This window comes from Hakea prostrata, chromosome 7 (assembly GCF_041222555.1).
Source record: "Hakea prostrata isolate BN-2017 chromosome 7, UWA_Hpros_2, whole genome shotgun sequence".
Lineage (NCBI taxonomy): Eukaryota > Viridiplantae > Streptophyta > Magnoliopsida > Proteales > Proteaceae > Hakea > Hakea prostrata.
This window is the reverse complement of record NC_142606.1, coordinates 22471391-22593603: the sequence shown is the minus strand read 5'-3', so window position 1 is coordinate 22593603 and position 122213 is coordinate 22471391. Positions and strand designations below refer to the sequence as shown.

The following is a 122213-nucleotide window of genomic DNA, read 5'->3' as shown; positions in this document are numbered from 1 at the left end:
CTTTACTTAAAGGAATAATCTAAGAAACTCCTAAAAGTCAACACGGTTTGCATAAGACAACATTCAATTGTGATTTTAATGATTAAATTAAGATCAGAAATTGTTTTTTTTTTTTTTCTCTCTCTTTGTTTCTCTTCTTTTCGATAGTTTTACATTAGGTGGTGGGAATTATTACATATACTATAGGGAGAGTTGAACAACCCTTCAATGGTAATTTATATATATTTTTTTTTACCCTCTAATTAATCTGTTAAATTCCATTAATGGGTGATATAATCATCAAGTAACATCTAAATCCTATGTAATCTGCAAACATCCATCCATAAATATGAAACTGATTTTAAGTATTATAAAGAGATTCTATTTTTTACATGAAAGCTGTTATGAATATCTTAATATTATATGTCAAATACTCAAAAAATATATATATTTAACACCAATACCCAAAAAGAAATGGAGAAGGCAAGCTACATGATGCAAGGAAGCCTAAATGTCAAAGGCCGAGAAAAAAAATCATCAATAATTAATGTCATAATTAATGTGTTCCCTCGCACATATATACTTCATGTTTTGGAAAGAACCCCCACACACATGTACGTGAGAATGGAGACATCGACACACAATTGGACACAAAAATGAATCATATTGTTCGCATGATAGTATAGAATCTGTGTATCATTCGGTGTTTGGATGTAAGTACTTACGATTGGACACAAAACGATCATATTATTCTCATGAAAGGATAGCATTTTCACATCATTTATGTTTGGGTGTAAGTACTGACCGTATGCCACGATTGAATATCCCATTTTCTGTCACTAGTTTTGCTCTCAAAAATTATATAATACATGAATAATTTCATTAGAAGTTTTTAATTTTTGTATGATGATCTTAATGATAAATTAGTCTAACTTATTTTGAAAACAATGTGAATTCTTGAAAACGGCATCATAATAAATTCAATTCAATTTGTTACCCATAACTAAAATAACTTCCACGCATAAAAAAGAAGGCCAAAAAAAAGTCAGTTTTGTTGCAATGTACCATTATTACATATTCTATAAAAAAAAATTTTGATTATATAGATTTTCCATGTTTATAATTGGGACAAATGATGGGTATCATGAGTTCAACAAGATGGTTAGCAAGGTGTAGGTCAAAATCAAATACATCAAGGTATGGTCCCACACTTGACGTGTGGGCTTAGGATTTGTTGACCATTCAAATCATATTATTCACTTTCTTTTAAGAATGGAAAAATTATTTCAAAAGAGACACATAAGATTCTAAAATATTTAATTTGCTAATAAAACTCATCCTATAAAAAGACAAGGACAAATTGAGTCAAAAAAAACTTTCACTAGTAAATCACTACTAATAAACCACGTAAGCAAGACTTTGGTAAATACTTGATTTGAATTTCTTAGGGCCTGCTTGATTACATGAATCCGGAAATTTCAAATATCTAGAGATTTCAAATCTATGAAGTCGTAATTTATAAAATCAACTGTTTGGTTAATTAAATATATGGAATGAAATCTGTGGATTCATCTGTGATTTTTATGAATGCGTAAATGTTTAGCGTTTTTATAGCAGAGATGAAATTTTTGGATTTCACCCCATACCCATAAATCTATAGATTCATATTTTTAGTATAAAAAATTGAATCTCTAGATTTCATGAATAGAGATTTTTGAGATTTTCACAACCAAACAAGTATAAATCTTGCATTCATGAATCCAGACGTTTGAAATCTTTGGATTCATGTAACCAAACAGGCCCTTAAATATTTTAAAAAATCTTCATGAGAGAATTACTTCCCAGGTCTAAACCTTAATCAATATGATCAATAATCTAACACGTTTAATATATGGATTATTTGCCAACCGAAAATGACACAAGTTTGTTGTAGATAATCTATATTTTGAAACACTTAAATGTCTTTCTTTAATTTCTTAAGATTTTAATTCGGTGTGTTTTTCATGTCACCAGAATTTGACCCGGTAAACCATGAAATCAGATCAGCAGGATTCACATCCTCTATAATTCCTCTCCCTACAATTCCCTCCTAGGATTGTGCCATGTGGCATTTAAGTAATCTAACGGTTACCCAATTCAAATTAAATTTGAATTTATTTAAACTCATTCATAAATTTGAATCCATCTGGGTTCACACTTCTCATCAATTAGGACAGAGGGTTCTGAACCAAAGAAGAACACCAACACGCCACAATGAATGAGAAGCAAAACAGTAACCATATCAGACAAAAATCAAAGTCAGCTTTAGAGTATTGTACAACTCAAATGTACCATCAGTCAATGAAAGACAAAATGAGTTGAACCACCCAACTCCCCATGGTTTCATTATTTCATAAGTAGAGCTGAAGCTGCAAGAAACAAGCCACTGTCATGAATGATCAGAGATTCACCAACTTGGTTCACTGCTTTGATCAGGATGAGCTCATTGTCGTAGCTAGATGGTTTTTAGTTGAAATGCATGGCTTATATCATACTTAAATTAATTGTTCAGATTTGTATACTTAGATTAATTGTTCAGATTTGTATTAATAGAATAATGGGTGATTATATCACACTTAGATTAATTGTCCAGATTTGGATTAATAGAATAATGGGTGCGATCACGTTTAGGTAGACTTATTTAATGGTGCCAATTACCCACAAGTTAAAAAAGCCTAATGGGTGCCGACCATATACAGTTAGGAGTAAGCTCTTTCTTTTGACCGCCAAACCCCAAACCTCAAGCAAAGCAAATTGGGCAGCCAAGACAACCTTCTTTTTTTGAAGTCGGTAGCTTATGTTAGGGGTGGGGACTATACTGCATATACCATAGAGAGCATCGATCCCGTGACTTCTTCACGGAGAGGTGTCACTCACCATCGACTAAGCAACCCTTTGATAGTGGTCTAGACAACCTTCCTCAGTCGTGAAAACAAAACTTCAATCCAAAAACTATATATGTTCCTAGTGCCTGGTGATTCCTATCTTTCCGGCTGTTGAATGAATGCTATATGATTAGTTATATCCACACCATCAGATTTTACATATGCATAAAACCACATCCTAAAATCCCTCAGTGTGGATTTAAAAACTTTTAAGTTGTGGTTTTACACTTTTATGTAGGGGTGCAAGTTTGGCCTTGACGGCCTTGACCTGCTCTATGCCCACCCTGAGCCCGAATAGGGCTTGGACTCAAGATTTTGGCCTTGAGGGCGAGTTAAAACCAAAATATTATGGCTCTGACTAAGGCCAAGGGCGGGCTTGGGATTACTCTTTGGCCCACCGGGCTTGTCCCGACCCATCCCTGATTTTTTGCCCTAATCCTAACCCTGATTATGACCCTAATTTTGTCCATGATGTTTGATCTTAATGAACTAGGAATAGGAAAAAAGATAAGCCAATCAGGGCCAGGGACAAGGCCAAGTATAAGGCCGATCAAGGCTAGGTCCAATCAAGGCTAGGCACAAGGCCAGGGCCAGGGAATAAGCTTGGCTAGGCCCTGTATGGCTTAGGGTTACAGATACTAATCCTTGGCCCTGAATTAGGGTCAGAGCGAGAATGGGCTTAGATTAGAATATATAGGGTTGGGCTTGAGATTGCAAAAGCCTAGCCCAGCCCAGCGCAGCCCTACTTTTATGTACATTCAAAATTGGATGTGGTATCAAACAGCCTACACAAGGAAGGATAAGAAAACTGGACGTAGAAGATCTGTATTCCAAGGAAAGCAAGAAGAGTCGAACTTTTTCTCAGACAAAAAAGAGGGGAAACTGAAATGTGGCATCTACCTGGCTTTTTCATTGTCATATGTGGCACAGACAATTAACTAAAAGTTATTCATCCAAAAAAATGAACTAAAAGTTAGTTTGCCACTAAGTGAAAAGGTAGACAAAAAGAGACTGAGATATGCAGTTAATTCGTCCTCCACAGAAAACAGCTAAGCATGCAGTCTATATTTTCATATCATACGTTTTTTTTTTCTGGTCGTCTATATTTTCCTATTGAAACACATCATATATATGTCGTAAAATCTTACCCCTGCTGTTGCACATTTGCTGCTCACATGGTTTACAGACCTTCAAACCCACTTGTTTCCTGGTTTCAACACTACTGGCTCTACCTTCTGATGCAGCTTCCAAAGAACCGTATAGGATTCAAACTCCAAAAGCATTCTCAGTTGTATTGACCTCCTTTAATAACTTCACCAATTCAAACATGGTTGGTCTCCTCCGTGGCTCATCAGCGGTGCATGCCCTGGCAATGGCAAGCACATGCTTCATCTGATCCTTCCATTGGTGCAAACATTCAATGCAAGGATCCAACACTTCATCCTCCCTCCCATTTGCCATCATCCATCTTACCCATCCTACCAGATTGCCACCCTCAACATCTGCCTGCCCAGTTGGAGCTCTACCAGTAAGCAGCTCCAGCATTACCACCCCAAAGCTATAAACATCCCCTTTGGTTGTCGCCACCATGGTCTGCCCATACTCAGGAGGTATGTATCCAAATGTCCCAGCAAGAACAGTACTCACATGGCTCTCACACGCACTAATAATCCGTGCAAGGCCGAAGTCAGACACACGTGGCTCAAATTTGCTGTCCAACAATATGTTGCTTGACTTTATGTCCCTGTGAATGATGTGGGGAACAAACCCATGATGCAGAAAAGCAAGTCCCCTTGCTGAGCCCAGACAAATTTTAAACCGAGTTGGCCAGTCAAGGGCCTCCACTGCATCTGCCAGGTTCCTCAACCAAACATCAAGGCTGCCATTCTCCATATATTCATAAATCAGGAACCTCTCATCCCCATATACACAGTAACCCAGCAATGGAATCAAGTTCTCATGATTGACCTTTCCTATTGTCTCCATCTCGGCCAAGAACTCACGGTCACCTTGGAAATGGCCCCCATTCAGACGTTTGACAGCAATGGTTCGACCTTGTGGTAGTAATGCCTTGTACACTGTGCCAAACCCACCGTCACCAATGATATGAGTCTTGCTGAAATTTTCTGTGGATGATAAGATATCAGCAGGGTTCAAACGTTGCAAAGAGTGCTCAAAAGTTGCGATGTTGATGCTCAGTGGCTCCTTTGGTTTGTTTCCCAGAAGCTCATCAATGGTGGCTGGCTTAACTTCATTTAGAGGATTGGTTTTGCCTTCAGAAAGAGTTCCAGCTTCTTGTCGCAGCATCCTCCACCTGAGCAGAAAACAGAGCAAGACAAGGAAACTAAGAATTGCACCAAGGACAATTCCCAACATTGAAGCCGCCGTAAGAGCTGTTACAGGTGGGTAGTGTCTCAAAGAAGGGAAGATGGGACCAGCAGACATACATGATTTAGCAATGGCACAACTTTCTGGGACATACCCTTTGAACTGGTTGCCCGAAAAATTGACAAATTCAAGGCCTGCTATGCCACAGATATCACAGGGAAACCATCCTCGAAAATTGTTGGATGAGACATCAAGGTATGTTAGTGAAGCAAGGCTGGAAAGTGATGGAGGCAAGCTCCCAGTGAAAATATTTTTATGAATATCCAAGGAAGAAAGGGTGGTCAAATTGGAGATTGCATCAGGTAGAATGCCAGAAAAGAGGTTGTTGCTGGCATTCAGAAACAAAAGAGAGCTCATTTTAACATTACTTCCAGTGACTGAGATGCCTCCTGATAGGGAATTTAGGCTAACATCTATGTAGGTCAGCCTTCCCATACTGAAGATGGATGATGGCAAGGGACCAATGAGCAAGTTTTTGGACAAATCAAGCTTCGTTAAGCTAGGCATCATATACCCAAGCTTGTCAGGTATTGAACCAGTTAACTGATTATGTGAAAGCAGAAGAGCCTGAAGGTTTCTTAGTTCAAGGAATGATGGTAGAGCAGGACCTGTAAGATAATTGAATGATAGATCAAGCTGAGATAAGTTTTCCAAAGCAACAACACCATGGGGGATGCTTCCATTAAGCCTGTTTCCTTGTAAAAGTAATTCACTTAAAACACTGCACTGCTTAATTGCTTCTGGAATGGGACCCATAAGTTTGTTATAGGACAGATCTAACATGCCATAGTGCTGTGTGAACTCTGAATCCGGTAATGGTACATTTTGAAAACCAGAACATATCTCATCAGGAATAGGACCAGATAGATGGTTATGAGATAGCACCAGATTGTCAAGCAGTTTCAGCTGGGATATCGTTTTGGAAATTGGACCTGTAAGTCTGTTCGAACCCAGGTCCAAAGATATTAAATTTGTACAGTCAAAAATCTCTGTTGGGATTCCTCCAGTGAACCTGTTCCCATGTAGTGACAGATTAGTCAGGTTTTTCAGCTTACCAATTGAACTTGGTATGAGACCTTCAAAAAGATTATTATCCAATAGCAGGACCTCTAGAGTGGAGATCCTACCAATGGCCTCTGGAATCTGACCCTCAAGAAGATTGTTGTCAAGCGCTATCTCCATAATGGTCTCTGAATCCCAAAGTTGCTGAGGAAGTTCACCAGAAAACTTATTGTTTGACAATTGGAGAGTAACCAAGGGCAGCTCCATTAAATAACCTGGTATCTCCCTATGCAGTTTGTTCCCAATCAGCGCCAAATCAGAGAGGTTCAAACATCCCCTGAATGAGTCATCAATATCTCCTGTGAATTCATTCTCAGAGAGCCAGAGGGTGGTCAGAGAATTGCCCTCACATATTTTTGGTGGAATTTCACCAGAAAGCTTGTTTGAACTAACCTTGAAAGTGGTTAGATATGGCAACTTCAATGGTGGTAGAGATTCAGTAAAAGAGTTCTTTTCTAATGTAATCGAGTTCACACTTTTCCAGTTGGAAATCCAAGAAGGGATTGGCCCTGATAAATTATTTGAAGTAGCAGAAAATGTACCAATTGATTCAATTCCAGCTAGACCCTCTGGCAATGGACCAGAAAAAGAGTTGAAGGATAGATCTAGATCGAAAAGCTTCTTGCAGTTACCCAACTGACCGGGTATCAATCCACTAAACCCTGCATGATTTGCAAAAAGAATAACCAGATCTGTGAGCTCACCAAGGCCCACAGGAAGGTCACCCTCAAAATTGTTCCACTCTATATTTAAGAATGTTAAGCTTTTCAGTTTAGAGATTTCATCGGGAAACCTTCCTGTGAGTCTGCAACCACAAATATCAAGGTGCTTCAGATTCCTCATATTGCCAACAGTCACTGGTAATACCCCATTGAGATTGTTGTATCCCAACTTCATATACTCCAGGCCAGTCAATCTGCCAACTTCTGATGGTATAGGTCCATTCAGCAGGTTCGAAGAGAGATCAAGTGTTAAGAGTGCCCCCAAATTTCCAATCTCTGAGAAAATCCGTCCTGTGAATCTGTTGCGACTGGCATCCAAATACAGAAGCCTGGAAAGATTTCCCAAGCTAGAAGGTAGACTTCCTGAGAAATTATTCATGCTAAGGTCCAGAGATTCCAAGTTACTTAGCTTCCCAAGTTCTGATGGAAGAGCTTGAGAGAATGAATTTCCATGGATGGACAGTTCAATCAGGTTTCCAAGCAAACCAACAGTAGAAGGCAAACTGCCAGACAAGCCGTTATCATCTAGCACAAGTTGTCTGAGAATTTTCAAGTTTGAGAGAACTGGAGGCAGAGAACCAACCAAACTGTTACCACTCAAATCCAGCAGCTCTAAATTCTCCAAGTTCCACAAATTATCAGGGATACGACCAGTAAAGGCACAATGGCTGAGGTTCAGAAGTTTCAGATTTCGGAGTTCTCCAATGCAGCTTGGAAAAGGAAGCATGAAAGGTAACCATGAGAGGTCTATTTGGTGAACTTCGGAACCTACACATCTTATTCCAGACCAGTTGCATGGCACTGCTGAGATGAACCAGCTATTTACTAATTCCTGTTTTTCAGAAAGAGCTTTTCTGAGATCATGTAATGACCCAAGATCACCAAAGGAATGTGCCTCACAGAAGGATACATGGAGTAGAAAGAGTATGATGATGGTGAGACTATGAAAAGCTGGCCATCTAAGAGCTACTGCCGACATTATCCTCCTGCTTTTGTGAAACAAGAAACTGCAATGAAAACTAGTAATCCAATACTCCCACCCTTTGGACTGAAAGAGATTATCTGGTGCAGGATAATAGCAAAGAGTCAATTGTCAACTACACCGTAATAACGCTGTAGTAGCACATATTGCTTTCAGGTCCAACTGATGCTTGTTGATTTTAAATGTGATGGATTAAAATGCCTGAAAATGTAAAATGAAAAACTTCCATTAGTCCTACGGCATGTTTTGGGGCACATGGAAGCAGCAGTCTTGACAATGATAACATTATATTCTTTGTCACATAGGGATATGACAAAATCCATCAGATTTGCAAGAGAGTTGTTTTCATCCATTTCACATTTAAGAAACAGGATACAGAGTAAGTACATTTCCTGTACTCCTACAGCCAAACATTACCCTTAATGTGGAAATAACACAACCCCCTCCCCCCACCCCCCGCCAAAAAAAAAACAGAAAGATAGGAAAAGTAATTCTCAGGTCTCACTAGGAGTGGGAGAAGACAGACGACTCAAGAATTAACACTACATGAATGGTGGAAGTAAATCCAATGGTTAACCATAATAGATTTCAAATAGATCCATTTTTCCTATATTTCAAAGTAGATGAGACTAACAACTTCAAAAGAATTTTAAGTGAAGATATATACTACAAATTGTCTTTTGAAAACAACATACGGGACAAAAATGGGTCCAGCTTGTACAAAACCTCAATTACAACCAAAATTGCATAGAGATAAAGAATATCTTAGGTGCATTTATAGTCTGCTATTAGAAATAGAATTCAGAATACTTCTAGTTCCATGGAAACTCTTTATATTTCTGGCAGAGATTACAAAATGAGGTACAGGACTGGAAGATGATTTCAAATCAAGAGTAGCTTATATTATTATAAACATACAAAAATAAAAACAAAAACAAAAAAAATGGTTACCTTAACTTGGAAGGCAACTCTTCAATTTCCTTGTAACAGAGGTATAATGGAAGTCGCTATTTCACAACATCTTGCATCAGCTTCTCTGCAGGTAAATTTGGTAGGTAAAGGAACATGGAATTATGTCAAAAAGTATCCTTCAAAGGATTATGCTTCAATAAGTACATAATCAACCCTTACCTTCCCCCTACCCCCGGGAAAAAAAATAGTATCTCAACAACAAAATACAAGAATTATTGTAAGCACACGAACTTCCAATTGAACCTCGTTAGATAGTTCAAGTTGAATTATTATGTTGTGAGAAATGAACCCCAAGTAGAGTATTAGAAATAACACAGCAGCAGCAACAACCAATGATAATTCAGGACAAACAGAGAAGGAAGTGAAAAATTCATGAACAAAAAAGTATGTGTAATTAGAAGTGTAAAGGAAATCATGATACACCTTTAAACTCTATAATAAAAGATTAAGAAACAGTTAAGCATTTAAAAGAAATGACTACAAAACTAAAAAAGGATTCCCATATACTGGGATGACAATGATCAAACACCACCCTAGCTACTGATAGGAAGCGCTGAGTCTGGATCCTGTACTTGTACAATTAGGTACATAACACCCTCAGAGCCAACTGCATGGAATCCAATGCCTCAGAAATGAAATCACTCCACTGTGTTTCCCATAATTGTATCCATGTGACTGGGTGTCATGTACCTCTCATTGTACAAGTGCAAACATTCGGGATTTGAAAGAACCAAAGGCTAAAGGATGCAAGGATTAATCAACAACACCAAATGCAAAATTTAAAAAGAAAACTTTTTGAGTGAATTACGAACCAACAAACCTAGTCACTCTGCGAAGCAACTGAAGGGCCGCAATAAATAGGTCATTATCGTCTCTCCTCTTTCACTCACATGGGCAAAGAGAGCTACCATTAACTAATTCCTCTCCGTGAGGTCTAATACGACCTGGTTCAAGCCAAACTCGTACGCAGACCATGAAAGTAGTCAAAAAGCAAAGGAGCGAAAACCGTAACGTGAAAACATAAGATTTCAGAGCAACAGTAGTGAAACTTCAAATATGTATATGTATGGAAAGACCTAATGAGGCCAAAATCCGGTGGGAAGGAGGGAAAGAGGAAAAAACTGAGTTGAACTATAACTCTCAGTTTCAGCAATAAAAGGTGAACGGAGACATGGAAAATCTCAGCTTCGAACCCCGTATGGGCGCGATCTTTTAAAGACACTGGGCTCGAAAAAGATTGGCTCGCGTACGAAGCAAAGAAGAGCAGTAATATGTAACGACGAACCAACCAGTACCGACTACCGACTACGGAAGAGGACAAACTAGTGGGGGGGAAGAAGAGGAAAAAGGAAGAACTATAAGAGAAGAATAAAAACAGGTGTTGAGTGCCTCGCGTTGGTGCCTTTATACACGTGGGAGGATAGAAAATGAAAAATACGAGAAAATGCTCCGAGAATCGCTCCACTTCGGCCATTAAATGAAAATGCCAAAGCAAAACCATCAAAGAAAGAGTTCACTAGAGATAGAGATTCAGAGGTGTTAGAAACCAATCAAAAACTCACAAGAATAATTTAATAAAACTGGACAGGAAAGAACAAGTTGAAGCTCCTTTAGAGGTGTTAGGCTTTCTTTTTTTTCTCTCCTTTTTAAATCCCGAGAAGAGAAAAAGCTTGGACGTATTGTATTTCCATATTTATTCATAGAATTTCTCGGATAGGCAGAGAGAGAAGAAGATCAGAGGTCATAAAATCTCTCTACTCAAATTTATTCTACTCATAGAATTCACTAGACTAAAAATCTTGACAGTAAGGTTAAAACCAAAGCAGCATGGAAGAAGTATCAATGCTAACTAGCAGAAATAAATCTTAAGATTCGAGTACCGATCACGCAACTCTTTCATCAAAGCGAGAAACAAAGCTAAACTTGCTCTATCGATCAGAAACCAAAAACTAACCTGCAAAGTAGAAACCTCCGAAACACATTAAACTTCTGCAATCGAAATAAGAGAAGTGAAGAACAGTCATTTATCAATACACAATCGAAATCCGAAACCGCCTTTAAGAAGCAAGCAGACGAGTAGATGAAAAGCAAGAAGTTCGCCAGAGAAATAAATATAGAGTAGATAAAGAGGCTAGGGAAAGTATCTTACAGATAATAGCTGTGGTGGTCCTCTTGAGCTATGAGCGAGACGTCCGTACGATTCCGCCATGAAAGAACTTCCAGACTCAGACGTTCAGTGCTCAACTTCTTCAACCCCAGTCTCCATTTTAAGCCTTTCTGCAGCTCTGCGTCTCTGAGCGGGAGATTCGATTTCTCTCTCTCTTTATCACGCGGGTCTTTTGTAAGAACGGGCACGCAAAGCGTGAGGCCTGAGGTACATGTTCCTAAGCCGTACGATTATAACTGCAAGAGAGGAAAATAGATCGACGCCGTTGATTGGCCTCTCACCATTAAATATCCGTACGTCCTCCAGTTGGAGACTTATACCATTAACGGAAACTCGGAAAGGGACCACACGTCGTTACGTCAGTTGATACTTTCGTGACTCGTGACTCGTGAGTCTCATGATACTGCGATTTTGTTGAGTTTTTTCTCGGGTATTCGGGTTAGGAGTTTCGGATCTGTATCGCAATTGCTACCGAAAAACCGGATCTGTAAAGTTGAAATTTAAGCGGGAGAGAGATTATATGGTTAGAGTAATATCCTTATAATTTGAATAAATTGCATTGGCACCCCAAAATAGAAGCTTTAAAGCAATGACACCACATTTTCTATTTGAAAAAATACATATGTCTTATTCTGTTAGAATGGTTGGTTACTCTATCATCATTATAATTTGAACAAATTACATTGGCACCCCAAAAATAGAAGCTTTAAAGCAGTGACACCTCCTCACTTTCTATTTGAAAAACACATAGGTTATATTTTGTTAGAATTGTTAATTATATTACCACAAAGATTATTATCCCTTCTCTATTAAACTTATTTTCCAAGAAATCTTATTCTCATTTACTAAAAAATAAAAACAAAGAAAAGGCATTGGACATGAAGACATTGTAGTTGGATTTTTTTATTTTTTTCTCCTCAGAATTTGGTAAGGGCATTTTTAGAATTAAAGAAAAATAAACAATAAGTTAAGGGTTTCACTAGCGGAATTGACTAATGTGTTCAATGAATTGGGGTATGTGTGTTTTTCAAATATAAAGTGGGGGTGCCAGTGCAATTTGCTCTTATAATTTTATTACAGTAATTTCATTTAAACTCTAAGTTTTACTTAGGTAACTTTTAACCCAAAAAATGGTGTTCTGCATTTACCTCCTTGACTAAAATATTCATATATTTAATTATTTAGTTTTATGATTGTCCATCTATTTGTAAGATTAGCATTACATATATAAATTTTGATCCGACAACTGAAAAATTGGGATATGCTTGTAATTATAACTACTTCTTTTTTTAGCAATTAAGGTATCTTATATTTTAATTTTACAAATCAACCCCTAACTGAAAATCCCATCTAAATTAAAGGTATCTTATATTTTAACTTAACTGAAAATCCCATCTAAAGGAAAGGAGAGGAAGACAAAATCATACTATAGATTTTAGGTTTCTCGTTGGACACTTAAGGTCAAAGCCAGAAATAAGAATTGAGTGCTAAGACGAGTCAAAGGGGTTGATTCTATAAGTTTAAAATCTAAAAATCCTTTGATGGTAAAAAAAAATGTTATAATTGCAAGCATACCTTAGTTTATATATATTAGGATCATCAACTGATATTTAGAGAGTATGAGAAGGCTATACTATCACAAAAATAAAAATTTATATCTAAAAATTGATGTGCCCTTAAATTGGCTTTTTTAATAGCAGGCGAGGCTATGCAAAACATCATTTTTTATGGGATTAAAAACGACCTAAATCAAATCTCAAAGGTTCTAATAAAAATTATCATTTGTCTTGTTCAAGGGTTTTTTTTTTTCTTTTCGGACCGCAAAACATTCTTAAATCACTGCTTTAAATTAACACTATTACATTCTGGTTACAAAAGATAAATGATTTTTTCAACATCTCCAAGAAGAAGGTAAGAAATCCAATCCCCTCAAGGCCAAGGGCATAATCCCGCCTATTATGTAATATCTCTATCCAAATCCTCCATAAGGTGTGGTCCCACATTAGATGTGGGCCTATGTCCCCATGAAAGGCTGAAATTTGTTTTCCATATGCCCACATGGATGGCCGATCTCGACTCAATTTCTATCGACAAACATAAAAGTTTGATAGAGTTACTAGAGTCTCCCCAAGATGACTTCAATTTAAAAAACCAAAGCACTTCTGTTATTTAGGGTTCCATGAGGCATCACAGTTGAGCTTGAAACTACCAAGAGAGCTTGCCCAATTTTAAACTGTGGAGATCATGGAAGCGATGGTAGTGGAGAAAATCAAAACATGTTGATGTAATGATAAGATAACATAGGTAGGCATTGTAAATCAGTTTAAGAACACCTCGAGATCAAAATATAACTGAAGCCCAGGATATAGCCTCCTTGGAAACTAATTTTCCCAAAGAAACAGAGAAGACTATCTTGATATCCAATCTTTTGACTATATGTTCTTAGCAACATGTTGACAAAGATCTCAACAAACCACATAGCCAGTGCAAGGCCGCAGCGCACAAGAATGAGTTCATTTGTTTCTCCAGCTGCTCCACAACACAGACATTACCTATCGCTTAGAAGTTGTTGTAGCTCTTGCTCTTTTTCTAGAGATCTCAGCATGTACTACAAGTCTCAAGGTATCAACTTGATACAACAGTGTTACCATACACTACAAGTCAGTGTAAATAGATCATCTATAACAAATAAGCTGACAGATGAGTTATTGTAAGTGTTAACACTGAATATTTATGATGTTGAAGCACAAAGAATGCTCAGATACATCACTGTTGTGTTGAGGTTTGCCCCAAAACTTGTCAGGGGCCATGTTTCAACGTAAAGAATACAAACCCTTTTGATCGTGTAACCCTCGATGAAATATGGGGGCATTGAAAAAATGTCTCAGAAACTTGACTCCTCAGTAGTTGGCCGTCTCAAGTAATATCGTAAGCTATTAGAAATGACCTGTAAGTTGGTTCTGTTGATGTCAATTCTTTTGACAAACGATAACTAAAAAAGTACCCTTTAAAACAATTTTCAAAGATCTACCTGTTGCAAGGAATTGATGAGTGCTTTACCGCGATAGCTCACATGGAACTTTGCTTTTGCCAAAAGCCCCTACGAGAAAAAATCAGAAGATACGCAGTAAGAACCTTGAACAAAAAGAAACCTCCGAAAATGGAAAAAGGAAGATAGGGAAGAAGGATTTATAGAATTACCTCAGTATCAAACTCTCCTGATTCAACTGCAACATTTATGTCAGTTATGACCTTGACAAGATCTACTAGTAATCCAGGGCGATCAGCAGTCTCCACACAGAGCAAGCTACAAAAGAGAAAATACCAAACAATTCCAGTCAATAATATGTTCTTTCTTTCTGTTTTCTTTGTTTTGCTGGCCTATATTTGGTAAAATAGTTAACGCCATTATCTATATCATGTCATGCATGTGAAAAAGGACTTGTTCCCATCAAATTTCATGGTTCAAGGGAGAAGCGACGACCTAAACTTAAATGACAAGCCCAAGATAACATACATGCTACATTGATTAACATGTCAATAATAAAAGCAATTCAAATTTATTAAGTTCATTGAGTTGATCACAGGTTTGGGATTTTATTACACTATAGTGGGCATTATGCTTACCCATCCTATAATGCATACCTTCGATCAGGACCATCATCATAGATGTTTATGTGGGTTGCAATGTCCAAGTCAACCTGAATGTAATAAATAAATAAAGGAAAGACAATTAGATATTGTTCTCCGCCTAGAAAATGTCGTCAGCTCTATCCATGACATCTTGTAAGACTACCTAAAAACCAGAAATATTTTCCTGACCATGAGGCCAAAGATCCTACCAATTAAGGGAATCTAATAAGTTGAATTATTTACAGGTCTAAAGCCCAGTACCATACTCTGGTGAAACCAAGGAACTAGAGGCTAGTTTTCTAAAAACCAAACAAGTCATCGAACAGCTCATGGACTGAAATTACAAGCAGTCAAAGACATGTCCCACATGGGTGGTTAAAGGACACTTTGAGTTCAGATCAGCCCAACTTCCTTAGGGACCATTTACAAGTCAAACAATTTATCAAACCAGGCCAGACTGGTTCCCAGAAGACTGTTACCAGCAGGCCAGCTTTGTCACAGGTCCTCTTCAAAATGATACATAAAGCTGGAATGACCTGAATGAAACATTACATGCACACAGCATATAATATCACGTATGACTCGTCTTTCTTTATTCACATGAAAAGTAGAAACATGTTCATCCAAAGGGTGGAATAGAGTAGTAGACTCATAATATTCCACAGGGGGAAAAAGATAATTTTCCCGTTATGGTTTCAACATAAAAACAAATAAATAAATAATTGACCTTTTGCTCTGGTGGTTCAATTCCAAAGGCTGCTCCCATTGCTAATTGAGCGCTGGATTCCTAGTTAATACCAAAGGCAAACATGTGAGAAGATGAATTGGTATTACACAACGCTACCAGTGAAATCCCTTTGACAGGTAGATCTATCAAGTCGTAGAAAATATGTTATAGAGAGCTTAAATAAGAATTACCGGGTGGTACTCGAGCATGTTGTTGATAATTGTTAAGCGTATGGCCTCCAGCAACTCAGGGTCCTCAATTTTCCTGCCTGTATCACTATAAAAAAGCCCCACTACTGAATACATAACACAACGATGGAGAGTCAAAAGCTAGATACCCTAGGGAGGAGACCTTGGCACAACAATAAGGTTGCTCAATTGCAACCAAGTGATTGCAGGTTCAAGATGAGAGACACTCTCTCCATGAAGCAGGAGTAATAAAGCTGCATATATTATGACTACCCCACAGTGGCTGGAGCCTTGTGCACTTTTTTTTAGTCAAAAGTTCAACCCTTTAGGGTGACATAAACTGAAAACTAACAATGAAATGACACTTCATTCTCAAGAAATTACCACCCCCACACACAAAAAAACACCAAACATTACATTTTCATTTAGCTTATCATGTCTATGCATTGCAGGAATATCAATGAACATCTTGGAGATAAGAAACTTTTAGTCCAACATTCTCCAAAAGGAAATACAGATGGAAAAAATTAAGATATAGATATTCCTTTAATCAGTTATTCATCAGGAAAAAGATTCATGTCCCTTGGGCATTAAGAAACTTTCAAGCCAAGTGCTTGCATTGGAGATGCAACTGTCTTATTTTTCAGTTACCAGCCAATTCAGTATCCCTACTCCTACTTGGGCATTAAGAACATTCAAGCCAACTGCTTCCATGTGAGATGCACCTGTGTTATTTTTCAGTTACCATCCAGTTCAGTATTTATTTAGTCCCATTGGACACCAACATGCGATGTTGAAGAGGGTTTTTCTTGCAAGCAGAAAACAGATCCCAAAAGCAGAAAGGATAAGCAATAGGCAATTTATTTTGAAGACAGACAAATGAAATTCTCTATTCCATGACTATTCCATGAATTTTTTTCTTTAGAAAAAAATAAATTAAAATCATAACAGACCAAATCATGTCGCGTACAATATACAGGAAATTCATGAAAGGAAGAAAATGGGAGATGACTTTATATAAGAATATTAAAGCTACACTCACATACAAAATTCTTTTGACATATCATACAACTGAAAATGTCGGAGATGTTCTCTATGGGTTCCAAAATGTTAAAAGCACAACACAAATAACATCCATGAGCACAAGGTGAAAGTTGACCCACAAAAAGAATAAAGGAATAAAAATCCAAAAAACTGGTAAGGAATCAACTTACGCTCTAGTGATAGAAAACTTGTTATGCTTCCCAGAAGAATCCAAAAAGACATTTGCCTTAACGACATTGAGCCCAAGGTTCTTAAGTGCCTTCATCTGCAGCCCACAAAATAATGCAGTTAATTATATTACAGAAACAACTGTTAAAAGAATTGGGAATATAATCATCTAAAACAGGGTTAGCATATATATCTTGATAGAGGAAAGGAAGTCTTATCTATCAACCAGCTCAGGCCATCTGAGGGACAATCAAACATCGTAAAAGAAATAGATAAAAAATATAAGAGCAAGGATGAACACAGTTTTCTATCCCAACCCCAAGAACCTAGTTTCCACCTAAATTTACTGTTTCTCATGGAAGAATCAGGAAAAATACTAGAAATCTCCTGAACATTATCTAAAAAGTGAAATATTTCCCCACAGCAGTTGTTTACAGCAGAAATCCAACTTTTGCCACCAGGTGGTGTGGCAATTTCAACTAAATAGACATCAAGTTAATGGTGCACATTGGCCACACCAAATTTCAAACTCAAGAGTCAATCATATACCTTCTAATGTATTTCTGACATACTATCTCTCGACGCATAGAATCTTTAAATTTTTTTAGCCTTGTTTTTTCCCTTTTAATGCTTTATTTACTACTCAGAAAACTCTGTTTGGTTTGAATCTACAGGAGATGGGAGTCCTGGGGGCTACACCTTCTAAAAAGTTAGTCTTGTCAAATGAGTCATGTGGCATAAATTTGGGTGGTTGTGTCATACCCTCCACATCCAGTGGTGTTAAAAAACCCACCCCATATTAAATCTATTCATCAGGAAGCACAAAAAGTTCTAGGGACACCATCTCATAAGTTAACATTATGCATGGCTAAGGCTCTAAATTAACAAGGGGAAAGGCCAAAAGGGATGCAGGTTGAGGTAATGAGTAGAATATAGCATTACTTTGGCGGGTTGATTTATAACATCTCATGCATCAGACAACCAATTAGAGGTTCCCACCACCCTAAGGATCTCAAGACCCGCTGCCACTTTACTACCACATGCCAGCAACCATGGTCAGCAACCCCTGACTCAGCCTAAACTCAGTACAACAGTATGTGGTCTGGACTAGCAATTCAACCCTTTTAAATAGGGTGTAGGATTGGGTTCCTAAAAAAACTCTGTATTTTAGAATAAAACCTACCACCCTGAATACAATCCACTGCATTCAGTGGCTTAGGGTTGACAGTTAAACCCATTTAACATGATAGATTAGGCACCTAGCCAACTAGACCACAAAGGCTAGATTTAAATACTCCGACTCTGTTGCCCATAAAGAGATTCATGCCCCCGGTGTGGCGGGTCGCTTTTTGAATATTGTAGATAGAAAAAAACTATTCTATAGAGAAGGTAGGTGGGTGGGTGAGTGAGTCCTCACTGACCTGAGTTATAACCAGGGATCATATAATATTTACCGTGTCAAGAAGAGCTCCAAGGCGATCACCAAAAGTTATCTCTACAACAGTTGCGTTTGGATCTGAATCCTGATCTATTATAACTTTGGGAGTAGGAATTTCATCAGTCTCAGTAGAACGTCCATCCTGTTAATCCACGGAATCAAACAGTATAAATGCAAAGAGAACCAACAAGACGGGACTAATGATTGCTCCATACCTCCAGAGCAGTTGTAGAACAACGCGGAATGTTTGCAGGTACAGATGGTGACATCCTGACGAAACATAATACCAAAATGGCCATTAGTCACCATAAGACAATACCTGAAATCTGAATCAAGAGTCCGTTTAAAACTGAAGAATGAGGATATGGAATGCTGCAGTAACTTAAACACAGGATCCACAATAATACTAGGAGATAACTATCTGGTCATCCAGAGGATGAACCGGATCTAGGTTGTCTTGCTGACTAAAAAATAACCAGGTCAAAAAATTCTGACAACCCGATGAGCTGCAAGCATTAAGGCTTACTAATGCCTGATTCTACCAATGATCTTAATTGCATAATCTGTGCAAGGAAAAAGATAGAGATTGGAATTATCTAATCATTAATTTTCCAGATATCTAGAGTCCAGACTGCTCAGAAATGAGCCAAGATCAATAACCAAATGAGAAGCATGCATGTTTGAAACATATCAGTCTATTCCATTAATTAAAATTCACACATTCTAGTTATAGAAGATACCAAATGCATAATTCAATTTCATAAAAATCAATGCAGTGGGAAGAACAAGAACAGATAGTTTTAGTTTTACAGACTCACGGGGGAAGGCCATAGCAATAGTCATAAGAAAAACCAGTCATCTGAAATTATAGTCAGGAAATCTAAACTATGCAAAAGATTATGTCCATAAACCTTAGCACTAAAACAATCTACAGGAAAAGAAATCCCCCCAACCCCCAATTTTGATTTTTAATATTTTGTGAAGAACTATGACTATAAAACAATATAAGCACTTGTTTCTCTTCTTGTTGGATATGGTACCATAGTGAAGAATAGAATTCTTACTTCAGAATGACTTCTAAATTAGAAAAATTACAGACAGCGTTTACCAAAAAGACAAGGCAAACATTTTGAACCATAAACCCTAAGTAACTCAGTGACACTGATCTTACAAAGTTAGGAATAAGAGAAACTTAGGAAATTACAGAACTTCATGAAAGATCTTTCTCTTTCTTTTTTTCTTAAGAATTGGAAGAGATGGATCCAGCACACCTGCTAACACTTAGCTGCAGAAGACTAGAACAACAGGTAAAAAGACAAAAAGAGAAAATACTGATGAGCATTGAAATCCAGAATACATCCAATGTACTGCAATTAATGATGGTATAATTCAAATTAGGAGTAAAGTTATCCAAATTAAAGCACATAATTGAAAGATGAAAACAGAGATTTAAAACTCAGATCGGCATACACCTTTCCCTCCGAAGAACCCGAAATCGAGCGGCATTCAACTGAAAGAAACACCTTGGAAAGCCGACAGAAAACAAACGTTTTTCTACAATTCTCAAACCAGAAAGAACACCGATATTTGCAGCAGCCATAGTTGTAGCCATCCTCCCCTCAAAATCTCAAAAACCCAGAAGCCCAAAGAATGGTATAGGATGGGGAAACAAAAATTGGGGTTGTTAAAAGCAAACAAATCTAGAGATATGAAGCCTCAGTGTCTTCTTTTCTATGGATTACTGAGCTTTCTAGAGCAATCTGTGAAACCCAGAAGGAAGAGAAGGCCACGATGTCCATAAATCCTCCGCGGAGTTGGTTCAACCACTTGAGTTGACAAGTGAAGGTACTACTAGGTATATCCGCCATGAAAGATCTCTATATCTCTGTCTTTTAAAGCGAACCGTAAAAATGCTGCAATTATCTGCAAAACCCATCATCTGCATTATCCCTGGCTCAACAACGACGCGTTTGGTTGATATGGATGATGAGTCCCAAATTTTATCGTATTTGCCTAACCATGGTATACGATGTGTCGACTCGTATTCTCAAGGCTCAACCTACCTTGTCTCCCAGAGAAAAAAAACAAATCTACTATCTACCATCTAGTATCTACTGTATTCTTTCACTCTTTTTTGCGTGTAGTACAGAAAAAGTCAACTGGAAAATGGGGTTCCTTCCTCCAGAAGAAAATAAATACATAAATAGATGAATAGATAAAAGATAACAGTTTTTTTTCGTACAAAAACGTTTTTTATATATAAATTATAGGGATATTATATATATCATCAACAAGAATTGAATTCTACTATCTTTTCACTAAAAAATGTTTATCAATATGATGCCAACAATCCTGCAATAGTATGGAGATATCATATGTAAATTATGGGTTTTTTTTTTAATAAGAACTAAAATATTTACTAACTTAAAAATTGTTACAAAGTAGAGATTGTGGTTCCAACCTATCATCTAGTTGTTTGCTGCATACTTAGCTAAATTAATATATACTTCTTGGAGCATGGGATATTCAAGAATAGAGTAGTTAATAGTTTTTGTTGCTGTTGTCACTGCAACTAAACTATTAATAATACTAAGTGGCCAAGTTTTAGTGGGTAAAGGCACAAAGGTTAAAAGCTTGGAGTTGTTGCACCAAATTTCCTTGATCTCAATATTTATTAATCAAACTTTTTCCACGCCCTTTTGGATTGCTGCCAAAATCGCATCCACCACACCTGCATTGTCAATTTTTCCATTGATGCAGTACTGAAGATGACCATTACTATGTATCTCCATGCTCCATCCTACGCTTTCTATCCATTCATTATATATCCCTACACAGAGTAAAATCGATTTGTTAGTATGATGCATACATATCATGGGACTAAGTTGGTTACAGTTTGCACGGGAGGATGGTATTGATGGTGGGGTTGTGGGTTCAATACTTAGCGTTGAGATGTGTGAGTCTTGAATCCACTTTGAGATTTCCTTTAGAACAATTAACGGGTTTGGTTGGGTTTTTTTGAAAATGGTAAGATTTCTTTCCTTCCATATAAAGTAATAAGTGATTGCAAATATAGAGAGAAACCACTTTTTTGTTTGCTTATCCATTTGGTTGGTTGAGTGAAGTGCTTGGCAGAGGTGAAGTATGGATGGATATGTCCAGTGCTCTGTCCTCAGTCCGAGAGGTCCTGCTACATGAATCCTCTTTTTCCACCTGCAAGAGATACAAACATACATAGTAATCACACTTCTGACTGTGAAGTCCAACGGGATAGATCTCTCGGAGAGGTAGCCCAACATTTAGGAGTCTCCATAGAAAAATTTTGAAATTGGGATGAATTGGGATTTTCCATAGGTATTGCCACCATTTTGAGAATTCATTCCTTAATGTAGGAAATTTTTCTCTTGCTAATGCATGGGCTGCCATTTTTATGGTGAAGCTGCCGTTGGACGAGAGTAAAGAAAACCAAGAGTCAGAATGATTAGTTACTGATATTGGAATAGAGATGAAGGAGTGATAAGTGGCAGAGTTAAATTAATTGTAATTGACATATGAAAAAACCTTGTATTCTTGTCCCCATCACCAATATAGGAACACCTAGACTTTTGAAAGCAAAAGGCCTCCTTGGTATCAAGAGCCCAAGAAAGAGAGGTTTGTTTCATAGAGACAAGGGTTCGATCAGGAGTTTGTTCCTAACACAACTCCTCAATCTCGGAACTGAGTCTAAGAAACAGATTATCCACATTTCCAAAAACATTTTTAGTTCCAATTTTGAAGGAATTTGGAAAGATTGGCTAAGTTACCAGTAGGTAAGGTGTCTGCTGCCGAGTTCCATGCTTAGTTACATCGATTAAAGATCTAGGGTGGAAGAGCCATGCATTTTGAAAATGAAAGAGTTTCTTACCTACACAAGGAGGGGGGCAGTCTGGAGTGAAATGGGGTTATGATCCGAACCAATTGCCAAGAGTTTGGACACCACATTGTTAGAGAATAGACCGATCCAAGATGGTGAGGCAAAGATTTTATCTAATTTCTCTTTGACAAGTTTTGAGGTTTCTATTTATTAGTCTAGGTAAAGTAGGTTCCGGGCCCAAAAAGCTCAAAAAGGTTAGTATCCTTAGGAAGAGCTTGTAAGTATGGCAAGGCAGGTGAGGGCTTAAACTAATAACCAAATTTGTCACTAGCATAAATAAGTTCATTGAAGTCTCCTATGATCAAGAAGGGTTCCGAAACAGGAAGGGTTAAGGATCGCAGTCATTCCCAAAAGGGTTTTTTATCTGACTAAGAGGGTGGGGCAAAGATAAAGGAATGAGGGTTGGGGTGAAAGGCATTAAAGGTGGGTCCCACCTTAGCAAGATAAAAGATTCTTCAATCTGGATCAACTCAACATCCACAATACCTCGTCCCAAGGCCCACCAAACCTCCTTTCAACCCTTTGGTTCCTGAACTGTCCACGTGACCAATGGACTGATAACCATGAAAATAAATTTTCTTCCTGGTCCGTAGGTTAGCATGGTTCCGGCATTTGGTTTCATATAAAAATAACAAATCGGGTTTTTGTATTTTCAAGATTTTAGCCAAACACTACTGTGTGAATTTACCATTTAATCCTCTTACATTCTATGCAAGAATCTTCATGGTACAGACAAGGAATTAAACATTCTAGAAGGGCGCGTTTGATAACGTTCTTAAAAAAACGTTTCTGGCGTTCTTCTGTTCTTTGGGAACAAAAGAACGGGTTAGAGGCGTTTGATAAAACGGTTCGTTCTTCTGTTCTTTAAGAACGGACCAGTCAGAAAAGTGTTCTAAAGAACGCTTTTTGTAGAACATAAAAAAGATGTTTTTACCAAAGAACAGAAACAGAAGTGATAAAATTGGTTCAAATTGAAGCCTTAGAACAAGTTTATCAAACACCAACTTGTTTTTCAACAAAAAAAAAAAGCACTAACATATTCTATTTAGTGTTTTAAAAATATTTTCAGAACGGATTTATCAAACTCCCATTTTCAAGTAAAGAACGGTCTTTTAGCACAGAAACATTAAAAAACGGTTTTGCATAAGAACTGGTTTCTCAGAACGAAAACATTACCAAACGCATACGAAGTAAAGAGTATAGACATCTCAAACTGTTGAGAACAACACAGCACCAATGTAAAGTAACAACAACAAGTACAGTAGATAGGAGAGAAAGGAAGCACACAAGAGTAAAAAAAATAAGAAGATAGTGGACGAAGCAAGAAACAAGATCACAAGTGGATAGGAAAGAAAGGAAGCACACAAGAATAAAAAGATGAGAAGACAATGGACAAAGCAAGACCAAAGTAGGATAATGTGGTTGACAAACTTCATCCAAAGCATATGAAAAAGCATATGCAATAAAATTCATAAATGTGCTTCATAGGTATGTTGTTGGTAATAATTAGTCATTCTTAACCGTTTGCATCCAAATGTGATTTCATGTCTTTGTATATATTTTTGTAATTTTAACTTCAATTTTAACTTTTGTCATCATGTTGATGTTTTTACCATAAAGGAAGAGAATGAGAGGTTTTCTTGAAAGGGATTTCACAAATCTTGTATGAGAAAAGAAATTAAGGTGATTTGTTACAGAATTAGACTTTTGAAAATTACATGATTTTTAACTAGAAAACTGTATGAAGAATTACATTCAGTAGAATCACGTAAACCAAACAGTTTTTATGATTTTATCCTCTATCAGTACAATTTCTTTATGGTAATCAATTTGATATCAATCATTTAATTTGAATCCATAAAATAATAATGTGAACCCTAACTAATTGTGTTACTGAACTCAAATCCTCTCTACCTAGACAGGTCATCCCTCGTCTTTCCACCGTTCCAATTGGGTTGATACAGGCCAACCCATGCGACAGGCCATATGTAAGAGTAGGAGAAAGAGAGGACAGGTAGGTGGATGAAGAAGATTTGACCTCTTGTGTTCCTTCTAGAATTGAAACCAAACAAGAGCCTCATTAATTAGGTTTGGTTACAATTAAAAGAATTCTCACTTCGAGCCTAGATTTTATTGGTCGTTTTCAACTTTCTTTGAAAGGAAACACGGACACATCAAATAAAAGAAAGAAATACAAAAGATAAATGCATGAAAACACCAAGTTCGATCCGAACCTGGGAATGGAAATTGACTAAATGTCATACATGCATTAGACAAGGTCATCCAGACTAAAGAATGGGTCGAGCCCAAACCCTTAGAAAAATGGTTGTAACAATTACAACAACAATTAAGCACAAGGAATACGACATATATATCATCCATCACAAATGCCGAAAGAGGTGACACGTCACAAAAACAGTAATAAAGCTTTCAACTTGATATTGGCTCATTTTATAAAGGTTATCTTAAATGTACAATTTCAAAAGATAACAAAGTGGAACCATAAAGCAAGAGAAAATGAAACTCCACTTTCCCATGGGTCTCTTACCTCCAATGGAAATATATATATATATTATATGCTATAAAAAATAATAATAATAAAATAATTATTTATTTCAGGTTTTGTGTTGTAATGTCATTTCATATGAGATTAATAAGATCTCATTTATAGATTTACCAAAAAAAAACAGTCATGTATTCAAGAAAGAAAAATGGACAGAGTTTCAAACCCACGATTTCTTTCGATTTAGTGTCCTGTCTTTGCTATTAATGGTAAGGTATCTCTGCCCAGTGCATTGGCTAGTGACCACATTAGGAACACAATGAAAATTACATTACGACTCTAGTCACACATTATACGTTGCTTAATTACGTATATTGTGCAAGGGTTTTGTTGGGGTCACAAGACTAGCATGAGATTGTTCATTTGATCAAGTGATAAAGTACAAAAAAAATCTGAAAACTTAGAATCAAGGAGAAGAGGCATACGTGAATGATTTGTTTAGAGAGAAAGATATAGAAAAAAAATTGATTGGCCCATGTTGTCACTTGTCTTCTTTGGCTTTAGGAGTCATGTGTAACAAATGACCTTTTAAGCCACACAAAAAACAAAAATTAAATAAAAAAGTCATTTACCAGAAGAAATTGATTCTTGAAATAGATTTTGATCGTTGATCATGAATTTTTTTTTTAAGAGTGTTTTATGTTAATTTATTGAAAATGTCGAATCTACGGCCTCTTCATTAATAAATGGCCTTACGATAATCTTGCATTGGCAAAAGTAGTGTACACACTATCATGGTTTGAAGTGTCAAAAATATATCACCATGTCAGAGTGGGGCGACATGACACCCCTCTTTGACACGAGGCCAACAATAAGTTGATGATATATCTCTGATATATCGCATCTCTCTCCTTATTCTTGCATTTTAACTCTATTTTGCTTTGATCTTTGACGTTTACGCGTGTACATTTGGCTTCGTTATTGCAGACGATTACATTGTTTGTGTCGATCAAGCGGAATTTCATATAAATACACGAGTTTTTTAGACTCTCAGTTTCGCCTGCATACATTCAGGCATATGTCCATTAGAAACATTAGTTTAGGTGAAGTTTTAGGTCAAATTAATACTCTTAGCATGTTATTGGCCTCAAGTTATGCTACACAATGAAATTAAGACTAAAATCACCCAAATAGCCCTCGAAACTATGGGTTGATTTTTTATCGACACCCTTCAAAATGTCATCCGACATATCGTAACATGTCACCACCGACATGGCGATACAGAATGGTTTTTTGAACCTTGCACACCGTGGGGGAAGATGGAATCGTGACCTCTGGTTGGCGAATATCAACTTAGCCAATGCTTGTTCCAGAATTTCATGTGAAACCTGCCACGTGGCCGTCCTCAAATCTTCGATTTTCATCCGAATAAGACAAAAGGGATGAAAAGAGAAAGAAACTTAAATAAAGGAGATGAAAAGAGAAAGAAACTTAAAAAAAGGAGTCATGTGATAAATGACCCTCACTGCCAATAACTAACTTCCACGTTTTCATCTTGAGTCCGTTCTTTTCCTTATGAAGATAAAAAAGTACTGGGCCCCAACTCCCCCGGTCCCACCTCCAACCGTCAGCGCGTGACGAGACTCACACCCCCAGCGCGTGCTGGAAAACCGGGACGGTTCAAACAGAACCCGCGCAAAACGAACCGTTATCGGATGTTCCAAAGAGACAAGTTACCGGTTTTATAAGTAAGATAAATAAAAAAAAAAAAAAAAAAAAAAAAAAGTTAAAAACAGGGACGAAAAATGACTGGTTGTCCGGTGGATGGACAAGTTGTTATGGCACTCCTTGTTTGTGGAGAGGAGAGATCGGTTGTGGTTCTCTTCCTTGTTTCTCTCCGTAGTTTTGATCGACGCTGACGCTTGAGTTTACAGAAGACGAAGAGAATTCCAAGAGGGAGTTCCTGTTGTGCTTCGGTGATGGTGGTTATCCGATGGCTTACGATACCGGAATTCAAATGTCAAGAGCCGCTGATGCGGACGAATCCACGCTTTCTCCGTCGTTAGATGAAGGTAAACAATACCTGTGATTTAGTTGATTTCGTTTTCTCTCTTTGTTTTGGTTCCTTTGAGGGTTTCTCTTGCATTTTGTCCAAGGTTGTTTTGTTTGATCCTGGTGGTGGCATGATCTTCGTCTGCTGCAGTTTTTTTTTATGGGTCCCCTGTTTTCTGACGAGTTATTGTTTTTTCTTAGCCATTTTTATGCAATGAGTTTCATTTGTTTGAGTGACTGATGTGTTTCCCTTTTCAATTTGAAAATTTTCAGTGGGGTTGTTAATTATGATATTACTGGAATTTTTTTTTAAAATTCACACCAAAGGGGGTGAATTTTCCCTTTTTTGTTTTCTCCTCCCCCAGTTTGGAATTTGAGTTATTGTCGAGATGCACTTATCTATTTGATTGTTGCATTGGACTCGTTGTGATCATTTTGTGTTTTCACTTGGGGTTTATTTTATTGATGAGATGGTTTCTTAATCGTTCATTCTCGCATTAATACATGTTTTTACCCCCATGAACTGGAATTCTTCTTTCCTCTGTTTATTGTTTTGGGATTTCATACTGTTTACCTTGTTCTGCTGTGGCTGTTACCCTTTTATATTCATCTTTTTGTTGGAGACGTCATGATTTTTCTAGTTTATGCGTACAAATGGGGACTAAATTGAAGGGGTTCTCTTTTTTCTTTCATTACGTATTTAAAGTAATTTCAGTCATTTATGAATGAGTAGGGTGTCTCTTTCCTGAAATCTTCTTTCCTGAAATCTTCTTTCAGTGAATTAGTTCATTTATGTTTATGGTTTTGCTTCTAACTCCTGCTGTAATTTCACTTTTCTGTTTTCTTGCTACATTTATTGCATGATCAGTGCTCATAATTTTCGAGAAACATAGCATGTCTATGTTGGATACTCCATGTGATCTGGTTGGACATGGAATTTAGTTTTCGTTATTTCCTGAATTTCAGTGTATAGTACGTAAATAACGATATTATTTTATTTATACGTAACTGCTCTTTTTTTTTTCTTTTCTTTTTGGCTTTCTCTTCTTGTTATTTAAACTGATTTTATGGAGAGCATATGCGTGAGTATTGTCATAGACTCATATTACCCTGCCCTAAACTCTGTTGTTGTCTATTCTCTGTTATATGAGTGTTGCTTAGTTAATTCTTTGCTCTGGTTGATAATTTTTTTTCTTTATCATTTCTGATACCATTGTTACAAGTGTTGTGTTGTCTATTCTTTTTTCTGATCAGTCTGATCTGCATTTCATGGAATCCAGTGAAATTCTCTTGACATGTTTCCCCCTAAAAATTTTGCTGTTCTACCAACTTTAGGAGCAAATATCTTGTGTTGATGCAAGACTGATTATTCTTTCTGTACAATTTCGTATAATTTCTCTTAAACTCTGTTTTAATGTTATCGCAGATGCAATGTGGAAGATGAATTTGAGTGCAGGTGAAACTATGGAATCTGGTCCATTTCCTGAACGTCCAGGGGAGCCAGACTGTGCTTTTTATCTCAGGACTGGTCTTTGTAGATTTGGAATGACATGTCGATTTAATCATCCTCCTAACAGGAAGCTGGTAAACACTGCAGCCTGTTTCGCCCATCTTATGGCTCGTGGTTTTTTTGCCGTCAACTCGAAGTTAAGAACATGCCAGTAAGATAATGTTTGTACCTTGACAACTAGGGTCATATCTGATCACAGAGCATTTACGTAAAGGTTGGTGCTTGAAGATGTACTGCATAATTAAGCCCCATTATAAACATAAACTTCACTAAGCTAATACATTATATTCACATAAGTCCATTTTTGGCTCTTTGCCATCTTTTCCCTTTTTTCTTCATATAAGATTATCCGAATTCCAGAAACAGCCATTCAGTTTGTCGCTTGTTTCCTTAGTTTCTCCATTGGATTATATTTGTTTGGGTAGCAACTAGCAAGTAAAATGTAACAACTTCTAGGCAAAAAGACCTGACAAGAACACCAATTAGAATGCAGAAATGAGTAATGTAGAGTGAAGCTGGCATCTCTGTTGCTTCCATTTACTACTAAATTGTTAATTCAAAAAGAGCCTTTGCAGTCCTGTTTTGTGCATAGCTTATGTGTTTGTCCTATTTTAGTCCTAGTGTCTTAAATTCTGATCCATGGAAGCTTTCAATCTTGTGGTTCCTTTGATTACACATGTATTAATAAAGTTAAACTAAGTTATAGAGACATGAAATTAATGAATTTGAGTACATCCTGTTAATATTCAGGTTGTTGCTGCTGCAAGGATTAGAGGAGGTTACCCCGAAAGAATAGGGGAACCTGAATGTCAGGTACAATTACTCATGGTTATTGCAATTTCTTATTATTAGAAATGTTAGTACTTGTCAAGAGTGAACTTGAGCTGAGCAGTTTAGATAAGGCTTTCAGGTTATGAAGTTAGAAAGTCTTCTCAACTTTTAACTGTTCCTTGTGATGTAAAATAGCAGAAGTATTACCATTAAAGGTAGTTGCTGCCATATGACTATCAAAAAGTACCTGTTTTATCAGAATTATCACTTCCAAATACTTATCTCTTCTTTTTTTTTTTTTTTTTTTTTTGAGGGGGGGGGGTGGGGAATGGATTTGTGTCCCTAATCTTCTAGGTTAATTGAATATTTTTTTCCCTTTTTTAATTCTCTGCCAGTAGTATGTACGTTCATCAAATGATGGGTCTATTAGTTTTGATATTGACCCTATTTCTTTCAGTTAATACTTTAAATATATTACATTAGCACAATTACTGCAGAAATCCGCTTTCATAAAATAACAAACCTGGTTTCTCTTTTTAGTGGCTTTTGAACATATGAAGAGACTCCTAGGGATTACTTACTACCATCATCAAGCATGTACCTTAAATGATCATTTTCATATTGGATTTTTTAAATTTTCTGTGTCCATTCGACTTACTATTGCATCTTTTTTTGTTGGTTCTTGGCTTGTAATTTTTAACTTGTCAGTGGTTTGAAGATGTAATATCTTGCGTTTCACTTGTTTACCAGTATTATTTGAAGACGGGATTGTGCAAATTTGGAGTCACATGCAAGTTCCATCATCCTAGGGAAATGGCTGGGATTGCTGGAAGAGTTCCATTAAATATCTTGGGTTATCCACTCCGCCCGGTTTGTTACTGTTCATATTTTGATTTCTTTCTGGTTTCATTTAGTTATCAGCAGTTTGGTCAATCCCCTCATCTATTATTCTCTTTTTCTTCCACTTTTAAAGGTTTTCTGCTTGGATGAGAATGCATTTCCTGTTTTGCCTTGTTACTGCAGAATGAGGAGGAGTGTGCTTATTATTTAAGAACTGGACTATGTAAGTTTGGGAACACTTGTAAATTCCACCATCCTCAACCATCTAGCACTATGGTTTCATTGCGAGGTTCTACAGTTTATCCTCCTGTACAGTCCCCTTCAACTCCTGGTCAGCAGTCTTATCCTGGTGGAATGACAAATTGGCCCTCTTCCAGGGCCTCTTTTATTTCAAGCCCCCGGTGGCAAGGTCCTTCAAGTTATGCTCAACTGTTTCTACCTCAGGGTGTTCTATCAGTCCCAAGCTGGAATGCTTTTAGTGTAAGTCTTTTCTGATACTTCTAACCTGTCAATGGATGAGAATGACTTGATCTCTATAGGCACTGCTCCTTTTTCGCGTGGTTATATTCCCCAAGTTCCCCAATGAGGTGGAGCATATTCCTAGGGCAACAGAGGTAGTAGTGCGTTGCTATTTGCCCATGGTCAGCATCCAGGCACCTTGGTTGCCTTGCTTCCAGCCCTATACATGACAATTATGCTCTGGTTATTTCTATTGCCTGTCTTTCTTCATCTGGATGATGTTACATTTCTTGTTTCAGAAGCGGTGACAAAATTGGATTGGGTTTGAGAAGTTCTTATGAAAGAACAATTAGGAAATGGATGTCTCCTTCCTTTTTGCTTTGCAGAAAAAGATAAAATAAAATGAGGATCTTAACTCTTCTTGCTAAGTGCTTCCTGAACGGTTCTTATTGTTAGGTGCCAGCTGATAATGTCTTTGGGCATTTTCTTTAAGTTCACTTCATGCATAATTAGTTCCCATCACCAGGATACTCTGATTGGATTGGTTTTTTTAGTAGCATTCTCAAATCTTGCTACAAGGATATGCAGTAATTGAAAGTAGGTTTCATCGACATTACTAGTGATGTAATTGCATTTCCAAATGTTGCTTCTCCTCTTAGAATAAATCTGGGTTTGGGTTCTACACATGTTGAGCCTTTGATGCAATGGGTTTTCTATGTAATAGGCCACTCTTATGGGCTTGAATGATGGGTAATTAGTTGTCAATGAAATTAAGCAGTTTATTTCCATTCTTAGTTTTTATCTTATGGTTTAAATTGAAGTGGTTTGGCTCGTTTGAACAATATTAGTTATTTTGGAGTATTCTCTTTTTAGCAAAAGAAGTATTACTTTTATTAACCTTATTTTCAGTCTATTTCAGTTTCCTATCAGTTTTAAGTTATATGTGTGTTAAGGATTGGACAGTGTCCTCCATTTGTTGAGCCTTTGTATTAAGGCAGTAAAGGGGCAAGAGTTGAAAACGAATATTTCTTCTCCCTCCGCTCCAATCAAATCTACTTCAAGCAGTCTGAGGGTTGCCATATTTTAAATCTGGAAGTTCTCTTCTTTTTGGATTTTTTTTCATCAATAATCAAGGTCTTCTTCATAGTCATTCAACTTGCTGTTCTTCACTTTATTCTGAATCATCCCCAGTTTTATCTTCTTCTTCTAATCCTCTGTACCCCCAAAACCTAGCTTCCCTTTTGTGGTGTGCATATGTGTGTGTGTTTTAATTTTCCCTAAATCCTAATTTGTTGACAGCTCATTTCCACCCTCAAAACCCTACCAAGGTTCACTCAAATCACCTCCTACCCTGCAGGTCATTCAGTCAAGCCCTTAAGCCCATCTCCTCATTTAAACTCTAGATTCTTCCATCTCTAGTTTAACCTGTGAAACCTTAATTTTCACTCAGCTTTAACCGACCATCACTTTTGTCCCTAATTTGGATTGATTTACCAACTCCTTTGGTTTGAAAGTCTATCCAAACCCTATCACCAAATTCCAATTGTGAAGCTTAAAATTTTATCTTTTCCCTTCCTCACGCCTTTTTCAGCTATTCCTTCATAGTGAAAAGCCCAAATTGTCACTGATAGATTCCCATAATTCACAGTTGACCCAAAAAAAAGAAGAACCTATTCTGGGCTTTCTGAACTGCTTGTTCACTGAAGAGCCTGTTTATTGGTTCTTAGTTGATTTGCCATCAATCTAGGCCTACATCAACAAGAAAACTTAGATTGCTTCCCATATGTTGACATGCTTTTCACATTGAATGCATAGACATTTGGCTCCATCCAAACTCAATGTGTCCTTTTTGCGGAGGAACCATCTTCACCTTTAGCCTATTGAAAACCCAGTTTTTGAATTTGATGATCCAGTGGAGGAGAATGGGTTCCCACCTACAGAGTCCTTCTCTGTGCTTAAGGGGTTCCTCAAATGGGATGGAAAGAGGGTAGGAGAAAGGATAGAAAATTGGAAGCACGATTCTTGCTCAGTTTATGGTTTGGAAGGGAATGTGGGAAAGTGAATGCAATTGAACAAGAAGAATGGGAAGTCTGCAGCAGCTGGCTTTCTTGATTAGGGTTTGAAAAGGGCAGAACTATCTTTCAAGCACCAGAAAACCTACTTCGATGGGGTTGGGGGAGAGGGGGTGTTGGTGGTTGGGTGTGTGAAGTTTAACAGGGGTAGGGGTGTGGAGAGATTAAGGATCCATTTGATAACCCACCGAAAAACAGCTTCTGGTGCTTCTTGCTTTTGTAGAACAAAAAAATTGGCCGGAAACCGTTTGATAAAACTGTTTTGTTTCAGATGATTTCTGAAACATAAATTGAAACTTATGAAAATTTTGTGCTTCAAGAAACAATTTTGATGCAAAAACTATTTGTTGTTATGTCCGTTTCTTGAAGCAAAGTTGGGCATGGGATAGGTTTAAGTGAAATAGTTTAGAGGGGTATTCATGGAACTTGACATTCTAAACATAAGAACTCTGCCGAAACCCTGCTGATAGGGTTTTTGCTTCCAGAAGCAAATTTTATCAAACGCCTAAAAAGTATTTCTGCTTCCAGAAACAATCAAAACTGCTTTTGATGTTTTTCAAAGCAGAAAAACTTGATGGGTTATCTAACAGGTACTAAATCTTCGCCAGAGGCTGACTGGGCAGGGAGAAGATTGGTGAGAAAGTTTTCTACTTCACCTTTGGTAGAGATGGGGAAACTTCACTGTTGGGGTTGAGAAACCCTATTTTAAATTCTATTTCTCTTCATGCTTATGTAATTGGGAAAAAAGCATTTGCAAGATTTACAAAAGCAAAGTTGGACAGTAAGCTGCTGTACGACAGCATCTTATTCAGAATTCATAAAGAATGATGGTATTCCATTTTGCGAAAAGATGAAACAGGAATTGCCTTGAATCCTGTCATGAACTGAACAAATATGTTTAAAAAATAATTCTGACTTTTTCAGTGCCCCTCTTCCTGAAAATCGTCTGTTACTGAAGATCCTTATTAAAAATATTTGGTAAAACTATTAAAAGTCTGTCATATCTTCAACCAAGCACTGAATGAAATACAATTGTGTACCATAAAAAGGTTCTCACCAGGGGAATCGTTCTACTTTTGCTATGCTTATTATATCTAAAGCTTATATGTTGCTTTCTTATGTGAATGTGAAGTGGATGGACATGTTTGTGCTAGGAATTCATCTTGTTTATGTTAAGGTCATCGTTTTTTTAGGGCCAGCTTGGTTCAGTCTCATCCTCACAGAGCCTCCAGAAAATAATGGGAGCCAATCAATTTTATGGGAGTTCTCGCGAAAATGGTGTGAGTGCAGGAGCACAAGTGACATTTCCTTCCTACCGTTCAAGCTCTATCCCTGTTGGCCTTTATTCTTTGCAGAGAGAAAATGTGTTTCCCGAGAGACCCGACCAACCCGAATGTCAATTCTACATGAAGACTGGGGACTGTAAGTTTGGTTCGGTCTGCAGGTTCCATCATCCCAGAGAGAGACTGATTCCTGTTCCGGACTGTATGTTGAGTTCTTTAGGCCTACCATTACGTCCGGTGAGTTGTTCCTCCATTCTTCAGTTTTATGGTTCTGTGCAGGTATTTCATATTTATGAAAGTAAAGAAAGTCACAAGTTGCTTTCTTTCATTTAGTGGAATCATCATGTCTTGGTGGTGTTCTTGACCTGAACATATTACTAAGCACAGCTTCATTCGCTGTCCTCTTTCCCTGGTACCACGAAATTCAACCATTTGATAACCTAACTCCATTGCTTGCCTATTGAATCCACATAAACTTGCATGCGCATTAGGAAATGCTTTTAACCCTTTCAGCTCTGTGAACTGTCATTGCATGTAGACTAGCCAGATTACAATTCTAAACCAAAAGAAACCTACCATACTGGATCTAGATTAACTTCCTAACACTGGATGCTGTGCTACTTCAGATGCCAGTGATGCTGCTTGATTCTGCCTTATGCTTCATATTAATGTCACTTTTCTATATTTTTTGACAGGGAGAACCCTTGTGCATATTTTATTCACGTTACGGTATCTGCAAATTTGGTCCAAATTGCAAGTTTGACCACCCTATGGTACCCACACCATATAATTTGTCTGGATCGTCCTCAGTTGATGTTCCAGTTGGCCAATTGTTAAGATCATCTTCAGGAACTACTGCATTATCTTTGTCAGCTGAAGGGCAGGCTGAAGCTGGTTCTGGAAAGTCAAGGCGACTTTCGCTTTCAGAGACACGGCAAATGCCTTCCGGTGATGAAAACATTGATGCAGAAGCATCACAGACCACCTCAAGCGTTCGACCAGCTGCCTCCTTTCCTTAATACTTGGAGGACAGTGTGATGTAAAACTCATTGCTGGAAATGTACAGAATTCATGTTGAGTCGAATCCATGCATTTTCACTTGACAGAAAAATTTGAGAATCATATTGCAGCATCATGTAGATTTGCACATGACATCATGTCTGGAACAAGTAATTGAAAAATGGAAAGGAATTCTGACCATCAGTTCAAATCTTTCTTTCTTTTTTAAAAGCTTCCGCACAAGCAGAATTTCTTCTAACATGTTGAAATCCTCTATCTCCTCCCTCTCCTACTTGATCCCAACAACCAGTTATACCATGAAGCTGAATATTGGAGGTCTTGGGGCAGCGCAAAGGGACTCGGTAGGTGCTAGGTAAATTAGCGTTCGTCTTGCATGGGTAATGTGTCTAACGTGGTGACATGGCGGTGCTTATAGTGGCCACCGTTGGATGCAAGTCATGTAAATTCTATTAAATATCAGCCGCTCAAAGCATTCCTTTTAAATGTCTTGATCGGCTAGGACTTAAAGAAATCCATGTGGTGTTCATCCAATGGCGGACACTACAGCCGGTACCACGTCAAACACGCTATCCAAGCAAGATCTGCAATGTCTTGCTCTAATCAGTTCGTAGAGATCTTGATTGGAGAGTCAATGGCTTCTAATATGGGCTTTACTGGTGTGCGAGAGAGGGTTTTTAAGGCGTGGTGACAGTCTGATCACACAGATCTGGTAGCTATTCTTGAACGCGCTTGGCTTACTCTGATTGAAATCTTAGGTCTTATTTTGGACTGAACTTCATGTTGTTGCCATGCCTTCTCTTCTGCTCCAGCATTCATTTCAGTCAACAAATAAAATCGCTGTGAATCACATGTAGAAAATGGATGATGATCGTAAATAATATTTCCTCGCTCTCACATGGAAAGTGAAATGATCACATCAACCTTGTCCTGCTAGGGAAGGATACAAAACTTCACAATGTTCATTCTCTTACAGAGAACTATACAAATAAGCATCATTACTAAATACAGCAAAAAAATTAATGTAAATAATACAGTGATACTAAGTGTCATACAGAAGTGTCCTTTTAAGTTCAGAAGATTTTCAGGTGCAGTCCTTCAATTTTTCTTGAAACCAACCATAACCGAAGCATTCTTTTCTAAGGAAAAGGGTTCCACTATAAATTCACACACACAATTCACTAGAGGTGATATCTTCTTTCAGCTTACTCTGTAAATGATGGTCTTTGCTCAAGGCTGGAGTTAACTAGGTACCAACTTTATGTGGGGGATGGTAGATACTCTGTAACCTCCTAATTGTACTATAGCTGTATTACCATATTATCACATTATCTGGAAATGCAAGATAACCCAGTAGGAGACAAATTGAGACAAAAGAACAAGGATGGGAAGAGAATAAAATCAATTGAAAAATGTTAAATTGTTAAGTTCATACACATCTTGTTTCCACGTACACGAATTCTTCTTTTTAGGTCGTCTCTAACAGCATCCATGGAACGGTCCATAGGCTAATAAGCTCTAGCTTACAAACAAAGATATACAATGGAACTCTTACTAATTTTGAGATGGCAGCCTTTCATATCAAATCTTGGAGAAGCTTTCAATATTATCTACTATGGCCACAAACTACCACCATCTGGCTTCTTTACAAGAATCTGATTGTACTCTGGTCTTGATGTCTGCAGGTGAAGCAACTTAACGGATTAACAGCTCCATAAATCAGGGAATGAAACTAAGCACATAATAATGTTAAAGGAATCTGAGCTATAGGATGTACTAAAATTGTTCCATGAAACAAGACAACTATTCTATTGCTGTCATTCAATCTAGAACCCTCATTTTCAATATCTCATTCATGGTTAAAAAAAACAGAGGATTCAGTATAAACAAGGTATCAACATCACGAATTGATCTGAGCAACCACAATTTGTCTAAGATAGCTAGACATGAAATATAAACAAGGACATTAAAGCTGAAATCACAATCCTTATGTCCATTATGGGCTGGACAATAAAGACAGATCAATCCATGTTTTGGGTTATACATTGTGGTACCAGAATGTTAGATCAGCGTTGAGTTACCTAAATATGGATCTGCTGATGCACCAAATCCAATCTGGATATGCAAAACTATGAATCTAGCACACTAGCACACCACCTAAAGGCATAATTGTTTATATAAGCATAAATTCCAAACAACTTTCTATTTGGAAATTGTTTATATCCACATCTAAATAATAATTATAAAATAAAATAAAATAAAAACAGTTACAAAAACAAAAGATAAAAATTCGACAGAGGCTTATTGATAGATCATAGATCAAGGGGGATCAAAAAGCATCTATACATTTATCTGATATAGTTCCTTTCTTCGATGTACTTGTTCATTAGAAACTAGGTAGGGATGCATGCCTTCCAAAAGGAAGGAATACCTTCTACCACTGCAGGATCTGAGGATGGTCATAAAGTATGCAGACAAGTTGTTTTCAGACTCAACTGATGACAACTTGGTCAAAATGGATCAACCTTACCATTGAAAAGGAGGAACAGTGGTACATAATTCATGTAGCAAACCCCAAGTAACTGGGGTAAGAATTCTTTGAGTTGATTATCTTGGTCTTGTTAACTCTTTATTTCCCCTTCTTTCCTGGAGAAGGGGGGGGGGGAGGATTTATTTTTATAGGCACTAAAGAAGGGGCTTACCACAGTGCATTGCAAGCTTTTCCATCCATGAATTTCACAATTAGCATTTGTTGACTCTAAACACTTCTTTATCAATCTCTTAAATATCCATGTAAATTACCAGTGTTACCATTCCGCAGTTTTTGGTTTTTATTTTTCCTGGTTAAAGTGTGTTTCTATATGAGACCGTGTCTGCCTTTGCACACACAGGCTTTTGCATTTGTATTACATATTTAAAAACATATTCAGTTTACCAAAAATAATGATCAAGAAAAAGTTCATCTGAGGGAAGAATAAAAAGGGAAATGGAAAAACAACTTAGCTCAAAAAACCAGTAGTGGCCCAAAAAAGAATAAAAAGACACATACACACATCCAGAGTATTTTCATGTGAATTTCTGGATCATCAAACTAACCCCCTAGATTTTATAAAATGTCTTTTATTCTAAAACTCTTCCAGATAATAAGGCAGATTCTATCCACCTATGTTTAATCTGTTATTATATTTCCCCAAATTGATATCGCAGTGTTTGACTATTCACTTAAACCAAATCACTGTTTACTTAATGGTTGTTGCATTTTTTTTAAGGAAATGGGAAGGGAGAAATGGTTAGGCTACTAAAGGGTATGACATCATAGGATTTGATGGCCTGATCAGTTCAGTTGCATACACTATCACAGGAAAGATAATAACGGAGATATCACAACATCTATCTCTCCTTACGGAGCATCAGATACTGGATTGGGTAAACTTAGTATATGAAAGCAATTTCAACATTCAAAGTACAAGGATAACAGGAAGAAGGAAAAAGCTGAAACACATATAAACATGCGTGAAATACATATTTGTATATAGACAAATGAAAAACAACGGCATCTAGAAGGTGCCCTTAGTCTTGAAGGAGCAGGACCAATGGTTAGACTTGTTTCTCCTCCGGTCAATGGGGATTTCCCTTCAGGCTTTTCAGTGTATGATTGATGGGGAAGATAGGGAGATGTTTTCTATGCTCTTCACAAAGTTTAAATTTGTCATAGAAGAAAGTAGTATTTGACTTCGAGAGGTGTGAGACCCCATCATAAAACACAGATGAGGGACCTCAGCACTAATCAAAAGCCTTGCTTGTTAGTCCTTGAAGTGTGACGTGCACCTATTCTGCAACATTTTTCAGCTCAATAAGAAATTCTAATTCTATCACTCCTGTCCATAGTGCATCCTGAATTTGGGCAAAGTTTGGGAGAACCCAACAGAATGCCTACCTAAAATATAAGTGAAGTTCCATTTCACCTGAATCTCACCCACTTGTTTTTCATTAGCAAGTTTGTGGATCTCACGATTTGATGCCACATATTATAAGGCTCTTCTCTAACTTACATAACAAGTAAGCAAGCAAAGCTTCAATTTTCATTCTCCGTCTCTTCCTCTATGCTTTCTCCAGAAAATACAAAGTTGATTAGATGGTCGAACCTTTTCCCAGATCTCAAAATAATGTCTTTGGCTATCCATTTTATCAAACCCACAACTGAGGCCTTCCCTCCAAAAGGCATAAAATTCATATGCCAGTATAATTAGACTAGTAATCAATTATTTGCAGATTAGCTGTAATGGGTTTTGCAGTTTTTATCCGTCTCCTGTTTCAAAATGATTAATGTCAATATGACTAACTCGTATCCACGTCTCAAATGCGTCTTCCCTTCTACTCCCTTTATATCAATTTGGTAATTATATGAGCAAAAAGATCCAAGAAGGAGAAACAATCAATCAACGTCATCATGCAATAAAACTTGAGAATTTCCAATTTTGGGTATATATATTAAAGCGTAATTACAGAAGTTCATCGCAAAAGGTCAAATCGGGCAAGAAACAATCTGGAGGTTCATTATAAAGAAGTCATCGAGAGATATCAATTCAAATAATCTCTAAAAACATCACCAAACGAGAGAAAATGCAAACTTGAAAAGTGGTTTATCTCTATCAACCTCTAAGAATATTATCGCAAAAGCCCAACACATAAGATCAATCGGAAAACAAACAAACAAGAAATCTGGGGATAAATATATAAAGATTACCAAAAAGAAATGAGAAATTAAACGGTAAGGAGGCTTGAACTGACCAAATCCTTGAAGATGATGTAGGAGATGACAATAAAGAGGAAAAAGAGAACCTCGAATTCCGCAAGACGGAAGAAGGCAAAGATGCCATTCACCGCACGAGTTAACGCCGAGTTCTCCCTGTTCGGACCCCCACCGACTCGTCCCCTCATGGCGATCTCTCTTCTCTTCCGACCAATCTATCAGGTTACCTCTTTTATCTACGACGAACACCACTGAGTCGGATCGAACGAAACTAACTCGGTAATCGAGCAGAGCTCTCTGTATATCGTTATATCAGAAGGATCAGTATAATGGTTGGACCGGACCAAATGGTCCAGAAATGACCCACCCACCCGATAGCCGAGTTCTTTGATGTGGGCCCCACATATAGATTAGAGATGAGGGTGTTACGTGGACCCACACCTATTGTTCAATAGAAAAATATGAAGAGAGCACTGAACACTATCCCAGTAGAAGAACCAAACTCCCTTAATCTCGTATCAGCTTAATCATAGGACCTTTTAGTGCTTGCTCTGCAAATAAGGGTTGTGTATCGGGTTAGGTTAGTCATTTAATATTGTTTGTAACCCTAAACCTAACCGTCTAACCCTAACTACAAAACAATAAAGAATACATAATTCCATATTGTTCCCCTAGTTTTACCAAAACAACATACAAGAAGGCAGGTCAGGTCAAGTAGAGCTGGTTCAATAATGGAAAGAACACTCAATTCTGACCCAGCCCTGATTCTAATTGGGGTTATCCTGAAAACCGAACCCAACCCATCGTTAGAATTATAATTTTTAACCGAAATTTTGTTCAAACTTAAAACCAACTAAGGCTGATTTAACCATCAAGATCAAACTTGCACCTTTAATTCTAATACTAGGGCAAAGGTCATGCAATTAGGCATGGTCTCTTCTCACCCGTTCATATGAGTGCTTTTTGTTCTTTTGTAAAACCATGAAGAGTCCAATTGTGATGTTATTAAGATGTGAAATTGCTTCAGTCATGCATATGACAGTCAAATGAGATTTCAGACTGTCGGATCCAAAATCTCGGTCAAGATTTCGATATGACGAAGCGAAGTGTTTCGCTTGATGGTCCTGCACATTAAATGCACAAGACTGAAGCAAGGCCCATTAAGATGAGCAAGTAGGTTCAATTGGGCTAATTGGGTATTTTGGAATTGGCATTTTTCATAGTATATTAACCTTGAGTCCCTTTCTAAGAACTTCATTTGGCCAAGCATCCATGGGATGCTCTTACCTTTCCGTTCAAATCTTTTCCAGAAAAGCTACTATTTGCTGTGAATCACAGAGATCATTCAATTTGAATTTCACAGAAGAGCATAAAAGAAACCATTAACATGATATTAATTTCGTTTGTTCGATAAGAATACATTTTCCATCTCATTTATTTCTCAAATTGAATTTCTCATCTCTGATTTCAGTGTAGAAACACTCATTTGATCCCATCTCTTGTTTTCTTTTGCTATGAATTTTGAAATTTAGATTTCATTCCAACTGTTGATGGGTAATTTCTTCTGAAATTCAAATTCAATTCAAATAATTTGTCATTTTCCATATGTAATAATAGAAGGAGTTCCTATTACATATGGTTACCCAAAAATGAAAAAAGAAGAAAAAAGAGAGGTCCTATTACCATGTGAGCAAGTCTCTGTTTCCAAACATCAAACAATTTTGAAGGCAAAAGGCGAAAGCGATTGAGTTGAACTTGTAGGGCTGAAAGGTTGAAATTTTATCACAAGATGGTTCCACACACCGATCAATATTATCAAAAAGTATAAATAGAATTTGGTTTTGAAAAGGGTTAATGTAAATACATCAAGATAATCATAGCATCTTTGTTTGGTTCATCAGATTTTTTTTTCTGTCTTCCTCTAATTCCACCTCTCATCTCATTTGGAAGTATTGGGAAGTTCTGTGAAAAAATGAGTTCGGATCTTCAACAGCTACAGAATTGTGCTCTGAGTACTCACAAGATGAAATAAAGGCGAGTGCCCTCTAAAATATATAAAAGAAAGGTATGAAGGGAGCAAGATCCTCTACAAGTGCAGGTAGAAGGTCCACACTCTGGAGGATTGAAGTGACAACACGACGTGACTGTCTATGAATGATGATATTGAGCACCTTGTTGATCCTAGTCCCTCACATAAATAACCTTATCTCATTATTAATTTCTCTATGAGCTCAAGTGACTGAAGAGACTCAGAATTTGGACCCAAAAAAAAAAAAAAGAAGAACAAGAAAATGAGAATTAATTACCAAGTTGCAATCCTTCTCTCTAAAATCCCATCTTCATATTCTCCTCAACTTCTCATTTTGCCCAAAATGCAATAGCCTACTTTCACAGCAGATCCCTAATTTCTTTCCTTTTAGCGTTTCTCATTATTATGTACTTGATATAAGCATTAAAGAATCCACCATTTCCCCAGAGCTAAAACGCTAAGAAACCTTTTCTCACTTTCTCAAAATTTCTTCTTGTTTTCTCTTCACCTTCTCTGAAGAAGGCCATAGAGAGAGACACACACACAGATAAACAGCAATGTCTGGTTTCAGAGTCATCTTCTCATACTTGCTCATACTATCAGTGGCTGCTTTCCTCATCAACATCAATCAACCAAGCTTTGCCCATGTAAGTCTCCCAAATGCTTAGCCAAAGAGCTTTTAATTTTGCTTTCCTTTTGTGTGTTTTAATTCATACAAAGACTTCTAACTTGGTGTTTCTTTGTGAATTCCTTTGGGAGTCTAAAGGGGTTGTTGGAAGATTACAACAGCAGCAGTTCTGAAATGGTGCCTTTGATCAAGACTACAGGAATGGTTGGTGGGTCTCTGGTGCTGAACGAAACTCGCCGGCGGTTGGGGACTTTCCAGATATGTGCTCTGTGTACTTGCTGCGGTGGACCAAAAAGGATTTGCTTGCCCTCTCCTTGCTGCTACGCCATCAACTGCAACATCCCAAACAGGCCCTTTGGTTTCTGCTCCTTCACGCCCAAGACCTGTAATTGCTTTGGATGCCATCTCTAATTTCTCTTCTTCTTCAAATCTCTACTATTTTATATCTAAAATCTCTCTTCTTCAGCTTCTTCAGAATGGTTTCTTTAATTTGAGGTGTGATTCGGGTAGGTGTTTGTGAATGGAAAAGGGAAAATTGAATATTTTTCTGTGTCTTTCTAGTGCCCACTAGTTTAGACTTCATTGAGATACCATAGTTTTGGTCTTAGTGATGTCATTAGAAATTCAAACTGAGGAAAATTAAGTTTGAGTTCCTCTTCTCTGGCTCAGAATTTCTTCAATAATTTTTGTTTGATTGGGGTGGTGAAAATAATAAAGAATTTCAAGTGGGAAGTGGTGGCTCAACCGCTCAACCAACTACAACAGCATCAACAAGGCAGAATCAATTAACAAAGGTGGGTGGAAGTTGGGAAGGGCAGCATTAATGTGCAATGGTTATGGTTCTCCATCTTGAGATGAGTCAGTGAATTATGAAACCTTTTGCTGCTTCTCTTCTTCTAGCTGATCCAAGCAAGGATAGGGTTAGGTCAGTTTAAACCCAATGTTATCCTAAATGTTAAATCCAATCCTACCCTACCTTGGGCATAAGAACCTGAAACCCAAAGTGCTAGGGTTCTTCTAAGCCCGATCCATCATAACTCATCTTGATAGGATTGGGTACGTTTGGTTTTGTTCTATCATCGAAGCAGTCATAGCGACTGGGGGTTTATAGGCCCAGGTTTGAGGGGAAGGTGTGGTAAATAAGGAGGTTTGAACTCATGACTTCCTTGGACTGACCGTCTCCACATAAGAGGTTGCAATCGTTGTACTAGAAGCACATCCACCTTTGTCAGCTAAACTAATCCCTTGAATTGTTAGTTAGATACTTGATTAAATAGCTATTCAAACTTAATTTACGTATGATTCTAATTTAACTATAAATTAATCATGGTCGGGTGGGGCCTTGGTCAAGTTTCCTCGAGGGCTAAACCTGAATTGTACCCCACCCTATCAAAGCTAGATATTTTGTAATCCAAACTTGTGTTCCAAGTTGAAAAGTTGGGTGGAGCTCAGGGTTGATTTAGGTCTAGGCCAACAGATTTTCACAGGCGAACCTAGGATTCAACATGAGGTGAGGGGGTGTATTTTTTTTAGGAGTAAATTGTTTAGAAAATTCTAAAATTTACAACAGATTTAAAAGTAATTTCAACTTAAATAAGAATTTTTTTATTAGTTAATTGTTTTTTTTTCCTTCTATTTTTTCTAGTTTTTAAAGAGTAAATAAAAAATAACAAGAAATAAAGAACCTAACTATTAAGATTGTAATTTATATTCAATCTTAATTTTTTACATGTGTAAGATTGTAACCCATTTTCACTCGATTACCCAAAAAAAAAACTATTTTCACCCATCTTTCGTACTATAAAATCCTATTAGGTTTATATCCGTATTTTGTTCCTACTTTCTTTTCTTTTATGTTTTCAAGATAAATGAAAAACATATAGATAGAATTCAAACTATGAATTCAAAGTTAAAAGAAGACTTAGAGACGATGAATTCTTCCACGATTTGTTTGCTTGTGAAAGTGTGTTGTAACGCTGTTGAGGAATCTGCAAATATACTTAAACGTTTGTTCTCACAATACTGTCAAATGAGCTGAAACATACCAAAGGTACTTTCTTTAAGATATTTAGACACCCTGATTTGTGCAATACGGGTTCTACAGTGTCTTCATCCAAGATCAGTCAGGTTGGTTTCAGAGGTACTTTCTTTAAGGTATTTAGACACCCCGATTTGTGCAATACGGGTTCTACAGTGTCTTCACCCCAAGATCAATCAGCCCAACCTTTAAGGTTGCACCCCAGAAAGGTTACTTAAGGTGTATCAGGTTATGTTAGGGAGAGAGAGAAAGAAAGAGGAGGAGGAAACTCTGTACTTAGAATAAACTCGGAAATGGGTTTATATAGAGCTCCAAATGCTGTGGGTGAAAGGGTAAGGTCACCTCTCTTTGTGAGGGTACCTTTCAGCTCAAGTCACTTCAAGAAGGTACCTATCCTCCCTACATGAGAGTGCATCTCTAATGGCATCTCCACGTAATCACCCAGCAGCGGACTTTCTAGAATAGGGCCCATGACAAAATGGGCCTTCCAAGCAGGGCTTTCTAGAATAGTCATGGGCCTTCCGGATCAAAGCCCACGTATATATTTGTATGACATGGTCACAATAGGATTCAGGCTCGGTTTGTGTCGCACAAATTAATAATACATGGGCCCTTACTATATATAAACCATATAATCAGATCCTCTCAACTCGATGTGGGACTAAATAAAACCATGGATAAAAGACACAATTAAAACATATATTTATATAAAGTAAGTTTTAAACATATTTACAACAAAGTGTTTTACCTATTATTTGACTTATAATAAACTTTTCAAAATTCAAATATATAGAATCTTATTTAATGTTGCAGGTGTTAGAGTCTACAATAGAGTTTATATTTCGTTAGATTTGAATTTAATTTGGTGTATTAAAAATATATGTTCTCTCATTCAACCCCAAATAAAAATACAATCATACTCTTACTCATATGTATTCAATATTAAAAAAAATAAAAAATAATAATAATAACCACCACCTCCATTCAGCTGAAATGTAGGAAGATGATGGCTATGATGGCGGTTATGAAACAAACAGTTACGCCTAATTCTGCTAAATCTCTCCTTCTTCAGGAGAATTTGGCTCCACGTAAAATCACTCCCGATTTTCACTCGTTAAATCGTTGGAGTGTTGGGAAAATTTAGTGACAATTTTGCACAACAAAACAAGTGCAAAGCATGATTGGGCCCAAGCCCAAGCCCAAGCCCAAGCCCAAGCCCAAGCCCCAGCCCCAATCGGGAAAAGGCTTTTTTGGTTGATAGCACAACAATTGCATCGCTCCTTAGTAGTTAGTAGCATCCGCCAATTGAAGCGTGGGCAGTTTAATGACCGTTGGAGACCCCTTCCCTCCAGCCTCCAGTTGAAGGAGAAGGCAGAATCTCTTCACTTACAATCTCAATCTTACAAATGGCGAATCAAAAATTTTCTATTTTTAGATACACTAGTTAAATACTGACACGTCACCATATAACAGCGAGGAGAAAATCGAGGAAAAAAAGGGAGAAATAAAATTCAAAAATAAAATTTTTAATTTTTAGGGTGAGGAGAAAGAGCTGAAACTTTTAAAAGGGAATAAAAATAAATATAAAATAATAACAAATAGAAAATAAAAGAAGATTATTATTAAGGAAAACATCATTGAATATTGCACATCAATAGAATTTTTTTTTTCCTTCCAAATATTGATTCTTTCATTATTTAAAAAAAATAGGCCTAAATAGCCTAGAATAGCATATCGATGGATCAATAATAAAAGGTGAAAGTGAACGCCACGAACCCTAGAAAACTTCAACAGTGAACAACCTGAAGCTAGAAATTTTAATTTAGAATTCTCTAACTCACTAAAAAAGTGAAACATAATATACATAAACTCAACAATTAAATAAGAAATATGGTCAAGAATTGAAAAGATTGTCAATCCACGTAAAGGGTTTGTGTGGCGTTCTTGGTACATGGAGAAAATCAAGGATGGAGATAATAATCTATGTTTGATATTTAAAATGAAAATGTATGAGAGAGAGAATCAAGGATGGAAATAATTATCTATATTTTATATTTAAAAAAAAAGAATAGATTTTAAATAACAAAAAGAAGAAGAAAAAAAAAGAGAAGAGGGAATTTGAATTTGGGACATGTGAACTCCTAAACGTGGGACCATTAAATCACCTCCCCTGGTGGTAGCACGGACCTATACATCGACGAATAGAAGATTGTGTTGAAGTTGAATGTTGCGTATTAAATGCGAAAACCAGACTTTTTTGAAATAAATTATTATTATCGGATTATTTATTTATTTATTTATTTATTTACGACCTTAATCAAAACAAATTGGGAAAAGAATAAAAACCCTAAGGAGAAAATTTTCGTTGCTGAGCCTGATTTAAGTCAAAGAACAGAATCACTGAGCTGACCTGATTTCTTTCTTTAATGCAACGTGGGTTAGCAGCAGCAGACCTTGAACCTGAAGGTTCATGTCATGGATCTCCCATGAGGCCATGACCTCCTTCAAACCCCGTGGTTTTCGCAAGATTTCGTTGCTGATATCAGGGATCTCTCCCTTCACTTTGATTACTTTCTATTTCATCATTACATTGGGGAGCTAATGCTGGAGCCAACTAATTGGCTGGGTTCAGTCAAGATGTCCATGAATCTCTTTTTTTTTTCTCCAAACATCTAATGCTGAAGTGATGACTTATATCTTATACAAAGCTCTACCTTTTCTGAGAAAAAAAGTCAAGAACAGCAAGATACAAGTCTAGAGGAATGAGAGCTTTAAGCGTCGTTTCCGAAGATCCTTACCCCTTAAAAATCAAAATCCCAACGTGATAAAAAAGTCACATTTATGCTTGACTTCGATTCAGATTAGTTTAGTAGCTTTTCAACTGGGCTGATTAAAAAAAAATTCTCTATTAAGACTTTGCATGGGTTTGCGTAAGCAACATTTTGTGCGTAGGTACCTACCTACCTTAAAGGAGAGAAAGAAGACGGAAGCTGAATTGTTGGCTAAGCACCATTAAGCAAGTCAGTGTTGTTCATATAATAATGGAAAAGAAATGTGAACGAGGGAAAGCCTTAAGTTATTGCCGAAATATTGCTTCTGCTGTCAAAATAGATCTTTTTGGAGCTCAATGGTCAAATTTTAAACTTGTTTGGTTCTCATTGGTTTAGACTTGATAAAAGGAGGAGAAAACTTCAACCACTGAGAAACCCAAGTTTTTTTTTTAACCAGATACCAGATACAGAAAAACTGTACATCAATAACTGATAAATGGAAGATCGCAGAAGACAAATTGTCTAATTGAGCAAAAGAGCAAGGGTATTATAAGAAAAAGCAACGCACCATTTTTTCTTTGTTTGTGTGAAATTCTATTGAAATTCAAAGTTCTAGAGGCTTATTATTCTATATAATAATATTCTATAAATTGACAGTTACAGTTACCCACGAAAAAAGATTTTTATTGGATTTGTAGAAAAAAAAGGAAGTTATGGAGTCACCTTGAAATTAGGCTGTTTTATATATTTTCAGTTTTCTGATCTTTTTCCACTTTCTTTCTAAGTTACCCACTTTGTCAAAGTTCTACCTTGAAAATGTGAGTTTGTTAGAGTGGAAAAATATAAAGCAAGCTGTTCTGCTTCTGGGCTTTACTCTATTCTTATTTTCAACACAGACCCATCGTTAAAATTCTTCTTCTTATTTCTTAGTGGTATATCTTAAGTACACAGTTCGAGCTTTGTTGGGCAATCTCATATCTGTTCTCGAGGAGCCTTCGTTTTTCAGAGTTTCATAGAATATGAAGTCCTCTAAGCGTGTAAGCTTCTGAGTTCTTTCTCTCTATCGATTCTGAACTCTCTATCGATTCCAATGAAATTTAATGGGATTGCAGGAAGAGGTTGGGATGGGGCGTGGGAATCCATGGATTGATCAAAGTTATTAAAGTGAACAAGTTTAGTATATGAGATTATTTATTCTTCTAATATTTGAATTCTGAAATTTATGGTTGTTGGACGTGCAAGGATGTGGTTTCTAATGTGAATCAGTTAGCTCCAAATTTTCAGTTTTGTGAATTTCTATTTTATATCTTCTGCATTTTCTGTATCAATATGAATTTCATCAGTTCTTGGTAGTTTAGCCGATGGTGTGACTTGTTTAATTTGTCCATTTGGTATTGATTCTGCCGATGGAACCGGAAGCATCTCTTGGTGAAACTCCTTATTGTTGTCTAAAAGTTCAAATCAATCTTCATCTTTATTCAAGAAGTTGGAAGGAGATTATAGTAATCTGGAGTTTGTGTAGAGAAACTGTGGCTTGAAATTTGAAAAGGGATGTAGGTGCGGCTGATGATGAAATCCTCTATTTAGAGGAAGGATCTGGGGTTTCCTATTGTATCAAAGTATGAAATACTCAGCCGGGTTGTGACAGGGATGTATAGGAGGACATGGGCATGTGAATAAGAGTTTATTCTGAAGGTACTTCTAATGACTAGTGAGAAATAGGAATAGTTTCACACAGAACTATATGTATTACTTCAACCAAATATATCTTCTTGAAGTGGAATGTAGAGTATCAGAAATATCAGAATCTTTCAAGGTTTTCACTAACCAGCAATGGATGATTTATCAATTGAACAAACAGTGGTGAATGAAATCTTTGAACCTTGAATGTTAATCAGAAGGGTGTGGCGCATCTGGGTTTACATGTTGCATACTTCTGAGCTTGATTTGAATTGCCTTACTCATTTCAGATGCCTAGTTAGTGAGGACTTGACTTTGCTGCTGTCTTACTACTTGGAGACATTTTTCTTGAATCAAATCATCTTCCTAGTCCCCATTAGATTCACCAATCAATAGCCATTTCCTGCAGGAAACCAGTAAATTTCATCTATCTATCAAACCTAGCCTTATTACTGCTGGGACAAATCAATTTTTACATTGGGTTGCTAAAATCAAAATCACCACCATTAGAGATTATCTTCTGAAAACTGATTGATTCTGCCTTATACTCTTTGTTTCTTCTTTCAGGTTTCTCTGCCGGCAGACCCAAAAAAAAAGAGATCCTACCTTTGCGCTATCTTTCCTGCAGCTTCTTTGATTTGTTTAGTTTTCTTCATAGGAAGTATATTTGTTGCAACAGATTACACAGAGGTATTTATTCCTTCTTTAATTCTCATAGCTAGTCTTGGGAAATGATTGAACACCTTATATAAGGTTTTTGCATGACCTGGCTCTGGTTGCCTTTTTGGGTTTTAAAAAATAGATATTGTTTGGAAGGTGACTTTTCTGTGGCCCCATCTAATGGCTGAGCTTTTATTTTCATTTAATGTAAGAAGAAATTTTACAGATCAAACTATTTCATAGATTTGAGTTGATTATTTGTTCTTGTCCCTGGCTTTAAGAGGATTTCTCAATTTCATTCTTTCACAGACTATCATTTACTAATTCTCTCTCCAGACTGAAAAGAAGTAAATCATATATGGTTTTCTGTTCTCATTCTTCTTCAACATTGTTTTACACATGATTTAAAGTATAAATTCTCTGCCTGTATTTTAAGTGGTAGCTGGCATTATTCCTATTCACCATTAGGATATCCATTACATAAAGAATGCTATTCAAACTCATTGAATCATATTAATTTGGGTCCCCTTAGGCTGTTACACACAGGTTTGCAAGATGGCATACTGATGAAGATGTTCCAATTGTTGAAACTGTTACATGCAAGGTTAGTTTCCTCTACCTTTTACCTTGTTTGTTTTAAAAATTCTCAGCCATATTTCCTGTATCTGGTAAAACATGGAAAGTTTTCTGATTTAAACTTTTTATCTGTTTTAGAATCAATCCACGATTGTTGAAACTGATACATGCAAGGTTAGTTTCCTCTACCTTCTACCTTTGTCCTTAAAAAATTTCAGCCACATTTCCTGGTATCTGGTTCAATGTGTTTCGGAAACTTTTCTAATTTATGTTCTTTTATCTGTTTTAGAATCAAGCCAAGCCTGAAGGCAGTGAGACATTACCTATGGGGATTATTTCCAAGACCACTAACTTGGATTCACAACCTTTAGCGGGTCCAACTAATAAAAGGGTAGGTGAGAACACACAGAGTAGTCTTAATTGGTGGTAGAATTAATCTAAGTTAAAATTAAATTGTCACTGTTCAGTGCAGGTCCAACTTGTTTCTTGAGATGTCAGAGTATGTACTGGATATGCTTGCAATTGTCAAATGACCTTACCATTTGCTTCATGAATCTTCTGAATCCATGAGAAGTTTTCTAGCTGTTTGCTTTTGTTGGGTCCATGTCCTTCATTTATGCAGTGTAGTAAAAACTTGTTACAGCCGCTTATTTTAAATGCTCTAAACATTAACTAAGGATATATTTGTTGGTTCACGTAAGGCCGTCTCTGACTCTTCTGATCTTCTCCCCAGGTCATGTAGGCCTACTGCTTGTTATTCTAACACCTCTAATCTGTACCATATCACTCCTCAAAGTTGTTCTAGTGATGTACCTTGTACCAAATGCCTTTTCCTCTAAACAATAATTTCCAATGTGTTTGGACTGTGGAGGACCAGGGTGGGAAGCAGTGAATACCAACAAATTCCCTGTTGGGTTGTTGTTTTACCCATCCAAGAAAACTCACCCCGAATCTCATCAAAATTGATTGGGTTTTTTATGAGAGTTCTTGGTGTGAAATTGTTCCAGTAGCTGCCTCGTGCAGTGGGATGAATGTTTTGGATGGGGACAAGGTCTATTACCACAAACTGAAGTACCTGTGGAAAGAGACTGCTCTCTGAAGTCTCTGAAAGCATTAAGATGCTGGAGAGAACTCTGACCCCTTGCATCTCTATCAGAGAAATCTACAATTGTCTCCTTTATTGCTATGACAGCCTTGGCCCTTGATCCTTCAGTCCTTTCATAGAAATCACTGGCAGTATATTTCATGAAATAAGGAAAAGAGTATATTTTGGCAAATTGGTGAATAAGTGTTTGTGCTGTCATCTTAAAATTTGATCCTGAGGGGGCAGGGAGGCACAATCAAACAGGCTTACCATGGGCCTTACAGAAACCTAGGGATTGTATCTTATGTTCTGAAAGTTCAAATCCATAGCAACACTGCCAGTTCTGCTGATACTAATAGAAGGAAAAAATGCTTCCAGCTCCTGAGTTATGCTACAGGTGACAAAGTTACAATTCACATGACATAACTGATGCAAAAGCCAGGCACAACCAGCAGTATGAGAGGAGGAGGAAGAAGAGGCCAAACTAGTGTTGTCTATCATGGGTTCTGTTATTTGTTTTATTTCCTTTTTTGATTGTTGTTGGTTGGTAATAGTCATTTGGATTAGGATCTATTAATTAAAGTCTCTAAGCAAATCATGTTTGGGTTTCACTACCATTATAGATAGATGTGAAGTGCCGACAACATGACGAATAGAACGGTTAGATTTTTCTGAAAATGCACAGATACGGACTCAGTAGATGCTGCAATGGGTCCAGTTGTATACTTGGTGGATTCCATGTTGGCTTGGGTTGATTGTTTGTCTACTATCCCTCTAACTTTCTCCTTCTCTACCTGAACTACAGGTCAGATCTGTTGAACTACTAAACCATGTAGCTACCTGCTTCCTGTTAATTATCAGAATTGCCACTGATTATATGGTCCTTCTATAGTCTGTTGAGTTGTTCTCAAATAGTTTCAGAAACGTCTGGTTTATTCCTTTCTGAGATTCTGTTCTGGTTTTCTAACTTATCTGATCGAATACATCAATTCTGGACCTGTTGTTCTCAGTCTAGTGTTGGTAGGATTCAAAATTTATTTCTGTCGGTGCAGCAGACTATCTACTTAAGTATCCCGATTTATTGGACTTAGCATAAATGTATAAGCACATGCATAAATGCATTTTTTTTTTTTAAATTTGACCTCAGTATACTATTTTTCCTGTAATTTTCTTGCACCAGGATCCAAAGCATTCAATGAATTTATTAGCCATACCTGTTGGAATAAAGCAAAAAGAAAATGTCAATAAAATGGTTAGAAAGGTAACAGAGCTATCCTTCTCGTCACTTTCTTCACTATTCAATCTTGTCTATCTTTGTAGTTAGTTCTTATGCTACACTGGTTGCTGCAGTTTCCATCAAATGATTTTGTCGTGATGCTTTTCCATTATGATGGCATGGTGAATGAATGGAATGATCAAGAATGGAGTCATCGTGCTTTACATGTTTCTGTAATCAATCAAACCAAATGGTAATATACATGATCCATTAAAAATTGTTTATACAGTAACTATTAATGGAGCCTTTTTTTTTTTTTTTTGGGGTGTCTGGTCTCACAGTGCACTGTTACTCTTGTGATGACACAGGTGGTTTGCTAAGCGCTTCCTACATCCAGATATAGTTGCAGAATATGATTACATTTTCCTTTGGGATGAGGACCTTGGAGTTGAACATTTCAATCCTACACGGTTTGCACCTATATTGGCCCTTTCTAAGTCTTGAAATTCTATGTTTCAGTTATTTACTTAGATCTTAAGAATACAGAAAGTGATTGCTGCCTAATGCTTGGATTTCTTCATCTTTAAATGGTTTTGTTTCTGTGAATTAAATTGATATTTTGAATATAGAAATGCTTGTTTGTATCGGCTTTATTATTGACTAAACATGCCTTCATGTACAACTCAGCTTGGAAGTGAAACTTCCTTTTTCTGAAACCGAAGTAAGAGACTGGTTTGGGAAGCAATCTCCTTGACCATTCACCCAATTGAGCTTTTATTTATATACAATCTGTAAACAGACACAAGTTCCAAAATACCCATACAAGAGCAGCAAGTATATAGTATACAACATAAAAGGCTAAATTATTTCTCTTTGCATGTTTGGAATCAATCATATAGTGCTCCTCTGTCTTGATGAAGAAGTCTAAGGTCCTATAAACATCAGTAATCTGCTTAATTTTCTTGTGTGCTAAAGAATCTACTTAGTTGAGTATGATATCTTTGTTGATTCTTAATCTCTTCATGAAAATTAGTAGATCAATAGGCTTAAAAAAATTGAGAAGAAATCCTTTTTGTTAAACTTATGAAATTCTTTGAGTCTTTTTGCTAGTTGCTACTATATTGTTAATTCAGTTATATTTATTTGTTTTGCAGTTACCTATCAATTGTCAAAGAAGAAGGGCTGGAAATCTCACAACCTGCTCTAGATGCGGCTAGATCATTTATGCATCACCCAATTACTGCACTCGTGAATGGATCGAAAGTGCACAGGTGTCATTGTATTTTCTTAACATAGGAGACCTCTGGGGTCAATTATCATCCTGACCCAATGAATAGTAACTATCTGATTCTTTTACTTGGTGCTGTCAACCCTGCTGCAGTGCATGGAATATAGATTTCTTTGATCTCAATGATCATTGCATTTAGAGGAAGAACTGTAGAAAATTTTGTTCTTTGTATTGGGAAATGCCCTTTAATTGGTTTTGGTTCTTCTATCCACAGGAGGACTTCCACAGCCAGTAGTCCAAGATGTGATGTGAACAGTACAGGTCCTCCCTGTTCTGGGTAAAGCTCCTTTAACTAATATATTCTTTGCTTTGAAGTCCATTTATGTTAACACAAATGTCTTACACCCAAGGAAAGAATTATTCCATTTACAATAATTCAGAAAGTATATCTTGTTTCAGGTGGGTAGAAATGATGGCTCCGGTGTTCTCACGAGCATCGTGGAAATGTACATGGTATATGATCCAGGTGTGGCATCTTTCATATAATGTAGATTTTTTTTTAACACATAAATGGGCAATTGATCTTGGGATTATTTGGTCTGAGATAGAGTGGGTAATCCTTGATAAACTCAGCAAAAACACTAGAAAACTTCAACATATTCCTAGTGTTCTGGTTTTCACCTGTTACATCCCTGTTAGGTGTCAGTTGCCAAACCTGATAATGCTACCAAAGGCTTAAATGGGTTTTACAAGTTTCTTAGGTATCACTCATCAACTCCTTGTGTGGTGTCATCGTTACTGACTCTTATATTGTAACTCCTCTCTTTCATCAGAATGACTTAATCCATGCATGGGGCTTGGACTTTCAGCTTGGTTATTGTGCACAGGTCAGTTCTCAATCCTAGAATGTCATCATGTCCAAATATCTCTTGTTCATATTTGACTGATTTCTGAACTACTTTTGTGATAGGGGGATCGAACGAAAAAAGTTGGGGTGGTTGATGCTGAGTTCTTAATTCATCAGGGCATCCCTACCCTTGGGGGCTTGGAAGGAAACACTGTAAGAAAATTGACACATAAACAGAATTTTGGAGGAAGCTTAATGAATCACTTTGGCTAGATCTTCCTTTAGTCTAAAACTTTTCTTGTTGCATATAAAGCACAAAAAACAGGTGGAAGTTAAACTAAGACCACTGTGTTGTGTTTCTTCTTTCTTTTTGCTGAAGAAGGCATTTGTCCCAAAGAAAATTGGTGGCATATCTTTTCAAATTTATATGCAAAAGCACCCGAAATTAAATTAGAGTTCCCAGATGTGATTGTTGTTATCCTTATGGTCTCATGTGGGTTCATCTCCAATCTGCAACTATGAGTCATTTGCCGAACCTATATACTTGTTACCATTTTCCTGGTGCATGTTGGTTTAGTTACTCATTGTGATTCATGGTCATTTGTGCAGAAAACTACTGAAACATCAGTTCCGGCTTCTCAGGTATAATTTCTAAAGCTGATGTGTCAACAAACATTTTCTGTTTTACACAAACTGAAGATTTTAAACATTTGATTTTACAGGCAGCATCCCAGTCCAATGAGAACAAGAGATCTGCAGTAAGTACATTTTTACATATATATATATATTTCTGAAATCAAACCCTTTTTATTCTTGGTAATTATTTTCATGCAAAGGGTTTAGTGTGGTCTTCTGAAATCAAACACTTATTATTCCTGGTAACTATTTGTGATGTCTCTCACTCTATTTAATATGCCTGTCCAAGGCCCCTGAAATCCCCCCCCCCCTCTTCCAATGGTCTTATGATATATTAGTGGCTCTTGCTAGATTGCTTAAGGGGTTTGATGGCCTCTTGTTCAGCCTATTTGTTGCCGTTCTGTGTAAGGTTAATTTAAGTCTTTGGCAGGTGAGGAAACGGTCACTTGATGAATTGGAAATGTTTAAGAGAAGATGGACGAAATCTGTGCGCGATGACAAATGTTGGATTGATCCCTTTCACATACATACAAAGCAATAGGTATAGTGCTGATTACATGGTCTTCCGAAGTAAGTTGTTCATGGTATGATCTTCAGTAAACATTCATCAACCACAGAACGAAACGATCGAAGCACAGCTACTGATGAAATGTTTTGAGTCATGATCACAGATTTACAATACAAGAAAAGCTATAACATAAAGTGTATCTAATTAGATGTTGTCAAAATCCCAAATCTTAAATTTTTTCTATTAAATTCTTGTAATTATTGACAACTAAAAGATGCATACTGTTTCTGAGTAAGCATCTAATAAAGCATAATTTATTATTCTTCAGTTGATGTAGCCTTTAATGGTTCAAATTTACTTTTGCATTTGCCCAGCAGAACATTCTCTTGCAAACCTTGTGTTCAGTATACAATAAATCTAACTAGAGATAAATTGGATATGTGCATATCCTGGAGCCATCCTGCGTTTTCAGCTGTGATACACAAACTGTAGCCATTGATTCTTGAATGAAAAAAAGGCATTCTTGTTGCTTCAAATGTGTATCAAATTATCTTGAATATGCCATTCATTTCACCTTTTCCCCTTCTACTCCATTGAATGTGCTTCTCTTGTAGTGTTCTATGAAGAAGAATTTTAGTACACATACAAGCCCATTAAATTCAAAGAAAACATTGCCGGAATCCCTTGATCAGCTTAGGATCAAGGGACGAAAATTACATTCTGCTTTGTGATTTTGATATTGAAAACTTAATAATGAAGAACTGATTCAGGCTCCCAATCAATTCATTACTGGAAAAGAAAGAAAAGAAAAATACAGAAAGAACAGAACAATCAATTCAGAAACTCTAAAACTGCATAATATCCAACCAAGATGGGCAAGGTAAGAATCATCCCAAATATCACGCTGCAAGAGAATAACAAGGTCACCATATTAGACTCATTTCTGATAACAAAAATTACTGAAAAGAGACGAAGCAGAGAACTTACGCGGTACTAAGGACTTCGGCGTGCAATCCATATTCCTTGGCATATATGAAGGAGGTGATGGACTGTGGCAAGGCTGCCTGTAATAAAAGTTAATGGCAATTCTGAATGAGTTGAATCAGGGGATTCTCAGCTGAGTTTTCGCTTATAACAACTAAGATGATGAGTCTCACCTGGATAATGACGATACGCAGGACATCCCCATGCAGGCCTACAGCCATGGAACCAATTGCCATAGCTGCTGGACCAGCAATGAACCTTAACACTAATCCAAACACTGTTAGGCTTGGACCACACGCCATAAACTTCTTCTGCAACGCCATGAAGAGCCCTGCATGAATGTGTGGAGTAAAACACACAAATTAAACACTTATTTTGGTGAGAACATTCAAAAATTTAAGACCCAAAAAAATGAAAAACAAGCCCAGATGTTGTCTCTGCTCACCCATGCTAAACATCGCCATTCCTATTCCTGCTCTTGACATGATCATTATAGAACCCTCAATAATGCCTGGAACCTCCAAATGCCACCTGCTTATACCAGCAACTTGCAGGTCAGTAAGGTATATATTTTTGTGAGACTACTGATGTAATTGTGTTTTTGTGTGTGGTTGTCATATATTTATATGTACCTGCTTGCAACAAAAGCCCATGCTATGCCCATGAAAGCAGCGTAGGAGTTGGGATTTAATGCAAGCTTTAGCCACACAATCTTCATCACAGACCACAAAGATGGTCTCTGCTCATTTCTTTCTAAATCCTTCACTAATTCAAGTGGTGATGACACAGTGTGAGAATCAGGGAGCATTGAATTGCTTCTCGTCTGGCGAAACTCCAACACAAAGAGAAGAACAGTAAGCCAGACGAGTCCTTGTAGGACAGAAGATTGTACCACAAGGTCTACTGCCTTCTGACCATACATGGCCTTGAGCAGTGGCACACCAATAACCAAAGAATTAGTTAGAGTTGATAAGGAGAAGCCTGTTATGTACCAACAGTAACTTCCCTTCCTACTACACTTAGCCCACAAGGTGAGAACTATAAGAATAATGACTTTGGATATGGCATCTGCTCCTATGAATTTATAGTTCATTTTGAAAGGATCAACATGAGCTGCAAACTCAAAGGTGAATAGAGGGAGAGTGAAATAGCAAACAAGGAGGTTAATTGCATTGCACTGTTCAGGTGTGAATATATGCCACCACCTTACTGATCCAAACCCTAAAACTAATGCAACGTATAAAGGACACGTGGCCTCCACCACCTTGTAAACATCATGCCACCCTATCATTCTCTCTTTCAAAACTTTATTTCAGAACTCTTTAGAAGAAGAAGAAGAAGAAGAGTAGTTCTTCAGAACATGTAGTTCACTGGTGACCAACAGTGCAGTTGACAACATATATGTAGAGGCGAAGCATTACACTGTAGTTGCTTCTTGGGTGTTTCTCTGTGTTATTGATTCTATGCTCTTGATATATTCTCATCCCTGCAGGTTCTTTCACTTAGGACGAATGGGTTCAAGAATTATTCCACCAACACCTCTGGAAGGAGGGTTTATGATTTCAGCTATTATTGTTATATATTCTTGCCATTAGACAGACAAGATCGTCTGTAGATGAGATTCTTGGATTGAAGAATATATATATACAGAATAAATACCAATCCAAAGGTGATGGGAAAAAAATATAAAACTGTTTTTGTCTCTAATGAAAACTATCCCAGAAAACATATACCTTCTACAAGATTTTAGCAGCTTTTAAATCATTAGTCATGCACCGTTTATTTTCTCTTCTATGTTGTTTTAGATCCCAAAAGAAAATTTAAGATTTTGACATAAATAAAATCTAGCTTCTAGCCTTCTAGGGGTTAGTTTTTTTGGATATCAAAGCCAATTTGATTCTTTAGTGCCGGCAAAGATAGCCACTTGTTAGAGGGACATTTTCTTATTTTCAACCATTTTTGTGCTATTGCAATGGTTGCTGAGAACCATATATTATTGGCCAGTGAGTAACATTGTCGACTAGAGAACTCCATTCTCAGGGAGGAATCAATGTGTCTAATAGATTCGGTTCCAGAAAGCTTGGATTAATTTCACAAATTACATGCAATTAATCTAATCGATCTGTCGAACATACATGATAATTAACATCATATCAGAGAGAACATTACAGGACTATTCTCAGAGCTCCCATTCCATGGCATTACAGACTTTGATACCCAGGATGGTTAATTTGGTAAGGATCAAATCTCCTGAATCGACCTTTCCAGGATTTTATGATGAAGTTGAATGGTTGTAAGCAGAGGCGGAATCATGATTCAACATTAGGGGGCCGAAAAATGAAAGTCAAGATAACATTCAGTTGAGAAAGCACTAATGCTTTTTTCGTCATACATATGGTGTGGGTCCTTATAGAACCTATTGGGGGTCCCACATTTGAATTATTATATTATATTAAAGAATATGCTTACATATATTTTGTGGGCCCCACACATATTATATTTGAAGAAAAGAAGATAAATTATTGATAATGATATTTTTTTTTCCCACAAAAATATAAGTAAATTAAAGCAACAATACAAAAAAATAGATATATACATGACTTCAACCCTAAAAAGTTAGATACAAATTAAAATTTTCTTTGGTAGGACCAAGGTACACAATATCACCGAAATTCGGCGAAATATTGCCGAATTTTGGTGGTTTCGGTTCACCATGAACCAAAACCTAAACCAAAGTTCGGTTTTGCAAAATTTTGGCAAAATTTCGCAAATTTCGGCAATATCAATTTTTTTCAATATTTTGGCTATTTCTCTCTATTTTTAGGCGATTTCTCTCGCAATTCTATAGTGAAATCTTTAAGATCAATGGAGAATCTTACTAATTTTGTCCCAATGATTCAAGACCCAAAAGGCAATGTGTTAAATGTGCTTAGTAAGGAGAATTTACATAAAATAGTTAATGAAAATAATTTAAATTAGGCAAACATTTTGTAGTAAAATCTTCAAAATTAATGAGCTATCTTATCAATTATATCATAGTGATTCAGGCCTCAAAAGACAACATGCCAAATGTGGTGAGGGTTTAGTATATACATGAAAGAATTTTGGAAATAATTTAAATTATGAATGAATTCTATAATAGAATCTTCAAGGTCAACAGGTTATCTTTCTAATTATATCCGAATGATTTAAGCCTCAGAAGGTAACATGTTAAATGTGATTAAGAAGAAGTATTTATATAGAAAACGATAAATAAATTGAAAAAGAGAAAGAATACCTAATTGTGGAGGAGATTTTTTTTTAAATTTTCCTTGCTTATATAGAAAGAAAAGAGAATAAATAGAAGAAAAAAAAGTGAGAGGAGAGAGAGCAGAGATTGAGAGAATAAATAGGGACTAACGACTGACGAGTTAGTTTCCAATGACACTTTAAATACCTAATAAGATTTTTTTTCAAAAAATTTCTTTAACCACACGTAGAAAAAGAAGAGAATAAATAGAAAGAAAATATGAAAGAGAAGTGAGGGGAGAATAAATAGGGATTGTGGAGTTAACTTTTAATTAGGAATGACATTTATACATATTATTTTACCTTTAAAAATTATTCTCAATATTGAGAGCGGGCCAAATAGTGATATTTCCCGTGTAGGAAGAGAAAAAAACTGGAAAAATTAAGGAAATTAATATAAAAATTAAAAAAATTAAGTAGCCCCGAGAAGAAAGCGAGCCCTAGCTGGTCCCTTTGGTCTTGTAGGTAGAGCTGGTAGTCGATGATGGAGAACTAGCCCAAGAAGAGGAAACACCGCGTCAAGCAAGCGCCTGGTCCCTTGGTTAGGGAGGCTGAAGTCATCAATTTGACTGTTGACTGCAAGTCTGATTTCAAGAATAGGTCCCACTGTGGTTCTGTCCCTGGTTGCATGCATGGATATTGAGTTGACCACAGAATGATTTTACGTTCAATTTTTTCTGAAAGAATTAATTTCACTGTTCATGCTTGTATCAAAGTTGAATAAGAACCATTCAACTTTCATTGAAAACAAAAAAAAAAAAGACGCTGATGACTGTTTATTGATCATTATATAGTGAATCTATAGAAACATCATTAATCGAGGCTTCTCCATTGTACATTGGCACAATTCATTCATGTGATTGTCACACCATTATACTATTGAAAGATGAAAATCATTGAAAATGAAGGCAATTCCCCCAGTTGCTTGAATTATTTGTTAATTTTTGTCTAATACATCAAGGATTAAGTTCCTGTCCAATTCATATATGCAGGTTGAGGGAATTTCTGACTGATTAGAGAGATCACTCATTCCATCAAAGAGATGTAACAAACATTGACTTCACACTTAAAAATTGTGAGGCAGAGATTGACCAAGAAATCCAAAATAAGAGAAAAAATCTTGAAACATAATAAACCGATAGACTCAAATGAAGACATGAATTTGTTCTTTCTTTTTTTGTTTTTTGTTTTGAGCCAAATTCAATTGGTGATTCTTTAGCTTGGTTGGGACATTCGATAAAGATAGGACTTTTGTTCATATATGTTACCACTTCTTAGCTTTTGGAAACTTGTATTTGGGAGGATTCAAACAAAGTCCAAGTGCTCTCTATCCAAGTAGTCCATTCTGTTCTTCCATATGGTCTGCCCATGATACACGGACAGGCCGGTGTCAACCCAACTACGAGGTGGACAATGGGGTGGGGGACGACCGTCCCATAAGATTTTCATTCCCTCGTGTTGGTGAAGAATATGACATGTTGATGAGCCGCACTCAACTCCAACACTAGAGTGATCCAATTCAACTAAGACCGATCATATTTGATTTGCTGAAAACCTGAATGATAGGAATTTTGCAACCACTAAGAGGAATCGTTAAACATTGAGCTAATCACTGTGATCGACGATCAAGTGAGCTTGAAGGCTTGTATCCGAAAGAAAGAGTGCTCTCGCACTTAGATCTAAAATTGTAGAGGAGAAATCCTAGGGAAAAAAAAAAAAAAGAATCCCCTTGCCTAAACTCCTGCCCTTTTTCTTATTTATACTTATCTACATATGCTTCTAGTCCCTACTAATAGTTTGATCCTTTTGTTTTGATTTGATGGTTTGTATTAGCCTGTTCATTTGAGCATCGAATGTGTATCATTTTGTATTAATTTATTGAAATTTGAGCCGGATTCAGATTTCTTTTCCAAAACATCCCAAACTCCTTTGTTCTCCTCAATAAATCCTCTATGTTAAAAAAGAATATTAAGAGACATGAAACATGACAAGATCCAACTCAACACCTATCAGCTGTGAGGTTATTTTTTATGATGAAAGGGCCTAGGTCATTGATAATGTTTGTCTAAATTTTTGTAGGATTGTTTACATTGGCATATGTGGTGGTTCCATTAAAAATTTTCACTTAGGGCTCCACAAGAAAGTATGCTTTTTGGTCGTTGGGTATGAGAAAAGATCCTCTGTTGTGCACATTCATACCAAATAGATGGTTGAGAAAGCAAAAAACAGTTAGAAAGTTGTTAACTTTGAAATCAAACTTTTAATCTCAACCTTGTATTTAACAGAGAAATTAGAGTATTTTGCACAACAGAGAGAAACCTCTGGTGCGTGCACAGCAGAGATTTACTGCCGCTGAATCCATTTTGCCGGCGGAATTTAAAAGGCAGCAGCCATTTTCCTGGCACCATCTGCTCTTTTCTCTATTTTTTCTCTTTTCGAGTTTTGAGAATTTGAGGTATTAAAAGATGGAAAAATTAGCATAACCCACCTTTCATGGGCACTCGTCTTCTGAATCGATGGCCTGTTTTCTCACTCCTTCCAAACCCATTGGTGGTTCTCTCTCTTTGAACCGGTCAACTCCAACCATTACCATCATCACTGGTTTTCTCAATCCTCCAAAACCCATCACTGGTTTCCTTAAACTCATCTTCTTCCTCCATTCTCTTTTATAGCTCGAATCAGACCCAGACCTAAAGACCCATTGAAGAGGATTACAAGGAAAAGGGATTTTCTATGGCATCTGTGTTTCTGCATCATGTCGTTGGTGATCTAACAATTGGGAAACCAGATTTGGTTGAGTTTCATGAAGGCGAAACCGTCGGATCGGCGATTCGAGCCATTGGGGAATGCAGTGAAGGCGGGATACCCGTGTGGAGGAAGAGGTCGCAGAAGAGTGTGGTTGAGAATGCAGAAATAAGGCAGCAGAGATTCGTGGGTATAATCAATTCTATCGATATTGTTGCATTTCTTGCCAGAGAAGAGTTTTTGGTTGATCAAGAGAAGGCCTTTAACACCCCAGTTGCTGAAGTTGTTGTGCCGAATAATTCTTTGCTGAAGGTGGTTGATCCTGCCACCAGGTGAGCTTTGTTTTAAATGTTTGATCTTGTCGTTGTGAAAATTGACTTATTTTTGGAATCCGATTTCTGAATTTTCAGTTTTCAATTGGTATCTCATGTCTGTATTATGTTGGCATGATTGATGTTCAATGCTTTTATCTAAGATCTTTATTCCTGGTCTGCAATTATGAATTATGTATCTTTCGATTGATTAGAGATCCTGATGTGTCTCTTGAGAGTCTTTGCAGCTCTCATTTGATATCTACTCTCCCAATTCTTCACAGTGATTCATTGGACTTCTTCCTTCAGCTATAGTATGAGTTTCATTTTATTGTTCCAATTCGACTTTCAATATGTATTGCACTTCTTATATCTGGTAATGGATTTTCTCTGTTGAGTTTCTGTGAGCACTTTTATTTTTATTTTTAGTTTTTTCAAATGGAAGTTCATCAAATTCTTCATTGAAGTCCTTTGTCTTTAATAACTAGGTTGCCATGATCAAACAATGGATCAGCAAGGTTGTACTGTTTCTAACTATATAACTTCCAGATTTCTGTATGTTTTTATGATTTACTGATTTTTACCGCAGCTATATGTTTTTTTTTTATTGCAGTGCGCGCTTGTTACTATGAATAGATACTATTGAATTTCTTCTTCTTCTTTGATCAAACATGTGACTGTTTTCTTCTCTCCAAAATTTAAACCTCCCACCTGGTGGTCATTGCCAAAAAAGGGGAAGAAGGGTGCCTGCACAGGGGAAGGTAGTTTAATTTTCTTAAAGGATTTACAATTTCTCACGCCTCAAAACGCCCGTCATCTTCACTAACCGTAGTTCCTTCTTTTTTCTTCCTGCTTGAATTTTTTGTCGGTAGTTAAACTGTTACTAAAGGTCAACATCTCTAATGAAACCTATGAATGATTTGAAATTTAAAATAAATAAAAAAAATGCTGGATGGGTGGAAAAGTTGATCCTAATCAAATTCTTTAGTGATTAGTACACACCAACATTGTCCTGTCGTAGATTTATCCATCAGCTTCTTGATTATGCAATCTCTTCATCTGCTGGAAACCATTTGTGAACAGCTAGCTGCTTGAGAGTTATCCCTGCTGGTCATCATCAATGACCTCATTATTGATAATTCAAGTTCAACCTCAAACTGGGGAAATCAGTGGGGAGATGCATTGCAGTTAGGATCAATAAAATAATCAAGACCATATAATATAAAAAGCATTTTTTTCTTTTCCCTAATTGACATATTAATGAATAGCATAAAGAACAAGGAGGATGGATACTTAGATAGAAGAAGAGGAGTAGGTAAATGGGTTATCTCAGTGCTTGGTAGGTATCTCAACTTTTGAACCATTGATTTCACTGCATAACTGAGGCTACTAGACCACAAACTCAAATTTTCCAAAAAAAAAAAAAAAAAAAAAAAAACTCAAATTTTCCAAGCCTAATTTCCTCTTGTAGTGAAAAGGGCTTATTTATAGCTTGGCCACAGCTGTACAAAATAGGAAGTTCGAGAAGTAGAAACTAAGCAACTAAAATGGATAAACATCAAAATGGAACTCCTACAATGGTGACAGACTGAAATCAGAAATTACCTAAGTTTCTATTGCAATAAAATAAAATACATTTTAGAACTGAATAAAAGTTAAACTAATGGCAGCATTAGGGTAGAATCTTTCTCCACTTGATGAGTCAACAAAATCTTCGAGAAAGCATTGCCATGCAACGGAAATATTGGTTGTGATACTGTTCAGGTGCATCCTGTTTGGGCTTTTTTCTTCATTCATGCCTCTATTTGCCTTGTATGATGCTCCATAAAACCAACAAAAACTTGCCATATCAACAGATCAGGCTGCCTCTCACAGGAGTCGCATCCCACAACTTGATCAACCTTGCTGAGCTGGTTTTTGGGCTTGTTCCTATGGGTACATATGGACATGTATTCCACATCAGTTATTTACTTTGATCTCAGCCTCTTCTGTATCTTGATCACCAAAGCTGGTAATGTTCCATGTTAAGAGTTGTAGAAGTATGAAGCACATAAATATTTTTTAATGTTATGGCAATGTTTTCTTCTTGTTAGATTTTACTTTCCTCTAGAAATCACTTTCTGGTCTCCCCCCCCCCCCCCCCCGGCCAAAAAAAAAATGGGGGAACCAGAAAAAGAAATGAAAATGAAATGGTTCCCAATCAGGCTGCCTCTCTCTTCCACTTCTTTTTTTCTTCTTTTTCTCCTGCTAAATACTATGTGGTTACTCTATGATATGATTCTGTTATAGCCCAGAAAACACAACCTTTAAAGCCTTTCTAAACATATTCTTTTACCAATTAGTCTTAGCATTGAATTCTCCAATATACATCGTGCCAGTTTTTTATCAGCAACTAATGTCATCTTAAGATTAATGTGATATTGGGTTCCAAACCTCTGCCTGAAAGGTTCAACCGAAAGCATATGATCATGAGATTCAGTGCTTCACATTATCCAAGCTCATGATATCATTCAAAACGCATCAGTAGAAATGCCTGCATGCCATACATAGTTGAATGATGTCTTAGGTTTTGCAATCCTTAAAAGAAACCATTCTACACTAAATTGAATATTAGTTAAATATTTTAGTAAAATGGTGCATTTAAATCCTACAAAGCCGTTGGTTTTTGCTGCTGGTTCCAAGCGCAAATAAAGGAAGAGGGTTAGTACATCAAGCGGGGAGCCGGCATTCAAATAAAATTAAAAAATAAAATAAAATAGAATAAAAACCCATCGGTGATCCAATTTTACATGGATCCTAGTTTTTTTCTACCTTACACTAGGGTCACCTTTGGAAGTGATATGCTACACTTTGACTTGGGAGTAGTGAATAGTGAGCAAGGTTTGCCAGGGCATGTATTGTAAACAATGTGCTGGGTCGGTGCTTAAAAGCGGTGAAAAGTAGGCAAGCTTTCTAGCACCATGGATGACTATGACAACTAAAATTGATGACATTATGAAGAGAACGACTAAACCAAGGGAAGAATTTATTAGTGAGTGGTGGATGTCAAATATTTGGGGATAGGATTAATATACATTAAGCTTGTGCTGGAAAAAAGAAGCTGTGTAAGTTGGATTGGATGAACTGTGTGAAATACAGTTTCAGGAATACGTTGGTCATTTAGATGCAAGTAATTTGTTTGTTTGTTTTTTTTTTTTGTTTTCCTCTTTTTTTCTTTTTTTTTTTTTTTTTTTTTTTTTTTTTTTTTTTTTTAATAATTGGAGAAGATTTGGCCAGACACATTAGGATAGTCCATAGATGCTGTGGAGTATATGCAAGATATGGATTTGGACCGCAGAATGAAGGCTACTAGTTTTAGATTTTGTTGTGTCTTATGATTCTTATTCATAGTAAACACATATTTTGAAAAGAGAGGATTACTTGTTATCTTCAAAAGTAGGCATCCTACGAGCTGAATGTATTTCTTTCCAACTATTAGGACAATGGGTTGTCGTTGAAGGATGGTCACGTTGTACTAGGGGAAGGTCTATGAAGTGTCGTGGATAAGTTGGTGGAGCTTAAAAGGATAAAACTTGAAATGATCAATGATAAATTAGTCAAGCAAGGAAGGTGGGACTTTGACGGAGACACCAATACAGTGTGGAACTGACATAGTTTTAGATTGGCAAGGATCCAATTCGAAGGCCGTAACCAAGGTACGAGATAAACTAGTCAATTTGGTTAGGTCAAGAATGGGGTATTGGTCAAATTAGGGTCATTTTGTTAGGACTTACAGTATGACATTGGGTTATGTCAAGTGAGTTAGAGTAATCTAACAATGATGTTTTGAATCTTTTGATGCTGGAATTGCATAAATCAAGTAACAGAAAATTAGGGCTTTAGTGAATATATGACTTGTTTGTGCTTGTGTTGTAGGGCAATTATTTATTGTAAACTCATTCTTGTTTGTTATACTGGGGTGTTCAGTTGATGTTGGACATTGGGCTTGAAGCTTCCTGGTAGTTGAAGTTACCTAAAGTGAGGTGTCCAGTTGCTCCCCAAGTGGGTGCCAGGTAGTAGCTCCTCATGAAGTGGAACTGACCAAAAGAGTAGTGGATTCAGCATATATGAATCCCATTTGAGGCATTGCTCTAATGGATGCAAGCATGTGCTCAACCACATGTATGTGTGTGTTTGTGTGTGAAAACTCCCATTATTTTCTCTTCATAACAACTGAACTGTTTAACCTATGGTCCTTAAACCTCTGCAATAAAAAAAGACCTGTATCCTGAAGCCACTTCTCACGGAAGCTTTAAACATGTTCCATCATTTTACTTGAAGATTTTGTACAAATCATTCATAAAGTTGAAACTCAAAGGATCAGAGGAAGTGTGGTCTCTCCCAAAATCATCTATACTAGATGACCTGCGTAAATTTCAGAAATAAACCAAGTTAATGCTAGCAAGTTTTATCTCACCTCCAGCACCACCAGCAGAGAGTTTCAGAAACTGTTTCAATGCCGTATTTTGAGGGTGTCTGTTTTTTAATACATTAAAATCTTAAGTTCCAGTTCTTGTTACAGTTTATGGGATTTGTTTCTAGGCCTAATATTTGTTAAAGTGGATGAAAAGTCCGAAGAGATTGGATGTTTTCATTGAACATATCATCTATTTGTTTGATACATAAGATCTGAGATTTTAGTTCTTGTTGCAGTTTATGGGATTTGTTGCTAGGTCTGACATTGGTTGAAGAGGACAAAAGGTCTAAAGATGTTGGATTTTTTTCACTGAATTTGTCTTGCTATCTTTTTTATCCATTCCATTTGGTCAAATTTGTGATCTAGTTGTGCACCAAGTTTTGACCCTTGTTCTTGCTCTTGTCTGTCTGTCTGTTCTGTTTAGTCTTGGTTTATCAGGCTACTGCTACTGCTACTACTACACACTCCCTAACCACATCCCTGAACTGCCGTAGCTAACCATTTTGAACTTACACAGAGAAAGGAAGTAAAGCAAGCTAGTCGCCTTGTCTGTGTTCCATTTCAGCTATGGTTTTTAGTTCCAAGCGTTCCCCTTCTGGAAGCTATTGAGTGACTTCCCTCTTTTACTAATACGTTCCTGATTCTTGTTTCTCTTGCAAGACTCATAGACGCGCTGGACCTGATGAAACAAGGTGTTGCGCGCCTCATTGTGCCAAAGGGTGTGGTGTGGCAAGGCATGAGCAAGCGTTTCTCATTTCTGTATAATGATAAGTGTCTCAAGAAACCCGAAGTCTATGCAAGCAGCAGCTCTCTCCCAATCAGCACTCCCCCCACTTCCATTTGCCATGACAACAAGTTCTGCTGCCTGTCAAGAGAAGATGTGCTTCGTTTCATTATTGGACGTCTTGGCACTCTAGCACCTCTGCCTCTCTCCTCAATCTCCAGTCTTGGGGCCATTAACCCGATCTATCGCCATATTGATGCCTCCTCCCCAGCCCTTGAGGCTGCCCAAAAGCACCCACTGGATCCCAGTGCTGTGGCCGTTGTGGAGTGTACAGCCGAAGGTCAGCACAAGATTATCGGGGAGATCTCAGCCTCTAGGTTATGGAAATGTGATTATGTTGCTGCTGCCTGGTCACTGGCAAACCTGTCAGCTGGACAGTTTGTGATGGGAGTGGAGGATAATGGGTCTGAAAGAGCTTTTCCGGATATCTTTTACAATTCTCAAAACAGAGGGGATGAAGAAGACGGTGTGGTTCGAGGTGCACGATCAAGGCTAAGGACATTCTCCAGCAGAAGTATTGGTTTCTTCAGCAATCCAACAAGCCCGTCTGTCGCTGCTGCTACAGGGAGAACTATGTATAGGGGAAGAAGTACACCATTGATATGCAAGGTAACAAGTTCATTAGCCGCAGTGCTTGCACAGATGCTGTCTCACAGGGCAACCCATTTATGGGTTACTGACGCTGAGAATGAGGATGTCTTGGTTGGTGCAGTGGGTTACACAGACATCCTGAATGTTGTGACAAAGCACCGCATTACCATTCCCTCTGGGGGAGAAACCCCTTTGATGTGAACTTCTTGGTCTGCAACTTAGGCCCCCTTCTTTATGGTTCATATTTTTGTTTCTTTTCAAATTTTGGTGTGATTTTTGATCCTTCATTTTGTATTCAAAACTAGAAGTCACAGAGAATTGATTACACTATCTTGAAGGCAGTCAGGACCCAGAGGACATTAACAGTTGAATACACCAAGTCCTGTGAACAATCAAAGCTCCATGGCATAGGGAATGGTTTCTTTAATGACTAGAACTAAATTAAATTAATGTACCAACCCGATTGCTTTATTAATTCTAATTATTTAATTAACGTGCTAATAGTTAACTAACTAATCACAAGTAGTTGAGATCAAACTTGATCAAATCCAAAATTTATATTATAAACCCAAATTGAAGAGATCTCCAAAATGGAGGATCTTTTAGGATTAGGGCAAGAAGCAGGCCATATTTAACTAGATATTAATCTGGTCAGTTTTATTAATGTGGATTCATATCCGAAGGAAGATCCAAGTAAATTAAAAACCTTTCTAGAACAAGCATGAAAGCTTGAGCTTTGGTTGTAAGGATTCCCTAGATCAGATCAAACACACACGCATAGATTATGGATGGTTTGTCGAAAGGGTTGTGTTGCAGAGGTGTAAACCATATAAAAATTAGAATGGATTTAGGATCTGAGTGATCTGACAGACCACGTTTCTTGTGCTCAAAAAATTATTTGTTGGAAAGTGAGAATTAATTCCTTCAATGGGGTCCCCTCCGCATTCATGGATGTTAGCCTTAAATTAGGGTTTCAAATTAAATGGCAATTACTCACAAAATAAATAGTGAAATATTCTTTATTATTTTTCTTTGGAGTTTTTTACATGAGCCCCTCCATTTTTATGAGAAACAAACCGCACCTCCTCTAGAATAAAAACCTTATAAATACCCCCCACCGTTAACTCCGTTACTTAGGACTGTTAAATAATCTTAATATGACCATATTACCCTCAAATATTGTAACATTTGAACTTCATTTTCAAGAGCTTTTTACATGAGCCCCCTCCATTTTCATGGGAAACAAGGTGCACCCCCTCTAAAAAAAAAAAAAATACCTTGCAAATATCCCTTCCACCGTTAACCCTATTACTTAGGACTGTTAAATAATTTTAATATGACCATATTACCTTCAATATGGTAACGTTTGAACTTATTATTTTCAAAGTCATACCACCTCACTCATCACAGTTACTCACGATGCATCGTAATCTATCATCACTACTACCAATCAACGCCCACGATTACCACAGTAGGAACATTTAAGGAGAAGCAGTGCATACCTCATCTTGAGGAGAAGAAGAAAAAAATATGCAAGTGAGGTACGCACTGCTTCTCATCAAATGTTCTTCTGGTGGAGGGGGTATTTGTAAGGTTTTTTATTTTAGAGGGGGTGCACCTTGTTTCCCATGAAAATAGAGGGGGCTCATGTAAAAAACTCTTGAAAATAAAAAATTCAAACATTACCATATTTGAGGGTAATATGGTCATATTAAGATTAGTTAACCGTCTTAAGTAACGAGGTTAATGGTGGAGGGGGTATTTACAAGGTTTTGATTTTAGAAGGGGTGCGATTTGTTTCCCATGAAAATGGAGGGGGCTCATGTAAAAAACTCTTTTTCTTTTTAATTTTTTTTTGGGTCGATGACCATTGACTTATTCATGGATGACCTTAGAGCCACATCCATTGACATTCTCGATTGCTAAAACTGGCAAAGTTGAATTCTCAACTCATTCAAGGCACCACTTGGGTAATTGAGAAATCGATAGTGATTGTTAATTTAGGCTCTTTTTGGTATCAATTATCATTGTCAATTATGAGAAATTTTCATTATTTTAAATTGTTTGGCATCTATTCTAAATTTTATTTTTATTTAAAATAATAGAAAAAGCTCCAAAATTCATAATGAACTTTTTATCCATTATGGATTATGATGAGAATTTCATTATCTTCATTTGTGTAAATTTACTTGAAGTTTTATAAATAAGATGAGGGTAAAATAGTCAATACACATTTTTTTTATAACAACTATACTTTTTCCTTCTTTTCTCACTTGTTTTTTATCATTTTTTAACAATTTTTTATCTTGACACCAAACTTATTTTCATTTCATAATTTATTTTCGATAAAATTCACCAAACCATTTTTCATTCTTGACCAATAATGAATTTTTGTAGTTATTTATTTTAAATAGGCATAATAGAGAATGAAAATTGATACCAAAAAGAGCCTTAGTTATTTATTTTTGAAATTGAGATTTGTTTTGATCAGCTTAAGTACATGTAGACTACATCTTCAAGGGAGTAGCTTTATATATAAATGGATATTATTTGACATTATTATATATACGACAGAGCTTCGTCCCGGCCCTGAAGATTCAAATTCTTTACTGATAATTGTTCATTTTATAGAAGCATATATCGTGAGGAACAAATGAAACACAAGTCAATCGTTTTTTCACCATGTAACATTCTTTCCCGATATCTTAATAGCTTTCGTTAAAATACCGATTTGGGTGACACTTTGTTCAACTCTTTAAAATCTAATTAAACAAATAGACTACGATTTAGAGACTTGCGAGTTTGGATCTGCACCCTGTCAGGAGAGTGCTCTGTGCTCCCCGACGGGTTTTCCACCACAAAAACATGTGGGACCCACAAGGATTGGTGATGTTTTTTATTTTTATGATTTTCACCTTGTGGACTCCACATGTTTTTGTGGTGAAAAACTCGTCGGGGAGCACAGAGCGCTCCCCTGACAGGGTGCAGATCCGGACTCGAGACTTACCACCATACTACGTAGCCTACCCCCCCCCCCCCTTTCAATATTCTCAAAGAGATCAATGCACAGTTGACATTTTGGTGTGAAAGGTGACCTTACAGAAAGGGCTAATTGATTGAAACATTGTCTGTAGTGAAACTAACAAATGGACCCCCCTAGTCCTATCTCACGCGTATTTTCCCCTCGATAAATAAGAGTATTATTTAGACGGCAAAGCCAAAATAAGTTCTATAAGCCCAAGGAGTGGAAGTGAATCAAACAATACTGCTCGCCAACAACTAAACCTTCCAAGCTAGGTGATCAGTAATATAATTAATCATTAAAAATATTCAAAAAAATAGTAATCTTAGTGATACATCATGATACAATAAATTAAGGAAAAATTCTCCATGGTCAGTTTTAAAAAAAATATTTACTGAATAAGATTTTTAATGGAGTGATGGGCCCAAAATTCTTTACTCCAATTTAAGAGTCACAAATTCGGAATCTTTGGTGGTAGGGTCAGGGGTGTCAATATTTATATTTTTTTGGGTGAATAAATTATATTTTTTAAAAATGTAAACCAAAAAAAAAAAAAAAAATCTGACCAGATGGAACCATGTAGCCTTATACGTCAAGACACCATGAGTGTTTTAAACCGGCTTATTTGTCGGATCTTGTCCTTGCTTAGTGTAATATGAAGTTTTGGGTAGTTAATCCACGTCAGATTATTCTTTTCTAAATTTTATATATTTTTTAATGGAATAAAAAGGTAAGGTGGAATATGAGAGTTCTGATTGGTTGTCTGGCATGTTTTCTAACTCAAATTTTTTAATAATTTCTTTTTAAAAACTTTTTTTTTTTTTTTAATTCCTTCCACTTTTGTTGTATTTGTCACAAAGCGTAGCGTGGATTCAACGGAGGCAACCCGACAGTTGAGAATTTGGAGTTAAAGGATGTATTAGTCGAGGTTAAAAGCTGATTAAACAGAAAATTTGTAATTATAAAAGTTGGATTAAGAGAAAAGTGACGTGACGTGACAGCGTTACAATATATTAATATATGGCCTTTCGTTTCTTTATATTTACGAAAAGAACCAATCCAAAGAAATAGTTGACCTTACCAATCAAATTACGAATTTGACCTTGTGATCAAAATTCCAGTAGAATTTCAATCTATCTACTTATCTAGTAGTTGATGCTTGTGATCCTTTTTATGAATGGGAACTGAATCAGAATCCTTGAGAGTGATTTCATACCTTATCCATTATTTGGGGAACAATTACTATTTGGTAACTAAGGGGAGATTGTCTTTATAGCTTTATACTCTATTATACACTCAAAATAGAGCTTTTTTTAAACATTGAAAAGCATATGATTTTAGTTCTGTTAGAATCGTTAGTAGTATAGTTGTGAAGAAAAACCATTACACTTTTATGTATAATGAGATAAAAAGACTCGGTCTACTCTTCTCCATTAGACTTACTGTCTAACAACTTCACACAATTTTTCTTTTGCTTCAATTTCTTTCATTTTTCTATTTTTTTTATATGGGTATTTTAGTGATCTCATATAATTCAAAAGATAGTTTTGAGATTAAAAGAATAACGATGATTTAATAGCATTTAGTTTCGGATTTGACTAACATACAGAACAAAAGTCCAAATTTAGGGTATCCTTGCTTTACAAAGAAAATACGGGATATTAATAGTTAAAGACCTCTTTATTCCGAGTCTAGATCCTCTATCTCCTACCCTCGTACTTTTAAATTTTTCTTTTCACAGCCCACCTGAATAGGTGGACCTAAGTGATCTATGTCTGGTACACCGTGAAAGAAAATTGTACTAGATAGATGATCTTATTACCTTGTTGTAGGGTACTGAAGCAATTTGCTCTTCCTTTTTTTGGTTGGACAAAATCTGACTTCACCCCCATACACATACCATGGGAATTTTGGAACAGGGCTTCTTCTTCATGGAGTATTCAGAAAAGGCAAAAAAAATCAGATAAGGGTAGTTTTGACATAAAAGAACAGACAACAGGCTTCTGCATAAGGGGTAATTTGGTCATAAAAGTGCAAAAGTGAGCTTCACTTTACAATAGTCGCACAAGGCAATGGCCAATGCGGGTGAATCCGAATCCTAGTCATTTCCTAAACAGCATATTTATAAAATCAGCCCAGATAACACCCACTAGTATTTTTATTCAATTCCCATCTTACCCTTTGTCTCCATTTATACTCTTTTTTTTTCTTCTTTCATCATCATCACCTCTTACTTTCATTCACTCGCTTCTCTTTCCTTGTTTTGTTCTTTCCTTCTTTCTTCTCCCTTCTTCACGAGCCAACACACACATGTACCCTTCACGTCAGCCTCAGCGGCCTCCGTTCATGGCTCAAGGAGGTCTCACTCGCTACTGCTCCGCTCCAGGTTCTCTGTTAGCCAACGCCGTCAATTCGGTAATCGGCGGCGGCGGCGGCGGCGGTGGTGGTGGCGAGAGTTGTGCAGAGCAAGAATTCATGTCCGTCGGATCAGATTCCGTGATGAGTCGATGCTTCACGGCCGATTCGTCGTGTTTGACATTAGAATCAAGCTGCAAGGCCAACGTCTCACCTGATCTTCAAAGAAGAAACGAAAGAGTTGGCGGCGCCACCAGTTCCTCCGCCGGTCTAGAGAGATCCTACGGTTTGAACGACATATCGCTTGGAGACTTCGCAGTAGCTAGTAATTTAAGAGGTGGCTCCGCCGGTAGCAGCGGCGCCGTTGGCGGTGGTGCTGGATCCTCGTCTCTGACTAGACATAGCAGCTCCCCTGCCGGATTCCTTGACCATCTCATGGTTGATAGTAACGGTTAGTTCTTCTTCGTCTCTCCATCTCTCCATTCTGCAGCCGTGGGCAATTTAGTAATTTCACTTTAACGAGCTGTTCTAGTGCTCTGAGTGCTCTCCCACTCAGTTTCTTCTCTTCCTGATTGGAGGCTTTCCAATTTGGCTTCTGAGAGATTCTGATAAGTGCTCTGTTCTTTGTTGCTTTGCCTTTACCGTTACATGTGTGTCGGGTTCAGACCGGTTCTTATGTATCGGATTTGAAACCCGAAACGCAAAACCAACCAACTGTTGGCCAAAACCGCTGTTGGAAACTAGGTATCGAAAACGGCGGCCAGGGTGGATTGGCTTGTGGTTTTGATTGGTCTAATTTTATTTTATTTTTTATTTTTTAGATTTTGGATATTAAAAAATTATAAAATATTTAGATATTTAACTAATGTTTATCGGGGGAAGGGAATCATGAGAAGCTGAAAAGGAGATCCAAATGCTAAGCAGAAAAGAAAAAATATATATATACTTTTTAATCTGAATGGCACAAATCATTTTTCTGTTCATTCGTGGAAACCCAAAAGCAGTCCATACCTAAAAGATTTATAAAAATTATTTATAATATTTTTATAATATCGAAAAGTTTAAAATATTTTTTGGTGGAGGTTGTATTTTCAGTTATTGGATGAGTAAGATCGCAAATAATATACAGTTTTTCGACCTTATTCACTTGTTGAAGGCATGATATGATCATATGTCATACACTGACTGTATACAACACCTTTTCTCATATACTTATTATTTGTATTTTTTTATTTTCTTTAGTTGTTGAATTTGGAAGAAAAAAATTGAATTATTAATATAAAAAAGGATAATTATTGTTGCACTATTGTACCATAGTTTAATTATTATTATTGTCCCCTCACTTCTAATGTGGTTAAGAAGTTGGTAAGATTGGATGTGTAATATTGATTTTGTCATTCATTAGAATTACTATGCCCTTTTTACTATGCCTGAAATTACTGATAGATGTCTCTTTACTATTAATTTTTGTTAGTTAATTGATGATGTGGCAGTTTTTTAATTTTCAAAATTTGTAAAATAACCTTAAAGTTTGTTATTGTATTTACCCATTTTCTATCATCTCATCAAGACACTCTAGCAAAGGTGGCCTTGTCGATTCCGTGCTCGACATCATGGCCCATTACCACTCCGTTGCTGGATGACTCTTTTGCTGTCCCCACGAGCTTGTCTCGGTCTTTTGATCCTTGAATGAAAAATCTTTATACAAAAAAAAATCAATACACTCTTTGAAATCCAAAATGATTAGAATATAAGGGCAAAATTAGTATTCTACATGATTTTTTAAAATAAATGTAATGTCTTTTTTTGACTTTTTTCTAAATAAATGTAATATGGTCTTTTGGCTTCTTAATTATAGTTAATGGTAAAAAATAGACATTACATATCCAATCTTACCAATTTTTAAACACGATTAAAAGTGTAGGGGACAATAGTAATTTCATAAAAGAGTACATTTCTATTAGTAACTAAGCTATAGTACAATGGGACTGAGTAACTATTCCTAATTAAAAACAAATATAAAGGTTATTTTGGGGTTTTGGGGCAAAGTGAAAGTTGGATTATTAATTTTTTTAAATACAAGAAATAAAGTAGTAATTAATCTAAAGTACAAGGGTTTGAATGATTATTTCTATTATACATTTTACATTTTTCAGAAGTGAAGATGTGAAATGACATGATTCTCTTACACCTTTAAGAAAATTATCTTTCATATTATAGAATTTGGATCCTCTACCCATTACGACAAAGGCCCCCATTTGATTCTTTTATTGAAATTTTAGAGGTAGACCCTGCTATTGATTCTTTTATTGAAATTTTAGAGGTAGGCCCTCTTAATATATAGTATAGGATTCAATTAGTAATTAAGCTATAGTAAAAGGCATGGTAAGGTCAATTACAACAAATTTTTCTTTTATTAGGATCAAGCCCTCAACTCTTTAATAGACTTAGATAGCAATTACAGACAGCACCCTACCATATATGATATTTAAGTATTCAAACTTGTTTATGCTAGAAATTTAATGGAAGCCATGTTTTTGCAGGTTTTTCTATAACGAGGGGAATGGCAAGTTATAGTTCCCATGCAAATGGAAACTTGAAGTCTCAGTTGAGCTTCACAGGTAGGCAAGATTCCCTTTCTCAGATCTCTGAGGCCAGTGAAAGCTTTCCTGTTGGATCATGGGATGAATCAAATTCAATCATCTTCTCAAATCCATCCAAACGTTCCAAAATTGTCGATGGAGATATCGTAACTGGCCTTAATGGAATAGACAATCGGGTACTAACTAAATTTCTTCTCTCTGATCCTGCTGTAAAAGTAAAACCACCATGCATGCATGCATGAATTGAACTGTTCTCTATAATAAGTTTGCTACTGATTGTGGTTTTCAGTTCAAGTTGACGGAGATGAATAGTGTAGAGACGCTCCTGCAATTGAATCAAGATGCTGTCCCTTGCAGAATCCGTGCTAAGCGTGGCTGTGCAACTCATCCAAGAAGCATTGCTGAAAGGGTTAGTTCATCATCATCATCATCATGATTCATGCATGCGTTGACAGGGTTTCTCTACTGATAAGTTTGGTTACTGGTTTTATTTGATTTGAGTGAGTACAGGAAAGGAGGACTAGAATAAGTGAAAAACTGAAGAAACTGCAAGAGCTTGTACCTAACATGGACAAGGTATTTGAGAGATCGAGAACTGCTGATCAAATTTCTTCCAATTTTCTCTCGAGCTCTCATCCATGCATGGAATAATATCTAAGAAACCCAAGCTTGGATTTTGTTTTGCAGCAAACAAATACTGCAGACATGTTGGATTTGGCAGTTCATCATATCAAAAGACTCCAGAACCAAGTTCAGGTTATTTAACATTAGATCTTTGCTGCTTGTTTTTCTGGATTATAGAACAAATTTATTTGGTTATGAATCTGAGTGTTTTGAAGATAACCATTCAAATCACATATTTTTTCCTGACTTCTTTTGCAGAAACTCAACAATGATCTTGAGAACTGCACCTGTGGATGTAAAGAAGAAAAGTAACATTTTATGATAAGAAAAGAAGGGAAATAACTCTGCCACTCTTGAAATCATGCAGAAGCTAGATGAAGAGGTATATATTGAAGAACTCAGAAGACTATTTGCATGACTAATATTTCTTAACCTTCCCAAGTGAGAAACCAGAAAACTATTTTTGTATATAAGAAATTCTTCCCTCTATTTTTTTTCTCGGATGCTCTTGTAAAAGAGGTTTAGGACTTTTGATCTAAAGGTTTGGTTTAACATATGTGTTCCAATCTTATTATAATTAATTTTCAATTTTATCAACGAAAACAAAAGAATGATATATAGTTAAATTTACCAAAATATCCACTCTCCACATAAGGTCATATCCTCTCCTATATACACAAAACGTAGGTTATGTGGAATGCATTTCAAGTAGTAAAATTCTACATAGAAAAATTTTCACAATGTTGTGTGTTTGTTAGGGTTCATTTTGCACAGTAGATTGGACTAATCTGATAGGGTTCGACTTCAGCGTTGCACAATTAATACACGACACTGTACTGTGAACGGTCGAAATCGAGATTTCAATGAGATTTCGATCTCAATTGAAACACATTTTTGAGAAGCGAACGGTTGAGATCAAAATCTCAATCGAGATCTCGATTTCGACCATTTGTTGCAGGTATTACGCATTAATTATGCAAAATCCAATCATTTTCAACCAGATAAAAGATAGATTAATTAAAGAGTTTGACTCAAGTTGCCATCAACAACCTAGGACTTTTGAGATATATAAATCAAATGCCTAAAATTTGATATGGAGCTGAAATCACGTCAAAGGTCTGATGTGAAAAACAAATGAAACCTATTTATATTGAAATTAACAAGCTTTTCACCCACATTAATGCTGATAACCACAACATCATTGGACCCTCAAGAACAATAATTGGTGAACATCATGATATTCCACCATTAAAGATAATCCATAGAAAACTAAACATGTGCACGCTAGCAGAACCATGTTGTACTGTTCACTAGACAAGACAGTGAAACTGATAGAGAGAGAGAGTCTCATCAAAGTAGCTTTTTTGTGTGTCGCTTTGCTAGTTGGAAGGAACTTTGCTTCTCTGTCTCTGTCCTCTGAGAAATGCATAAAATGGAATTGCTAGGAATGCGTGTTCTTCAAAACCCACCCCACGCTATCGCTTTGCATTGCTTTTGCTTTTGCTTTCCTATTATGCTTCTCACGCCCACGCCGGCACCTTTCTCTGCACTGCTTTTCATAATCATACCACAGACATCTACGGTTGGATTGGAATAATTTTTATTTCTGCACAAAAATTTGTATAATCTAATGGTTGTTTAGCTACCATTGCCAAGCTCCGTGACCTTGACATGACTCAACGTCTTCAAATCATAACTAAAGATAAAGAAAAAGCTAAACCCTTTTAATTCCGCTAATGGTGATTTCTGGGTAGAGAATAGAGAATGTCGGTTCTGAGTAAAAGAGAGAATCTGTAAGTTCTAAGCTACCTTCTTCTTCTCTCTCTTTGTATTAATTGGGTGGGTTGGTTAATTCTTCTCTATTTATGGTCTGGTCTCTGCAAATTCAAGCTCTATTAATGGCTACAACAATGTTTCCATTTTTTCTACTCCATAAAAACCGCAGCTTGATAAGTTGCTTAGTGTTCTTGCAGTTTATTTGCTTCAACTTCTTTATGGTTAGTGCAATCAGAGACCCAGAGTTTGATTTCGACCCTGGAGACAGAGCTTCACTACTCAAGTTCAGGTCAGCCATTAACGATCCCAGCCAAAGCTTATCCAAATGGGCTGGTTCCCCATGCAGTAATTGGACAGGAGTAACTTGTGAGAATCAAACCCATAAGGTGGTTTCCATCAATCTCAGCTCCTTCAATCTCTCTAACCTAATTCATCCGAGCTTATGCGAGCTTTCTTCATTAGAAACACTTGTTCTGTCTCGCAACAACTTCTCAGGTTCAATCCCTTCTTGTTTTGGGAACTTGAAAGCTTTGAAAACCCTAGATCTCTCTCATAATCGGCTTCAGGGTGTTATTCCAGATGAGCTAATGGAGCTTCATCTTCTGGAAGAGCTTGTTTTGAGAGAAAACGTTGAGTTAGGAGGCTTAGTTCCTTCGTGGGTTGGGAACTTTTCATCCAGTCTTCGCAAACTCGATCTTGGGTCGAATTCGTTTGGTGGAAAGATTCCGGAAAGCTTGTTGTACCTGAAATCAATGACCTATTTGGATCTTTCCTCTAATCTCTTGTCCGGAACGCTTATGGAGTTTCATCAACCGTTGGTGTATCTCAATCTCGCTTCAAACCAGCTCTCCGGAACTCTTCCATGCTTCTTTGCTTCAGTTGATTCGCTCACAGTCCTCAATCTCGCAAGCAACTCCATTGTCGGAGGGATTCCCACCTGCATTTCGGCTCTGCGAGATTTAAAGGTGCTTAATCTCTCGTACAATGGCTTGAAATACGAGATATCGCCGAGGTTCATATTTTCAGAGAAGCTACTTGTTCTGGACCTGAGCTCCAACGATTTCTCTGGTCAACTACCGAGTAAAATTGCAGCAACCACAGAAAAGTCTGGTCTGGTACTTCTCGACTTCTCTCACAATCGATTTTCAGGTGAAATACCAGTGGGTATCACAGACTTGAAGAGCTTACAAGCTTTGTTCCTTTCTCACAATCAGCTAACAGGAGAGATTCCAGTTAGAATAGGAAATTTAACTTACTTACAAGCGATTGATTTGTCTTTCAACTCGCTTTCTGGTTCCATTCCTCTCAACATTGTCGGGTGTTTTCAGCTTCTGCAACTGAAACTCAACAGCAACAACCTCTCTGGCGAAATCCAGCCGGAACTCGACGCATTAGACAGCTTGAAGATTTTGGATATCAGCAACAACAGGATCTCAGGAGAGATTCCACTCACCTTGGCTGGTTGTAAATCGCTTGAGATTGTGAATTTAAGCTCGAACAATCTCACTGGAGCACTAAACGAGGCTATTCTGAAGTGGTCCAATCTCAGATTCCTTTCGTTAGCTCACAACAATTTCAATGGCGCACTACCCAACTGGTTGTTCCCTTTTGCATCTCTCCAATTCATTGATTTCTCATCCAACAAATTCTCGGGATCCATCCCAGATGAAAATTTCAATGTTAGCTCCTACTTCAACAGTGGCGAAAGCGAAAGGGCAACGGTGCATCCTCAGCAACAAAGCCTCGAAATCAAGGTTTCTGTGAATCTCCAAGGAAACCACGAACTGGGTTTCGAGTACAGACTCGTATCTCAAGTGGGTATAGATTTTTCCGACAATCTAATTGGCGGCGAGATTCCGACGGGTCTGCTTGGATTACGAGGACTACAGTACCTGAACCTGTCACACAACCTCCTTGTTGGTCAGATTCCGGCTAATCTTAGCAATCTATGGAGCTTAGAAACCTTGGATATATCTCATAATTCGATATCGGGTCAAATTCCAGCGAGCATTTCGAATCTGCGTAATCTGCAACTGTTGAATCTTTCAGATAATAGGCTCTCAGGGTTGGTTCCGGGTGAGAAGAAATTCCCACAGGCATTCGCTGGGAATCCGGAGCTATGTGTGAATGACATGAACAGCGAAGGTTGCCGGTTGGCGAGGAACTTCCCGGCGGCGTCAGGGGAGATGTTCGATGGAGAGAGGGAGAAGGGATTGATTTCAGGGGTGGTGTTTTGGGTGAGTGCTCTAGTTACATTTTATGCCAGTGTTTTTGCTCTCTTCTTGACACCTAGATTGAGAAACTACATTCTGAAGCCATTGAGGACTGATTTTTAATCTAAAGAAAGTCCTTTGGAGATGTAGAGAAGATGTATTGTCAATATAGTATATATACGCCACCAACCTATACAAGATTTCTTTGATTTCTTTGATTTCTTTGGTTTGGAGATTTCTTTGTTTACATCTTGAGGTCATCTCTCTTTGCATTGCTATCTATCCTATTGAATTTAACTATCCCAGAAATCCCACGAGAGGAAGAGGTAAAATATGATTTCAAATCCAACAAATTCTGGGCCAGAAACATACTGAGAATGATTTCTTACTCTAGGCGAATTGGTGAGGGGAATGATCTGAATTACTCAGCTAGACCATCGACCAAGTTGGTTACTCGGTTCAAGGTGAGTGAGTTTCCAAGAAATCCTACAGAAGATGAAAACGATTACTTCTTGTTTGAACATGGGTTGAAGTCCGACTACAAGCAACTTTCGCATGTAATAATTGAACTTTGCACTGGTATTGGGAGGCAAGTCTTTCATGGTTCAGTAGAATGATCTGACAAATGGGGAAAATGGTATTTGCCAGCCTAATGAAAGAAAACCTCATCCCATCACCACCTGAGTTGACAGGCAATGGAAACCCATTGTTGTTCATGTACTTATAGAATGAAGGTTATAAGCATCAAGAAGGAGCATCTTTTTTTTATTTAATAAGGAAAAAAATCCAAGAGTTTTTAGGGTTTCAGAAAATAAATGTTTACTAATTTATTACATGTTAAACAATAAGAGGACTCAAACAAGCTTCCCCTCCACAAAATGGAACGACCAACTAAATCTGTCACCAACCATATCATCATTTAACCATGCTATGGGCATGAACTTCTTACTTTGGCTCGACGATGCCTGGAAAAAGCTTATGCTTGGGAGGCAGCAAATGCTGCACTGGCACAAAACAGCCATCTGACCTTTTTTCACATTTGAATTCGTGTACATTGCATCAGCATCAGCATCGGCATTGGAGAGGTTATAAACAATGAAAGCTGCAAATTGCATGGATAGGCATAATACCCATCACTAGTACTTGATCGGTCCATCCAAACTTCCAGATGCAAACTGCAGATCCAGAAACAGTGAGCTTAGATGTTTTCAAAGGTAAATAATATAGTTACTATACTGGTCAAATGCGCTAACATGATACACAAATGGCTACTATACCTTAACTCGGATACTCACTCTCGTAGGCTGGAAGAGGACCATCAATTTAAATGAATGAAGAAAGCATGTGTTGTGTCAATCTGTGAACTCAAGCTCTGGACTTCATTTGACCCCAAAAAAAAAACTCTGGACTTCATTGATTCAACAGCTGCTCTACAGTAGATCCAGCCAAGATTCTGCTGGACCCAAAATCTAAAACAGCTAGATCTCTGGATACTAACCTCTCTCATCTCTTTTCTTCGACCTTTGATCTTTCTAGTTCAAACCTGAGATTAGTAGTTCTTCTATATTTTTTAGTTCCGATATGTTCTGTTAAAGCATTGTTCTGTTGGATAAGCATCAAATGCTTACCTGCATACCTCAGTTTTAGCATTCTGAGTTCAAGTTTCTAAGTCGATTCACAAATTCTGATTTCAAAACCTAAATTTTTTTAAGATTCTTTTTCAGAATCTATTGCTAATCAACCTATTAAACATCTGGCTTCTGAAGTCAACTGTTCAGTTTCTCTGCAAAATTATTTGGAAATCCCTTCTGCAAGGCCCTTTCATCTACCATTAGTACCCCCCCCCTTCTTTTTCTCAAATTAACAAGAAAGAAGTATTCATCAGAATAAAGTACGAAGTCAGGAAGCAGATTTTATTTTATTTTTTTTCCCCTATTTTTTCACTCTATTATAGTTACCCTTTTTGACTCTGTTGTTCCCACATTATCATAAAGAATCAGATGAAGGAAGAAAGAATACCTGGCTGACAATTGGATCTGCTGATGTGGTGAATTCATGAGCTGTCCCTTGCCAAACGATTTTCCCCTCGTAGAGAAACAATAGCCTATGATGAAAGACTGGTTAAATTGAAACATGTCAAAAGGAATAGAAATGTCACGAAGAATCAAATACCTGTCAACAGCTCTTTTTATGGTACTGTGCTGGTGAGTTACAACTACATAGGATGCAATGTTTCCTGGTTTCCCCTCAGCATCTTGACCTTTCCTATGGACAGAGCGGATGAGATCTTCAACTACAGTAGATGCAATTGGATCAAGCCCAGCAGTAGGTTCATCATACAACACCACCTGGTCCGAGGGGAGTAGAAAAGACAATATTGTCAATAAACAGACTGAACTACATTCACCGTGTCTACAAATCTGTAACAAGATGGTATTGTTAATACTGCATAAGAAACTACCAAGTCATCAAGACTAGCAAAAATATCAAAAAGATATTCCACATTAGCTACATCATCACTCCACACGGCTGAAACAAGCATCTGTGCCTTGAGAGCAAGGTGCAACAGTTTGGCGAATTTCGCCCATCTCAGTGGTGGGCGAACCGAAATCCACCATCAAAACCGAATTTACAATATGTCGCCAGAAAATCCTCGATTTTCCGGCGACTCTGTGAAATACGGGCAAATATCACCAGTTCTCCATTAAAAATGCAAGCTTGTGTTCAACTTCTGTGGTTACTCGTCTTTGTGTTTGAACTTACGAACGTGCAGAGCTTGAGCCCACCTGCCGCAGCCTATGTGGAGGTAGACGATGGTTGTGGTGCACCACACCGGAAAATGATGAATTGCAGCGGCGATCTGTTCCTACTGACCCCGTCAAGCTCCTACAAGGTCCAATCAATCAATTACGAGAAGCAAACAATGGTGATATATGATGCTTCAGCCCCACCATGATTTCGTAACGTCGGAGTTGGTTGTGATGCCAGTATGCCACCGATGACCGAAGTCACCGAACTTCCCCGTGAAGAAGATGAAGTGGTGAAGATGAAATTTTAAGTTTTTTGACATTTGTGCATTTGAGCCACACACATGGTTCATGGAGAACCATGGAATTATTATAAAAAAAATATTAAAAAAAAGTGAAAAATATTAAAGGTAAACGTGAATACTGACTGAGTGACGTTTTGCAGAATGGCAGGGATATTTTACATTACTTTATTAATTTTTAAAACTTTATTTTGCAGGTATGTGACGTTAGGTGTTAAGGTGAGTATGTTCGTATGTTCAGCCTTCGGCCCAGGTATACGTCGGCGAAATCTCACGAGATTTTTCCAGTTCGCCTTGTTTGCCAAGTAGCGAACCGGCGAACTTCGGCGAGATTTCGTACTTTGCTTGAGGGTGAGTCCAGTGGTATATTCTTCACTGAACATTATCAACCAACAGTATAATCAAATGTTCATCAACATATTAGATGTTATTCACTATTATGCAGGGAATCAATGAGTTCAAGACAGTCACATGTGGAGAAGTCTTAACAGAATAACAGCATACATCACACTATCAGGCATACAATACGAAAATAGTGGCAGAGTTTAACATTCTGAGGGATGATCAAATTTCTGGGTGCCTGTGAAGATGGATAACATAAGCTTTTCCAAGAAGTTGACTGTCCGGACCTGGAACGCTACTGATGGAAATTTATTCAAAGGGGAAAAAAAGCTAAAAGGTTGACTTTCACCGTATAATCAGGGGGGTCACCGTTCAGATATCAAGATCATCAAAGTAGCCCCAAACACCAGATATTGGTAAATTAGCTGGTCTCTGCTACTTATTTGGTCATCAGAGCTAGCAGCTGACATGGTTTGTGAGAGAACTAACGGGCTCGGAAGCCTAGAACTTCTACTTTGCAGTAGTTTCCATGGATTAACTCCTCAATCGAAAATCTGGCATGATTCAACATAAAGTAGCTAGCCATTCAGAATTTTACCATTGATGCTAGGAGAAAAGCTCTATTTTACTCCATTGGAAGTTAAAACATCAGTGGGCCTCCTTAGAGCTCATTGAAATGCTTGTGGAATGTGGACAAAAAAGCTAAGTATGCTAGAGTATCAGTACAGCATTTTGATACCAAACACACAGAAACATGTCCCTCCATCAATGCTGGTTGAGGTTAAAGGCCCATCACATTGATTGAAGCTGATCCAGCTGGGAGAAAAACCATTCACCTCAACTTCTATAGCAGCTTGGTGAACCAGAATACTAAGCAAAACAGTGGGAGTGATTCAATGGATGATGATGCAGGACAATTTTAAACCCCATAGGTATGGGCCCAAATAGAACTTGATACTTTTGGCGGGTAACCAGGCCAACGGGAACCATATATAAATTATGAAACCTAAGAAAGAGAAGGAAAAAAAATAAGGGAACCAAGAAAAGTAGTATTTTTACCATCAAAAACTTAATAGCAATAGAACCGCCATCTTAACCATTAAAAAATAGAAAGAGATCAAGAGGAATAAAGGGAATCAAAAACAAAAGAAATTAATATTAAAATATATACACCAGAACAGGCATATAGTTGTTACCTAGGTTTGGGAGTTTGGGTTGTACCATTCAGTCTTCTTCTTTAAGACTGTGCCCCTCCCCTCCCTCCAACACCCCCCCCCCTTTTTTTTTCTATCTTCCCCTTCCAGGGCTTTTGGTAATGATTATTTATTCATCCAAAACAAATTAAAATATATACATAAACGGCCAAACTAAGACTGCCAACTATTCAAACTAGTAAACTAGAAAGGAAAACTCAATTCCTACTATTACTATGACTTCTCAATTATAAGGACTCCAAATAACCCATCCAATCCCATCAAGAAAACAGAAAGAGGCACTAAAAGCATCACTCAACATAATAACTCACTAAGAAGAGCAAAATTTATAATTACCAGTTGTCACTCCTCGGAAGATTTGGACTTGAATATAAAAATAAGAACTGAAATTTTCTATGCATGCGAATTTTTTTTTTTAAATCACTATAAGATGTCTCCATTGTATCAGATAGCTTACTAAATTTTTCAACCATCAAGAAAAAGGATTGGTGACAAATACATCACATACCTCTGGTTCTCTTGCCGCCTTTGTGTTGTCAAAAATTATAGATCGAGCTAATGCTACTCGTTTCTTCATTCCACCAGACAACTCAGAGGGCAAGCGATCCTCTACACCCTGTATAACTTCCTAGTTAAAGCAATGCCAAGTTGAAGTATTGATACATTACACATCAAGCACAACCTACTTATGGTTAACTATCATGCAGAAACACTGGTAGCTAACTATTATAACTTGGAACAATATAACAAAATTAAACCCCATGCATAGGAACCTCATTGATGAGACAGGGAAATAAAAGGGCAACCCCAGTGCATGAGGTTCCCACCATTACAGGGTTTGGGAGGGCCATAATGTATGCAGTCTTAGCCCTGCTTCTGCCAAAATGCCGATGATGGACATGTCAATTGTTGTCAAAAGTAATCATATTGAAGTAACCATAAGAAATGGGACGTACATCAAATCATGTGGCTAAAGGGTAACAATTGGTTTCTGTTACTGAAAAATCATTTGTAAACACCACAGAACCTAGAAATCAGAAATCATTAATAATTGGATTTCTTTTTAATGAACCTCAGTTAAAAATATGATTTCATGCACAGAACACAAAAAGTTGTGATAACAACATACTAACATCTCATGCACAATCGGTACATAAAAAAATTCCATACATTCACTTCATTTGACCACCAAGCCACCCTGCCCCCCAAAAAAATAAAATCCCAACTCTTGGACAAGTTTACCAGGCTTTCCCTTCCCAATGGGATCTTCAGCACTTCCTCAGCCTGGAAGACATCATTGCCACATGTCATACCCCCTCCCCCGTGTGTCCCCTAGGCCAAGATTATTTTGCTTTCTACCTCCACACCAAATTTTTTCTTCTACACCGCCATATCACTGTCCCCCCCCCCCTCTTGTATTCTTTGTGGGGATGGCACTAAGGACTAAGGTCACCAATCAATTTCTTTTCTCCTGCCTTCACTGTTTCGGGGAAAAAGCCTTAGCCTCTTGCAGTCACCATGGCAAAAGACCCCTGCCATTTGCAAGGAAGTAACTTTGGTTGACCATGACCTTTTTGGCCTGTTCAATTTGCGATCCAGCCAGTAAGCTTGTGTTTGGGATGGCAATATCTCATAACTGGATGGAGTGGGAAATCTCCAAAGATGGACCCCCAACTCTCGCTCTATTGACATGATTAGGAAAGCCACCTCTTTGATGTTGGCTCCAATCTACACAAGATACACCCCAGACCTTTTGGAAAAGCCCTATGGAACAGGCATACCATTGTATCATGGGGCCTAGATGTTTTTCTCCTATGCTCTATTGGCCTATCTTCTTAGGGCTGTCCTCTGCATAGCTCCCCCAAGACCTGCACACCCCCCCCCAACCCCCCCCCCCCCAAAAAAAAAACGTATATAGCCTTAGATCAAATAGGAATAATTAGGGGGCAGTCTCTAAGATCTCAATTCAAAAGATTAAGGGTTCTAGGGTTTTAATTGGGCAGTTTATTGGGGTACACAAGAACATAGCTAATGGTGGTTAGATGGGCATGAAACTTGGAGAGAACTTACGTAATGATATATGAGGATGATCCCTAAAGTTTGAGACAGTTCAAACAGTTAGGCTGGTATAGATCTAAAATTGAATTTTGGGTTTCTGGGGGAGTACGAAAGTGAGATCCAAGCCTTGTAGAGTTGCAGTTAAGAGAGAAACAACCTATGCATCCACTGCACAATGCTGATAAACTTCTCTTTTATCTACAAGTCATACTACTTTTACATAAATCCCCAATATGCATTGGTAATTTATTTACACAATTTCCAGCCTATTTTATAATTGCCAAATACCAATATCAGACAAACTTAAGATGAATAAAGAACCCAAAGATGCAGTGGATGACGGGATGATAAGCTACTGGTAGCTAAGGTATACACCCGTAGCAAATGGAGGGGCAGCAGGGGATCAATTCCAGCCAGGCCCAGGGACAAGAGCAACCAAGACAACAGATGGCAAGCAAGCATTGGTGAGCAACCACAACCATGCACATTACAGCAGCGCTGGTACTTTTCAGAGACTGTCTTACATGGAAGGAGTTAGTTAGGAGTACTACAGGAATATTGTGGAGGGGCAGGAGGAGAGAGTGGGTAAGGAAAAAGTAAGGAAGAGCAAGTTGTGCTTGCTGGGGGAGAGTTCAACTCTTGGGTAAGGTGTATGAAGGTAAGAGAATTCTGGTTTTGGTAGTTGAGTTGATGCATTGAGTTTTGAATCTAATGAACTGAATAGAGTTGGATTACTGTGATTTTCCCTTCTGAATGAATGAGTTGATGAATGAATGAACGAATGAATGAATCAGTTCTTCTTCTGCTCTATTCCTTGTGTGGATGTTTGTGTTTATGAGTGGTGCATTGAGTGATTCAGCTGAGTGAGGAAACTGAGTTCTATCTGTTGGTAGCCAAATCCAATTATACACGCCAAGTGCAATAATGGGTTAAGACTTACAGTTTCTGAGGCACATAGAAATGACGACAACAACAACAACAACAACAAGCCTTGTCCCAACTAAATGGGGTCGGCTACATGGATTCTTGCCCTCCAATCAATTCTGTTCGAGGCCATGCTAGATACAAGGCCTAAGCTATACATATCCTTTCTCACCACTTTTCCTAAGGTTATCTTAGGTCTACCCCTAGCTCTTCTAGTCCCTTCAATATGGATATATCACTTCTCCGTACAGAGGCATTTATAGGTCTCCGTTGAACGTGGCCGTATCACCTCAAACGACTTTCTCGAAGCTTATCACTTATGGGAGCAACTCCCAGACCAACTCTAATATGATCATTTCTTATCTTATCCATCCTAGTTTTGCCACTCATCCATCTTAGCATCCTCATTTCTGCTACATTGAGTTTATCTATATGATTCTTTTTAACAGCCCAACACTCTGCACCGTACATCATAGCTGTTCTAACAACGGTCCTATAAAATTTTCCTTTAAGCTTTAAAGGAATACGCCGATCACATAAAACCCTGGACGCACCTCTCCACTTCATCCACCCTATTTTAATTTTTTGGGAAACCTCATCCTCTAAACCACCTCTTTTACTGATGATTGAACCTAAGTACCTAAAACAATCACTCTGAGGAATCTCTTTATCGTCAAGTATCACCACCCATCATCTGTCCGATCATGACTAAAGTTACAAACTAGATATTCTATCTTCGATCTACTAAGTTTAAAGCCTTTTGATTCCAAAGCTACTCTCCATTATTCTAATTTGGTATTAATCCACACTTGGGTCTCATCAATCAACACAATATCATCCGCAAAAAGCATACACCAAGGGACCTCATCCATTACCAGTGCAAATAGATATGGGCTTAAAGTTGACCCTTGATGTAGCCCAACTGTTATCGGGAATTCATTACTTTGTCCCCCCACTGTTCTAACACTAGTCACCGAACCATCATACATATCCATAACTATATCTACATATTTACTTACAACACTTCTTTTCTCTAGTACTTGCCAAATTAACGCTCTAGGTGCTTTTTCTAGGTCAATAAATACCATATGAATGTCTTTCCTACATTCTCTATACCTTTCCATAAGTCTCCTAATTAGGTAAATAGCCTCCACTGTAGAAATGAATTCAATTATAATTAATGATGTATACATCAACAATAAATGAAACGGATATTGATAAAGAACTTTAAAGATGTCACAAGGACTTCTGGATGTGCAGCCGCAAAGCTTGATTGGGAGACTACTGGTCTTAGTAGTCTATATTCATTACCTTAGTTCCTTGGTTTTATGTATGTACAAACTAGACATTAAACAAAAATAATTTGGAAAGATGCACCTAATTGAAGAATACTTCCCAAACATGATCCACCCCTAGAAGTTAGTTTAACTAGAGTACATTTTCAGTTATCCAATCCAAGAGACAGAACCGATTGGCCCATACATCACTGAAGAAGTTTGGTGCATGTGGACTGGAATATGAATGGAAGATGCAACACATACTTGTGAGCATGGAAAAATGACAGAACAATCAAGCTCGATATCATCTTCCATGTGGAGCTAGATAAGGAATGCCCCTCCACAAGTGGACAAGAAATCAAGATATCCTCCAAAGGATGAGTCTAGGGGTAGACCGAACATCAAGATTGCCAGTCCAATGGATTGATGCCAACAAGTTTATAAGGAATGAATCCACTCACAAAAACCTTGACCTTTTAAACCCCAACCGAGAAAGGGAAATGAGGTGGAAGACATCGGGTGCCATATTCTAGCAGCCACACTCGCACATCATCCCCGTATGCAGGTGATCAAGATTATCAACTAAATAATGAGTAACGCAAACAATTTGAGCCCATCCAGTTCAAATTATAGACACAATTTAAACCACCTAAGATCTTAACCACAGCGAAGATGCTGCTCCATTGAGGCTACTCAAGAGATCTACATTGTCTATTCAGGTTTGACGAGGACGGCAAGGATAAAGACATTATGAGCTTTTCTGGTACAAATCATGGAATGAGCCTAAAAAGAGGGGCAAGGCAATGTATATAAATGCAGGAACCTTATACTCTTGTACGGCCAGCCAGACAGGACAGTCCATGCACCCTCACTTTCCACAAAGAACTCCAGTTCCCGAGTAGGGTTGGTATGTTGGGTACATACCTCTTCTTCATTCCACTGCATATGATGGTCTGTCAAAGGATGCGTTGTCTTTTGCAGAGCGCATTTTGTCATACCCAAGCCTCCAACCATATCATCCAAGCACACCAACATCTATAGTAAGTTTGACATTTGCAACATTATCTCTGCTTGATAATCCACATCCTACATTGGGTTTCCCCAGAGTATATTTACAATAGGTGGTTGTGTTGGATAACAGTTTCTTCAACCATCTATCACATGGCCATCGTTTTTCATACAGTAGGAAAAATAAAATCGTCAGTGACTGCATTCTACTGGGTTTGAGCCTCCCCAGAGCCTTTTGTGATATGGCATGGCTTTAGGGGTGTCAAAAGTTGTGCTTATTGACAACAATGATACTTTATGAGATTCGTGAATGTTTTCCTTTGAGAGTTTTTTTTTTTTTTTTTTTCCTTTTTTTTGGGGGGGGGGTGGCCTTGAATGAACAAAGAATATCATTACCAAAAGACCAAAAAGAGGGAGAGAGAAGAGGAATGTACAAGAAGAAGGAAAAGAAAAAGAGAGGGGGCTATAGCCAACTAGTTGGCAGTAAAGGAGAGCGTAGACCCCAAGTAACAACAATCTTTCATATTCCTTGGGGTATCCAAAACTTGGGCGGTTGGAAAGAGCCTGAAGCCTGGTAAAAACATCAAAATGGATAGCTTTGCAAACCAAGTCCAGAGGTTTAGAGTTGGGGGTTCATCTCCAAAGATTCTGCTCCCACCATAAGTGAGAGATCATGGCACCAAACGCCATTTTGCCAACCAAGTAACAAATAGATATGCCGGAAATGATCTCTATAACCGTGACCAATCCATGGAGAACTCAAGCGTGAGATGGGCCAAAGGGATACAAAGGCTTTTCCTTAATAATGCCCAAAATGGTTGGCTGCAATTCAAAGTTCAGCTATGACCAGTCCATATGGCTCAAAATAGTTGGCTGAGAAGACATCACATGAACTACTACAATCACATCCCCTAATAAGCCTTCGAAGGGTTGCCAGAAAATCACAGTAGCATAACAAAAACTCACTAGGAACTTCGTAGAAAGTTTCAATGAAGTTACTCATGATTGGCTCTCCTCAAAAAATGTCAAATGTTTCAATCCAACACCAATGCTTATGGTCCAAAATTTTTAAAAGAAGACAACTTTGAGTAAGTTTCAACACAATCAATCATATCCCAACTAAAGGGGGTTAGCTAATGGATCATCTTTCTCAAGTAGCTCACTTCAAAGTCATACTAGTCTCTACTCTCTAGTCCTAATTTATGCAAGTGTTTCCTCACTGTTTCTCCGTAAGTCATTCTAGACTTACCCTGGTTTTAGCTCCTTCAAGCTGACTCAAGTCCCCTCTTCATACTAAAGCATTCTGATACTCGGATATCTAGGATAGAGTTGACTGGTCAGGTACATGTTAAATTTTCTGGCTCAAATGCAATCTTCTCTGGCATATTCACCTATACTATCTCAGCATTGCTTGCTAACCTCCCATAGTCTTCTAATTTCGAGGGTTTGCCTCTTGGATTACTCCAATAGGGTTACAACATAACATGTAAGCTATTTGATGCCAAATGGGAAACAATGGTTCCCTAAAATTAAACAGTCCACTTATCTCCTCATCTTCCTAAATCCTAATACCATACCTTCAAACCAACAGCAGCCAGGTTTTCAGTAACAAGCTTTGATATTTCATCATCAGGCATGCTAGAATTCTCATACCTTCACAATCAAAAATAGAACAAGAAGTTAGTAATAAGAAATCATGATAATAGTCCAGAAGAGAAAATGGAGGCAAATGTATCGAAATTGATAAGAAGAATGACAAAATGACTTACAAACTGAAACCAACATTTTCACGAACAGTTAAAGAATCAAAGAGTGCAGCACTCTGGAAAACCTGTTATACGATAAATGAAAAAAGATCTAAACTTATTTGCTGGACATAAAAAATCCAGGTCGCCAATAACAAAGTATGCCCCAAATATAAAAAATAAATCATACCAAGCCAATCCGGAGGCCAGACATTTCCTCATCACAGATCAAGCCATGTCTCTCCCTTCCCCTAATGAAAACCTTACCCTGTTCATAAAACAGTAGACGTTATTCATAAATAAGAATAAACAACAACAAAAACTCAGCCTTCTCCCAAGTCCCAACTAAATAAGGTCAGCTACAAGAATATTTTCAAAAAAAATTCATTAAAATTCAGACCACTCAGGGAAAAAAGAATGAAAGAATAAGATAACGAAAATGAAGATAATTGGAAAGCCAAACAAAATCAAGAGTACCTCAGCAGGCTCAGGTACATGGTGTTTACAATATGAATCCTTCACTTCAATAAGGCCCTACCTGAAGCATAGTTGGCACAAGACCCAAACTGCTCATGTTGTTCTTCACCAACTCATCAACAGTTATTTTAGGCCTGCCTGCAGCTCTTTTAGCTCCTTCAATCAATCAGATCATTCCTCCTTGCTGGGGCACCCAAGACCTCTATTTCACATTGCCAGCTAACCCAAATGACATTCTTCGAGCTTGTCATTGTCAAGACAACTCTCACATTTGATCTAATACATTCATTCCTCACTTTATAATTCCTAGGTTTGCCACACATCCATTTTAACATCCTCATATCTCCGACAGATAGCTTCACCATATGGCACTTCTTCACTGCCCGACATTCTATCCGATACAACACCACAGGTCCGACAGTAAGCCCGCAGAACATTCCCTCAAGCTTTCAAGGAATGCGATCAGTCAAACACAACTCCGGTCAAGCCTCTCCATTTCATCTATCCCATTTAGATTCTTTGTGAAACATCATCTGTGTCACATTCTTTGTGTGTATCAGACCCTAAAAATGTAAAGAATAGTCATCTCGAGGTATCTCTCTCTCCTCAATTTTCACAATGTCATCATCCATCAGTGTGACTAAAGCTACACAACATATACTCCATCTCTGATCTGCTAATCTTAGTGCCCCTCATTTCCAAAGTCAATCTCCTCATCTCTAAGTTAGAGTTCAACACTGCTTCTGCCTCCTCCACCAAAACAATATCAATGGCAAAGAGCATACAACATGGCATCTCCTCTAGGATATTCTTGGCTAACTCATATACAATAAGCACAAACAAACAAGAGCTTAAGGCAGAACCTTAATGCAACTCATTGTAAGTAGGAATTCCTTGCCCTGGCCTCACACAAATCTCACATTGATCATCACACCCCCATACGAATCTTGAAGTACCTATATATATTTACTCGACACCTTTTCTTCACAAGAACATGCTGGATCAAATCTCTAGGAACTTTGATAGGCTTCCTCTAGATCAGTAAGGACCATATGGAGATCCTTCTTGCTAGTTCTACATCTTTCCCATAAGCCTTCTTGATAGGTAGAGAAAACTTCTATTGTGGATTAACCTAGCATAAAACCAAATTGATTCTTCAAGATATGAGTCTCGCTTCTCAAACGAGCTTCACTAACCTTTTTGAGAAGTCCTTGTTATGACTTATTAGGGTCATGCTTCTATAATTATTGCAGCTCCAAACATCACCCTTATTTTTGAAAACCAAAACCATGGAAGGAAATTTCGGCGAATTTCGCCGATATTCCCCTGGCGAAACGAAACATGGGGGCGAAACGAACTTTACCGATTTCTCGCCGAAATGGCCATTTTACCGCCGGACTGGCGATTTTTCGAGCTATTTCCGACGATAACACGTGGCACCACCACCGTCACAACACCACCGTCCATGGGCTTGCAGAGTTTCAGGCGAGGGAGGAGGGAGATGAACAGTGCATTTACATTTGAGCCATTGCATTTGAGCCACGTGTGTGGCTCATGTAAACCCATGAAATTATTAAAAGAAAAAAAATGACTTAACGTATTCATCGGTTCATCCCTTACATGACTTGACTAAAATGGAGTCATGATTTGACTCATTTCTATTAAGTATTATATTTTTAGTTTTTTTAAAACTTCATGACAGCTGATAGCCTGACACAAAGTCACAAACGTTTGAAAAGATAATGTTTGAAAATCAAAAAATGATTATATTATATATATATTTTAAAACCTTGCCTTTTCATTTGATTATATTATATGTATTTTAAACTGCATGAAGCGAATTGCGGTTTTGAATTCTCGCCGAGATCTCGCCGAGATTTCGCCGGTTCGCCAGGTAGCGAACCGGCGACTTCCGGCGAAATGTCGTTCCATGACCAAAACTACAGTACTTCTTCAATCATCACAGTTTCATGCAACGCTAATCTTTTTGAAGAGCTTGGTTACCCATGTACTCTTGGAATCTTGGGGCCATCCACACTTCTACTAGGGTCTCATCCAGGCCTTGTGTCTTGTATACTTTCATCTTTCTTAAGGCTTCTTTAACTTTTACCAAACCAATCTTTCATGCATAACTTTGGGACATGATATTCCATCAAGTTCAAGCTATCTCCATTTAGAAGTTCATATATATACTCATCCCATCTCCACACTATGTCCTCAACTAATGCCCTCCTTAAAGTTGACCTCCACAAAGCCTTCGATTCTATTCATTGGGACTTCATCAGTGAATTCTCTCCTCTATAGGATTCCCTCCTCCCTTCGTCCATTGGATCGAGATTTGTATATCTACCCCTCGCTTCTCCATCATCACTAACGGTTCCCCGGCAGGTTTCTCTCCCTCTAGGGTAGGCATCTGCCAGGGTTGCCCTCCCTCTCCCTACCTTTTCACCCTAGCCCCAGAAGTTCTCTCCCGCATCATTCAATCCAAAACTAATCAGCTTCTCATATCCCCAATCATAGTTGTCAAGGCGACACCTTGGCGTCCTGGCTGTTTGAGAGAGGGTGTGGCGAGAGGCGCCTCAAAGACAATACATAAGGCGGCCACCTCAGTGTATGAGGCGTCCCCTAAGCGTCGCGTTGCCTTGGACGCAGTTTACTGATAGGCGACCGCCTTATGGCTTTTAAAAAATTCACAATTTTATTGATTCCAAATCAAACGCCAAAACTGAATTGGAAACTAGATTCCAATTGGAAATCATCTAATGGCTAAATGGTTACATAAATGGTACTTGAGAAACATGAGATCATTTTGTAACATTAATTCAATAAAAAAATAATAAAATTAAAAATTAAAAAAAAAAAACACTAAAGGGAAAATCGAACGAAACCCAACCCAAATCCCTAACTCTCATTTCCCTCTCGATTCTTCGCCGGACTCTGGAGTCTTCTTCCTCTCTGCTACTCTTGCCCTCTGCTACTCCTCTCCTTGAGCATCGACGACGCCACCAGTGATAGCCAGCGACACCAGTGACAGTCAGAGACATCACCAGTAACAGCCAGAGACATCGGCGACAGCCCGAAACATCTTAGGCGACACCAATAGTGTCACGACCCCAGTTGTCACAGGCTTGGTGGGGCCCTCATTATGGACATTTAACTAGGGCGCGTGACAGTTCATTCCTTAAAATAAACCTGTTTTTAACTACTAAAACCAGACTAAACATTCTTTAGAACAAACAAACAACCTGTCTGATAATTTGACTCATACACATATGTACACAGTCTAAAGTCCTGTTATACTTACATTTGACCTTACAACAGTACTTTACTAGTAAAGTACATACAGTCTCAAAGAAATATATACATTCACAGTTCATTCAAACTAACATTAGTTGCAACAAAAAGAAAATATTCCCATCTTCAACTTTAAAGGTACTGTCAAGTAGCAGCACCCTTGCCCTTATCGCGTGTCTGAGGACCTGTCAACATTTTCAATAATGAGCTTTGCGGCCCAGTAAGCAATATAGACAACCATGTAAGTAAGTCAGGCAGTTCATCATGCATCAAAAATCATATAACATCATACATTCCAATTTTTCCTTTCGTTTTCCTTTTCCATTATCCTTTTCCTGCTCATTTTTCCTTTTCTTTTCTTTTTCCTTTTTCCTTTTTCTTTTACTTGCATTTCAGTTATCTGACATTATAGTCTTGTGCCTAGGCAAATCCAGAGGATGCACATATCTCTTCACCACCGAAGTGGCTTCTGTCTCTTCACCACCGAAGTGGCTTCGTCTCTTCACCACCGAAGTGGCTTCAGTCTCTTCACCACCGAAGTGGCTTCTGTCTCTTCACCACCGAAGTGGCTTCTGTCTCTTCACCACCGAAGTGGCTTCGAGCTCTCTTCACCACCGAAGTGGCTTCTGTCTCTTCACCACCGAAGTGGCTTCTAGGCACAAGGCCTTGCACACCTCGTGGATTGCCATCGGCACAGACTCAATCTTTTCACTTTTCAGTCTTACTTCATGCCTTCCCATTTGGGTACATAAGTACCAGGACTTACAGAAGCCATTACATTTTATTCCTTTTTCTTTTACTCTTTTCATCTTCAATTCCAGTATTGTATTACCATGCTCTGCCCATTTCAATATACATTTTTCATTTCAAGCATCATTTACTATCATATGAGTAAAGCTGGACATAGCTCCATACAAGTCAATCATTTAAACATGACAGCACGATATCATTCAATCTCATCTGAACACAGTTCATGATATTCCATCATTTACATATGAGCACATGATACTTTACATTTACCATGCATAAACATTCTTGCAAATTCATGCTTAACAGTTCAAGAACACTATTAACATTTCATTCAAAGAGTTCAATCACCTCATTAAGTTGTCATCCAATCCCATGCATTTTGTTCAATACACAAACACACATATATCATGCACCTTCCATATATTGCATCAATGAATAAATAAAATAGCTTTTATGTTATCATGTGCATGCTACATATCTATTAAAGGAAACACCCACTTATCATACATAGGTTGGTCAATATTACTTACCTATCCTGGTTCCATGTGTGTGTGATTTGACCCTGATTCTGATAAAACCGCTTTCCCTTCGGTATTCCGAACAATTACTGGCTATTTCGAAAGCGTAGGAACCAACGGTAGACTTTCCCCTTTTATTTTATTTTATTTTCTCTCTCCTACTTTCTCTCTCCTCCCCACGGTTTTCCTCTCTTCTTTCTTGTCTTCCTCTTCTCTCCCCACTCCTTCTCTCTCCTCTAGGCTTTCTCCTCTTTCCTTTTCTCTCCCTCTCTCTCTTCTCCACGTTCTCCCCTGTTCCTCAACTTCACCTCACACACAACTCACCTCTCCCAACTCTACCCTCTCTCTCCTTTAATGACCTCACCCACTTTCTCTTTCTCTTTCTTATGCTAGCTCTCTCTCTCACCTTAACTCCTACACGTTTCTGAAATCTAAAATCTTCAATCTTCTCTTCTGAATCTTCTTTAATGGCTTCTTCTTTTGTTTCCTTCCTTCTCCACTCTTTCTCTCTCCTTTCTTACTCCTCTTCTCTTGCTTCTCCCCTACGCAACAATCCATCTTCCCCTTTAAGTTTCCTTAGTCGGTCCTCTTAAGTCGGTTGGGTAAATAATATAATATATATATAATATATATAATAAATATAATATATATATATATATATAATACATATATAAATATTAAATGGCTAATGGGCTTTATTATGGGCTTGTGGGCCCGCTGTAATATCTTATGCAGGGCCCACTTTCAGGTGCTAATATTCATACCTCTAGGTCCAGAAATTTACGCTGATCATTTCCTCGCTTTCGGTTCAGTCTAATTCCACTGTTGTGGGACCCACAAACGATGTCTGACCTCGACCCAATATCAATTGGATCTAGCCTCATTTAAACTATCATTTAACTATACTCAAATCATTTAATTAAACCGTCAAATCAATTATCGAATCCGTTAATAATCTTAAAGACTGACACATTCACACACGATAATAACATAATAATATAAAAAGACACGGGGCATAACATTCTCCCCTCCTTAAAATAAATTTCGTCCTCGAAATTTGCGTACCTGATCAATTGAAAAGTTGGGGATATCGAGTCTTTATGTCAGATTCAAGCTCCCATGAGGCTTCTTGACCCGAGTGATTGCTCCATAACACTTTCACTAGTGGTACCGTCCTGTTTCTCAGTTTCTTCTCTTCCCGTTGTAGTATTTCAATCGGCTTCTCTTCATATGAAAGATCTTCTTTCAATTCTAATGGTTCATATCGTAACACATGAGCCGGGTCTGCTACATACTTTTTCAACATAGAAACATGAAACACATCATATATGTTGGACAAATCTGGAGGTAGAGCAAGTCTATATGCCACTGCTCCAATTCTTTCTAAAATCTCAAATGGTCCTATATATCTTGGACTTAACTTCCCCTTTCTGCCAAATCTCACCACCCCCTTCATTGGTGCTATCTTTAAGAAAACTTTATCGCCTACCTTAAATTCCAAGGGCTTCCTCCTCACATCTGCATAACTTTTTTGTCTACTTTGAGCGGTTTTCATTCTCTTTTGTATTACTTTTATTTTCTCACAAGTCTGTTGTACCAGGTCAGGTCCCAATACTTGCTTTTCACCAATTTCACTCCAACATATTGGAGACCTACACTTCCTTCCATACAATGCTTCATAGGGCGCCATGCCGATAGTAGATTGATAGCTGTTGTTATAGGAAAACTCCACTAAATATAGGTGATCACTCCAGCTACCCTTAAAATCAATCACACAAGCCCTAAGCATATCTTCCAATATCTGAATAGTCCTTTCGGATTGCCCATCGGTCTGAGGATGAAAAGCTGTGCTGAAGTTCAGTCGAGTGCCCAACGCCTTCTGTAAACTTTTCCAAAATCTGGAAGTAAATCTAGGATCACGGTCTGACACAATAGAATTGGGTACTCCATGTAATCTCACAATTTCCTTCACATAAAGTTTAGCCAACTTGTCTAGGGAGAAATCAATCTGGATGGGTAGAAAATGGGATGACTTTGTCAGTCTATCTACAATTACCCAAATTGCATTATAACCTTGTGGAGTTCTTGGTAAGGAGGTAACAAAGTCCATGGTAATATGTTCCCACTTCCACTCAGGTATGTCTAGGGGCTGTAACAAACCTGAAGGGCCCTGGTGTTCTGCCTTTACCAATTGACAAGTCATGCACTTCTGTACATACTCTGCTATCTCCCTCTTCATATTATTCCACCAGAAATTCTCTTTCAAGTCTTGATACATCTTTGTCCCACCAGGGTGCACTGAATATGGGCTGTTATGTACTTCCCTCATCAGTTCATGCTTCAACTCTTCATCTTGAGGCACACACAACCTAGATTTATATCTAATGATTCCAGCTGCATCAACATTAAAATCTGTCAACTTTTCCTTATTCATTCTTCCCTTAACCTTTTGTAGAAAAGTATCATCTTTTTGTTTTTCTTTAATCTGATCAAGAATGGAAGGTTTCACAATCAAGTTTGCAACCAATGCTGTAACTTTACCTCCAAGTATAACCTCAATTTCCATCTTCCTTGCATCTTCTATCAGATGAGGCTGACTCGTTATTAGGGCTGCAGAGTATCCTTGTGACTTCCTACTTAAAGCATCAGCCACCACATTTGCTTTGCCAGGGTGGTAGTTAATATTGCAATCATAATCTTTCAATAATTCTAACCATCTTCTCTGTCTCAAATTCAATTCTTTTTGGGTGAAGATGTACTTGAGACTCTTGTGGTCAGTGTATATCTCACATTTTTCTCCATACAAGTAGTGTCTCCATATTTTCAATGCGAAGATAACTGCTGCCAATTCCAGATCATGAGTTGGGTAGTTTTGTTCATGGGGCTTCAATTGTCTTGATGCATATGCGATAACCTTTCCATGTTGCATAAGCACACAACCCAATCCATTTCTTGATGCATCACTATATACAACAAATCCTCCAGTTCCAGATGGTAAACTTAAGACAGTGCCAGTTATCAATCTCCGCTTTAGTTCTTGGAAACTCTGCTCACATTCATCCACCCAAGCAAATCTGACTCCTTTTCTAGTGAGTCGAGTCAATGGCATTGCAATTTTAGAGAATCCTTCAATGAATCTCCTATAATAACCAGCTAATCCCAGAAAACTCCTTATTTCAGTCACATTAGTTGGTCTGGTCCAATCCATTACAGCCTGGACTTTGCTGGGATCTACCATAATACCTTCAGCAGAAATCACATGTCCTAAGAACACAACCTTGTCAAGCCAAAATTCACACTTTATTCAATTCTCTATAATCAATGCACATCCTCAACGTCCCATCCTTTTTCTTCACAAATAGGACTGGGGCTCCCCAAGGGGATACACTAGGACGTATGAATCCCTTATCCAACAATTCTTGCAATTGTTCTTTCAATTCTTTCAGTTCTTTTGGAGCCATTCTATATGGGGCTTTAGAAATCGGACCTGTGCCAGGGATAAGCTCGATAGCAAATTCCACTTCTCTTTCTGGTGGTAACCCTGATAAGTCTTCTGGGAAGACATCAGGAAATTCTTTCACCACTGGTACTTCATGTAAAGCCGTCCCAATTACCTCCAAATCTTGTACCGAAGCTAAATATCCTTGGCATCCCTGTCTGAGCAATCTCTTGGCTTGAATAGCTGAGATCATTCTTGTTGGGGCAGACTTTATTTTCAATCCTGAGAATTGGATCTCAGGTTCCCCTACAGGTCTTAGTGTCACCATTCTCTCATAACATAAAACACTGGCATGATTTGCAACTAGCCAGTCCATTCCAAGAATCACATCAAAATCCTTCAAATTTATGACTATTAAATCAGCCCTCAACTTTCTTCCCTCATAGTCAAGTTCACATGATTCAACCATTTCAATTGCTTCCATCACACTACCAGAGGGTGTAGCTACATGTAACACATAGTCCATCGGTTGAAGTTTCAGCCTCAGTTTCAAAGCAAAATCATGTGATATAAATGAGTGGGTAGAACCAGAATCAAAGAGGGTATATGCAATCTCATCAGCAATTTTAAACATTCCTGGTATCACATTAAACCAACATAGCATATCAAAACAACAAAGCAAGCATTTCAGCTATTAATCCATATAATATTTCACTTCATTAAATATAAACATTATTAAATAAATTAATAGCATAAACATCTTACCTGCAACTACCGTCTGAGAATCCTCAGCCTGCTTCCGGGTCATAGTAAAAAGCCGTCCAGGGTGTTTCGCCCTCTGAGAATCTTCAATTTCCTTTCCCTTTCTAAATCCTTGGACTCCAAAATTCCCTTTTTGTCCTCGCTCTGGCTGCTCTCTCCAAGTGGGGCATTCTCTAGCTAAATGGCCTTCCTCACCACACCTGTAGCAAGCAGACGTGCCAGAAAGACACCTCCCCCAATGTTTCCTTCCACACTTAGGACAAATTTTCCTTTCTTGTGGTTGTTTACTTTGAGGCTTTCTCCCTTGACCTGTCACAAATTTATTTCTAAATCCTCCAAATTTGAAAGGCCTCCGATCATTTCCTTTCTTTTCCTCTCTATCTTGTCCCTCAGCCTTCTCAATGCTTTCATATATTTGGGATCGATGCACCACATCCGTATATGTCTTCAACTGAAGAACACCTACTGATCTCTGGATATCAGCCCTAAGCCCTCGCTCAAACTGTCGAGCCTTCATTTCTTCAGGACTTACCATGTGAGGTGCATACTTAGAGAGTTCTTCAAACTAATACATATATAAATATTAAATGGCTAATGGGCTTTATTATGGGCTTGTGGGCCCGCTGTAATATCTTATGCAGGGCCCACTTTCAGGTGCTAATATTCATACCTCTAGGTCCAGAAATTTACGCTGATCATTTCCTCGCTTTCGGTTCAGTCTAATTCCACTGTTGTGGGACCCACAAACGATGTCTGACCTCGACCCAATATCAATTGGATCTAGCCTCATTTAAACTATCATTTAACTATACTCAAATCATTTAATTAAACCGTCATTTAATTAAACCGTCAAATCAATTATCGAATCCGTTAATAATCTTAAAGACTGACACATTCACACACGATAATAACATAATAATATAAAAAGACACGGGGCATAACAAATAGGGTACTGCACCCTCTTTTTCAGTCCAAATTTTAATTAATTGATCGACTTCTGCAATTTTCATGCTACTCTCTTACTTCTGCTTCTTCTTTTTTTTCCCCCTCATAGGCCACCGTAGTTGCAGTGACCAAGTTGCAGAGGCGTCGGTCACCATCTCAGGCGACGGTATGTCACCGGATTTTTATTTTTTCCTGCGATTGTTACAACTTGCTTTTTTTTCCTTTTTTTCTGGTTTGGTTGTTGCATTCTTGATATACTGCTTGGTGTATGAATATATTATCACTGTGTGTTGCCTCTTTTTTTTTTCCTGCAATTTGTTCCCAAGCATGAATTTTGAGTGTGAAATTGTGAATCTGTGACTGTAAACCTCGTTAGATCTTCAAACCCTTTTGGTAATATGTCTTGGTTTCTATGGTTCAAACATGTGAATGGCTCCTAGCTTCCGAAGGAAATGGTAACAGTTAAAAATTTTCTGGGGTTGGGGGAGTCTGATAAAATTTTATATGCCAGACACTAAGCCCAATCTATGGTCTCATGGTGTCAAATTTTGTTTATTACAGGACTATGGTGTGATGTAGATTAATCTTCTGCTCCTAACTTAACTGGTTTGAGGTTATTCTTTTCTTTGGTAACTTCATCATGTTATGCTGGATGCAACAAGGAAATGTCCAAAGTCTCCTTAAACTGATATAATGTTGATTAAGGTACTATAGAGTTTAAAATTCAAGGGAACTTAAGTGAATGGATGGGGCTTAAGTGTATATACGTCAAGCACTATTCTGGATATTAGAACTATATCTAGTGAATATCAGGAGGGGTATTTTTGGGTTTGCTCATTTCTCTTTTTTAGTTTTTTTTTCTTTTCTTTTCTTTTCTTTTTTTGGTCATCATATTCATCTTATATTTTCTGATTTTTCAAAATAGAAGCTTGATTATCAATTTATCATGAAGTGAGATGATAGATGAATGCATAGGATTTTTATTGTGGTGAGGTATGGTGCAAAATTAAAATTATACGGTATCATTATCAACTTTATTATTGTTTTTAATTTTGGCCGATTATATGTGTATGTTTTATGTTTTTTATTGTAGATATTCACTAGTTATTTAAAATGACCTCAAGGCCCTCAAGTGATAATCAAGAGGCTGCTTCTAGTCAGCCTATTCCTAGTGGGAGTGAAGCCTATGATCCCTCAAAAGACCCAAAGAGAAAGGCCAAGTCAAATGACCCAGGGTGGAAATATAGGTATTGGCCAAATGTTGCTGATAGGAATACAGTCATATGCAGTTTGTGCAACAAAAACTTTAAAGGATGAATTAAAAGATTGAAGCAACATCTAGTGGGTGGATATGGGGATGTTGTGAAGTGCACCAAGACCACTGCAGCAATTACCCAAGAGATGAATGCAATGTTGGTGAAAAATAAAAAGAGGGTTGTTGTTACTGATTTGGATAATGTGTATGACGACATTCAAATTGGAGAAGAACATCCTATTCCTGCCTCTAGGCCCTCTAGTGGAGGAAGTACATTACCTAGTGTAGGGTCTGAAGTTGAGGTGTGCTCCAAGATACCAAGCTCTGGGACTGCATCAAAGAGACTGAAAAGTGCCCTTAATAAGGCACCAGTACGGGGTCCCATGGATATGCATGTTAGACACACTCGAAGAACTTGTTGAAGAAATGAGGGCTAAGGGTGCTACTCAAACAACCATCTTGAATAGAATGAGATCTCCTGAAGAAAAGAAGCGAGTGGATAACCACATTGCTAATTGGATGTATCAGTGTGGCATTCCATTCAATGCAGTTAAAGCTAAAAGCTTTGAGGTGATGGTCGAGTCTATTGCACAATATGGTTCTGGGTATAAGCCCCCGAGTTACCATGAAGTCAGGGTGCCTTTGTTGAAGAGTGCAAAAGAAAGAACAATGGAGATGAGGAAAAGGTATGAAAAGTATTGGAGGAAGTATGGATGCACACTCATGTCTGATGGGTGGACTGACAAAAAGGGTAGGCATCTCATTAATTTTCTTGTCAATTCTCCAGAGGGAACATTCTACCTTGGTTCTGTGGATGCATCTAGCCAGGTGCAAGATGCAAACATGCTCTTTCAGTTATTGGATAGCAAAGTTGAAGAAATTGGGGAAGAGCATGTACTTAAAGTGGTGACTAATAATACCTCAAATTACAAAGCAGCAGGGGCATTATTAATGGAGAAGATGACTAGATTATATTGGACTCCTTGTGCAGCCCATTGTCTTGATTTGATGCTAGAGGACATTGGGAATTTGAAACAATATAAGAAAGTGATAATTCAAGGGAAGAGAATTACCACTTTCATTTATAGGCACACAAGATTGCTAGAGGCCTTGAGACAAAAGACAAATGGCAGAGATCTTGTGAGGGCTGCAGTGACTAGGTTTGCCACTTCATTCTTGACATTGCAAAGCTTATTGAAACACAAGGATGATTTAAGGCACTTAGTCATTTCTGAAAAGTGGACAAATTCCAATTTGTCCAAGACAGAAGCAGGGAAGAAAGTAGCTGAAACAACTTTTTCTACAGCATTTTGGCATGGTGTGGAGGATTGTATTAGAGCATCACAACCTCTTATGATTGTATTGAGGATTGTGGATGCTGATGAAAGACCCGCATTGCCTGAAGTGTTTGTAGCCATGCAAGAGGCTAAGAAAAGAATAAAGGACAATTTTGGAGGCAAAGAACGACTCTGGAAGAAAGTCATACAAATCATTGATAGGCGATGGGAGTGTCAGATGGAGAGACCTCTATATGGTGCAGCCTTATTTTTTGAATCCTGGGAAGTTCTACAATTTAGATGATGAAGATGATTATGAGTTGATCACTTCTCTCCAAACTTCTTTCAATGAAATTGTTGGAAGACTAGTGTCTGATGCACATCAACAAGATAAGATATTGTCCTGGGTAAATGACTACAAGGAAGCTAGAGGTCCTTTCTCCACAGCTATGGCTATCAGACAGCATACAACTATGAGTCCTTGTAAGTTTTTACTTGTATATTTTATTTTTAGTTATACTTATTTGGTTTGTAACTCTACCTATTATGTTAATCTTTTTTTTTTTTTTTTTTAATACTATAGTTACATGGTGGGATACACATGGAGGAATTGCTTTTGAGCTTACAAAGATTGCACGGAGGATACTAGGCCTTTGTTGTTCTTCCTCTGGTTGTGAACAGAATTGGAGCACATTTGAGTTTGTAAGTATTTAAAACACTTTTAAATTTAGATTTAGAAGAATGACTTGGGATTCTTTTCAATTGCTTATGAATTCAGATTCACACCAAGAAAAGGAATAGGCTGGAACGTGAAAGGTTGAATGATCTAGCTTTTGTTCAGTACAATCGCCGTCTTCAAGAAAGGTTCGATGAAAGGCGATTAAAGATTAGAAATTATGATCCACTACTCCTTGATGAGCTTGACTGGAGCAGTGAGTGGATGGTTAATCAGTCTGATGATTTAGTCCATCCAGAGGGTGATCTTACTTGGAGCACTGTTAATAGAGCTATAGGGGCATCTTCATTACTTGAGGGCCAAAATAGACCAAGGAGATGTCAACCAAGTGGATCAACATCTGGTGGAGTTAATATATGTTACTCACGTCGCAGGTCTTTGGAGAGGGTGGTTGAGGAAGAGGAACATGACTCTGAGTCTGATGGAGAAATGGAAGAAGAGGAAGATTTGCATGATGATGAGAACATTGCAGATGATTTTGGTTTGAGGTCTACCTCTTTCGAGCAACAAGAAGTTCGAGAAGATCTCCCACTTGCTACCAATTTACTTAATGATGATTATGACTAGCTGACTTATACTTTTCTATTGGGAATTTTGGATATGGATTGTGGATTTTTATTGGGAATTTTGGATATGGGTGTGTTGGTATATTTGGGATTTGGACTTTAGATTTTGGATATAAGTGGGACTGTTTGCTTAAATATTTAAAACTTTCTATTTAGATATAATATGCTTTGTTTCATTTTCTTCTTTTACTTGTGAGGATATTTGGCTACAGCTCAACAATGTAGAAGAGGTGGAGTTGTAGGTGTTGGTGGAGGTGGAGCCATGGAGTTGTAGGTGGTGCTAGTGTTGGTGACATTTAATGAAGGTATGTTGTCTAGTGTTTATTTGTTTTGCTCATGCATCTATGTGTTTACTATTTAGTTACATTTTATCGTATCTTGATTCTTGTTAATGATAGTATGATACTTGAAATTTATTTAGGACCTACTATATGTGATTTGTAGTATGTTGGATGACTTGAGGTAGGCTAAATGGCTAATATTAGTTTTTTTATTATATATAAGATATGTTTATAATGAATTAGTGTATGAGATGTACACTAAAACACCTCGACCACCTCAAAAGCGCCTCAGAGGGCGCCTCGTCGACTCATCGCCCCAACTAGCTAAAACCGCCTCGCATCACCTCATCGCCGTGACAACTATGTCCCCGATTTCCAAATGTAAATCCCTTAACCTCACCCATCTCGCCTTTGCGGATGACCTCGTGATCTTCTCCAAAGCTGATCATTCGTCTATCTCCTCCATCCTCTCAACCCTCTCCCTTTTTAAATCCCTTTGCAGTCTTAGGGCCAATCTTGACATGTCCACTCTCTTACTCTCTGGCATCTTAGACCACTTGCGTGACTCTCTCCTTCTCCTTACTAGGTTTAAGCCCGGATCCTTACCGGTTGTTTACCTTAGTCTTCTGCTCATCCCTGGTAGGCTTACCCGCCACCACTGCTCCCCCATGTTGGATCACATCCATAAGAAGCTACAACTCTGGAAGGGTAAGCTTCTCTCTTTTGTTGATCATGTGGTGCTCATCTGCTCTGTTCTTCAATCGTCCTATCTTTACTGGTCCGGAATCTTATCCATTCCAAAATCTACCATCCATTCTATGGAGTCCCTTTTTGTAGCTTTCCTCCGGAAAGACCGGGAAGCCTCATATTTCCTTCACCCTATTTTTTGGTTGTCCATTTGCTGCCCAACCTCCGAAGGAGGCCTGGGCATCTGTCGGATCCATGATGTGACCTTGGCCAATCTCCTCAAGCTAATATGGAAATTTGCCTCCAAGCAAGACTCCATTTGGGTTCACTAGGTCTACTCTAATCTTCTCCGCTCCGACTCCTTCTGGATCACCCCTATGCCATCCAACCCTCTTGGGCCTAGAGAAAGCTCCTTCTCCTGAGACCTAAGGCCCTCTCTGCTATCTCTTACTCTATCTCTTATGGCTCCTCTATCTTCTTTTGGTTAGATCCATGGCATCCGATGGGTATTCTCTTCATTTTGTTAGGTCCTCGCATTGTTTATGATACCTGCATCTCAAAATCTACCTCTTTGTCTGCCTTCATCATTAATGGCTCTTGCCCCCCCCCCCAACCGATACCACTATTTGGCTCCTTTCCCCTTCTAAAACCTTCTCCTCTTCTTTTGCTTGGAAACTTCTCCGCACCCCCTCTCCCAAACACCCTTGGCCTCCTCTAGTCTGGTTCAAAGGTCATATCCCTCGCCACTCCCTAACCCTTTGAAGAGCCCTCCACCTCGCCCTTCCTACCCAATCCTTTCTCACAGGCCAGCACATCCCAGCTAACCCTAATTGCATCCTTAGAAGAAATGGTTCAGAGGACATTGAGCACCTTTTCTTTTCTTGCCCTTTCTCTAGTTCCCTTTAGAGAAAAGCCCTTGATACCATTTGGCCTCATTCGAGGCGTTCGTTTGGTTTTGCTCAAGATTAGCCCTAGGTGTTGAGAAATTTCTCTGGTTCCTCCCTTTATGATGTATAGGTAGGCTAGTCTTCCATGCCACTGTCCATCACCTTTGGTAGGAACGCAATCTTAGGAGATGGACTTCCAAATCCCAATCTCTAGATTCAATTTGGAAAGCCATCATATTTGATGTTCCGGCTAGGATTTCCCCTCTCCCCCACCCCTCAGTTATTGACTCCCCAAGGAACAGGCTCATTGTTGTATTATGGGGTCTTAGTTCTTCTTTTCTCCCTTCCTCGAGTTCCCCCTAAAGTTTGTATCCTTTTTCTCTTCCCTGTTTAAAATATATTTATTTATTCATAAAAAAAAAAATGCTTTTCCACTTTCTCCTTTTATGCATCTCTCTTGGTCAAAATCTATAGTTGCTCTTCCACTTTCTCCTTTTATACATCTCACTTGGTCAAAATCTCTACTCTCACTTTCCTTCATTTGGCTGTTTTATAGATAGCTCTTTCCCTCTATTTGTGTCAGCATTAAAATAGAACTCCCCACATTTCCTTATGCTAACCATCTCCACCATCTTCTTAGCCTCGTTATTGGCTTCATTATACCTCTTTTAACCTTCTATTTCTTCAGTCTGTCGCCATTTAAATCTCTCTTCTTGGTCTTGATGGCTGCTTGGAACTCCTCATCCCACCACCAAATCTCCCTAGAAGCTTGACACCTACCTACGCTTCCACTAGAATTTGTTTGGCAGTCTCTTTAATAAAAACCACCACCTCATTTCACAACACATTGGTTTCTCTTCCTGCGTCCCACTTTCCTTGTTTGACTATACTTTCAATTAATCATGGTAGAAGATCTCGCTCTCGAGCGAGATCTCGCCTCCTAAAAAACTGAGATCTTGACCATCTCGGTCGAGATATTCAGTTTTTTGGTGTCAACTTGGTGGCCCATCTCGATGGATTTTAGGGTCCCAATTGGGTTTAAACTTGGTATTTAGACTATTAAAGACATTTTGAACACATTAGTGGCCTTGGATTTGTCATAAAACAACCCTATGTATGATTTCTAAGTCTACCCATAGTGTAAAACCGAAATGTTGTAGGATTAGGGAATGCAAGGTTATACAACATGTAATATAGAACCTTTAAGGCATATAAATGAAAAGCAAGTGTATCAAATGCATCAAGCAACCTTAATGGTATCAAAATTGCATCCATATGAGTATCACAATCTCAATTTTCAAGAATAGAATAATAAAATTGTACAACCATTAGAAGTTCTATATAAGTCATTAAATCATAAGTTATAAGACAAATAGAGAATGATTGATCTTCCTTCGATATTGTAGATGTGCTAAGAGTAGTTGTAAGTGAAAATTCAGCCGAAATCCACAAAAAATGCAAAAATTGAGAGTTCCAGGGTGAGATATGGCAAGATATGGCAAACTCTTGAGCGAAATATCCCAACTCTCTACTCTCGACCTCCATCTCGTCTCGCCTATCTGAAAAAACGAGATATCTCGCGGAGATCTCGCGAGATCTCCCACCATGCAATTAATGCAGTGTTATCAAAGCGTCCACCTAGGCGGCAAAGCAGTTTTTCAACTGCTTTGTTTTGAACCGCTTAATTGACATGCATCTTCTTTTTTCCGCTTTAACACCTTGTGCATCTTATTGCCACCTATACAAAACCATATATAAATTTAATAGCTTAGTCATTTTGGAATCGAGTCTCAAATTGCAAAGGAACAAAGAGGCCCAAAGTGACGTAGGACCTCTACAAGCTCCAGCGGCGTTGCCCCCACACCCTTGTCAGGGCGGCCTCCTCGAGCCTCGTTTCGGCAACAGAATGTGAAGCATGAGCCATATACAACATCAAAAATCAATGAATCATTAATGGACAATAACTTGAAAATCGGAATAATGAGATATATTAATTTATCGTTTTCGCCCTGTTAGTACATAGTCATTGTTATAATGCTTTATGAAATGAACTTATGTTTGTGTTCTTTTTTTGGGATAATTTTCCATAATTATGATTCTTGAATGCTTTCTATTTTGGATGAATTTGACTATTGAATTCTTTTTTAACTTATAGAAAGTAGTTTAAAAGTAATTGTATTGAAAATTTTGACCCAACTGCTTTGGTCGCCTTATTACAGCCTAGGCGCCGCTTTGTCGCTTAACCACCTAGGCAGAGCTGCCCCAATCGCTTTGGTTGCCTTACCACCTTAACAACCTTTAGTTAATGTGCCTAGGAGCTCCCCCTTTAGTCTCCACCATATTATCTTAGGGTAAGAATGTCCCTTCTTCCTATGCTTCTATGCACTAAGGCACATTATCCAAGACCACCACTCAATGTTGGTTGGCTAGACTTCCCAGGGCATATTCATACAATTCTAACACAAAATTTATTTGGCCTACTAATTAGGAAGACATCTATTTGACTGGTATCAATCCCATGTTTTTAGATAACTAAGTTTTCCTTTCTTTTCTCCCAAAAAAAATATTCATAGTGGATATTTCATAACCTAACATGAAGTCTAGGATCAAGGTTCAACCCCCCCCCCCGGAGGGGCATTCCTTCCCCAACCCAAAATCCTCCATGAATACCTTCATAGCCTGTACAATGCTCCAACTTGGCTGTTCAAGTCACCCCTGATAATAATCATTTCACCTTGGCCAAAACCCTGCACTAACTTGTAAAGTGGTCCAAAAATTGGAGTTTGTTACTTTCATCAAACCTAATCTAGGTTGTTCTAAGCACAAATGAAGTTGAAATATACCTTTTCTAATCCATTATGCTCAAGTTACCCAATCCTATAGCACTGCTGCTGCTACAGTAAAGGTTTTAGACACGTATTAGTGTCCTAGATCAGATGGCAATGGAGATCTTTTTTGCATAAATATTTTCTATTTGCCAATATGCCAAAGTTTCTGTATAGAACAAACACTATCAAAAAAAATTCTGATTTGTCTGGAAAAAATTAATAACTACATTGAAAACGAAATCTATAACCATCTTACAATACCAAAGCAGAGAGTTGTCAGAGAAGTAGTTATGACTCCATGCAATCCCCTTGATACAACCTGATTTGCCTAATAAGACAGTAAATGTGTACGGATCAGACTGCTGCACCCAACCAATAACATTGGCAGAGCATCCTTCCATCACCATGCACGATCTCTGGAGTGAACCAAGACGAGCAAAAGGCAGGGACACTAATGTGGTCCCAGGTGTCAAACCCATTTTAGAATCACTGAGGACTGTGGGCCCACATGATTGATGAACAGTGCACCCCAACACGAAGAGGAGAGGAGAAATATAGAGTGTGGGCATATCATCATCAGCAAATAAAAGTGTAAGAAAAGGTATTTCTGTTAATCAATTTTAGGAAGGATATCAAAAGAATTAGAGCCAACTAGGTGGTGTTATTAACATTGAAGCCTTGAAGGAAGGTTGTCTGACTTCTTGTGATCCCAATGGGAAAAAAATACAAAAGTCAAGCTAAACCCTGGGGAAACCAGTCGGAGATCAATTACAGTCAGGATCAACAACAAGAAAGAGCAAATTGAATAACTCAATTTTATTCCTTTTTCCCCCCTGTTTACACATGAAAGAACATAAAATAAATAAACAAATAATATAATAAAATAAAGAAAATAAGGGATAATAATAGAAGACAACAGGTAGTAGAAAGCAGGAAAGGGATATTAGGCTATGATGACTATCTCAGTTGAATACAAGTCTTTTTCCAACCAAAACTTGCCTCAAAATTAGTAAAAACTGATGGGGCATATTTAGTGTTGGATCATCAACAGTTGTCATGTTGACAAAATTATCTGCAGTTCTTCAGTCTTCACCCTTTCGAAGTAACTGAAATGTCGCAGAATGCAATAGCCAAACAACCCAAACAGATCTACCTCTCTTTTTTTTTTTTCTTTTTTTTTTCAGTAATGACAAATGTGTCCTTGAAAAAATGGAATTTGCAAATAAATCTCAGAACTTATACAAATTTACATATAAGTCCCAAGCTTCAGAATCGCAGGCTTCAGATGAAGAATCAAACAGAAAAAATTGTAGGAGCTGAAGCCGAAGTTGTTGCAGAAGCAGCCGAAGTTGTTGCAGAAGCAGCGGAAGTTGCTGATTTCTTCTTCTCTTCTTCTTTCCTCTGTTTTCTGTTCTTATTCATTGAATCGAGACGGAACAGAATCGTCTTCTTCTTTCTTTTTTTTTTTTTTTTTTTTCTGTTTCAGTTGGCGACCAAGATGGTACTGAAAAACTGCCTAGAACTGAAGATTGGCGATGGGTTTGAAAAAAAATCAGAAGAAGAAGAAGGTAGGTCGCTTCCCAAATCGAATTTAGGCTCTGATGCCATGTTGAAATACAATGTTTGGCAGAATGGCTTATTGATCCATGATCTCAAGCCCTTTATTTATAATAAAGTGGAAAGTAGACTATTACAAGGAATAGAAGTTTACATGAATGCAAACTCTAATTTAATTCCTATACAAACTCTTATTAGACTCCTAATAGAATCCAACACATATTATAGCTAGGCCTAGGCTTTATAAAACAGAAGGTCTCAAAATAGTAACCAAACAAAAATAAGAACAAAATATAACTAAAAGGAAACGAAAGACTGAAATAAAAAAGAAAATAGAACCAGGACACAAGCCTGGGGACCCGTAAGTTGCCTCATGTCAAACCTCTGAGGATTAAGGCTAGAAATGGTGAATGCCCCAAAAGTATGTTCAAAAACTCAACCAAAACTGCAAAATGTGGAGAAATATTCTATTTTCTTGCATCAAAATTGTTAGCAAAGCAACACCAACAAAAACAATAAACAAAAGAAAACAAATCAACAACACAAGGATTTTGCATGGTTCACCAAAATGCTGGTTTATCATCAAAAGAAAGATGAAGAGAACAGAAACAGCTCTAAATTCATTATGGCCCCCTCAAAATGAGAAAACATCTATTTGTAACAAAATAGACAAAACCTTAAAACATGGAATGACCAAAACCGACAGAACCAACCCTAACCACCTCTTGACGGAAGGGGGCCCACAACACATCATTTCGAAGACCCTGACTATCTGAATACGACTCACTGCTGGGGAGATGACATTCGCTTATTTTTGCCATCTGGGCACGTTTAGACAGAGAAACACGCCGAACATTCTGATTTAGCAAAATTGATCTTAGCCAATAATAAAAATCAAAAAACAATTCCACTCACAGTGTCTGCAGAATCTGGGTAATAAGTTACTTGTTTAAACTTAAAAGGCCAACTTCATTTGGCCACTCAAATAAACACATAAAAGGGGAAAACTAAGGATAAATTTGATCCATCTGATTTAGTGTTCATTGATCACCTGGTATGGAGCCGTTTAATAGTAAATCTAGACTTTCTTCTATAAGGAAAGGGGGGGGGGGGAATAAGCACCCCAGAACTGAAGAATGTTCCAGACCCTTTGGCCAAAGTATTCTCACATATTTTATGATAGTCTCAAAATTGAGTTCGAATCTTATTTCTAATAAGGAATCAAATTATGTATTTGAATTAGAACAATCTAATTTTGAAGATCAGGTGAAATGCAGAACCTTTCCTGAAGCCTTTTTTTCTATTACATTTCAAGATCTCTCTTTTTCCTAGGAATACACAGAATGGTACTCCCCACCCTCAACCCTCAACAACCACGAGAGAGAGAGAGAGAGAGAGAGAGAGAGAGAGATTAAGTACCTCGTCTGGAGCAAGAAGACCTGCCATAATCTTCAGTACTGTAGACTTCCCAGTGCCTGAAGGTCCAATTATTCCAACAGCTTCTCCATGTCTAATCTGTGTATACAGTAACTACAGTTAGATGTAATTTGATTTGAAATAAATAAAAATGTCTGCATGAATATCCAATATATATATATATGGGAAAAAAAATAACAAAGTTGAAGTGAAATCTGTAAACAAATAGACAAAGAAAAGAATTGGCTTCATAAAATTACTATCAAGCAAAACTGCTACTTCAACAGTTCAACCTCAAGAAGTTGATGAATATGCATCATTAAACTATAATAGGTTTCCATAAACCAAGTTTAACATCCATTCTAAGTCATTATTGCTTGACCTACACTATCCTAGGAGTCGAACTGGTTTTTTAGGAGAGTGCAAACACCTGCTGTTAATGTAGTAAAGCAGGTGTCCAGGTGTGCTCCAGGCCTCGCCTAGGATGCCTTAGGATGCCTAGTACAATGGACGGGCCCTTTTTTTGGTGAAATTTTTTATTATATAGTCTATCTCATAAAATTATTCTATTTGCTTCATTCTATTGGTTCAAGTACCCAAGGCTTAAAATTTCATTTCATTTTGATGTTCTATCAGACTGAAATATCTGCAAAATCAAAATTTCAGCAAGATTTTGCTGAAATGTGGTAATTCATGCCAAGTTTCATTAGGTCATTTCACTGGGTAGTAGGCGAAATTGGGGCTTGAAAGGATTCATGGTGTTTAAGTGTGAAGGCATCCCCGGGAGGATAAGAACCAAGGCATCGCCTAGGCGCTTAATGGAACACTTGATAAATACTCTTGAAATTTCATGGAAACCCTATTTTAGGTTATATTAACACTTTTAAATTATGGCGTTCAAAAATAGTCACCTATATTGATGTTTTCAGGATATGCACCCTTCATTGGCAGTATATGGTTGAATCCCCATGTCTAATTATACATTTACTCCTTGTTTAAGTACTAAAGAACATAATTAGTAAACAATTAAAATAACTAAACAAGCGAGGCAAACCATTAGTACATATCGCCAATGATGCATAATATTTAAGTGCATAATTTTCAAGGACATAATCGAACCACACACGCCTGCAATCCAAGTATAATTGTTTAGTATGTAGTAAAAGTCTGATAGAACCAACATCCATTGTTCTTTAAGGACCCATCCTCGGATATGGATCACCAAACTGTGAAGTAACCCGTTGATCAATTGTATACAAGACATATGATGCCACTGGTAGCATGTCCAGCTTGTGGGTTGGGGAGGAGAAGTCATCCACAAAAACCACTTCAACACGTCTCTTGTAGTGAGAACCAACATAATTATCAAAATTTCCTAGATTTCAACCGAAATTCTCAAATTTTCCATGATCTTTTGAACAAGAAACTGCAATATCCAAAACTTCCTCTCTTCTTCTTTAACCCTAACTACCACCTCCAGCTCTAACAATGGTGCATCTTCCAACAAAATATCTGATGGCATTAGAGCTCAGTTTGTCTTATTTTTCTCTGTTCAGTATGTATGACCATTTGAAGCCTCAAAGCGAGATATTCCACATGCCACTTGTAGAGGGCCAGTAAGACATGCTCTCAATTACGGGACTAATTGTTGGGCAGTTAAGAAAAGTATATAATGGTTAAGTAAGTGGTTTTATATTTTGTATTCCATTAACTTGTACATCGGCAAATACCTCATATTAGAATCCAATAAAATAATTAAAAAATAAATTCCAAAAAGGAGACGATGTAACCAGCATAGTTGTCAAGGCGATAAGGTGTTGCCTAGGCAACAAGGCGACACTAGGTTGCCTTGACCAAAAAAGGGCCAAGACGCCTAGGTGTCACCTTGACAACTATGGTAACCAGGATTGTTACCCATAGGCCACTTCAAATTTTGAGCCCAAAACAGCCCCCAGACCATGCAGCACCTAGTGCTGGCCAAATCTGGGCAGGGTATTTTGGTCATTTAACCCCCTCTTCTGGAGCCCCGGCAGGTTAGGTACAGAATGCTAAAAGGAAGTCTATGTAATTTTATTTTATTTTTATTTTGGTTTTCTTTTGATCAAGTTATCAAAGAGTCCTTGTCTAAGTAGGAATCTTAGTTGGGATCCAATCCTCAAGTAGGATTCCTTCCAGAAGTTGGTCATTTATTTTACAAGTTATTTTTGTTCAGAAGTTCTCTAGAAAATTCCTTCCCTAGTTGTCTGGAAGTCCCTTTTAATATTGTTGAGTTGTAGCTGGATTCCCTAAGTTGAGTCCAAGTAGGTTTCCTAAGTTGAGTCTTAGTTGGTTTCCCTCAATTGTAAAGCTATAAAAAGCCCCCACCTAATTGTAGTATTATCAGTTTTTGAATATTGAATAGAAAATCAGACTTGGAGTCACGGAGAACAAAGCCCACAACCTGGGGTTTTTTGAGGAATATGAGTTTTCTGCAAATTCTGCAATTTTCAAGTTCTTCTTTATCTTCTTCAAGCTTACAGCAGTCAGAGAGTTCATCAAACTCAGAACCAGTTTGGAGGATCTTCTACCCCATTAAGTAAAGCCCATTCCCTACCCCTTCCCAACCCTAATACCCCTCCCTAACCCCTCTGAAAATTCATCCCTTCCCCTTCTCCTTCCCTATGGCAGCACACCCCTTCCCCTACTCAAAACCCTAGAAACTGCCCAGTAACATCTCCCTTTCCAATACTTAAAACCCTGGAAACTGCCCTGTAGCCCATCCCCCTTCCCCTACTTAAAACCCTAGAAACTGCCCTTCCCCCTATTAACCCTCCCTAGGATCGGAAAAAAATCATCTGCTGTGCAGTGCACTTTTTATGCCAAATAAAAGGCTGACATAAATGTGCCAACTAACCTTCTAACTTATTTGCTTTCTCAGCCACCTATATGGTATAAATGTGCATTGTTGTGCACAGCAGAGGATGTTTTCCCCTCCTCTCTCTTTCCCTACTTCTAAAACCAACACAGCCTCGTCCCTCTTAGTTGCAGAAATTTCCTGCACCTCATCTTCTTCCTCTAAAAATCTAAACCCTAATTTCGCATAAACTCTAATATCTCTCTAAATCCTCAACCAAACCCCAAACCCTTTTAGGATTACCTTCCCCTACACCTTTTCTACCTTCTCTCCAAACCCTAACCCTATCCAACACCTTAGGAGTCCTAAACCAACTAGGAGACCTATTTTCTAAACCCTAACTCTTAGGATCAATTCTGAAATTACAGAAAAACAAGAAAACAGAATTAAAGCCAATAATTTTTCCCTTGGCGGAATATTACACTAACCCTAAGCCTCTCCCATCAGTTCCTAAGGTTAGGAAGTCAAGCCTGGACATAGTTACAGGGTTTTCCAGGGTTTTGAGTGTGATTCAGCTACTGCTATTGAAATTCAGCCCTGGGCAGCAAGGAATATAACCCTAATTGACCTACTGTGACTATAGAATATAGACCAAAGTTTAAGTTGCTGTCCTGGAATTTCAGACTTGACCAGCAGGGTTACAAGCCCTAAATAGCTGCTGTTCACCAAGAGTTGACCTAGAAAAGCAGGGTTTTTAACCCTCTTTTTACTGCTGGTTCACTTGAGAGAATCCTGAAGACTGACCCAGGCCCTGGGTTCAACCTAAATATCAGGGCATACCCAGGTGCTAAAGGCTTCTGCACAAGAAGATCCGGGGTGCAATCCTATGCAGTCTTACCCCAGTAACTTTTGCTGAAAAGCTGTTTCAATGCCTTAACCTCAAGTTACCACTGCAATCCACTGACAACTACGCCAAGGCCCACCCTTCAAACCCATCCAACTTTAAGACATAAATATTTTTCTTAATTTTGTTTACTCCCTAAAACCTAAAAAACAAGAAACACCATATTTTCCAATTTACAATCCATACCTTAACTTGGGGGATCATATCCCTATATCATTATCTACAATCCCTCCCAGATTCAGCCCATTCTAACACCTCTAAACTTCAATTCCCTATCTCAAGGAAATTACACCATAACTGCCATGGGCTAAGTATCATCGATACCTTTTTAAACCTAACCTTTTCCCTTGAAACCAAGCCTATCCACCCAATATGAGTTGGTTCTCTTGAAAGATCTTAGTTAACTAGCCCTCATTCAATTGAGGCTACATCAGGTTATCTCATTGCCTAGATAACCATGTTGAGAATGATGAGTGGTAAGACAAAATTGGGATTTGCACCCATCCACGACAAGCCCTGTGAAAACCGTTTTAGGTTATATGGTTATGTCCAAGGAAGACCTGTACATGCACCAATAGGAAGAGTGAAAATTTGACAATTAGTTAGATGGATCTAACATTAGTAGGGTCAAGCCTGAAATGACTATCGGAGAAGTCGTAAGAAAGAATCCATGTGATAAGGCTGAATCACAATATGACGAGGATAAGTAGGAGGACAATGACCTGTACAACTGACCCTTATACAGAAATGTTCCTAGGCTGCTACTTTGACTTCTTTGTCTATTTTCATTTTCACTTTTATCATCTTTATTCCTTGTATGTTTCCTATTGTCTTCATCTCAACAGGGTCTATGTGTTCAAACCTATTTAGTTTAGATAAGGTTATGGTTGATGTCAAAGTAAAATGCTCAAACAATTTATGAACTGACACGGGTACAGCAATAACATAATCAACAACTCAGCCTTATACCAAATAAATGGGGGTAACATCATGGATCCTAGCCCTCCAATCAACTCTAATTAAGGGCATATCTGATACAAGACCTAAAGTATACATGTTGTTCCCCACCATTTCTGCTGAAGTCATTCTCGGTATGCCTATGGTTCTTAGTTCCTTTAATCTTAATCAAATTACGGCTGCTTGCTAGAGAACATGACCATGCCACCTCAATCGACTTTTTCATAGCTTATCATATATCAAGGTTGACCCATATCAGTTCTGATCTAATGATTCCTTTATCCTTCGTAGATCTGCCTTTTAATCCATCTCAACATTTTCATTTTCGAGACACTGAATTTCTATATAATGGTCCAAACTGCCCAACTTTCCATACCATTCATCATAACCAATCATATGACAGTCATACAAATTTTTCTTTAAGTTTTAAAGGAATATACCAATCACACAATATTTTGGATGCATTTCTCCACTTCATCCTACCCATTTTAATTCTTTGTGAAACATATGCTCTACAAAACTTCTTTATTTAAGATTGAGCCCAGAAAATAGGCGTCCCACTCCAAAAACTGAAAAATAGATACCCACACCTCCAAGTTCCACAATACATAGGGATGTCAATTTGTGAGTACTACAGGAGTACCAACCGCATTGATAGAATTGCATCCGTCTATACCCAACCCTAAAGTCATCATAAGTTATGTGTACATACATACTTATGGCTATGATATTCCAACTTCCAATTGTAACGGATGAACACAGGATATCAGTTTAATGAAGAAGAAACTTACATAAACTTCAATAATGTAAAAGAATTCTACCAAACTCGGCAACTGCAAAGAATAGACCAAAAAAAGACAAACAAAACTAAAAAGTTCACAACATTCACCTTAAAGCTGACGCCATTCAAGATATGCTTCTCCCCAAATGACTTGTAAACATCCCTACATTCAATAAGGACACCAGAGCCATCCTCAACGTCTCTAGACGCACTCAATTTCTCCATGCTGGATGGATCCTTACCCTCCCGAGATGAATCCTATTAAGACAAAGCAATCAACAACGCCATTATATATAGGCTTTCAAAGTGAATAACTACAACTCCAAAACCACTTCAATATCAATCTAGTTAGCAATTAAAACTAAAATTAAAAACCCCTATCAAGAAAGATAACCGTGAGTAGTGCAAAATCTGTGAAGAAGAAATCCAAGAAATGAAAGATCAAAAAATAATTTTTTTTTTTATGCCGATAGAAAAAGGTAGTTGCTGGAGAAAGTTGGGTTAATGAACTTACATTAAAGCTGACTGCAGAAAAACCATCAGGCCAATTCCTTGGAGGCGCAGTACAAGCACAAACGATCTTTCTATCCCCAGAACAATAACCCAAACTCTTTCTGCTAGGAACGAAGAATCTAGCGGAACGAGAGGATACCCCGGAATGATTTAAAGGTAGAAAGGACGAATTCGCAGAAGATACGATGTTTCTCGACATTCTAAAGCTCTGTTATCATAAGATGGATGTGGAAGCAATCCCAAATCCTTTTTATAAGAAAAGTATCGAATTCACCGAATCTCGACGGGGAGGGTGAAAATCTTGTTCCTCCATTAAAAAACAGGAACAGGAAGACGACTTTCAACTTCCAGATTTCAATAATCCGTGCAGGACGCAACAATGAATCTCTCCCTCTCTGAATTGGTGGAAGGCTTAAATTAAACACCCCATTAGAATATTGAAATGTTCAGCTCTGTTCTTCGGTCTCTTTGTCCTGAAAATCTAACACCGATGCTGATTCTGATGCTTATTGGGGTTTTATTCTGGGAAATGAAACTGACCGGGATACACGAGCGCGAACGCGATTGAGACGAAGATTCAAGACTTATGGTTCTTCAAAGAATATGATTCTGATCCAAAGATCAATATAAGAGCCTACCAACTTCTACTCTTATAAATCCGAGCATAATGTGAGCTAATCCGACAGGTGGCTCAGTTGGCAAAGACCAATCCTTTCACATAGGAAGTCAGAGTTAGAATCCCCTCGCACATAATGTGAGCTAACCCGATGGGTGGCTCAGTTGGCAAAGATCAACGCTCTCACATAGAAAGTAATCCCCTCGCACTAGGGACGAAGCTGATCCAGATGAACCTCATTATCCCAAAAAAAAAAAAAATAATCAAGAATATTTCATTTATTGCCTTCGGTCAATCCAACACGTTTTTCCTTTGGTAATTCAATCCAACATGTTTTTATTTTTTAGAACAAAAGATCCTTTAGAAATCGCCCAACTGCCTAGGTTTCCCCACTCTGGAATTTAAATATTTTAGGAGTTTCACATCCAGTTTATGATAGGATAAGAATCATCGGAGTCGTTTCCGATTCATTTTCTCGAAACCGAAGGCTCTGTGTGAAGAAGCTTAACATTTTCTAGGTCCACGCTTGGAAGCAGATTGCCCTTTTTTCTTCATCTCGTTTCTCTATTCAGTTTTACTCTGATTTTCTTCCCGTTTCTCTTTTTTTTTTAGAGAGTAGTTTTATATTTTTCTCTGAATCAAACTCACATTTATAGAGCAACCGAATCCCATTGATCCCTGGCATTAACATTTACCTCTGATTCAAGTAAGTATCGAAGTCTCTCCACATCTCCAGCACTTGAAGCTTCAAACACATCGCCGGTTGGAACCTTTTTGAGAGGAAATGAGCCTTTGAGGTCTTCAGGATCAAGATCTATTTCGTCCATATCATAACCAATCATCCATGATTGTCTCTCCGATATCTTTGGGAAATTCTCTATTTGTTTTCTAGGTTTTCAATATCCTTCGTAGCCGCCGCCGTGATGATATTGAAGATGATTGAAAATATAATATCAAGGGTGATTCCAAGGTGTGGAAGACATTCAGTGAGGGTTTCAATGAAATATAACCAGTGTTAGATCAAAATTGTGTTTTGATTCAACAGGTTTATGAGAATCACCAATCCAAGACCCAGATAATATCGCCAAGAACTAACA

The 122213-nt window shown here is 37.8% G+C and overlaps 10 protein-coding genes across 12 annotated transcripts; 5 read left to right on the top strand and 5 right to left on the bottom strand.

Moving 5' to 3' along the window:
* Positions 1 to 3785: 3785 nt before the first annotated feature.
* Positions 3786 to 11260, bottom strand: EMS1 (Leucine-rich repeat transmembrane protein kinase). 3 transcript variants are annotated; one of them, XM_089164213.1, is made up of 4 exons: positions 11179 to 11260; positions 10984 to 11018; positions 9009 to 9093; positions 3786 to 8258 (listed from the first exon to the last, which is right to left on the bottom strand). In XM_089164213.1, exon 4 carries the CDS (start codon positions 8052 to 8054, stop codon positions 4170 to 4172), a length of 3885 nt encoding a protein of 1294 aa, XP_089020339.1. In that variant the 5' UTR covers positions 8055 to 8258; positions 9009 to 9093; positions 10984 to 11018; positions 11179 to 11260; the 3' UTR covers positions 3786 to 4169. The 3 variants fall into 3 exon arrangements, with proteins under 3 accessions (XP_089020339.1, XP_089020341.1, XP_089020340.1); XM_089164215.1 differs by lacking the exon at positions 11179 to 11260 and having other exon boundaries at positions 10984 to 11077; XM_089164214.1 differs by lacking the exons at positions 10984 to 11018; positions 11179 to 11260 and adding an exon at positions 9842 to 10346.
* Positions 11261 to 13613: 2353 nt separating this feature from the next.
* Positions 13614 to 20332, bottom strand: ACR11 (uridylyltransferase-like protein). Its single transcript, XM_089161496.1, has 10 exons — positions 19867 to 20332; positions 18610 to 18664; positions 18411 to 18536; positions 16959 to 17053; positions 15748 to 15832; positions 15557 to 15616; positions 14842 to 14897; positions 14398 to 14503; positions 14228 to 14296; positions 13614 to 14143 (listed from the first exon to the last, which is right to left on the bottom strand). Exons 1-10 carry the CDS (start codon positions 20004 to 20006, stop codon positions 14081 to 14083), a joined length of 855 nt encoding a protein of 284 aa, XP_089017622.1. The 5' UTR covers positions 20007 to 20332; the 3' UTR covers positions 13614 to 14080.
* Positions 20333 to 26611: 6279 nt separating this feature from the next.
* Positions 26612 to 35044, top strand: LOC149010606 (zinc finger CCCH domain-containing protein ZFN-like). Its single transcript, XM_089162026.1, has 7 exons — positions 26612 to 26882; positions 28289 to 28446; positions 29123 to 29185; positions 29894 to 30013; positions 30167 to 30463; positions 33708 to 34034; positions 34493 to 35044. The coding sequence occupies exons 1-7, from the start codon at positions 26804 to 26806 to the stop codon at positions 34814 to 34816; spliced, it is 1368 nt and encodes a 455-aa protein (XP_089018152.1). The 5' UTR covers positions 26612 to 26803; the 3' UTR covers positions 34817 to 35044.
* Positions 35045 to 35326: 282 nt separating this feature from the next.
* Positions 35327 to 39834, bottom strand: LOC149010605 (GRIP/coiled-coil protein). The gene is made up of 2 exons (XM_089164159.1): positions 39606 to 39834; positions 35327 to 36493 (listed from the first exon to the last, which is right to left on the bottom strand). Exons 1-2 carry the CDS (start codon positions 39753 to 39755, stop codon positions 36428 to 36430), a joined length of 216 nt encoding a protein of 71 aa, XP_089020285.1. The 5' UTR covers positions 39756 to 39834; the 3' UTR covers positions 35327 to 36427.
* Positions 39835 to 47930: 8096 nt separating this feature from the next.
* Positions 47931 to 55724, top strand: LOC149010604 (uncharacterized). The gene is made up of 16 exons (XM_089163150.1): positions 47931 to 48070; positions 49281 to 49403; positions 49906 to 49977; positions 50088 to 50123; positions 50239 to 50340; positions 52214 to 52294; positions 52384 to 52502; positions 52618 to 52719; positions 53404 to 53520; positions 53752 to 53814; positions 53937 to 54003; positions 54311 to 54364; positions 54448 to 54537; positions 54934 to 54966; positions 55047 to 55082; positions 55391 to 55724. Exons 1-16 carry the CDS (start codon positions 48053 to 48055, stop codon positions 55499 to 55501), a joined length of 1224 nt encoding a protein of 407 aa, XP_089019276.1. The 5' UTR covers positions 47931 to 48052; the 3' UTR covers positions 55502 to 55724.
* A 479-nt stretch (positions 55725 to 56203) lies between these two features.
* Positions 56204 to 57792, bottom strand: LOC149010603 (auxin efflux carrier component 5-like). Its single transcript, XM_089163451.1, has 5 exons — positions 57085 to 57792; positions 56898 to 56983; positions 56626 to 56783; positions 56456 to 56532; positions 56204 to 56372 (listed from the first exon to the last, which is right to left on the bottom strand). Exons 1-5 carry the CDS (start codon positions 57741 to 57743, stop codon positions 56300 to 56302), a joined length of 1053 nt encoding a protein of 350 aa, XP_089019577.1. The 5' UTR covers positions 57744 to 57792; the 3' UTR covers positions 56204 to 56299.
* Positions 57793 to 61859: 4067 nt separating this feature from the next.
* Positions 61860 to 69355, top strand: LOC149010602 (CBS domain-containing protein CBSX6-like). The gene is made up of 2 exons (XM_089163201.1): positions 61860 to 62817; positions 67913 to 69355. The coding sequence occupies exons 1-2, from the start codon at positions 62474 to 62476 to the stop codon at positions 68826 to 68828; spliced, it is 1260 nt and encodes a 419-aa protein (XP_089019327.1). The 5' UTR covers positions 61860 to 62473; the 3' UTR covers positions 68829 to 69355.
* A 4491-nt stretch (positions 69356 to 73846) lies between these two features.
* LOC149010601 (transcription factor bHLH128-like) lies at positions 73847 to 77919 on the top strand. Its single transcript, XM_089162173.1, has 6 exons — positions 73847 to 74455; positions 76548 to 76783; positions 76897 to 77016; positions 77118 to 77183; positions 77295 to 77363; positions 77490 to 77919. Exons 1-6 carry the CDS (start codon positions 73960 to 73962, stop codon positions 77541 to 77543), a joined length of 1041 nt encoding a protein of 346 aa, XP_089018299.1. The 5' UTR covers positions 73847 to 73959; the 3' UTR covers positions 77544 to 77919.
* A 111-nt stretch (positions 77920 to 78030) lies between these two features.
* Positions 78031 to 81633, top strand: CLV2 (Leucine-rich repeat (LRR) family protein). The gene has a single exon (XM_089162170.1). It carries the CDS (start codon positions 79097 to 79099, stop codon positions 81341 to 81343), a length of 2247 nt encoding a protein of 748 aa, XP_089018296.1. The 5' UTR covers positions 78031 to 79096; the 3' UTR covers positions 81344 to 81633.
* A 362-nt stretch (positions 81634 to 81995) lies between these two features.
* Positions 81996 to 121130, bottom strand: ABCI13 (non-intrinsic ABC protein 11). The gene is made up of 10 exons (XM_089162172.1): positions 120502 to 121130; positions 120096 to 120245; positions 114516 to 114611; positions 93028 to 93105; positions 92862 to 92923; positions 92670 to 92745; positions 86334 to 86441; positions 83393 to 83568; positions 83240 to 83324; positions 81996 to 82395 (listed from the first exon to the last, which is right to left on the bottom strand). The coding sequence occupies exons 1-10, from the start codon at positions 120697 to 120699 to the stop codon at positions 82357 to 82359; spliced, it is 1068 nt and encodes a 355-aa protein (XP_089018298.1). The 5' UTR covers positions 120700 to 121130; the 3' UTR covers positions 81996 to 82356.
* Between the last annotated feature and the right edge of the window lie 1083 nt (positions 121131 to 122213).

What these genes read in the sequence shown, in the direction of transcription:
- EMS1 (XM_089164213.1), bottom strand. Translation starts at nt 8,054, where the DNA reads ATGTCGGCAGTAGCTCTTAGATGGCCAGCTTTTCATAGTCTCACCATC.
- ACR11 (XM_089161496.1), bottom strand. Translation starts at nt 20,006, where the DNA reads ATGGCTACAACTATGGCTGCTGCAAATATCGGTGTTCTTTCTGGTTTG. An exon ending in ACATGCTCGAGTACCACCCG is followed by an intron (nt 15,617 to 15,747) that starts GTAATTCTTATT and finishes GGTATTAACTAG; the next exon opens with GAATCCAGCGCTCAATTAGC. An exon ending in TCATCAATTCCTTGCAACAG is followed by an intron (nt 14,144 to 14,227) that starts GTAGATCTTTGA and finishes ACCAACTTACAG; the next exon opens with GTCATTTCTAATAGCTTACG.
- LOC149010606 (XM_089162026.1), top strand. Translation starts at nt 26,804, where the DNA reads ATGGCTTACGATACCGGAATTCAAATGTCAAGAGCCGCTGATGCGGAC. An exon ending in TTCTCCGTCGTTAGATGAAG is followed by an intron (nt 26,883 to 28,288) that starts GTAAACAATACC and finishes ATGTTATCGCAG; the next exon opens with ATGCAATGTGGAAGATGAAT. An exon ending in CAAGCTGGAATGCTTTTAGT is followed by an intron (nt 30,464 to 33,707) that starts GTAAGTCTTTTC and finishes TCGTTTTTTTAG; the next exon opens with GGCCAGCTTGGTTCAGTCTC.
- LOC149010605 (XM_089164159.1), bottom strand. Translation starts at nt 39,755, where the DNA reads ATGAGGGGACGAGTCGGTGGGGGTCCGAACAGGGAGAACTCGGCGTTA. An exon ending in ACATCATCTTCAAGGATTTG is followed by an intron (nt 36,494 to 39,605) that starts GTCAGTTCAAGC and finishes CTTCACCTGCAG; the next exon opens with ACATCAAGACCAGAGTACAA.
- LOC149010604 (XM_089163150.1), top strand. An exon ending in TTGCAACAGATTACACAGAG is followed by an intron (nt 49,404 to 49,905) that starts GTATTTATTCCT and finishes GGGTCCCCTTAG; the next exon opens with GCTGTTACACACAGGTTTGC. An exon ending in ACAGGTCCTCCCTGTTCTGG is followed by an intron (nt 53,815 to 53,936) that starts GTAAAGCTCCTT and finishes ATCTTGTTTCAG; the next exon opens with GTGGGTAGAAATGATGGCTC.
- LOC149010603 (XM_089163451.1), bottom strand. Translation starts at nt 57,743, where the DNA reads ATGATAGGGTGGCATGATGTTTACAAGGTGGTGGAGGCCACGTGTCCT. An exon ending in AATGGCGATGTTTAGCATGG is followed by an intron (nt 56,784 to 56,897) that starts GTGAGCAGAGAC and finishes ACATTCATGCAG; the next exon opens with GGCTCTTCATGGCGTTGCAG. An exon ending in GCCGAAGTCCTTAGTACCGC is followed by an intron (nt 56,373 to 56,455) that starts GTAAGTTCTCTG and finishes ATTCTCTTGCAG; the next exon opens with CGTGATATTTGGGATGATTC.
- LOC149010602 (XM_089163201.1), top strand. Translation starts at nt 62,474, where the DNA reads ATGGCATCTGTGTTTCTGCATCATGTCGTTGGTGATCTAACAATTGGG. An exon ending in GTGGTTGATCCTGCCACCAG is followed by an intron (nt 62,818 to 67,912) that starts GTGAGCTTTGTT and finishes TTCTCTTGCAAG; the next exon opens with ACTCATAGACGCGCTGGACC.
- LOC149010601 (XM_089162173.1), top strand. Translation starts at nt 73,960, where the DNA reads ATGTACCCTTCACGTCAGCCTCAGCGGCCTCCGTTCATGGCTCAAGGA. An exon ending in TCTCATGGTTGATAGTAACG is followed by an intron (nt 74,456 to 76,547) that starts GTTAGTTCTTCT and finishes ATGTTTTTGCAG; the next exon opens with GTTTTTCTATAACGAGGGGA. An exon ending in GACTCCAGAACCAAGTTCAG is followed by an intron (nt 77,364 to 77,489) that starts GTTATTTAACAT and finishes CTTCTTTTGCAG; the next exon opens with AAACTCAACAATGATCTTGA.
- CLV2 (XM_089162170.1), top strand. Translation starts at nt 79,097, where the DNA reads ATGGTCTGGTCTCTGCAAATTCAAGCTCTATTAATGGCTACAACAATG.
- ABCI13 (XM_089162172.1), bottom strand. Translation starts at nt 120,699, where the DNA reads ATGTCGAGAAACATCGTATCTTCTGCGAATTCGTCCTTTCTACCTTTA. An exon ending in GTCTTCTTGCTCCAGACGAG is followed by an intron (nt 93,106 to 114,515) that starts GTACTTAATCTC and finishes TTTTATGAACAG; the next exon opens with GGTAAGGTTTTCATTAGGGG. An exon ending in CAGATCCAATTGTCAGCCAG is followed by an intron (nt 82,396 to 83,239) that starts GTATTCTTTCTT and finishes CTGGATCTGCAG; the next exon opens with TTTGCATCTGGAAGTTTGGA.